General features: G+C 38.0%; 1 protein-coding gene across 3 annotated transcripts; it reads right to left on the bottom strand.

Moving 5' to 3' along the window:
• Positions 1-4,195: 4,195 nt before the first annotated feature.
• dph6 (diphthamine biosynthesis 6) lies at positions 4,196-91,387 on the bottom strand. Of its 3 annotated transcripts, none has more exons than XM_028438902.1 (15): positions 91,251-91,387; positions 87,281-87,372; positions 85,327-85,511; positions 70,490-70,563; positions 68,231-68,349; positions 51,844-51,905; positions 50,637-50,731; positions 50,410-50,503; positions 48,112-48,262; positions 46,646-46,771; positions 45,585-45,714; positions 45,287-45,461; positions 22,545-22,793; positions 15,072-15,459; positions 4,196-5,385 (listed from the first exon to the last, which is right to left on the bottom strand). In XM_028438902.1, the coding sequence occupies exons 1-15, from the start codon at positions 91,271-91,273 to the stop codon at positions 5,267-5,269; spliced, it is 2,082 nt and encodes a 693-aa protein (XP_028294703.1). In that variant the 5' UTR covers positions 91,274-91,387; the 3' UTR covers positions 4,196-5,266. The 3 variants fall into 3 exon arrangements, with proteins under 3 accessions (XP_028294703.1, XP_028294704.1, XP_028294705.1); XM_028438903.1 differs by lacking the exon at positions 91,251-91,387 and adding an exon at positions 70,631-70,697; XM_028438904.1 differs by lacking the exon at positions 22,545-22,793.
• Between the last annotated feature and the right edge of the window lie 31,311 nt (positions 91,388-122,698).

The following is a 122,698-nucleotide window of genomic DNA, read 5'->3' as shown; positions in this document are numbered from 1 at the left end:
TTGAACAAATACCTCCAATAGACCAAGGCAATTTATTTTCTATTAAACAATAACAGGAATTTGCAAATTCCTGTCTGAATCTTAAGGCAAGATTCAAATATTGGAGTAATGTCTGTGCATTTTGTTATTCAACAGAAAAAAACAAAAAACAAACAAAAAAAACGTATTGAACACATTGTTGTAACTTATCTTTATTCAAATTATTTTATGGGGTAAAATGTTAGAGTTATAAAAGAAAAATGAACTCACTAAGCAATATTTTATGCTGTGTAAAATGTGTTGATAAATTAATGAATGTCTTAGTAAATAGTGATAATTAATTAATAAGGGTAAATAGACTAAATGTACATTCATGAAAACTGACCATCAAGCCTCTTACAATGTGTGTACTCCTATAGAAAGTCACTAAAATTGCAAAAAAAATAAAAATAATAATAAAATAAAACAACAAGAACAAATAAAACTCACCATCTATGAACATTCAAGCTACTGGAACAGAATTAGATTATTTTGAAAAAATAAAATAAAAAGCCCAATGATAAGGTAGTGGTAAATTATTTTTTCTTCTTTTTACACCCCACTACCCGTCTTTCTCTATAAATCAAAAGATAAAGCAGTATCACTTCCTTTGATGTCAAAACTGATTAGATATGCTTTTTTTTGTCAATTTGGAATACATCTTCTGATCACACCTTGAAAAAAAAATAAAAATTGGCTTTAGATGTGTCATGTTGTGTGCTGCGCTGTCAGTGCTGAAATAGCAAACTGTGTATTACCGTGATTTAAGTTCACCTAGTGCTGAAACCAAAGCTTAAACTTAATAAAAACTTAAGCCTACACTTAAGCTTTGTAGTTTTGAAAGTGAAACTGAATACTATCACCCAAGAGAACCAGGACTTTAGTTTCACTTCAAATATATATACAATGGGAAAGTCTTCTCTCTGAGAGTTAAAAAAAAAGGTACCACAATCCAGGATAAAAGCCAGTGATCGTGGTATAAGTGTACGTTACAGGGATGATTTGGTCTCATTATCATCAAATTACAAATTATTCTAAACTCTAGACCCTTCCTAAGACGTTTTCTGATTACTAAGGATGCATTAAGCTGGAATCACCTCCAATTATTTTCCTTTAACATGTCAAAAAGAACACACAACTCCTCAAGAAACACAAACCACAAGTTTAGCCTGTAACTTTTTGTAGTTTTGGTGCAAAACTTACATACAGCTCTCAACCTCAACACGTTTCAACACAATTGACTTAATTTAACGACCACGAATAGCACTGATCTGTCATTAATACCTTAATATAATGAATCATTGCACCTTATTTTGAAGGGGAAAAAAATAACTTGTCCATAATTGCTTGTTTTTGGAAAAAAAAAACTATTTAGTTTTATATGTTAAGAAATGTTTGAACTGGTCTCTATGGGAGTCACTAATAACAAATGTTTGGTAAATATTCTTTCAACTGCAGTTTATTTTTTGTCAATTAAAGACATTTAAAAAAAAATAATTTCTGACTATATGATATTAAAAGTCTTTGGCCTGGGGTGGGGACTCCAACTGTATAGGGTATTATTGGGGTAGGGATGGTTAACCGTAACCTTATTCTAGTATGCATGAGGAACAATTAGGGTAAAAAGTCCAGAAGAAATGCAAATCTATTGCATAACTAGAAGCATAATCTTCCTTTAAAAAAAACAAACAACAAAAAAAAAAACAAATCCTTTATAATTAATTGTAAATACTGTATCTTATGTAGTCAGTCATTTTGTATATGGTTATAAAGCCTGGTGCTTCATTTCCTTGGGCTGAGACCTTATTATGACCATTAAATGCTGTGTAAGGAAGCCCGGTGAAGAAAGCATTGTTTTATTGGATTAAAATCCCTTTTCTTTGTAGATTTTGCATGTTTTCCCCATGTCTGCATGGATTTTCTCTGGGTAACTGACCTTATCCTGTTATTAGGTTAAGAATAGCCTCCAAATTGCCTGTAAAAGTGAATGACAGTGTGCATGGTTTAAAAAAGATGATCTGTACTTGCACTACTCGTTTTGAACACAAGAGGTCAGCAAACACCACCCAATGTGTTTCCACAGCAGTTAAAAAAAAAAAAAAAAAAAGTTCAATTGACCCAACAGAGGTGCCCCAAAATGTGTTTTCAACATAAAACAGGAAATAAAGAGTACATTATTAACATTTAAAAAGACAGAAAACATTGCAACAAAAACCACAAGCGTAAAGGCAAACAGAAGCGCGTGCAGTTGGAGGAGCAGCTGCTGAGCTGACCACCTACTGTAACCAAAGCCATAGGGAATGACAGGGCCTGCACACAAAGGACAGCATTAGCCACAACAGTCACATGGTTTAAATGGTGGTTGCAGGTCAGCTTTGTTGAACATGTAACATTCGACAAAACAATTGTCATCCTGTCTTTACTCATTTTATGAGTAAGCACGGTGGTAAGGACAAAACAATGTGTCACTGCTTGTTAGGAGGTTATACTGGTGGCTGGATAAACCACAGTCTACTGAAAAACAAAAGTAATACTGGGTTTCTGTGCAACAACTGTGAGTAATTGTTGCATCTCTTCTATTCTTTTAAATTGTTTGGTAGCTAAAAATGTAAGTGAGGCTTCTTCTATTGTACTTTGTTCTTTGCATTACATGAAATAGACACTTATTTCAAACATTTGCAGAGAGAAATGTAAAAACAAAAACAATTAAGTTGGCAAAAGCTGATGGTTACTGTTAACATACAGTATTTCATCCCAGTCTCACAGAGTTTTTGACATTCATCCATCCATTTTCTGACCTGCTTGTTCCTTTTTACAGGTCCTGGAGAAGTTTGTGACAATGACAAAATTAATTTTGATGCTTTTTTTTGTGCCTGGCAACACGATTTCCTTCGATTTTTCGTGCCGCAGGACATTACATTTATTTGTGCTGCATGGCACGAAATCGTTTTGTGCAGCATGACACTTTTTTTCTTCTTTTCGTGCTGCGAGTCGCAAAATGTTGTGGTGCTGCTTGGTGCAAAGTGATGGATTTCATTTGGAGTTATCACCTTAGCAAAAACCCTCGCAACCATACCCCAAACCATGAATGAAGTGTTTTGATAACATGCGATTACACAAAATCACTTGAGTTTGAAAGTCATGTGGCACAACATAAATTAAATAAGAAAAACGTTGTGGTAAAATGCACAAAAAGTGAAATTATCAAATTATAATTTTAGTGACAGTCACATTTCCCTGTGAGATCTTGTTGCTTATTTATCTAATAAATCAAGGAAGGTCTGCGTGGATGTGTGTGTGGAACTAATATCTCCCTGATGGGGTGTCTGATGGAGCTCAAACTTTCACACACACACGGGTGCATGCGCGCGGCTGACGTGTGTGAGAGTGCGGTACCACAAACTGCAAAAAGAAAGGTTTTAACAGCATCTTAACACTTTATATACTAATTACTAACCTTGGACGATAAGCACCCCTGCACTAAGAAACGTTAAATGCAAAATAAATTGTTTTATTTGTACAAATGTTTGTGTCTTATCAGATTCTACCTAAACCGGTGCAAACTTTATTTATCAATTTATCATGCGCATGTCCCATAAAATTACACCAGGGAAATTGCACACGCTATTTTACTTTGCACCTGCAAATATATCCCTTTATAACACTACAGTAGAGTATGTACACCTGTTTGTACATCCAACCTTCAAACACATACTCATTTGGCCATAATTGACAACTCTACTTTAGCTCCCACATGAATACATACTACCGACGGGCACTGTACTAGTTTATATAAAGTGAGAATAAGCTCTTCTGTTTCGGTTATAAATGATAAATTGCTGATCATTGCAATTCTTAAATCTCCTACTCATATTTTCCTTCCAGAGTACGGTAGACTCATTAAGCTCTAAACAAACATGATGTGTGTCTATTACTGTTTGTCTCTCTCTACATGCTAAACATCACTAAAGAAAAACCCAAAGAGGAAAAAAGGAAAAAAATGGTATATACTGTATAACCTTACTTTATTGAAAAAAAAGTTCATAATTAGTTATTTACATTTTCAAAGTAGTCCTTAAAAATGTTAAAGGGATTCAAAACACTTATAAAACTGTTGGATATTAGCACACATCGTATATCTGTATATAATACAAGATTTGTTAACTTCCGTTCGTAAATAATTGCTTGTTTGTGATTTTTTTTCAGCCCTCTATAAAAAGATCTTCAGGCTCTATTGGCAGTTTCTGTTGTTCAATTTTTGATAACGGCAATAAAAACAACAGAGCAGTGTGCGTAGAGATCAATATCTCCCATTCCCTGCCGTCACGAGTGCAATGAAGAGAATAGCCCGAGTCAAGGCCCTTTCCAACTCTGATTATCAATACAGTGCGTGATCTTGGAGATCCTTAATCTTGTTATTTTCTTCCCACATCATCCCCAGCAGCATCGCCAACACTTGTGCAAAACTCGTACCCCAGGAGAGCACAAACCTTTGCTCCCCCGCGGCTGTGTTTGGGAGCGTCCTGCTATTAACCGCGCTGCCTGTGAATCAATAGGAAACATAAAGAGGCCTAATCTTTTCAGTTGCTTGGTGCTGATTGCCTATTACACAATAATAACACACCTCGAGTCCCATGAAGCGTGAGAGAGAGAGAAAAACAGTCTCATCCCCAAACATTGCACACAGTTACTAAGCAGTCACGCAGTAAATCTATAGGTTTACTACTGGACAGATGGTTTCAGCTCTAGTGCTGGGTCTTTATGAGGGGTATTAGCTGTGGTGCTATACGAGAGATTCCTTCAGAAACACTTGGATATCAGGGGATGCACTTTATCACTTTATGAAAACAGACACTGCTGAAGACTCCCTTTTGTGGACCACTGTCAGACCTCTGGTATGAAGGTTATGGAAGCTTCACAAGTCTTAGATCTGAGGTAAAGTAACATCTGTTGCACTCTACAACTCCAGTAGATGACAAAGTGGATTATGGGCCCAGGTTCTGTGACATGAGGTGATAGAAAATCAGACACTCAGAAACACTTGGAAACACAAACAGCTTCGTATTTAATCCATCTGTTGTAACAAACGGTCAACGGTAATGAGCAGCTTTGCTTTTCCAACATTGAATGATTGCACTGCTGTAAGTCATTGGGTGCCGGGGCTGTCAGAGAGTCTTCTTCAGAAAAGCCCTGCAGAATTCCAGCGCTTTGGATGGCTGGAGTCAGGGTGTTGACTCTGGCTGGGCTTCTATAAACTGAGCCAGCAGGAGAGATGGAGAATCTGGGAGTCTGGCAAATCCAGGACTGGAACTAAGGCCACAGATGGAGCGAGCTCTGCCAGAGAGCTTCTGAGACTTTCTTCAAGTCCTAAAAAGTAAATGTGAAAAGGGGATTAGGGAAGGACGAGGGAAACAATAAGAAAGTTCATTAGTGTTGTTACCCGTGACCTTTTGACAATTAGGTTATCAAAACGTTCAGAAAAATCCTAAGATTTATGCTATTGCTCTTATAATTTGTAACTTTTATTGTGCGTTCACTTTTGTGTTCTCATCCACTTTTCTTCAACTGATTTTGAACATTCACCTTTAACATGTTCAGCTACTATCTTCAACCCATCCATCCATTTTCAGACCCGCTTGTTACTGTTTTTCAGGGTTGCGGGGGTCTGCCAGTGCCTATCTCCAGCTTACACTGGGCGCAAGGTGGGGGTACACCCTGGACAGGGCGCCAGTCCATTGCAGGGCAACACAGACAATTTTAGAGACTCCAGTCAACCTAACAGTCATGCTACCTTCAACCCATTTAAACTTTTTTTTTTAACCTTTTCAACCGATTTCAAGTTTTATTTTACCTTTTTAATCATGTTTTAACAGTTTTTTTTTGTTTTGTTTAATTTTCAACCTTTCTAAACCTTTAGGTCAATGGCATGCCAATGCTGGGCTAATACTAGGTAAATGCTAATGCTAGGCTGATGCTAATACTAGGTTACTGCTAATGCTAAGTCAATGCCAATGTTGGGTTAATGCTAGGTAAATGCTAGTGCTAGGCTGATGCTAACACTAGGTTACTGCTAATGCTAGGTCAGTGCTAATGCTAGGCTAATGCTAGGTAAATGCTAAAGCTAGGCTGATGCTAATACTAGGTTACTGCTAATGCTAGGTTAGTGCTAATGCTAGGTTAATGTTAATGCTGGATTAATGCTAATGCTAGGCTAATGCTAGCAAATAGTAATGCTAATGCAAATTTATGCTAATGCTAAGCTAATGAAGTGTGACGCGGGCCAGCACCTGCAACCTCACTTGCATTTTATATTCTAGTGTTGTTTCTTCAGTGAAAGTTGAATATTGGGTTTTCTTGGCCCTCCCACTGGGGCTGTCCCACGACTGGGCAACACTTAACCCTTTGACCGAGGTAAGTAGGCACTGTTTACAAATTATTGGCATTCTCCGACATTTGGCAGATTTTAGCCCCTCACCCTTACCCAATCCATCTCCCCACGGAGCAGGCATATGGTCAGTGGGCTCTGAACTCTAGGCTACCCCTCCCATATTTACACATCCATCCATACACAACCAAACAGGAACATAAGTGGAAACAGGGGGTGGAAGTAATTCCCCCCCTTTGGACCAGTGAGCAGCTTGTGGGGAGGATCCAGTGGAATGGATCCTGTCTTCCTGCTGAGTTGTGATGTTAGGAAGCTGTGTTGGGACCGCCACTCAGCTTGACTGAAGCTTAGACGTGCGCTTGGTGGATGTGTGTGTGTGTGTGTGTGTGTGTGTGTGGCCAGACTGCAGACGGACAGTTGGACATGTGAGAATTCATCGAGTGTCTCAGAGCCTGGTCCTGATGACAGCCTGTCGTTTTAACAGCAGCCAGCTGGGATTGTGTGCACTAATTGGTCACAAGTGTTCCCGTCTCATGGTTGACGGTCCTTCCCTTATTTATTTTGATGGAACATCATGTTGGACTGGGCCTGGGTGTGGTCAGTGTGATCTGGAATAGCCATGATGCATTTACTGTTACAGGCAAGCAAACTTTAGAACACTTTTAAACTAATAAAAAGTTTGAAAAAGATTAGTTTCTGATCACTTATTTTAGTTATATTAAAGGTTAGTCTTTACAGTGGCATAAAACCGCTGGATTTAGTAGTGGGACATTGGTTGAAGTGTACTTTTTGGCTTTTTTCGTGCAACGTCTTTCATTCAGAAACGCACAAACAAAGTGAAGAAAAAACGACGACACAATTTTACATGGATTCTTATTATGATCAGTATGAAGGCAAATTCATTTGCATAGAGCATTTTATAATACAAGACAACTACGTGAATATGCTGACTAAAATGCAACATTTAGACAACTATTGTAAAATCAAATCAAACAATTCAAAATTCAAAAAAAGTTGAAAAGACAAACATTAAAAAAAACAGTAAAAAGCAAGAACCTTTAGCCTGGATGTACAAATGATCACGATTATGTTCACACAAACAGCCTTTTATTTTATTTTATTTAGCTTTTTGTACATTGACTGTTTCTGTTAAGTATGGATTGACTATTTTGTTAGAACTGTGTTACTGTTGTAATTTACTGTGTGGCAATTGTAAAATGTTTACTCCTGGCTAGGTGCTTTGTTTTATTAGTAATATTTTGTTATTTGTCATAACTGTTGTCTTTTATCATGTTGTATTATCTAATACCATTTACATTTTAGCTTGCCTTTTACTTTAACTCTGGCTCATTTACAGCATGTTTGTTTATTAATGTGCATTGTCCCTTTCAAATAATCAATAAATTCAAAATTCAAATTCAAATCGTTCTTTTAGATCCGTGAATCCCTACGACCTGTGTTAATAATAAGTTGGAATATTTTGCTTTCAAGCTATGCTCAGAAAAAGTCTTTAATATTCACACCTTGTTTACATTCTTACCTGAAAACAATGTCTGCATCAATACATTAGCCACGCAACGCAGGTAGGCAATCATTTTCATAAATTATTTACCCTAATCCTGAGGCTGCTGCTTCCTGATTGTGGGTTTAACTTCCACTATGATAAAGTGGTGAAACATAAATAACAAATTAGGCTTTGTTTTATTCGACTTATTTCACAGTTTGGAGTAAGGCTGCATATGTGTATACAATTTGTCAACATTTGATACTTTTATCTAGATTTCGTAATATGTGCAAAACATTCTATTCTAAAATAGCTTAACTAACTAACTTTTTATTCGCCTGCTTCTATTTTGTAGGAGAATAAAACCACAATTATATCCTTAATACATATTTCAATGAATAAAGAGGGTTTGCATGATTTGAGTTCACTGTGTGACTTTCTCTGCAAGTAAGGGATGTAACAATTCACTCAACTCCTGATACGATTCGATTCACAATACTGGGTTCACGATACGATTCTCTCACGATTTATTTTACAATATGGGACTGGAGACAAATGATGACTGAAAAATATTCTTTTATTTTTTTTGGGAAAAAAACTAGAATTTTATATTTCATTGGCAAAAGAATTCCTTGATAAACTATTCAAAATAATGCAATTGAACTAAAAATAAATCTAGAATGAAATAAATAAAGGAATAATACAAATGAAGAAGCCTATTAATTTAAATTCTGGTTCTATAGTAAACAATGCAAAACTGCATAATAGTTATTTTTCTTTTTAAAAGTGCAACTGAAAATGTATTTTGTGCCTTAACAATTGGACTTAAAAAAAAACAGTCATTAAGCTGTATTTGGCAGATATTTGTTTGGACCAGCAGAGGGCGCTGGTAACCCAGTGGTCGGTTGGCACGCAGATATCCTTGCAGTGAAAAAGAGATGCTATTCGCTAGCAGACAGTGCTAATAGAAAAACGTGACTTTTACAGATATTCACGTAATATTACAGATATTTTTCACTGCTAAAGGGGAAATGAATCATTTCTGAACATGTTTAAGGGTAGAAGGCGGCCAGAAAGAAAGTAGTAGCAGATTCCGCCCGCCGCCTCCACTTCTGGACAAGAGGATAAATATATAGCGCCCTCTGCTGTTTAAAAAAAGTACTGCGATTCAATTTTCAGTGTATCAATGTGAACCGTGATACTTATGAATCGATTTTTACCTGCTTTACGATTAATCGTTACATCCCTACTGCAAGTGAATAAACAATGGTGCAGAAGGATGGCGACCTTGGTTTTGTAGGTAGCTATCGATTTAAACAAGGATAAAACATAATCTTGGTGTTAATAGTCATTCTGCAAAAACAGGAGCTCAAGCATCCCTACAGAAAACATCCACACCTTTAAAAGCCTAAATCTACTATAGGTTGATACGCGCTGCCAGAACTCAAGCTTTTCAGAGCAAAGTGAGGGGAAAATAAATATTATCACATATTTCTCCATGTGTTATGTGGAGAACAAAGAGAAACAGGATCCTCTGGAGATAGAAGGCTGACAACTGAATGTTATGGAGACAGTGATGGTTTTATAGAAAAGACAAAAGACGACCTTGGTCAGATGGTGAACACTATCTCATGTCATGGATGTTTAATCTTTGTACCAGTTGTTTTGGGGATAACTGCACGCTGAATTACTCTTTTGCTGTGTACAGATGTGTCGGCTTATAACTGACATTGGGGGTGACGTTAAAACCGATGCAGGTATTTTCTTTGTTTTTTTTAATAAGAAGAGATTGTGAAAAGACTCAGTGTAACCTCAATGGCAACTAGGGTTGAACGATTTTGGAAAATAATCTAATTGCGATTTTTTTTCCCTCAATATTGCGATTGCAATTTAATACGCGATTATTTTTGTCTTGTCATGTATTTTTCAATGAACACAAGCAATAAATCAATCTGTTTCATATTAAACAATTTCAGATTTATTTGAACTTTAAATAATATCAAATATAATTTTTAAAGCACAGATTACAACAATAAAGCAAACAAATCTGTGGCTTTACCTCTTTAACATATCTGACTAACTTCACGTTTTATGTGGACCGCACTTCTTAAACACTCTGAACTTAACAGAACAGTACAAGACAGGACAAGAAAAAAATAAAATAAAAAATTGCAGCTTTTGCGTTTTATGACATCGCGATAATATTGCAAATGCAATTAATTGTTCAGCCCTAATGGCAATGCCAGTAATTGGCTTTGTAAAATCCACATGGAATGACTACCTAACATTGCAAATTTTATGTATTTGTTTTGGAATCTTGACCTCTTTTAGCTAATGCAAGTCCTTCGATTGAGAGGCCCATTGGAAATTATCTTTAAGATTAAATATTAGCTATTATTAATATTAGCTTATTATTAATATTACTAAATATTCCATGAATGAAGCTGAGGAATCTTTTAATTCTAACACAAAAAAGCAACAAAGTAATTTTAAAGTCATTGTGAAAAATTTTGTGCGGCAATTTTGACATTTTTACTCCTGGCGTGGTGCTTTGTTTTATTAGTAATATTTTGTTATTTGTCATAACTGTTCTCTTTTGTCATGTTGTATTCTCTCTGTATTTTAATACCATTTACATTTTAGCTTGCCTTTTACTTTAACTCTGGCTCATTTACAGCATGTTTTCTTATTAATGTGCATTGTCCCTTTCAAATAATCAATTCATTCAAAATTCAAATTAAAATCACGACAATCACGTGTTACGATATCACGATAATATTGCAATTCAGAAACTAGTGGAAAATTGCAAAACTGAGTCAAATAAATGAATACATTGTATACATTTAAAAAAACGACTGTCTGGGATTGATATGTACTCATGCTGATTTTGCTTGAGTGGATGAAAAGAAAAATAATTCCTAACGAAAGACAAGGACCTTCCTGTGTGGAATAGCCTAAGCCTGGAGTCAATGATGTTAGGCTTTTACTACATTGGCTTCTAAACTGGTGAAATTAACCAGTAAACAACAAGCTGATAATTAGCAAGTGGCTCATGAAAATTGTGCATTTAGGCCCAGGAGAATACACAGAGCTGCTGAAGGGCAGTTCGGGGTGGTGTTGGTGTGTATTTCAGCAACAGAAATAATCCAATATCTCCCCTTTAAAGCAACTTAAAGTAGATTTTCTTTTAGATTTTTTTTTAAAAAAAGTGACTACATTAAGAATCCTCCTAAAATGTATAGTTATGGAGGTCACACCCTTGGTAGAACCTCTCTATCGTAAGTAACAGGCTGAGACATGATGTTTAAAGGTTTCATTCGAGCCATATGTCACGTCTATCAGCTGTGAATCCGAACGCAAATAAATGACAGAGGGGGTGTGCACGTGCAGTCACATTTTGTGTTGTCTGAATGTTGGTTGACAGCGGCACATGCAAGGCTGGGACTGCTAACGCCAGAGGTGTTACTTTTCTTCCTTTGACTTTTTGGCTTCATCAGCCAATGAGCATATGCTGTGACCCATAAAACATGCCTGTAGCTTAGCTTTCAGGGTCCGGCTGGGCTCACTTTGTAAGGTAATAGATTTAACACCAATGATGAGTCAGTAAATGGTTACAGGGGATACAGCCTGTAGTCAATAATGAAGAAAAAAACACATCAAAGCCCAAAAGCAAGACCAGTGAGCTGATAACAGTTCAAATATGGAGCATTTTGACACAATTTGGCATAATTTATATGTGTATATGTAAAGTAAATCCCTCCCTTTTTTGTGCTGACCAAAACAAGCCTTGCATCATTTACCACTAAACAATAATCGTACAGCAACAGAAGTACTCACGTTACTGTAATTGAGTTGCTTTTATGGATACTTGTACTTTTTTTTATATAGTATACTTCTAAATCAATAAATGTACTTGCACTAAGTACATTTTAAAAGTAGTTAGTTACATTTCTACACCCAACCGTTACTGAGTAAATTATGATTTTTTGTTTTTAAATGACAAACAGACATTGTGAAACTACAAAAAAAATGAATTGACCAGACAACAATCACATGCATCACATCATAGCAGATAAACCAAATTCAACGTAATGCACGACGCCAAAACAGAATTGAATGGAGGTTATTTTCTCTGTTTTAGAGTTCATAAACTTGGCTATACTGTACTTAGAGCCTGAGATTTTGATTTTTGATTTTGAATTGAATTCATTGGTGTTATTTAATTTAAAAAAGAAATGTACTTTTTGACACACCTTTTGTTTTATACAGATTTCCTTGTGGAAAATAAATTGAATTCCAATTGTGCAAGATCTCGTCTCTTCCTATTTAACTTTATACATGAGATGTTTACTGTATGCAAGGGAACCATGGCAAGATTTATTACCAAAAATAAACATGGGGGGTGAAAGTAACAAGTAACTTTTACATTGAGTACTATTTAATTGAGCTACATTTTACTTGTACTTGATTATTTGATGTATGACTTACTTGAGTAGGATATACGTACTCTTTACAACTCTGCACCATTGTGTCTGTCATGGATATCCAGGAGTATTGTAAACCAAGCAACCTTTACTCAGTTCTTTGTAACCAAAGGCCCACTCCCTTGAAAGAATGGCAGTGTTGGCAGTTTTGGCAAAGATTCAAAAACGTTAATTGAGTGCACCAGCGGTGGCTCGACAGCTGAGCCGCTGTGATCGATGTGCTCATCGGCCTTTTCCCTCTGAGAGAACATCTCTCAGGATGAAACAGAACCTAGGCTCCTGAGAGCAGGCGATGGTGGTGCATGGAAGTATAATGATGACAAAAGACTGTTCCAGCTGCTTAGGTTACTGTACACACTACAGACACAACCAATGACTCAAAACTATTAAACGCAGACTAAACCACAGACTCTGGAGAGATTGCTTTCTTGAATACTTTCTGTTGACCTAACCAATGTCTACTCAAACTGTCTTCGGAAAGAGAGTGCAGGGCCACGCTGACACTTTGTTTTCATTAATTCAGTGATGCTGAGCTTAACATGTGAGAATGGAGTGTGTCTAATGGGTTGAAATGAAGAAAACAGGTGGTTCGCAAAAGTTTCCTGCTGGGCTTCCCATTAGTTGATGTGAAAATGTAACAGATGTGTGGATGACCTAATGAGCAGCCTTCAAACTAGCATCTAAGGCTACATTAACAAGACCAAACATAACACACACACACACACACACACACACAGAAAAAAAACAAAAACGAAAAACAACAACTTAGAAAACATGCACGTCTATCGTTTCTTTTGTAATAGAACAAAAATAGATGAATATAGTGTGTGTAAATGAAAGATGAAGCGAGTAGTTTATATAAATGGTATCAAATAAAAATTCGGTGTAAATCTGTCAATTGGTAACGTCCTAGTTAGGCTAGTTATGTTTGATATTAGCTTTTGCCGACATCCAATATGTTGACATCCAATTTCCAATTTTAACCGATACCAATTAGGGGTGTCCCGATTCAGTATTGACATCGGATATTGGTCCGATGTCAGCCAGAAAATGAGTATCGGATTTTATCGGACGGCATCTAAAATATCCGATATCATAACCAATAATAATAATTTAGTTTTTATTCATTTATATTTAATATTTAATAATAAATGGGTCAGTTTTTCTCATACCTACTGTTGCTGACTATTGTTTCTGTTTGAGTAACATCACTTAATCAAGCCTTTTCTAACATTCCACACTACAAAATAAGTAATAAAAGTATGTATGACTTGTGCTGTTATAGTATCGGATCCCTATTGGTATCGGCCAATACTCAAGGCTGCAATATTGGTATCGGATCGAAGTGAAAAAGTTGTTTCGGGACATCCCTAATACCAATATCTACATAGACCCATGCCATATTCATTACAAAATGTCTCCAACAACAACACATATTGTTTTTTCCGACGTCAACTGAAATGACATTTTATGGCACTGTCTTTAGTTTGATTTTCAAACATTTTGTGAGTAAAAAGTAAAAAAAAGCTGAATGGGAACTGGTAATCACATCAACACACAAGTACGTAGGTGCTAAAGTACTGTTTTGATCGTCTACATGGAAACAAAGAGCAGCGTTTTTTGATCTTATCGCTTAACCCGTTTCTACATTTGAAAAAAGTACATTATCACGTATGTTATTAAAAAGCTTTTCCTGTGTGGATTGGACCTAAACAAGTGCTTGACACCCGTTGGTGTCCCCAACTTTTAGAGTAAGATAACTTCTCCAGCAAATACAAACACCTAGCTACTTCTAAATATACTCTGCAATCCTCAACTGAAGACAGGTAAGACTGAGTGCTCACTTATTAAAATTAGCATATACACAAATATACCTTTAAGTGTCCAGGCTTTGCTTTCAACCTATACATTGCAGGGGAACTAAATTAATCACATAATTAAGAATGAACTTTCACAACCTTTCAGTAACTTTAAGTAGATATATAATAATCAGAAAAAATAACTCAATGATAACGACACATAATTGGAGTACTCTGTGAATGTGGACTGTATATGCTCATTCATGGATGGTGTCAGTAGGGGTTTCCCGGTCCGATATCGATATCGGATATTGGTACGATATTAGCCTGAAAACGGATATCGGATTAAAATTTTTGGATTTTCCGATTTTTTATTCATTTATTCAGTTGTAGAATACTGTAGATATTGACGGTTAAAAATGATATAACCAATTGGTTAATAATAAATACATCACTTTTTTTGTTGCTGACTATTGTTCTCTGAGTAACATCGTTTTTCTAACATTCCACACTACAAAATAAGTAATTATAATTTTTTACTAAAAAAAAGAGAGAGAGAGAGAGAGAGAGAGAGAGAAAAAAAAAAAAACGAATGTATGATTCATGCTGATATCGGAACAATATTGGTATCGGCCGATACGCAAGGCTGCAATGTTGGTATCATATCGTAAATTAAAAAGTGGTATCCCTACATGTCAGTCATGAGCCAAACACTCACATACACAGACATTACCTTTGGTGGCATGTGACAGTAAAGAGCTAAGCTGTTGTTTTATGCACAACATAATGGTGTTCTTTATGAATGGGAACTCACTCTTGGTAAACATGAAAACCACATTCCGTTACGACAAAAACCAACATCTTGGAGTTCTGTGGCTTACCTTGGCCAATCTCCTGTGCCAGAGAGTGGTTATACTTGTAGAACACTCTTGCACACTGCGGTACCACATCGGAGTCCGTCGTCTTGAGGGCTTCTTTTATTGTTTCGCTAACTTTGTCTGTGATATGCTTCACATCTGTGACATCATGGTGATGACCGGGCACAACCAGGGAAAGTGACAGAGAAGCGCAGCAGCCATCAGCGGACGAAACCGAATGGATCTCTATGGATCCACTTGACACTTTCGTCGTCATGTGACGGTGGGTCCTTTTGGTGAAGTCGTCCTGAACAGCGGTCACATGGAGCTCAACACTTGCATCTTTGGGTAAACCAGGCACCACAACCACTGATAGTGGTGCATGTTTGGGATACGATCCACGCAACAAATTCTGCAACAAAGTCAGATGGTTTTCAAATCAATAGGGATCCTATATGTCACAAAGGTTTCTGAGCACACATACTGCTTGATCAATAGCGTTGTAAAGAATAATGCAGGAAAATTACCATGCGGTATAGTATCAGGACAGGGTCATTTCTTGACCGTCTGACAGCCTAGCTATTAGCGTTTGCGTGATCCTTGGTAATGGTTCTGTTCAAAAAATTGTGGACAGAATCCTTAGGTCTTTAAGCCACTCCGAGCAGAAATGTGTTTAGTCTGAGCTGCATTCACTAACATGACAGCTCCAATCTAGTGATGACTTCTCACCTTTGTAAGAAGATCATTCACAAACTGTTGTGACAATTTTCACCAAACACATTTAGCCAACACTGCCTCAATTTCATCCAGAAAGACCAAATATATAAACATGTTTTTTTTTTTTTTCCTCTTCACTGGACAGCGAGCCATTAGCAGTAACAAAATGTCTTAGAGCAGAGCAACAATGTGGCCCTCTAATAACACTTGGCTGTGGCTTCATCTGCTAATGGGAGAGAAATGACCGTTTTTATATAACTGTCATTTCAGTCAGAGTCAATAGGGCAAAAACACTTAACCTGCTTTTCAATTTGCTGGATCAATTTTCATCCAATTACTCCCTACTTCTTAAGTGCAGAATAATAACAGGTTTGTTACATTTGATTTTGAAATTCACTTCACAAAAAGAATTCATCGACGGGAGCAGAGAGCGGCCGCTTTGTCTCCCCAGTGCAGACAGGCCCGTCATGACCCAATCCTACAGATTCACTGGAGCAGCACTTACCTCCAGATTAAACTTCAGCCAACGCTTAATTGTGTATCAACAGCTCACGGTTTATCTTAAAACGTGAAAAAATCCCAGTGTCCTCCAGGAGCATACATGAAGTGCTCGCGTTAACTGATTTTCAAGTGAGCCAGAACCCAATAATTGACAAAAACAATAGGAGTAGCAGAACAATAACCATGTCAGCATGGACCTCTTAGCATGTCGGACAAAGTGACAGCACACATACATGTCGTGGGCTTTGATAAATGTTATATTAGCACTCCTGGCAGTGGCTAGGTACTGTGCTGGAGGGATCTGCTCCTGCACACTGTCAATAGTGATTGAACATGGAGCAGAGAGCGGGGAACTGGGGAGAGGAGTGACAGGACACGGGGGTCCTGCTCAGCCAGGCTTAAAGGCCACCCTGCAGGCCCTCAGTGCTGAGGTATTATACTCAACCGAGCGTCTGCTGGGAGATCAGGAGACTTTGCCAACGTGCTCCAGCCTCTGGCAGCACTTTATTGTCTTGCCCACAGTTGCTGACTTTTTTGTCAGAGCTGTCGGCCGAGGTTACATCACTCCCTTTATTTATTTTTGTTCAAACTAATCCATATACCATGTTGTTAGACTTGTTGGAAAGTTTTCTAAACAGACATTAATCCATCCTGGGTTCAGAATTGTGTGCAAATTTAAGTTGATTATGTGTCAGTTCCAGCAAGAGGTGAAAGTAACGGATTACAAGTACTCACATTACTGTAATTGGCTTGGTTTTATGTGTACTTGTACTTTTTTTGAGTATATTTTACTTGTATTAAAGTACGTTTTAATATAAGTAATTTGTTACATTTCTTCACCTAACCATTACTGAGTAAATTATTATAATTTTTTTGTTTTAAAATGATCAACGGTCATTGTGAAACTATAAAAAAATAAAATAAAATGACCAGACAACAATCAAATAATCCATATGTTCTTAGTCGTGTCATTTCAGATCAACACCCAGCCACTTTCTTTGGTTCAGGTTGGGGTTTCTACTTATTATGTTGTTACCCACATAGTTGATAAATGTAGCTATAATTGGAGCCTGAGAATTTTTTTTTTAATCTATTTTGAATTTAATTAATTGGCGTTATTTTATTTGTATTTTTTTTTAAAGAATTGTACAGTCTGACCAACCTTTTTATTTCATACAGATGCCTTTATGTAAAATAGTAACTTTTACTTTGAATACTTATTTAATTGAGCTACTTTTTACTTGTAGTATTTCATGTATGACTTACTTGTACTTATGTACAATGTCAATCAAGTAACAGTACTTCTACTTGTAATCTTTACACCTCTGGTTCCAGCTTCATCAAACGTTTTAGTTTTAGAGTTACTTGGAAAAGGAATATGATTTTTGTTGACATGTATTTTTTGTCGGCCAGTGGTGCTCCTGTATCCCTGGGGGTACAGGAGCACAGGTACCCCTGGGGGTACAGAAGCACATTTAAAAAATAATTAAAGAAAGATTTAAAAAATAATTAAAAAAAATAAATAAAACAAAAAATCAAGGAAATGTTCCTAGTCTCCTCAATAAAATACTATATTTTCTAGTAATGAATTGAAACAGGATTATTCAATGCTGTAGAGGCCATTTTATCACACTTCAAAGGAGACCGTATTTACTTACTATTGAAGGAATCACATAATAGTTGTATGGTAGTTCTTAAAATTCCACTCATCGTGTTGAATTTGTAGATTAAGCCTTAGGAAACCAATGTTTGAGACACATTTAGGGGTTTATGAGAGCCCACTGTTCCAAAAAAAAAGCATATGAAGTTATGGAAAGGGTACTTATGATATGAAGAGGGGTTACACAGGATTTGAAAGTATATAGTTATAATGGTGCCGAGTCCTGGAGCTGTAAGCTAGGAGAGCTGATAGGTTGCTGTGTACGTGAGTCTAAGTGTTTTGCTCGATCTCAGCCACTTAACACTGTCCATCTCATTGCGTGGTGCCTCTTCAGTCGCGGGGCATTCAGCCTGTGCAATCAGCAAACAGCAGGTCAACGCATATAGTTTGAAAGTGCTGCGCTCGGCTCCCTGCACTGATGGGGTGTGACCTGTTTCATCTTATGTTTGTTTTCTTTCTCCCCACTCTCCTCCCTCTAACTCCTGTCCATGTGCCTGGAGCGTGTGGCGGGTTGGAGGGCCAAGAGGCGTGAAAGCCGAACGGTAAACACGGTAATAAGGAAGTGGTGTAAAGACGGGGAACAGCGGGGAGCTGATGGGCCTGCGCTGCTTAGCCAGTTCCCCTACATTTCCTGCCCAGCAGGACGCCTTCAGCACACGGCTCTATGTCTCAGCACTTAGTGTAGTGCTGTCAGTCTGCTATAATACTCATTTTCAATTCCCTCCTTCATTTTGCCTGCTTTTTCTCAGCAATCCACTCCAAAGCTCATATGGACAGTTTGAGTAAATTAAACACACTGGGCCACATCACATCAGAGGGGTCAGGAAAAGTTTAAACATGAGTTGCATTTAAAATCTGTGCACAGGCCACAGTTATGTGAAAAGTCCCAGTAAGCAAGAAAGCAGTGATTTCAAATGATTTACTGTGGCATGAAGGAGAAAACAGTTTGAGATCATCAATGAGTGTAAATGGATTACAAAGGATTTGCTTAATTTCCCTCCTCTAAAATAACAACATCTGATCTCTCCAACATCTGGCCAATAAGGTAAACACATACCCCAAAAAACTACTTGAAGCATTTCTCAAAAACAGATTGTCTGTTTAACGCTTATTGACTTATCGTATCAACATCACCATGTTCATTGAAAACCTGGCGCGCACGTGCACATCTGCACACACACACACACACACACACACACACACACACACACACACACACACACACACACACACACACACACACACACACACACACACACACACACACAGGCTCTTTGTGGTTTAATGCACCGTAAATACAATTTCACACTTGTAGCGACTCTGGTATGCTCCCAATTAACCCCGCAAGCTTCTTCATCCACCTGATTAGAGAAATTATCAACGCATAACAACAACATGGCCCTGTGGCACAAGCACACGGGCCATTGTGGTTTCTTCTACACACGCATCAGATGTCTGCTCACGTTACCAAATGTAAGACTGCTAAATGTCAATTAATTAGTCAAGCACCAAGTATGAGTTCAAAGTATAAGTATAAAGAAGCTTAAAATCCTAATAAAATGATCAGACTATTAGGATGCCTTAGTGTAAGAGCAGATAATAACCTGAAACTCAGTCTATCAGTGCTAAGCGGGACAAGAAATGTTCTAATTATTTTTGAAAACGTTCAAATAGTATGTGATGCATAGTAGGGAAATAAGATTCCATTGCATTTTCCATCATGTTTATTCAAGTATGTTCAATATATGGATATGTTATATAAAGTGATATACAATGAAGATAGAGATAAGTCAATGCCATGTAGGGATTTTCATCACATGACATTTCATAAAATGGCCATCAACAGACAAATATGCTAAGGTTTCATTTATTCAGACAACTTTTTTCAGAAGATTTACTTTGATCTGACATGTTTCAACTGTCAACTTCCAGTCTTCTCCAGAGGCGTCTGCTGATTGCTTTGACGTTTCCTTGACTTTTGAATAATAAATCCAGCAAGTTTTTTTGTCTTCTTTTTGAATAATATGTTAAGTTTTCATTTATACAGACGACGTTTTTTAGGAAATTTACTTTGATCTGAAATGTTTCGACTGTCAACTTCCAGTCTTCTTCAGAGGCGTCTGCTGATCGCTTTGATGTTTCCTTGACTTTTGAATAATAATTCCAGGAAGTTTTTTTGTCTTCTTTTTGAATAATAAGGCTAAAGTTTCATATATTCCGCCAACTTTTTTCAGGGAGTTTACGCAAGGTATACAAAGTTTGCATGAATATTACGACGGAAATAAAAATTGAAATATCAAAATATTTAATATATATCATCATACAGGACTATAAAACACTTAGGATATGATGCTAAATAAGGCAGAAAATACATTTGAATAGATTTTGAGTAGCCTGACATGATACAATAACAGAAAGTAACTTTTTAAATTTAAATTTAACATAAGTGCTTATATAGGGGACATATACAGTATTGTATCTTTATGTGCATTTAAACTTTTTTAACTGGAAGAAAGGCAGTTGAATATAAAATTTAGGCATCACATCAATGACTCAGATATCTATTAATGTAGACATTACCTGGCTTTTTACTCATTCATTTAACTTTTTATCAAGTAATCAATCAAAAGTATTAAAAAGTCCTTGTCAAACTATTGTCACATCCTCACACTTGCAGAGTGTTTGCGAATAGACAACGTTGTAACTTTAAACTAAAAAAGTAGCTCTATTTTGTACTTGCAATCTTCAAATTGAATAAAGAACAAGAATATGCATAGGCATTTTTAACAGTTTAGCTTTTGACACCTTTTTGCAACAGGGATGCAATGAGCTGTCTATTAGCGTTGCCTAATCTGCAGATCAGCTGACATGAAAACTGTCTCCTGGTAGCAAGCCTGGGTCAAAACATGAATATTTCTGATTGCTGTCACATGCTGTATCAGAAGCACAACAAACAGATGGACAACGTTGTCCATTAGCTGTGACTTTTAACATGTCATCCCTAAAGCTTTGTCCCCAGTTATTTATCATCCCGTGCCTGTATGCTAACCTTGCTTCCTGCCGTATTTGGTCTATTCGACTGTTAGCAACCGTAAAGCGAAGCCTGATGAATAAGTTAACTAAATGCAGCCGCTTTCTACTGAACCATCTGAACCTCCAAAAACATTTTGGAATTCATTCATCACTATTTCGCTTTTAAGTGCTATCTTTGGCTCAAAAACACATTTGGATTTTTTTCAGGCTATAATATGTTAAAATGTGCTGCTGACATAAAGTTGACACTCTCGCTCTTGTGTTCACCACACCACAAAGCCACATGTTGGAGGTGGGCTACTGCCTCTCTCCCTTAGGCCTTATTCCCAAGGCTACACAGATTACTGTGGGAGGAGAAGGGCTGCCAAGGGAGACTGGAGCTTCCTATTCGACGTACGGAGCAGGGGTTGTAAGCCGGGTCGGCAGAGCGGCGGCAAGGATGAAGGGAGGTGGTAGGGAAGAAGGGTAAAGAGGGGGGATAAGCTGCTCTGAGAGTTGAACGGAGCTCCAAAATGGTGTGTGGGGGCAAAGGATTAGGGCGGCTCTGAGGAAGACATCTGCCTCTGTGCCAAGCTTCACATTATCAAAGACACCAGTGTTTCCCACATCATCAACTTTTCATGAGTGCACTCACTGGTAAATATCAGTAGCAGTGGCTTGGCTCTCCAGGGGGCAAAGAGGAGAAAGAAACCTCTCTCTCTTTACTACAATATTAAAAAATACAATATATAATGGCAATAAATCAAAATTCTACTGTCCTTTAATTAATGATTTTATTTTTTTTATTGTAAATAGTTTTATACATTCTAAACGTTATATATTTGTTGAAAAATCTGTTAATCCTGTGAGCTTTCATTGTTTTCTTCCAACTAAATCTCAAAAAATCAATTTTGTTTTTGTGTTTTTATTCATTTTTAAAATGACATTATACTGGTAAAACATGTAACAAATGTTAAAAAAAAACTGCCAATTATTAGAAGTCTAAAGTGTTATGGAAAACAAGGTAAAACTACTTCCTCATGACCATTTCATAGATAAAAAAATAAAAAAATAAATTAAAAAAAAAACAGGTGGAAATGTTAATATTACAGATCGGTGGCTGGGCAATATAGACCAAAACCCATATCTCAATATTTTTTCTCAAAATAGTGATATACAATATAAATCTCGATCATTTTATTTCAAATTATGTCTGACCAGAAAGACAGATTTGGGTTAAATGTGATGATCAAAATACCACATAGGCACATTTACTCACAATATGTGCCACTTTAGTCTTTTTCTCCTCTAAGGGACAGCACGTATGAGTGAGTTCTATAACTTGGCTTGTTTAGTATTAGATCTGAGTTAGAATGCCCTCAGCAATCCATCAAACTGCGCTTTTTATGCTGTTCTGAGAAGTAGTGTAAGCAGCGACTCCGAAAACATTAGTATTTCATTTATTTTTTCTCCAAAATAGAAAACTCGTTATATCTTGAATCTAGATATATTGCTCAGCTCTACTATAAGGGTATAACATTGTTAAGGTATAATCATTCATTTCACTGTGTCAGAGTGAATGCATCCTATTTCACAACCAAACTGACCTTCTCCTCTTGTCCTGGCCTCAGCATGCTCTCCCAGATAGCCCTGATCTTCTGGATGTCCTGGTGCCTTGTGGTGTAGCAATGAGCCTGGACAACATGAGCCAGAGTCAAGCTGCTAACGACAGCTTCCAAAACCTTCTTCATGTGGCTGAAAGCTAAGTGAGCCTGAGAGGAGGTGCTAGCCTTTAGCAACTGCATGGTACATGGGACCAATGCGATTTGACCAGCGCAGAACACCAACTCATCCAACTAAAGGAGAAAAGGAAAAGACACAAGAAACATATTACTTCATCCAAGTAGGCTTGCTGTCGCAAAACACCAAAATTGGGGCAGAATATGAAATTTGTGCTCATATAAGTTTAGAGTTTGTAGATTTTTCAGTGGCGGAATATTTGTAAATATTCAGCATATCTTATAGTATTTATGGTAGTCCTTTGGAGGGTAATAACTATTCACAAATACTACAAATGACTGGCAAAAATGTATGTTAAGGTTTCATTTATTCGGACAACAATTTTCAGGAAGCTTACTTTGATCAAATGGCCTATTTTCTACTGTCAACTGGCAGTCTTCTTCAGAGGCATCTGCGGATTGCTTTGATGTGTCCAATGCTTGACACAGTTTTAGTGTATGATTTCTGCGTAATAATTCCAGCAAGTTAATTTTGTCTTCTTTCTGAATAATATGTCAAGGTTTCATTTATTCAGACATCTTTTTTCAGAAAGTTCATTTTGAAGTAAACTTTACTTTGAAGTTTACTTTGAAGTACATTTTACCTTGAAGTTTACTTTGAAGTAAACATTACTTTGATTTATTGTAGTTTATAGATAAATTGGTTATACTGGTAATAAGAGGGGTAGGATTAAATAAGTCAGACTTCATGTTACTGTTTTATTGAAATATTCTTAATTTGTGTTTTTGACTTGTTTTGGAAATTAACTTGTTCTGTGACATTCCTTTTATTTCATATGTATTGTTTTTTTATTTTCACATGTTCAAAAAATAAATAAATCAAATCAAATCTCCTGACATGTTTTCGACTGTCAACTGCCAGGCTTCTTTAAAGGCATCTGCTGAGTGCTTTGATGTGTCCAATGCTTGAACACAGTTTCAAAGGGAAGACAAAATGCACTTGTTGGATTTATTACGCCAAAGTCATGGACAAATATGTGTCCAAGCATTGGACACATCAAAGCGATCGGCAGACATCTCTGAAGAAGACTGGCAGTTGAGAGTCGAAACATGTCAGGAGATCCAAGTAAACTTCCTGAAAAAATTGTCAAAAAATTATTCAAAAGTAAGACAAAATGAACTTGCTGGAGTTGGTAAAAATGTAGTTGCGCTTCACTGTCTCCAATTTACTTCAGGAATCCACATTTATGCCTGACTTAAACGTCTCCCTTAACAAATACCAAACATTCAACGATAGTTTCCACTACACAAGATAGTCCCAAATTTAAAAAAACCCAGTAAAAAATATGAAAATCTTCTAAGGCCTTTACAATTTAGAACTTGCCAACTGTGAGTTTGAAAAATTTAAATAGGTTGAATTAGCTTATTAGTAGTTTTCACCCATATTTCTATTAATTGGTTGATTTGATATCAATAATTCTTAATAAACAGTTTGTGAAAAGTAGACATTATTATGTCCAAGACCTTTTGATTCACTTTTTTTTTTTTTTTTTTTTTAAATATTAATAGGCAACACCTTCCCTTCAAGAGAGGAAACACCCTCCTCCTGGGGATGAAAGCATCATTATTCTTTAATTAAGTAGTTATGACCTTGAATCCTGTTACCGACGATTCAATTAAAAGTGATCAAACTTATTGTTTAAGTGAGAAAAGAAAATTGTAATCCTGTGTCCTGTTTAATAGGCATGTTAATTAAAAAGTTTGTGACACCATTGTTATTTACAAGCATAATTACGCATGTGATAATGAGCTCAAATATCAGTTTAATAGGAGTTAGGAGGAAAAAAAAAAACACTTATCGAGTAACGTAAAACCTGAAAAAATCAGTTTAATTCGGGTAGGCATCCAGAAATGAAGGGGTCAGGTCTTTATAGACCATGTTGGCCATCACTGTTTGGATGATACGACATTTACGCCAGACATTCACTAATGGTCAGTGCAAAAAGATTCAAATTCAATTCAATTCAACTTTATTTATATAGTAGAGAATCTAACAAAAATTCATAGTAAGAAAGAAAGAACCCAACAAGATCCACATGAACATTCGGCAACAAAGGGAAGAAAAAAACTCCATATAGAAAAATAAAGAAATGAAGAAATAACAGTAAAAGTAAAAGAAAGACTAAGGAAAAGCAAGTTTGAAAAGGTGTTTTTTGAGGAGTGTTTTATAATGTCATTTCTGATCAGTAAAAGACATTTTCTTTAGACATGCATTGATCGTCTGAACCGATTTACATACATTGTAGTATCACATGCACCTGGTTCTACTGGAGATTTCTTCCTGTTATAACAACAAAATAAAACACCTTTTCAAACTTGCTTTTCCTTAACCTTTCTTTTACTTTTATTGTTATTTCTTCATTTCTTTATTTTTCTGTAAAGTGGCTTTGAGTCCCAAAAAAGCTCCATATAAAAGATATTACTATTGTTATATTGCAGCAAGTAGTCAGAGGTGTAAAGAGCACTGATACAGTATAATACTCAAGTACAAGTAAAAAGTAGCTCAATTAAATAAGCAACTTTTACTAGTTACTTTCACCCTCCATGTTTATTTTTAGTAATAAATCTTGTCACGGTTCCCTTGCATACAGTAAACATCTCATGTATGAACTTACAAAGCTTCTGTATGGAATAAAAGGTTTGTCAAAATATACAATTTTTTTTAAAAATAAAATAATACTAAAGAATTCAGTTTAAAAAAAAAAGTCAGGCTCTAAGTATAGCTACATTTATGAACTTTAAAACAGATGTTTTAGAGTTTCGTGTCTGTTTTATTGCGGTGCATTACGTTTAATAATCTGGTCGGTCAGCTATGATGTGATGCATTTGATTGTTGTCTGGTTATTTTATTTTTTTGTAGTTTCACAATGTCCGTTGATCATTTAATTTATTTCGTTTTTTTGTTTTTTGTCATTTTAAAACAAAAATTGTATAATTTACTCAGTAACGGTCTGGTGTAGAAATGTAACAAACAACTTTACTTATTTTAAAACGTACTTAAGTGCAAGTAAAATGACTGATTTACTCATAAAACTACAAGCACCCATAAAAGAAACTTAATTACAGTAACTTGAGTACTTGTAATCCTCTTCACACTGAGATTCTGAAACAAATGTATTACGACTTCACTAAAACCAAACTCTTTCCGTTGTCTATTTTCAAACCCTCTCATTTGAAGATCCGTCTGATCCAAAATCAGAACGTGATGATAGCTACAGAGCTGTTTAGCTAGAGGGCAGACATGGTCATGCTTATTTCCATAATCAAATGGGTTCGCCATGATCCCCCGCTTCTGGGTTCACTTGTCATCTCTGATGAATCTTCATCCTCCATCGCTCCAAATTATTGGGACAGCGTCAGTGACAAGAATCGAGTGAGAAGAGTGCAAGTGAGGCACGGCGTGGGGAGATAAGGCCCTCCACGGCAGTGCTTTCAACCGCTCGGATCAACCGCTAGGATCAATCACACCATCATTTACCTGTGAGCATGATCCACCCAATAGCATGCATTACTGAGACTGCCTGACATAAAAGCCACATTCCCCTCACATCAACAACAAATTATCATTGGCATTCCATTTAAGAGCTATCAAATGCCTTCATATCCACTCCAACTCAGAAGAGATCCATCAGGATGAACGCGCATGTGGCCAGAATCTTTTAGCAAAGCTCGCCCCAATGAAAGGAGTGCGCACACTATTCTGAATTCATAAAGGCCAACAAACATTTGTCAATTTGAATATCAAAAGAGCCCAGCATGGGGTCTCTTGACTGTTAAAGGCAGACTCCCATAGCTTCCACCAAGCAGGTGTGTGATGATCAATTATTAAGGATCCCACTCTGGTTACTCTTGGTGGGAGGTGAAATTGGGGATCAGGGGGTTTTGTGGAAGAGAGAGGGGTAACGTCTCTATATGCTGAACCTGGTTTGGGGGGTGAGAGGCGGGTGGGGGGGTGGGGGTGAATAGTATTTACATAAAATTAACAGTTCAAAAGAATGAGTTCACACACCAATCAAACTTGTTAATTGACTGTCAATGGTGTGTCCCTGAATATACAACACAACTACATTATTCATCTTAGGGCGCTGACAGGGAAGACAGTCCAATTTGCATGGGCGTTCTAAACGTGATCAACAACCACAATGCCGCATGCATTTTTAATGGGCAAGAGATGGGAACCTTTAATATTCATAAGGGTCAAACAATTGCACATGACATTAAACTTTCTATAACAAGGTAAGTATTTTTCAAACGCCAGCCTGAGCCGCCTAAACGGCCCGCAGAGAAAAGGAAGAATGGGTCGTATTTCGGTGTTTACATGGTTCACATTGGCTTATTTTGAATCCTCTGTTCACAAAGTGGCCTGTACTTAGGTTTTACAGCAAAAACTCAAGCTGAATTCATTCACGACTTTTTTTCCGACTCAAATGTTAGCGTCTACAGAAACTTCACAGACATGAGCTGTAAACCCAGTTATACGTAAATATGTATGCATTTAATAAGAGTTAAATTCAACACTTATGATTTATGTTTTTCACTGACTTTACCCTAAAGCACATGCATTTGTTGGAAAATCAAATGACACACACAAAGGTCATTAACTACAAAGACATGTGTTCCAATATGTTTGTAAACTACACGTGAACGTACACAGGAAGCACCAGCCAGTGTCCGTTTCCACCTTTAAAAGAGTCTCCTTTCACGCTGGTGAGTCTGAGGTGTTGCTAATTGCCATTATTTTGTCTAAAGGGCTTCAACGGATGACCAGACTGTGCTCTAGGACTACACTCGTGTTGGTGTTAGAGCCCTCAGGGCGTCATTGTGTTGAGGATGTCTCGAAGCGTCATTAGCAGAGCTTTGGAAGAAGGTTGGGCCTGGATAAGATGACCTGATATTGACGAACAGTCAGCTTTTTCAGCCTGGTTCCAAGGACAGAGGAGGAAAACAGCGCCACATCTCCTATCAGATATGCTAATGGTCAAATTTATCCCCATTGAGACCTCATGCATAATTTAAACAGGAAAATAATACAAAACGTGTAAAAAGGGGTTACATTAATAGGGTGTAACTTTTCTCTTTTGGAAGGACATACGTTACCACGTTAAAGGTGTAATGATGAGAGGATGTAAAATGTAAATAATACTCGTAATGGGTGACATTAAGGAATCATATGGCTTTTATGACAATTATAGTACTAAGATATGTGTATTATCTAACTATATAACAGTACAAATCATTGTTTTATTCTATTTGTTAGACAGGCAATGTAAAAAATACCCTGAGAAGAAGTTTTTATTTTTGCATATTTTCTCTCATTTGAGTTTTTAAAGAACATCCTAAACTTTATAAAGACATCTTTAAATGGGATGATTTGGACTCTTTTTCTTTTCTTTCAGGTGTTACAATCTGGTGTCAGAGTGAATATCAGCTTTAACAAAAATGACATTGATTTATAAGGGTTAGCTAATAAATAACTTGCTTGATAGCTCTTTATTTAGTTTAATACTATGCCCCAAAACAAGGTTTTTTTTGTTGTTGCTGTGGGGTAAGCAACACTTTTAACGTATTTTTTTTTTATTTAACAAAAATAAATAAATAAAACAGAGAATTTTCTATCACTTCGAAGCGTGGATATATTATTTTTCAGTAAAATCCTGGTGCCTGGAGGAGACATGTCATCAAATACAAAATGACACAGTTCTAAACCATGAGTTGTTTCAGCTTCAAAGTGGCAAAAATCACAAAGAGGTAAAATTTTCTCTCTAGTTTTCAGGAGCATATAGAAAAAAAAACAATAAAACCATTTGACAACAGGTGGAAAGCACATTAAGACTCCAAATTAGACAAGGGACAGCATTAATTATTAAAAATGAGTTGACTGAGTTGTATTTGGTGCTTTAAAATAAAATGTAATTACACTGAATCTATTGTGATGTTTTTTTCAGGTCCACCATGGCATGTTATAACAATTACGACTATTCAAATGACATTTCTTTTGTTGAAAATAAAGGATTGTATTAAAAACATGGAATAATCCAGAAGATGAAAGCAATCCGATAAATTACAAACACTTTGATCTTGTCTAAAGTCTAATTTAGAGATGAAATAAATGAGGCTGAAGTTTGGTTGAAATATATCAAAGTGCGTATATTTTCTCGCCTTTTTGGCGGGGATTTGATACGCAGCAACCCCTTTAATCCATGTGTGCTGGATGGCGGTTTGTCAGGGATGTGAGTGGAGATTTCATCTCAAACTGGCTTCAAGTCTGTGTGATTCTTCCAGCATTAGAGAATTCAAAGCAGATCACGTCTGCGAGCGGGAAACGATAAGAAACAGGGCTCATGTTGTGCCGCGCCCTGAGGAAATCCTGCCTCTTCCGACACCTCATTTCTACAAATACGAACCTTTCAGGACACGACCACAACCTTCCTCCCTTCTGCGGAATCCTTCAGCGTGTTAGTCGTCTTCTTATTTAAGGCTTCATAGGAAGGGGGAGATGATATGTGGCTTTTTTTTTTTTTTTATATTCATCAATTTCTTCTTCCTGCTGTCTCGATTTTTTTTTTTCCCCTTCCTGTTTGTGCTCCAGTTTGAGCCTAACCCCTGTATGCTCAACTGTCACACAACATCAGCGTTACTTAAACTGAGACATAAATAGTCGTAGGAAATGCACAAAGAGAGACAAGCATCAGCCATTTCTGAACATATTTTCTCAGGGTTTTAACGCAATTTTAACAGAAATCAAACTGCAAGGATTTCATAAGCAACGTTTCTTTTAAAAGGACAAATACATATTGTAAAAATAAGATATATATGATTATAATGAGCTACAGAACACTGAATACCCCCCCCCACCCAATCCCCCACTCTTTCTTTGCGCTCATATGTGTTTCTCGTTTCTGCCTGTTATGTCTGCCCTCGACTTGCCCACATCATAAACACTCAGCTGTGTGGAGGACTAACACCGCCATGTCAGCTCTGGTCAACTTAATGCTGTTCATAACTGCCACTCAGGACTCGAACCAAGGTCACATAACCCTGACTGTTGGGTTCTCAGGGAGATGCATCCGGGTGTCAACTACCAAAAGTATACAAAACAAAAAAAAAAAACATTCATCTTAGACACGTAAAGCAATAAAAGTCAAATTAAACTAGTTTCGACACAATTTAAAGGGCTTTTGTGTTTTGATGTGTCGGCTTCCTGCTGCTGAAATGATGTTAGAATAAAGGGATATGATAAAGCAAATATCCAGAGCTGAAGTAATAAAATTGTCTGCTATGTTGGAGTACGATGCCACACAAGAGCTGGGCTGTGAATGAAGAGTGATGGAAGGGGCATGTGTTTTTTTTTATTATTTTATTCATTGTGTTATAGGCAAAATTCCCTGCTGCCTTCAAATGTCCCAGCCTCACATTTTTTTGACAAATTGGTTGTGAGGCTTTTACGACTGATGCACATATCGCAAAAATCATTTCTGCCAAGCTTCCTCTATGACCTGCCCGTGGGACATGACAAGCTCCTCCATGCATCGCTCTATCAAGCCACATCTTTTTTTTCCAGGACAATGCAAATGATGACAAATTCCATCATCCTGCATTATGCGCTTTCCCGCTAATCTCCCTAATTCGGGAGAATCGGGGAGGGTCTCGCCGTTTCCGCTGAGGGGCATGTTGTCCGACTGAATGATGCTGATACTGTAACCCTCAGCCCCCAGTTTTTATGCTTCTCCAGCTGTGACTACCTTCTCTGTTCTGTATTTACTTTTTATTTATTTTTATTTTTTTCGAATGATGAAGCTCCATCTCTCTAATCTTACTGATAATGGGGGCAAAAAACTTAACCTGGTGGATTATTCTGTACATATCAGAAGTAAAATAATCCAATGGGTGCTTGATGATCAAAAATGTGTCTCATTCAAGGAGGTCAGTATGGCTTCTGTTGCAGTAAATACAAAAAATAGTACAGTAAACACAAATAGAGAAGGAATAACTTCCACAGATGTGTAGTACCACTTTATCTCAACAGATGGCAGTATGGCTGCATTAAAGAAGGCTTCCAGCTTCCTGCTCTGATCAAACCACAGACAGACATGGCTAGACAGCACATGAGTCTCTTTGGGTTTTCTTTCTAGTTTTCCTTTTCCACCCTTCAAAGTATTCGCATAAAAATCTACAATATTCACCAGTGAAGTCTGGGAGTTGAACAGAATTTTATGATCTCTGTTTGTTATTTATATGAGTTTAAATGATTTAATATTTATAAAAAGCTAAATAAAAAACAAACAAATACCAAAAAAAAAAAAAGGTGGAATCAATCCAGTGACCTACGAAAGATACACGGTAACACACATTACCGTTGTATTTACTAAAAACATGTAGGTAAAGAATGTAAAATTTTGCAATAACTCTACAACAACAACAACTAAACGTACGTGTGCTGTAAATCCCATTGACAAATCCAGGTCACATTAGATGCTGACGTGTGGAAACCTGCGTTTTGTCTAGATTACATCGAATGAACAACTGGTGTTTAAATTTCAACCCAAGTTTGATTTTTTTATTTTTTATATATCTATTTAAACAGTTATAATTGCATAAAAGTGAAGATACTGAGTTTATAACCAAAAATACACTGCAAAAGTACAAGCTGTGAAAAAGGGTTTCATATGGGTGAAATAATCATTTTTACCCAGTGGCTGCAATTTATAGGATTTAAATACTAATATAATAATATAAGTAAATCATATGTAAAACACAAATGTTTTAGTTAAGTACATCTGTACTTCAAACCAAAAGGCGACCAATGCATTGCCTTTAGGATCATTATAGCATTCATTTATGCATCATTTTGAACAAAAAAAGCCTTTATCATTTAGGCTACTTTGTAAATATTGTGTTTGTTTAAGTCACATTTTTTCTGCAAAACCCCTATAAAATGTATCTGTTATTGACTTAGGTTGGAAAAAGCAGCTGGTTATGTTTCTTAATGCTGTTCTCTATCAGTTTGTCACCACATGGGTGCATGTGGGTGTTTGCTGCTGTATTGTTCTGCCTATATTTGCCACGCGTGTACGAGCCTCAGACGGTTCCTATCTGTGTGTTTTTGTAGGTGTGTGTGTGTGCGTGAAAGAGAGAGAGAGAGAGAAACGGAGAGAGAGAGAGAGAGAGAGTGTGTGTGTGTGTGCAGGTCCTGTCAGCTATGCCCTTTCGTCACCGTAAGGGGAAGAAACACACCCGGGCAGCTCTGAATATAGTGGCTAGTTACCATAGTAATGGGATGGTCATACGTCTCTCCTCCCACAGACAGTGATGGGAGTGGACAGGACACGCTGCTATGCTTTTATCTATGCATTCACTGTTCAGTTATTTCCTGCCACAAATAAAAAGTCAAACCAACCCCACCTCGGCGTTTCTCAGTATCCAAATAGAAGGGTGAAATCGGAAGTAAATAGTTAGATATGGGGTAATAATTCACACATGCGGCAGCGAGTAATTGATGTGTTTTGACGGAGTGTTTGTGATTGCAATTGTAATAGCGCAAGTGTCGTGGCAGATGCGTGTGGCGGGTGGAAATCTTAAGGTGAAGCTTTTCAGATGCCTGCTTGATAAAAACACACAGGTGTACACCGTATCATTGTTTATCTCAATAATCTTTATTTTTTTTTCTCCCCCCCCAACATAAGCTGTGGAAAATAATTTACAATTTATTAAATGTATTAAAAAACGTATATTTACGATAGCTAATATTTTCACGTGTTTAAAAATGTAGCTTGCAATAACAAAACATGCATCGCTGTCATAAAAAAGATTGCACTTCATGTAGTGCATGTGCAGACAAGGCAAAAAAAATGATAAAAAAAATTAAAATAAAATTATAACTTGGTCCCGAATCTACTGTCATGGATACTCTTATCTATAATCACTAAATTAATTGTATAGGAGCACCAAAAGGGTCACTGTGGTGCACACACATAACTATTGTGTGCAAATACACGATGGTAAACTACCTTTAAATGTCAACACACTGTACGCACATAAAAGACAAAGAGGGATGTTAGCTGTGGATTTCCTGTCCTTGATTTCCATGCCTTGTTGACATGAACCAAGGCAGTCAGGCACCAATAATACATGAAGAGCTGTTCAAAGGCAATTAGGATCAGTTGTCAGGGCCGGGGCCATTAATGAGTGGGAGTGTGGCAGGGGCCGAGGCGGAGGCACTGCACCGGCAAATGCGAGCGCCTGAGAGCCGATGCACTCTGACAGATCCAGTCCTTCCCCTGTCCTCGCCTGGTACAAGCTAATACCAGCCTTTGCCTGCGTGGTGCTGCAGCAGCAGCAGCAGCACAGGGTGTTGTAGGGAAAGGATGCACCGTCTAGCGCCATTGGCAGGCCGAGAAATCGGGGGGGGGGGCCAGGGGGGTAGGGAGAGTGCGGCTGGAGGGAACATAATTAGCCTTGTTGCAATCTACCACTTCCCATAAAATTGTTCCTCATCAGATTAAAAATGTGGTCTGATTTGACCTCTCCCATGTATGTGTACACATTTGGAGGCTCAAGCCCACATCTCCCTATAAGTGGCTCCTATGCTGTCCCAAGACGAAGGCACGTTCATGTGTCAAAGTAGATATATTTCTGTGTACAGTGCAGTTTTGGAGGAGGAGGAACTGCATTATCTTATTTTATAAAACAACATTACATACTAAGGTATGCTGCTAACCTCTAATGGCATTTTACATGAAATAATAAATAGATAAAATGGCTGATTCACTTATTGTGTAATTTGGCATAAAATGGTTTGAGTGCTGTGTGCATGGGTTGGGGTCATTTACATTACAATTACTTATTCAATTACTCATGTTCAATAATTACAACACAATTATGATAACTTTGACTCACATTTTTCACTTACAATTACAGTTACAATTATCATTTCCCCCCTGAAAGTCACTTATAATTACTAAAGTTCAATTACAATTAATCACAATTACTGAGCCTTTTAATAAATAAACCCATAGAACGAGTCAGTTTTGACCCAAACCAGCTGTAAAACACACTGAAAAAAGATTATCTACCATTTAATAGTTTGTTTTTTTTGATACATTGGTTACCTTTTTAGACTTCCTAATTAATATAAATATTGGTATTAATATTTTTGGTGTGGGCGTTTGAGCCTTTTTTCTGTTAGTAAACCCCTTGATTTAAATTTTGGGTGTAATTTGGCATGAAGAATAACATGGTTTGAGTGACGTGTGCAGGTTTGGAGTCAATTACATTTTTGACCAGCATTTTTTTTTTTTCAATTACAATTAAAATTACAATTATCATTTTACCCCTGAAAGTCAAGTTCAATTACGATTAATCACAATTACTAAGCCTTTAATAAATAAGGCCGTGAAACTCATGTGCTAGCTTTCTGTTAGCATCTCTTATGATGACGGTTCAGTTTTGACAGCTGTAAAATACACTGAAAAATGATTAGCGATAATTTATTTTGTTTTTCACATCTTGGTTACCTTGTTAGGCTTCCTAATCAATGAAAATATTGGTATTAATATTTTTGGTGTGGGCGTTGGAGCCTTTTTTCTGTCAGTATAACCCTTGATTAATCTTTTTAAATGATAAAATGATCCTCAAGGCAAGCTTGGTATGAAACATATTTTAATAACTGTTAACTACATAGGCCTATGTGTGGGCAATAGAACGTAAAACGGCTCCAGAGTTTTGTGTTTAATTACATTGTCAATGACAGCGTTTATAGAATTTCCATGCCAATTACAGTCACAAAGTCAATTATCTGAACTCAATTACAATTACAACTTTAATTACATCATAGTTGTATTTAGTTATTAATCACGCAATTACAATTATAATTGACCCCAACCCTGGCTCATGAGAGCAGCACTTTAACCTGACCTTGTAAACACATAATTCCTAATGCTAATTTCATTTCGAATTAAAGTTCATTCCGGATTAGGTGGCTGGTTTATTCCGTTTTTAATTCCGAATGAGATAATTCCTCTTTCTTGTAAACACTCAACTTGGTTCAAACCTCTTGAAGTTAATTCGTATCGTTCTGCGCTTGTGCGACTTGCGGCAATGACGCGCTGGTGACGACATAATCCAAGATGGCAGCGGCCCAGACTCTAGCCTGGACTATTTGATAGGAGCCTTAAAAGACAATGGGTATAATGAAAAGGGTGGATGAACGGAGGCATAAACATGCAGACTTTCACACGGACACACACGGATTTGTTAAACACACAAGGACCTCGGTAAACGCGGTAAACGGAACAGGCTTCACCGGAGTAAATGCGTCCCCGTACTGCTGCACAGGCTGTAATATCACCATCATTTGACTAGTTGTTGTACCAGCTACTATCTTTACCAGGGAGCAAATATTTATTCCTGGTAAGTGTTTTCCAGAGGTTAACTGGGCTTTATTTACCGGTGATTAGTTCCTATCTCTCTTCCGCTCCGCGGTCCAAACTGAAACCATGTGTTATTGTCGAGCTGCTGCTTCAAAACTACAATCGTAATAAAGGTGAAAACAGTTCTCATGTGTGGTCGTCTATGTTATAGCCGACAATAAAAGGTTTGTTGTGTGTTTTTCCTGTTAGACGTGATACGTCACGTTCTCCCCCTGTCCAATCAGAAACTTCCCAACCCCCAGACCTAAAGCGGAATTATCTAATGTAAACCTCCGTTCGGGAATTACCATTTCCATGTAAACACGAAGCAGAACACTTTCATTCTGAATGATTTAATTCGGAATAACTAACTGAAAAAACATCATGTAACCGTGGCCAATGACCAAACTAGTTTTCCCAGTCAGAAAGTAAAGTCAGAGCTTATCACAAAGAGCACATGGGTATGGGTATGTGTGTGTGTGTGTGTGTGTCCGTCCTTGCAGGGGCATATTGTCGACTCTTGCCACTGTGCTCAGGTCTTACTGGTTTTGATCAGAGCGTATCTCGTGTGTTCGGTTCAAGAGAAGAAGGTTGACCTGGTGTTCGGAGGGATTTACAAAGACTACAGTCAGAGACATGGACTCAGGCAGGGTTGGGGTCAATTATAATTGTAATCGCGTAATTGATAATTATTTACAATAATGGCGTAATTATAATTGTGATTTTAAACATCTGTTGCTGTCGTAATCGCAATTAAATTGTAACTGAGTTTAGATACTTGACTTTGTAATTGTGATGACCATGAAAATTCGACTAAAATTGTCAATTATAACTTAATTATAAAGCAAAACTGGGGAACCATGTTACAGTTCTATCTACAGTTCCACACATATGCAGTTAATTATTATAAGAGGTTTCAGATCAAGCTTTCCCACATTATACCATTTAAAAAAATTTTTAAATCGAGTGGCATTTTGACACAAAAAAGGCTCAGACATCCACACCAAAAACAATAAAACCTATATTTTCATTGATTAGGAAGCCTAACCAAGTAACAAATAGTTAGGAAAGAAATGATATCATAGATATTTGTTTTTAGTGTATTTTACAGCTGATTTATGACCAGTTATCATAAGAGATGCTAACAGAAAGCTAACACAAGAGGAAGGTTAACTTTTATTAGGTTATTCAGAGTAGAGTATCTTTATTTATCCCACAGTCATGGCAGCTCACATTAGATAAAGTGCAATTATAAAAAAAAGACAACAGAAAACCCCAAAAACACCCAAAAAATTATGCAATAAGATAAAATAAACAATAAAATAATAGAAGCTATATATAAATACAAATAGTAAAATCTAAATAGAAAATAGTAATGTAAAAAGTTTAAAGGGTACAGATTATTTACTGTACATATTTACAAGCAGGGGTAAGGAGAGATATTTACATATTTACTGACAGTCCAAGGAGCGATGTCTCACACTGTTTTATTGTAGTCGTACAGAGGTTATTTCAGGCTCAGTAATTGTAATTAATTGTAATTGAACTTTAGTAATTGAGAACTTGATTACTGAGGTTAAAAAAATTAATGAAACTGAATTGCAATTGGAAAAAAAAGCAAGTCATTGTGATTGTAATTGAAAGTGGGCAATTGATAGAGATGTAAAGATTAATCGTGAGGCAGTTAAAAATCAATTCAAAGGTGTCACAGTTCACCTCGATACTGTGAAATTTAATCGCAGTAATAATAAAATATATATATATATATATATATGTATATTTTTTTTTAGGTCAATATTTTTATTTTTGAACCAAAAAAAAAAGAATATCTTTCAGTCGTCATTTGTCTACAGTCTCATTTTGTAAAATAAATCGTGAGAGAATCGTATCGTGAACCCAGTATCGTGAATCGAGTCGTATCAGTAGTTGAGTCAATCGTTACACCCCTAGTAATTGAAAATGTAATTTTAACTGAAATATGTAATTGAGCCCAACCCAGGACTCAGGTTTGCACTGAGACTAGGGCTGGGTGATTTTGCAAAAAAAAAAGTCTCTGATTTTTTAAAGAAAAATTCGAGTTTTGATTCAATTTTCGATTTTTTTTTTTAATGCACTTAAAAATGACTGTAAAGATCAGATATGTTGTCAAAAGTGCAACTTTATTGCTGTGATTGTCCTCAAGAGTTAAAATGCATAGAACAATACCAAAATAAAAAGTAAATGAGACAATTTCAAGCTTTAACCCAGGTTTAAGCAAAAGTGCAACAGCCGCTTCACAGTAGCTTCAATTTTCTGATCAAGAAATCAGATAACTACATATTTTATAACGTATAACATTACAATTAAAAATAATAATAAACTCTACATGCCTGTGGCACACATGTAGCCTACTCAAAAGGTGAACAAATTTAAAAAAAAAAAAAGAGGGGGCTAGCTCGCATCGGAACACGAAAAAGTCAGAAAAAAACTGTGGCGGTAAAAAAAAATTTTAAAAAAATTATGAAAAACCAAAAAATTTAATTGGAATTTGCATAATAAAAATCATTTTTATCTACAAATTCGATTAATCGATTAAATCAATTTTTTGCCCAGCCCTAACTGAGACGGGATCTCAATCTGTGCACGCTGGGGATAAAGCTCTATGAGGATGAGGCGTGACTGTCATTCAAAACTGACTCAGAACTATGCATTCTGGGAGAGAACGAACCAATAATGCTTTTTTCTCTTCTTTCAATAAAATAAGACCCTTTAGAGAAAGTGGCTCCATGTGCTGAACACTAAAGCCTTCAATCGTTCGACTGCTGAAACTGCCGAGCCTTCAAGACCTCATTTTTCATCGACTCAATCACTCGACAACTGTTCCCCTCCTGGCCCCACCTATTCCTCCCAGCCTCATCTCCCCTCCTGCTTAGTTGGAAGTGATCATTTGTTCTTTTATTAAACTTGATAACATCCCTTGCGTTGTCAGAGCGTGCACGCTGGAGAGCCGCCCCTACTGTTCTAGCCTCCAGCGTTTCCATATTATTGGTGCATTATTTCACGCATGCCCTCCTCTTTCATCAAACGTCTTTGAAGTAATGTTAATAGACTAGAAAATTGAGACATTTACGAAGTATGGGCTATGTTTATGAAAAAATCCATAAAGTATGACAGAGGAGAGGTGAGATAAAAGCAAGGTTTAAATAGATTATGGCAAACGGGAGAGGCGTCAAAAGCTGACAAGCACCTCCTTGGAGATCCCTCATATTTTATGGGATTAATTTTGTTGTATTAAAAATGAAGTTAAATGTCCTAATTAATCTGTTCGTGCTGCATGAATACCTCCCTGAACGCAGATGCACGAGCACATTGTTTTTTTGGCTAATTACTCTTCTGCGGTAATTGAGTCTCCAGAAGTAATTCAGAGAGTGGGATGTATTTTATGTGGTGGGCATGACATGAATTTTGCATGTGTCGGCACTTTTGCAGGAGTAAAACATTTTGGTACTAGAGGGGAAAAAAAACATAAAACCAGATCATTTACTACAATTCCTACCATTTATCTTTTTATTTAATTTTTTGCTTTTACCATTAAATAAAATAAAATGTATTTTTCAAACCAGCAATAAGACATAATTTATTTGGTCTCTAACATGAATTGCAGAACTATTGAAGCTATGTTCCTTTTAAATAATAATAATAATAATATGAATAAAAACAAATAATGATCATTTTTATTTAGATAGCACTTTTCAAAAACAGGGTTACAAGGTGCTTTACAGATAGTAAAAACATTAAAAAGACAATGAATAAGGAAACAAAGCAAGAAATTAAAAACGGGAAATGTGAGGAAGACGGAAAATATGATAAATTATTAGGGTGTCCCGATCCGATATCGATATCAGATATCGGTAGGATATTAGCCTGAAAACGAATATCGGATATCGGAATCAAATTTCCAGATTTTCCGATTTTATTTTTATTTTATTCAATTGTAGAATACCGTAGATATTATGTTGAAGGTTAACACGTATGTAACCAATTGGTTAATAATAAATGGGTCAGTTTTTCTCACACCTACTGTTGCTGACTATTGTTTCTGTTTGAGTAACATCACTTGATCAAGCCTTTTCTAACATTCCACACAACAAAGTAAGTAATGATTATTTTTAATTAAAAAAATAATAATAATTAAAAAAAGTATGTATGATTCATGCTGATATTGGATCAATATCGGTATCGGCCAATATGCAAGGTTGCAATATCGGAAATGAAAAAGTTGTATCGGGACATCCCTATAAAGTATTAAATGGTACAATCTAGTTTTATTCCCTACTTTAGTCTAAATTTGTATGTTCTCCTTGAATATCCATGAACTTTTACTGGAAACCTTGGTTTACTTCCAAGTTAAAAATGGGTAAGTTGGATAATGCGGGCGGATGGATGGATGGATGGATGGATGGATGGATGATCACTTTCTGTAGTCATATGCTCAATATTTGCCTTTTGAAACACAGTCCACTAATGGAAAACAACAACAAACTCCCTTTCTGGTTCAACATGTGTGGCCCCTTCTACACATGTCTCATCCTGACCTTTTACCTTATCCTCCAAATGGCCAACCAAAGTTCAGCCCATTTTTAAGACATTTCATTCAATAACATTATTATAATTTCATCACCCACCTCTAAATATGATAACTGGCTACAGCAGAGACGCTTCCCTGCTGGAGCCTCGTGGTCGACTTTGGAAATTTAAAATCCAATGCAAATCCCATCTCTGGCCCATGCAAGACAATCATCCACAATATTGACTGTCACTCACAATTAGGGGAGGGAACCAATGGTTAGTGCACAGCGGCAATGCAAGGCTAGCGCAGTCAGCTCCCCAAACACACTGCACAGAATCTGATCAGTGAGTATAATTTCCCTGCAAATATCCCAGGGGTGAGCCACTTGCCTTAACAGGAAAGAGGAGATGTTTAACAACCGCTCAACTGATAGTCCCTCTATTCACTCCTGGTTCGACTATTGTGTTTGAATCTATCAATGCAGCTCCGAAGGGAATGCAGCTGAACAGGGGGGCATTCATTTAAAAAAAGTGGAAATAATCCTGCAGATTGGAACTCCTGTTGATCCTGCTGACTCACGTAAATGATAGTCCAATTTATTCCTTTAGCACAAAGCATATTTTTCCATGAACATTACAAAGGCATTTATTTTCACAACTTGAACATTAAGGCTTTACATTTGCTCCCTGCTGTTATAGTAATATAGTAAAATTATTCAAAGACTTCTTTAACAAAAACAACGAATCATTTGGTGTTATTTAGTGCAGAGTTTTTTTTTTTTAAACATTTTTTGAGCTAAAGGTAAATTTTTACATGTACGATCTTTATATCAAAGTGTCATGAACAGAAAAAATGTTTTTTATGATCTTTTAATCTTTTTTTGTTTGGTGTTATGTCATAGATTATTGCAGATTGATTTCTGACCAATAGATCGATAATTGCAGTATCAACATATCGTGAGATAATCGTTATCGTGAGCTTTGTACCGTGTTTCGTATCGTGAGGCACCCAGAGGTTCCCACCCCTAGTATGCAGCATTTAAAGGTAAAAATCAAGCTAATGCTAAAGCTAGAGCCATTGGGCTGCTGTTGCAAGCTTGTATTACTACTAGTGTGAAATTATTCTACAATATTCACTCATCATGACAGTAAAATAGACCATCCTAAGTCAATCTACTGCTGGAATTCCTCTCTCAACCAGGAAAATGCTGTGAATACCTGATTATGCATGAAAAAAAAAATACCGTCATATACCATATACCGTTAGAATTTTGAAAAATACCGTGATATACATTTTTGGTCATACCGCCCAGTCGTAAGTAGAGGTTTTTGCTATTTTACAGCATGCACTGGATTGTATTGCAGTATGGTGAATTGGCTTGAGAGAAGTTGCTTCACGACCCCGTCATTGGAGTGTTCACACTGTTAAACTTCTTTATTCATTTTATAAAAATTAATAATGTGAATAAATATGTTTAACAGGTCACTATCATCTGTTATTATTCTGTTGCCATGGTATTACACAGTACACAGTCAGAAAGCAAAATATTTGTTACAACGTCGTGCTACAGTGGTGAGTAAAGGGGTGGGGCTGCATGTTTAATCACAGTGAGGGGGCTATGCAAAACTCTAATTGTTTTAGATGATGAGTTGCTAAAAGCCTTTTGATCAAATGAAGTCATTACGGAGGTAAAAACACAGAGAGCATGTTGTGGTAGTGCAGCAGTAATCCGAGTCAGCACTTCTCATTGTTGCCACTGATTGTTGTGAGGATGAATGATCATTAGAAGAGTTGACGATTAGATGGTTTTTGAGCTACGCGACCACACGTCTACAGCTTACTCCAATTTTATGTCTGAATGAGACTCCATTGAGGAAATCAAACATGGCTGGCACATTAAAAGCAAACTTAACTCTCTAGGTCCATCTCAGGAATCTAAACTGAGTCAGTCAAGCTCTGGACGCACAGCTAATCCGCACATGTTCTCACTCAGACGGATCTGGCTGCAGGATCAAGGCCGGTGTGGAGGAGATGAACACTATCCTTGTTGACAGTACCTTGACAAGCGTAATCCTGTATAATGCTCGTTGGGTAAACACAACGCCAAGCCAACCGTGCAACCGTGGCCCACACTTCCTCTGCTCTGCCTTTGAATTAGACATTCTTTCTCAATTTGAAACAATATGAATGTAAGTCGACTTGCTGCTTTGCAAACAAGTGCAAACATAGAGCAAATGCTCACCAGGAAAAGGGGTGTATATTTACACAAGAACACAAAACAGAGATGAAAACTATCATACGGCACAACATTCCCATTCAACGCTACTTATACTTCCAAATATCAGCAGAGAAGTGTAAACCAAAGCTACTTGGAATCCGAAATATTTCTCAGCTCATAGCAGCAAGACTATTGCATTAATCATTCATCTTAAAGGGCCCATGTTACACCAAATCAACTTTTCTCTGCTTTAAACATCATAAAAGTTCAATTAGGGCTTCATACAAATGGTCAAATGTTTTTTCATTGATTCCCTCAATCGTTAGTTAGAGGGTGATTTGCTCATTTCTTACTGCAGGGTGAGCCCAAACACCTCGCTCCAATTTGATGACGCGTTCCTACTTTGATGACAAATTTGACGCGGCACTGAGCTGGAGAAGCCACACCTCCAGGAAGCTCTCTGCCATGATTGACATGTAAATGGACACGCCCACAAAGGTGAGCATTTCAGCATCCTTCGCGCAGTGCTATGTATGTATTTTCTACAGTCTATGTATGTACCGGTGAACGCCCCGCCCCCACACTCTGTCTTGTGTTTATAAAGCAGCATGAGCTTGGCTACGGAGTGGGTGGGAGGAGGACGGGCCGTGCGGGGAGGAGGAAGTCACTGTCCTGTCTATAGACACGCCCACTCATGAATATGTATAAGTAGGCCGCAAATCAGCCTGTTTGTGTAGAGTTGCTCAGAAAGTGACTTTTCAGAGGCTAAAACTCTGGAAAACCGGTGAGTTTGGGAAAATAAACCTCAAATACGATGCTTTTGGTGTTCTTAGAACAAATGGAGATGAGTGAAAAATATCATGACATTGGACCTTAATCGTGTTTAATATTCTTTGATGTCATACACTATAGCTTGTCAATGGTGCAGCATCACTAATATGATCAAACACAATAATCTTTGGGCTAAATTTAAAATAATTTGAAGGCAAGAAGGTCACGGGTGCGTCGAGTTTGCATGTTTTCCCTGGGGACTGCGGTTTCCTCTCACCATTCAAAAAAAAATAAATAAACAAAGTGGTGAGCAGTGGAAACCCCAAGTATTTTTTTCTTTATGTACATATGTAAATTGTATATGACTGTAAATAATTTATATGTTTTATATAAATGGGTAAATGTGTGAATCGTTTATATTGTAATAGTTGTATGGAGTGCACGTGTCAATTAAAAAAAAAAAAAAAAGACAACAACTGGCCGTCACTGTCCGTAATTCCGAGGCAGCAGCCCCTCCCTCGCTACAGTGAGACGGCAGCAGCAGAGGACTGTCCTACACTTCCTCAATTAGTGGGGCTAAATTAATGTGGTTAACTTCTTGAATATCATTTAAACTGTAGAATGTTCTGTTAATGATACGACCGGAAAAAAAGTGATCCGCGCTCTATCTCTCTCTCTCTCTCCCCTGTCAGCCCATGGTCAGTGGCTTCGCAGCCAGACACGCACACAAGTACACACACTCACACACACATACACACCACACACACACAGACTGCAGTCGCATTCTGAACACACCTTATACAAACCCCGCGTAAACAAACCGAGCAAGCCACGGAAACAAACAAGTGCGGGCATTTAGGAAGCGAAAAAACAAATTGAAATCCAAACATCTTCGGATGTTCCGGAACCGGCATCTCGGTGCCCAACCCTAGCCTTCACCATCCGCAAGGTAATGGTCACGAAGAGAGAGCAGTACAGACCGCAAAGAGAATCCCATCGCAAAAGGATCCAATAATAGCACCCATATGCTACAGATCCAATCGCTGTACCACCACTGGTGTGAACCCAGCAGAACTTTTGATGGGGAGGAAGATCAAAACAATGCTCTCTACGCTAATAACATTAAGCCTGAATGGTCAAACAGACAGACTGTGAAACAAAAGGCTTCTATTAAAACCACCACCACTGTGTTTTGTTTATTTTTTTACAATAAAAACAGCATAATTGATCAGCGGCTCTTTTCTTATAAATGATTTTGGGCTCACTCCCAAATCCACAAATGAACCCATGAATTCAGAAGCAGCAGACAAAGCTGGCCCACATTTTTTTTGGCAAATCCAGTCATGAGCCCCAAGTCTTGATCTCTCAATGCTCTCGCTGAGTTTCATTTACCATACTCGTCTGAAATGAGAACTACACCGGTAGACAACCTAGTCATGGCCAACAGAAGCAGAGAGGACTTCCAAAATATTTAGAATATGGTAAGCTCGGTGAAGATGGTTTTGGATCAGTCTTCGCTAGAACACGCATAGCAGATGAGAAAAATGTTGCCATTAAACATATTCCACGGGACAAAGTCAACTACACGATGGTAGAATTCCAGGATCAATATTCGTTGGAGATATCCAAGGTGGTCCTTATGGCCCAGGCGGCCGGTCACCTGTGCCAGGGCAGTGTGTCAAACTCCGGCGTCATCAGCTTGGTGGACGTGTTTGAACTTGAGAGTGAGGTGTTAATTATTACGGAGCGATCGTGTTGCAAAATGGACAAGAATATTTTTTATGAATTCAAAGATGGACAGATCACGGAGCACGAGGCAAAATCATCTTTAAACAACTGATAGATGTGAGTGTGAGAATGCATAAAAACAGGGTCTTTCACAGAGATATTAAGGGAGGAAACATCCTAGTTTCCGTGGATGGAGAAGACCCCTCAGTGAAGACCATGGACTCTGGCTGTGGAGATTGGGTCACAGAAAAGCCCTACAAGACACATGCTGGTACTGACGGCTACACACCACCAGAGTTATTCCTTCATTCTTCCTACCAGGCAGAGCAGACCACAGTGTGGTAAATAAGTCCTGTGGAGCTATTACTGTGAAGGAGTGTTCAAGCTCAAAGACTACATTGAAAACCCAAACCTCCCAGTTAACCATTTGTCTCATGATGGCAAAGACTTTTTGAAACAGTGCCTATCCATCGACCCCAGTCAGCGACCGAGATTGGAAGACCTTCAGTTTCATCCTTGGCTGAACTAAAAGTCTCCCAAGCTTGACAGTCATATTTGGTGGAGACAAAACCATGGACAAGTAGCCAGGGGGCGTAACCCTAACTGCTCGTGTTTTACATCGCTTTGGATAAAAGCGTCTGACAATTTAAAAACGTAATTGTAATAAATTATTTATTTCCGTCCATCATGTCTGATTTTGTAACAAACATTTCACATTAGTATATTTTGACAAATCTGTGAGCACTTTAATTGTACAATCCACTGCTGTAAATAAAACTTAAGCAAACACTGTTCTGTTCGCTGTCAGAGTCCAACTACTTGGCAATTCTGCCAACTAGCAATAACATGTTTCCATTTAGGGGCCTTTGGGACTCACCCTGAGGGCCTGGCTGTAGGGGCCAATGTTGGCAGGGGCCCAGTGGGACAGGCTCTGGACATGTAGAGCTTCTTTCTGGTGATAGCAGCCCTCCTCTGGGGGTTTGGTCCAGCTGTGGAGCAGACAGTCCATCAGCAACAGCTGACCAGCAGGTAGAGGCGCCTGAACACACACTCTGCAGGAAGAGAAATGAGGTGTAAAAGCTGTAAAATTCTATAGCAAAAGCAGGGATTAGGGTTACACAAATTCTCGTATCGCATGAAAATGGATAAAACCTAAAGAAAGGTTACACCTTTACCTTGCAGGTGGGTTTGAGTTGAAGTATTTCTTGTAGACTGTATTGAGAGAAACAAAGTCCTCCATATCCCTTATGTACAGGTGAACCAAGATAATGTTGCTCATCTTCCAGGATCTGTTTTTCAACTCACCTGGACAAAGGCAAGGTAATTTATTTTAGAAATCATCGACTCACCTGATAATACTGACATACATCACGCCTACACATATCTATGAGGTAACTTTGTATTCAATGTTTGCTTGTGATCTCTTGCTTTGTTATGGTAATGCTGGCTTCCTCTTCAAGGTGATATTACACAATAAGTGCACACATTGTAGACTTTGGATGCGAACACACATGAGAGCTTAAAGCAAAACCTTTCTCCCTACGATCATCTGATAAAGCTTCAACTTTGTTTTTCCTTCGCCAACATTGGCATCTTCAACTGCTTCACCCTCATACAAAGAGGTTGTTCATTAAATATTTACTTGTTTAATATTGTCTCGGCACTGTGAGGGCTGTTGAGCCAAGCACAACGATAAACATTAAATATGCTTTTCATCTTTCGCTCCTTTATCACCATCAAAAAGGAGAAACCCAAAGAAAAGCTGAGATACGCTGTAAAAAACCAGCACTTTGAAACTTCTGCAGAGCAAAGAGAGCCAGCAAATCTCCAGTGTGTGTATGCGAGTGTGTAGGTGCACTTTAAGTTGTCCCAGTTTGGTGCCCAGCTTGACGAGTACTTTTGAATAAGAAACAACTTCAGCCTGAAATCTTGGTACCAATACTTTTTCCAGTGCGCTACTAGTTAACAAGAAGTAAGTCACTGCCTGAGGAACAACTTTCCCTTGTGTTTTATTTCCCTTGTCTTTAAAGTGGAAAATAAGCCCATAAAAGACTTAGACTCATCCCTACTTTGAAAAGTGTATCCAGTCAGTGTTATATCAAAATGATCATTTTTTTTGTGCAATTTAGTCAAGGTAATTTATCCATAATCATCTCATTTCATCCTTTAGATTCCACATTTCGTTTGCGACAAACAACCTTCTGTTTTATAGCTTTCTTTTCAAATGATCTCTTACTTTGGAGTTGCGTGAAAGCTGCCATTGTCTGGCCCTGGATTCCATGGTCTTGGCTCTGGAGGCCATTGATACCTGAAATCCACTGATAACCTTTGGAGCTCCGGGATGAGCAGAATGGTGGACGGGCTGTAGGAAAACACAATGTGATAGTTTGGATTTGCACACCACCTGAGTTCGATTTAACTAAAACTTTTACCTAGAGTATTTCGACATAACCATTTTGGCCAAATTCAATATGCCGATATTGTCCAACACCTGATTTCCAATTTCAGATATTAACAGATACCAACATATACAAAGGCCTCCTCCCCCACAACCTCATTTAAGGTCACATTTTATAACGGTGTCCTGATTCCATATTGATAGGGGACATCACTCTGATATAGACAAACGAATGAGTAAGAAACAGAAAGAGAAAACAAACAGTAAAGGGCAAAACATCAAATGCACAGTAATAAAATAATCACGCATAAAAAGTAATTTAATTTAAACAAAGTACAAGAGTATTGGATTGCATCTAAAAGCTCTGATATAAGCACTCTGTTACATAACTTGTTTTTATTGGATTTACTGGGTATTCGAAATCATTTTTTAAATGAATTTAATTAATTGTAGATTATTCGTATGTTTAAGAGTAAAATGTATTTAACCCATTAGTTAATCATAATGGGTCAATTTTTTTCCTACCTTCTGTTGTTGACTATTGTTCTCTGTTTGAGTAATATCACTTGATTAAACCTTTTTTTTTAACATTCCACACTACAAAATAAGTAATTAAAGTATGTTCAGTACATGATTTGAGCTGATAATGTATCAAACCGATAACAATATTGGCCAATGCTCAAGCCTGCAATTACAGTATTGGATTGGAAGTTAAATAGTTGGACAGCCCTAACATTATACATTGTATGAACACATTAAGCCTACCTTTAATAATGATGCTCCACTGAATGTATTACACATAAAACACTGTCCATGCAAAGTGAGAAAAAATAATTCAACTTCACTTATAAAAAAAGGCCCAAATTAATTTTTTAACATGTCTTAAACAACAGCAACTTTAATTATCAATTTTTTTGATAATGGTGAAAAAACCGATACTGATGTTAACGAATATGACTTTGCATGGCAAATTATAGCCATTGCTACTTCAGGTAAACATCTACTCTGAGCGTCACACCCTTTCCTCATGTATAAACATTATGTATCCGCATTTCAGAATGCTTTAGTTTGGACAGTAGATTCTTTGATGAGTCATTAATTCAGTGTGTGTTAAAAAAATTGAGGACAAAATGACAGCTTGTGTCACACAATCATTCAAAAACACTCCAATCCTGATGCCGGCCGCATGACACAGATCCAGAGAGCCCACACCACACAAAGATATCATCTGACACAGACAGACATAAATACACGCTCATGCATGCATGTCAGTGTGTGTACGTCGTACAATAAATAAATCTCACCGTGCCCCATCTGACAACTAAGGTCACAATTTGATGTAAATTTGTGCTGGTTGTCTTCAGCTTGATCAGCATATTCCACCTCCTCAGTCATCTTGTCAATGGCAATCTGGCAAGGACAACTACCATGGGGCAAAGCTCCCGCCATCACATCCTGCAATAAAGCACCACAGGGAATACATCAGGCCAAATACCCACCAAAGTGCGTGGAGCGTTTTGCAAAGACAGACAAAACGCCGTATAATTAGCCAACCTTTTCAAATGCCCCACTGAGTGGGCTGTGTGTGTCAGTCTCTCATGACAAGGAGCCATGCACGCACACACTCACTTCAAGGTGAATGAATATGAAACAACATGCTAACATATTCGTGGTCTGATACCATAGATTCAATCATGCCAGTTGTCAGTCAAATCTTATGACTGAATGTGTGAGACACGTTCTGGAATTCACCACCGGCTTTTTTTTTTTTTTCTTTTCTTCTTCTTTATTTGTTTACTCTTACTTTGCCTCCTCACTTTGTCCCTGCTTTAAATAACAAATCATTACCATTCTCTGAGGCATGCGTATTACCTGCCAAACACTGCTGGGGTGTCACACATTTAAATACATATTTCATATTTCCCCACACTCGTCCCAACACTCATTCATCCCCCTCATCTCCTGTCAACTGCATTACGCCAAATGATAATCAAATTAATTATACTCCAGTCCCTCTCTCCTGGCCAGCATGAAAAAAAAAGCTTGACTAGCATTAGTGGAGGGCAAATTATGGTGGTCCATCCCCACCCCCTGAGCTCGGTGCAGTTTCCTCTAGTGCTGGTGTCACCGCAGATCTGTCATCCTGACGAGAAGAGCTTCAGAAGGCTCAACTCGGGCTGGTTTTTCCCTGGTTGCCCACTCCCACCCCACACCCCGCTTCCTTCTCGTGAGGACCCTGGTGCTCCCTGTTCTTCCCCTAGCCACCTATGGGGGGACTAGAGGGGCTGTGGAGAAAAGTGTGTGTGTATGTGTGTGATGGGGGAGAAAGCGGCGATGTGGGGAGTAAAAAAATATATAGCTGTAGGGAGTGAGGTCAAGGAGTCACCGAGGTTGTGGGATGGGGGTATGTTTTCTGTCCGTAACGGTCCCATCCCCCTTTCTACACGAAGAGCTACAACAAGCTACAAATAGGAAGGTACGTGAAAACAAAAGCACATGTGTAGATTATAGTGTGATGTGCTAAAGAGAACACATGCAAATATCCTTTAGTTCACCGTGTCAAACTCAAGGCCCGGGGGCCAAATCTGGCCCTTTGGAGCATCCAATTGGGCCCACAGGAGAAACTAAAAATGACAGCGAAAACATGAATCATTGTGCAAATGAAACTCAACAATATTTGCAGGGGCTCACAGTTTATTATATCACACGATTGAAGTCATTTTTAATGTTAAACTGTTGAAAGAACTCAAAATTCTGACAAAATCCATAAATTTTCCTCAAATTCTGAGATAATATAATAGAAACTTATGCTTGGTTGAAGTCAGTTTCTTACATGTTTAGTATTTTATGTATAGTGCAAACTCGGGCACAATAATGTTGGAATAACTTCTTTTCCCACATTAAGCCTGTGGCCCACTTGAGATCAAACTGCTCCGTATTTGGCCCCTGAATACCCATGCTTTAGTTGAACCCTTGCACTGCGAACTCACAGCTACAATACGTTTCAGTGATTAATCTTAATAAAGTAGACACGTGTAATGATAACTGAGAGATTGATTCCTAAAGATCAATCAAAATGCATGCCTCTATAACAGTCTGTTAAAACTCCCCAAACCTGATTCCCAGTGCCTCCCTGCAACCCTTCCATGCCTCTGCTGAGCCTGTTACCTGAATGCAAAGCGCCCTAATGTGAGTAGACATGTTTATTAAGCTGGGCCTAGTTCCAGGCTGCAGTGAATATTGCAAACGTCAAAGTAGGCCATGTGGGGCTGGAGGAGAGAGGAAGCGAGAGACTGAGGGAAAGACCGAGAGCAAGAAGATGAAACAGTGTAGAAGAGAGGAAGGAGGAGGAGGACAGAGAGAGAGAGAGAGAGAGAGAGAGAGAGAGGCCCTCTGGTTGTTTCTGAACCCTGCCCTGCAGTGACGGATTTAATTTCTCCTAAACAAAGTTATTAGACCAAAGGCTTCAGTTCTTTTGCTCGTTTTTAGCGAAGAACATTTTCGAGCAATCACCACCCTGAAAACTGGACAAACTCCTGCAGATAAAGTAATCAAGCAAACCCTTGTGTTGTTTTGTTAAATATGTTACCATCACAACTTACGCCTTCCTTGTCTTCTGTGTGCATGTTCGTGAAGCGAAGGTAGCCGACTGGAGCAAAGGCATCTGCGGAGTGGATCACCGTCTCTGCTGCATCACTGCATAACAGGTAATAAACCACCAAGTGGACATTTAATACCGAAAATACTCATTTTATCAAACACAATCGTGTATTAATAAAAAACGGGAAAAAATGTGCATTTACTAAGACTAAAAGGTCATTATACTCACATAACTATCTTCTTCTTGAAGAGTGGACAATCAACAGTGAAGGTTTCATATTCACCTCCTTCTCCACAAATATGGACACCGTATTTCTGAGAGAGCTACTTAATGACAACACATTAGATGATTTACATACAATACATTGCATATATACTTGAAGTTATAATACATTAAAGCTGACATTACGCTTTTAATTATTATGACATGACACTTGTCATTAGCATCAATAAGGTGTCATGAAGGCTGTCCTTAAAGGTGCAGTCTGCAACTCTAATAAAAGCGACTATTTGTCATATTTGCTAAATCAGTCACTATGTAAGGACAGCTTTACATCAAACTAGTAGTTTGTGTGGAATAAACAGACTCATTGAGTCCCCCCTGCTGCTCCTGCAGCCTTTGGCAGATTGCTAGAATGCACCGCGACCAAGCAAAAGGAACCAATCAGAGCCAGGATTGTGTTTGATGGACTGTCTGACAGCTGTTGCTCACAGGCCCCACCCCTTTTCCAGGGCTGTAGCGCCGGACTTTTTTACAGTGTATGGTCTGGAGGAGTAGAGCATGGAATTTGTGACTTTTCTGCTTGAAAGGTAATTACTGTTTGTAATTGTTACACTAGAACTCTGTAGTTCGTTTGTTGTTTGTGTGCACGCAGCAGCCTGCATTTGGGCTGCTGTAAGTGACAATATGTTGCTGCTGCTGCTGAGGTGTGTGCACATGGAGAGAGAGAAGCGCTGCAGTAATATGCTTTTAACAGAGCAAATTATATTACTGTGATGTTGCTGTTTGGCAAATGTTAGCTTGTTAGCTCCTCTGAAGGAAGGACTTTGGAAAGTTTGGAGGCAGGGCAAGAGAGCAGCGGTGAGGGAGGGGGAGAGAGGGATCTGACCATCACGGACTGCACCTTTAAGTGTTATTCGTTACTCTAACCTAAACCCTTCATTACTCAAACCCCTAATCTTAACCCTAACCATGACCCCACTAGATCCCTCCACCTAATGCACAAAATGCCAACATAGCTCCAAAGGTGTCATAATTTAGCAAATGATGTCATAATTTAGCAAATGACACTGTAATGTCAGCCTTATGTAAAAACTTCAAGTAAAAAGTTAAAAGTAATTTCTTCATTATCTTTAATTAAAACCTTATTTTTCTTTTTAATATTTAACTTGAACAAAGTTTTCGTAAAGTGGCACAGCATCTATAAATCAATGACCTGTTTCAAATACACCTCCACGTCAGCCAAAGACTTTCCCAAGTGCTTCTCTGGATCCAAACCTGGCCCACACATGAAAAGAAAAGGACAAACCGTTATGCACAATGTCGAACAAGAGAAAAAAACAAACAAAATATGCACACAAACATTAGTGCACACAGGCAAATATATAAAGTTTGAGACAGAAAGCGAGGGAGGGAAAGGTCTGATCAGCAACAGAGAGCAGTGATTGAAGATGACAGGCTGGGAGGTTTACGGGCAGTCCTACAAACATTCACGTAAACCTACACCCTGGATCTATTTGTTTGACTTTTCAGCTAGTGTACACAGAACTCTGCTGGTAAGGGCAACAGTTTTCAATTGCTGGTCAGAGGCGCCCACTCCTCATACACCCTTTCACTGGCTGCCACGCCGCTTGCGTTTACTTCCCTTTGTGAGCATAAGCTCTGGAAAGAGATGTTGTTTATTTGTCTTATCCCTCCCCTTCCCCTGAAATGGGGCATGGAAGTGACTCAAAGGCATGGAAGAGAAAAGAACAAGGGCTGGTGAAGGGTGGTGCAGCCTTAAAATCCAGGCTCACTGGTTCTCCATCCCCAGGCAAAGAATACGTTTTCCCATTGCAGTCTTCACTATTCTAACTACAACAAAGCCCTAAGTGCCAGGTGCCTTCTACAAAGAATAGAACAATAAAACCAAACAGGACATGCATGGAAAAAATTACACTTGGGAAATATTCAAACCCCGTAGAAGCAAGTGAAAACTACATAACGAAATCTAAATCAGGAGTTAAGCTACATTTCTCTCCTTAAAATGTATAATCACTGCATCCCAATTTAAGCTTTGCAACACTTGATAGAGGAGATGGATTTAGATATTAGCGTTTTGTTCTAGCTGTGTTGTTAACAAGACCTGTAGATATTGCAATGTCCATGCATGTGTTTCAGAGTCCGCACTTAATTAAAAAAGAGCACAAATGTGCTAAAGGTACAATAAACCATAATTGTAGTATTTTAAGGACGAGGCAGAGACTGTGGATAGTACAATCTCTGATCTCCTAACCCAAGTTTAAAAAACACTGGCAAAAAACAGCCTACGTTTATCACCTGAAAAGAACTACATGAAAATAAAATCTTTAACTCACCCATCCGACCCCTAATTAGGTCTGAAAAATTAAGAATATTGAACATTTTCTCATTGTACATTATCCCCTTTGATAATTTCTCTAAAGAAATTGCTTTTTTTTTTGCCGACTTTAATGTTCTTATAGATTTTAAGCTGTTGAAAATTTTCTGTTGCCCTTTTTTTATCATGTAAAGCACATTGAGTTGCCTTGTGTATGAAATGCGCTATACAAATACAATTGCCTTTCCTTGCCTTATGTAAAACCTCCTGAGTCCCAGCCTATTTATTTCTGTCCAATGCAGGGGACAGAATTATTTGCCAGGCATCTGGCGATACGATTTGTATCCCAATACAATTTTTTTTTATATATGACTTAAGAAACAACTAATCTGTAAATGTGTACACCTTCATGAGAACATTATGTATATAATATATTTTATTGGCATATTTTATACTGAAAACATTGGCTTTAACATGCCATGTGCCAACAACTTAAAAGAAAAAAAAAAACATACAATGTGAGTGTGGCTTTTAAACCAACTTTGACTTTAGTGCAACTTAACTGAGGTATATTCCTAGAACAACAAATAAATGCCGAAAGTTAGTACTTTCTTTTTAGATTTTATTGAAAAAACACAAGCTGGTCAACATGCCCAGGTTTCAGCACTTTTTTGTGCAGTTACAATGTCTCCTGCAGTGGAAAAGACTTTCCTGGTTAAATAAAGGTTAAAATACGTATATATATATATATATATATATATATATATATATATATACATATATAAAAAAAATATAATAATAATAAAAAGAAATTATATGGATGCATTAAGAATCGATCGAAGAATCGCGCAACGTAATATCGCCGTATCGATTTCTTTCAACACCCCTGGTATTAAGTATAAAAGCATAATGCCACTTTTCATCTAAAGCTGAATAATAAAACTTTGTCCCAAATGTGTGTAAGAAATACCTTTGGAGTCATTTACATCAACTTTTAACTTAGTTTTCAGCCAATCAGTGTTCATATATTATGTTGTCATCGCGACAGGACGATTTTTCATATTTCTGATCCAAAAGCAATTCTCGTTTTAGCACCTGGTTACATATCGTCCAGTTCCTTGGACACTATCACGGTATTCCCAAGAAGACCAGGAACATTATGGTTGATGGATTTTAATGTTGCAATTACCAGGAAATGAGAAATCAGACTTTAAAAATTCCTGAATGTGCAGCATTTAGGTGCCACTATCATCATCAGCTCTTCATTTACATTCCAATTTATAGCCATACTAATTTGTATGGTAATAAACGCTGATAATTTATTCAACAATTTTTAATTAAATACTTTTTAAAACTATTTTTCATTTTTTATTTTTAATATCATAGGAGACAGAACAGGTACAAGGTACAGAGAATATTTAGTACCAAATTAGTAACAGGCTGCAACTGGTGAAAGAGACAGAAACTACTCAGAGATGGAAGAAAGATTCTCATCAAATTAAACTGGAAGACTCTCCAAACCAGTATAGATCATCAAGTTTTTTACCCCACTCAAAATTAAAATGGCATTATATTATTAAAGGATTGATATTATTTTTCGGTAAGATCTGATGCTGTCCACTACAGGGGACATGTCATTAACATTAATTATTAAAAAAAAGTTTCTAAAAAGAATTAAACTTTGAGTTGTAGCTGTAGCTGTACGAAAGCAGAAAACTACACAAATAAAAAGAAAATATTTGTGCACACGGGCGGATTCACTAAGATCTGAAATAAAGGCTGGTAAACCAGGTGCGTCACTAATTCCTTTGGTGGCGCTGTTTGCTCACCTGCTGTGGGGAATTCACTAACATTGCGCCACTAGGAGGTTCGCATATACAGATGTGGTTGAGACCTATGAAGGTAGATATGGTGCAAAATGTGAGAGCTTGTGGAACGTGATGTGAGCTTGTGTATAGAAAATCTGTTTTGCCTTCCAGGCTGTTTCTTTTTTTTTCTTTGTATTTAGTTTCTGTAGTTAGCTCCCCCTGCTGTTTAGTGTTGGGGTTTTTTGCATCACTTCCTTTAAGAACAGGAAGAAGGAAGTATTAGTGAGCACATGGCCCAGTAGAAGGCTAGATTTGTGGTAGGAGCTGAAGTCTCTCTCTGCTACCATCGGTTGTTTCTCCGGAAGATGCATTGCCTGTAAATTATTCTTTTGTTTATTCAGTTGTTTAATATATTGACATGTATATTGTTGTTATCATAGGAAAAGTAATGTTTATTTTGCATGTTAATTGTTTGTATTTAACATAGATTAATGCCTTTCATTTAAACAATGAGTACACATCTTTAAGCGTGAAGTAGTTGCTTGTTTATTATTTGATGATTGAAACTTGTCTTTGTAAAAAGGAGGTTTTGTTAATTGCAATCTATGTGTCTATATTTTCAGTTTCATTCCTGATTCTTAACTTCATGCACATAGAGTCTGCAATAAACTAAGGAGCTTGAACGCTACATCCTGACTCCCGTGTTGTTTTGTACGGAGTTTGGCTGGCTGTCTAGTTGAAGTTTCAACACATCAGCGAGGACAGTACAAAATCCACACACGTGAAATTAATTTAATGTCACAAATGATGAGAAAAAATGGATAGACTGATATCTACACATAAAGTTACAGCTGCAAACTTGTAATCTGACATTTATTCACATTTTTAATGACTTGCGTAAATGATTGTTTACAACCACAACTCACCGGTTACAACTTCTCCAATCTACCGCTACAGAAGCACAAACTACTTTTCTCGCGTGAATCTGCGCTGCTTGACTTTTGCAACGCATTTTGCGAGACGTCTGTAGCAAAACTGATTTGTGCTTGTAGAAATGGCCCCTCCCCTCCCCACTCCCCCGTGTGTGGGATTGACCAATCAGAAACGAGGATTTGGAGACAGTGGGCTGTCTTTTTAGCGCAGCAGCCGGTGATGTGACCGAAACAAAGTCATTTTTTCTTCACCGTAAAGGCAGGATGCTGAAATTTGCCTCCACAGATTGTTAGAAAAAGGTTGTTAGTCATTTATGAATTAAAATAGTCATGGAGAGTGATTCTCCTTGTTTATATTTAGGTTAACGCTATGTGGAAACAAGGATCGAGAGCTGACAGCTGATGCAGTGGCCAAGCCGTTAATGTATTTTACAAAATCTTTATTTTCATGAGACAGTTCATATACATGTTCATTGTTTTATTGCTTCGTCACATTATACAGATTGTAGATTAGATCATTTGTGACATTAAACTTATTTCATTTTAATGTTGGTGCTTCGCTAGGTCCTGTAACTTTGCTCTTAAAACAGGCGGATTTGGACAGAATCCGTCCTATTGATCCATTGATGCCATTGATCTGAGTTAACGCAGCAACAGAGACAATCAGTCAATCAGCACCATTTGAAGATGATCTACTGAGCATCATCCACTAAGTCTGAGCCCCTGAGTAGTCACGCACATTCTCATTTGTGAATATTGTGCCATCGCTGCGTAAATTACGTATGCTGCTCAGGTGATTCCGGCCTGACGCTCCTGCCATCAACACGACACGAGAGTTTTAAGGTCAAAACATGGAGAGAAAGACACTGGAGGTCATTGGAGCGCTGCGTCCGGACTCCGGAGGGACATTTTCAGATCTCCGTGCACAACATCTACTGCACTGTAGCCACTGGACTACACATGCAGCTTTTTCTATCTCTCTCACACACTTTACTCTAGATTTTCTTATTCAGTGGCTGCTAATATTGACTTTTGTTTTATTTAAATAATTTTCTTATACTAGAAAGGTTAACTGGAGTCTTTGTTTCCATCTCCGTTGTGTTTTGTGTCAACATTTACTACAGCTGATCTCTGCGTGTGTGTTTGCACCTGCTTGTCAGTCGTACTATTTTCCGGTGCTAAAACAATCACTGCAAACAGTTCCAGATTTGATGAATTGCATTGCGCCCACTGCAATAATTTATTTGCATTTCCTCCTCCCATTTTTTTGCTCCCCTTGTGAGATCCACCTATTTTACATTTTTATTAGAGGGAAACAGGCTCAATGGGTTGAGGGTGCATTTTGACGCCCATTAGCCTCGCACTCCTGATTACCTGGGGTTTGTACCCTTTATTAGTGCGTGGAGTGACATTTGTACACATTTTAATACCCCTAAAACTTTAGTGAATCTGCCCCTTACTGTAAACTACATTGCAGGTCTGTATTAATGAAATGTAGGCATTAGTTAAAAAAAAATAAAATAAATTAAAAAACATCATCGTAGACATCTTTTGGTCAGTGGTGAAGGCTCCCCATATTCTTCAACATTTCCATTTTCTCTTTCCTGTAGATGCCTAAGAAATGATTGACACGTCATCAACAGGTAACTGATGACCTTCAATATGACCAGCAGTTGTGACAGTAAAGCCAACACAAGAGGAAAAAAGTTGCTGAATTTGGCTATTAGTTTCTCTGAAAATCCAATATAGCTCTGCTGTTCCTCGACACCACGTGCCCATGTTCATCTGCACACGCATGTGTTTAATTAAAGGAACAAAGTTAATCGTAATGTGAGAATCTCTCCTCTCTCGTAGCCTGACAACCTCAAAGGTTAATGTGTCATCCGTGGGCCCCGTGGGGATGAAAGGGGGGCAGGGGGTGGTGGCGGGGAAGGTCGAGATGGATGGGAGAGGTGATGTGAAGGAAAGACATTGCATCCTATCCTGGGCTCATCTTAATCCCAGCTGTGTCACTCCACCAGACCTCAGTGGTCCAGCACTACAGGGGAGAGACCACAGTGGTGGGGAGTGATGGAGGTTGGGGGTGGGGGTGGAGGGGGGACATGGATAGATGGAGTGTAAAGGGAGAGAATGAGCAGGCCCTTATTCTCTTCCCAGGGGATCTTTGGTCTTAATTAGTGTGAGAATATCTAATCTCAACATCCTCTCATCTAAACCACAAAAGGTAATAAGGAGCAAGGAAGAAAAAAAAAAAAGCATTAAAATTCAATCCAATTTAAATATCCTCTTTAATTAGCCATGCCTTTTAACAAATTTTAATAATTGGGTCCAAATTGCTAAGGGGATGCCACCTTTTTTAATATGTTCATTAACTTGGCTGCTTTTAAATAATATATGATAAAGGATTTAGTATTTACAAGGAGGGATAAGGACAAGGGAAGTCTCAAAAGACACGAGTGACTGATAGAATGATACAAGGATGGCATTAATGTGGAGCCATTTCTCTCAGGACCACTTAGCACATGTATGAGTATTTTCTTAATTGACGCTCCTCACTGACTTGGAGCGTTTTGGAAAAAGAGAACTGGTGGTGGAATGAGCTCGCAGTGGCACAACGCACACAAGTCCACCAGCCATCCAACACCACTAATTTACATGATCTTCACATCTCTGTCTCCTCTGAACCTGTTTTACAACTTGACCTAAACCCAATTACCTAACCTCATTATGCCACATTAAAGCCAAATAAGCCCACTCAAAGCTGCCATTAGTCTGCTGCAGGAGACGGCAGGACCGCACTTTGGAGCGAGAAGAGCTTTCCTAAGAGAGACTCAGAGAAATGGCGGTGCTTTAAAAAGGCTTTCTTACTTCGTATTATCCTATAAAACTCCAATTAAATTCTGTGAACTTTCAAACTAGGGAGTCCAATAATGAGGGGAAGGAGTTCTTTCAGGATGCTGTCAACATTTAGGGGATCCAAATAAACGATTATTAAAGAAACAAAAACAGTTTAACAATACTGAAAGTCTGAAACTGTTAGAAAAACATAAAATGCACAACGGGTATTCAAAATGACAAAAAGGTACAGTAACGAATCGTTACATTTTTTCCCTCTATACTAGGGATGTAATGATTCACTCAACTCCCGACACAATATGATTCACAATGTGACTGTAGACAAATGATGACTTTAAAATATATATTTTTTAAATTTCTTCGAAAAAAAAAACCCTGAAAAGATCCTTTGATAAATTATGCAAAACAATGCAATTTAATTACAAATAAATCCTGAATGAAATAAATAAAGAAATAGTACAAATGAAGAAGCCTATTCATTTAAATTCTGCCTCTACAGTAAACTATGCTAAACTGCATAATAGATCCTTTTCTTTTTAAAAGTGCAACTGAAAATTTATTTTGTGCCTTAACAATTGGACTTTAAAACAAATCCCATATCAAAGAAATAATATAAATAAACTATGGCTTTCATTCTCTCTCTCTTGTTTCTCCCTTTCCTCTCTGTGATCCTCTTACCTTGGATTACACATATTCTTTCTTTCTCACCTCTTCCATTTTGTCTTGGGGAAGCCAAAATGCTTCCACACTTCTGATTTAAAACACGGTGGTGCGTCCTGAATTTTAAATTTTCAATAGATAGCACGCTCTGCTGTTAAAAAATTAAAAAAAATTAAAAGTAACAATGTGACCCGTGACACCTTTGAATAGATTTTTTTTACTGCCTCACGATTAATCTTTACATCTCTACTCATTCCTTTTCAATATGGTAGCTGTTTTAAGCTCAAGGCTATGAGTGAGTAAAGGAACCCTTTAACAATAGGGTACTTTAAATAAGGCTTGTCCTCCACTCTCTTATTTTGAACTTTTACCAGAAACCAAACATCCTGCTATTTAATCAACACTAAATTGACAGATCTAGGGAAAACATGTCCTGGGAACTCATTTATTAAGCAATGCCTATGATCCAATGTCTAAAAATGTGCTGTACCAAAAAAAAAAAATTCTGATTCACAATTTACACTAAATTATGGGTAGGTGCATTCACCTCATATCCCACCCTTAAAATACCCACATTCTACAATTAATGGTAAATGCAAAGGTCATCAATTGTGGCCTAAATTGGTTAAAATTCCTGCAAGTCAGCTGAGATCCTTGTTGAGATTTTAAAAGTGTAGAAGACTTTAAATTGTGTATCATATCATCCAAATTTGAGATGATCTAAATCTTCCCCCTCAACCACTGCCAGGGAACTGTGCTGCCTCTTGTGTATGTAGTCCGCACACTACAAAAACACAGTGAAAACAAGCGACACAACAACACAACAGTTGTTCAACGCAATCGGAAAGCAAAGTTGCATCTTTTGAAGCGAGTCTTGTATGGCACAACACAACACGTTACTTGAACGCTTCCTTTTGTTGTGCCTAGTATTTGCAAGGTTTTTGTGTTTCGATACATCTTCTTGTCATTATCGGAGCGGTAAATAAGACATATTTACGTGCTGGGGGATGTTTGACTCATGTTGGAATTGACTTTGCAATCAATCTTGTCCGACAAAGGGAAAGCCCACTTGCAGGAACTTTATCACCTTTTCAAAATTGTCCTGTTGCCCAATTGAAGAGACTGATTCATGTAATCCCAAAGCCACAGTTAGTTTTTAATTGAAGTTGTGAGTGCTATTGCTTACTGAGCCTAATACCAAATTAAATGCAGAGATTATTGATACTGTCTGAGCCTTGCTGAGCGCTGTATTGCAGACATCCGCTGGTTGTCTGAAGATCTGGCTTGCCAGCTGACAGCGCGCACCTTTAATCCCTGCCTTCAGAGAGCAAAGGAAGAGAAAATTGGATTCATGATGTGTAACATTTTAGCCTTTAAATTGATAAAAAAAAAAATAATAATAAGCATCTCCTCCCAAGTAGATGAGCTGCATCAGCTTTAAAACAACGCACTCAAAGAGCCCTACCGAAACAATAGCTGTTCACTATCACCTAATCTTTGCAAGACAGACAGGAATACAAAGCGGGAAAAAAAAAAAGAAAGAAGGGGCGGGAGAGTGGCGCGGTACCACAGGATGATAAGATTACGGTTAAATGTGAAATTTGTCAGGCTCTTATCTGAAATTCAGTGTCTGTGAGAAGAATAATAGGTGGCACGAATTGTGTAACAATCACATCAAGATGAAATCTTTTCAGTCCAGGAAAATCAAAGACAGGAAACTGAGTGCACATCCAATCAGCCAGAATTAACCTGTGGATATAGTGTGACAATATTTGAAAAGAGTTTTTAGAACAGATCAAACTCAACTGTTGCCAAAGATGTGACGTGTTGCTGTTTTCTGATTAAATTCAGCCTGGAATTAACTAGAAATGCTAACACAACCCACACTAACATTAAATGGTAAAAATAAATCACCAGAAGGTTGGTTAATAATGCACTTCATGGTACTGAACGGACAAGATTGCATTACAAAAGCCTTAAAATGCCCAAAATAATATCAAAATAAACTAAAACAATCTTGTTATTACTTTATCTAAAGGATTTAATATGATTAATCACATATAGTATACACCAGGTATAATGAGTTAAATCGTCTACTTTCTATTTTGTAAAAAGTAGAAACTGAGACAAACAAAATAAAACAAGGATTAAGCATACTGTAGGTGTAAATAAGAGGAGAAGAAAAGACGTAGCTGTCTAATGACTGCGTGACCCTATCATTCATTTGCACAAGCGACCAATGGTGTTGGGCGGCCTTGAAATGTTTTATTTTGCTTTGTGTGCCAAATGTACAACTTGGAAAGCTCCCAACGATCGGAAGAGTTTGATTAAACCATTGTTTTCTGTGTTGGTCATGTTAGATTTTTATTTTTATTTTTCATTTTCTTAAATCTACTGCTATTTAGTTGGTATAGATAAAGCTGTAGGTAAAAACTAACAAGTTGATACAAACTCACAGGAAAGCATCGGTTTTTTGAGTTTGTGTCAGTTTTGCTTGGAATTGCCTAGTCAATAAGTCTGTTTTATATTGCGCTTTTCAAAATAAAACTCAAAAATGCTTTACAGTAAGCAGTAAAAGGGGTCTGCAACCTTTACTCTACAAGGAGCCATTTGGCCTCATCTCACCCGGAGCCGAAAAAACACCTTCTCAATGAAGACAATACAGCGTAATAAATTCTATACAGTTAAAATGATATAGAACAACGCTTAATTTAATCATGATCATGTAAATGGCAACTTAAAAACAGTTTAAAATAAAATAAAATAAATTGACATCAAAAAATAAAACAGTATCTTGCATCTTCAAATTCTTACGCATCTCAGTATACAGTACATGAACACAATGTTATGTATATAAGATTTTTTTTAGTTAATGTATTTGAAAGGCCACAAAAACTAACTTGAATTTGATAACACATGAACATGTGGTCAACACATGCTAATTGCTAATTTCTTGCCACACGTAAAGCATACATATTTAACCGTCACATTGGTGGTTAAATGAATCTGTTCCCACACAATTAAAATCTGTATTTTCTTCCAGAATTGTGTTTTTGTTGGTTTAGTTATCTTACCAGGGATTTAAAACTTAAGGTTAGCCACAGGTGCAGGAAAGTTGATGGTCTGTAGATGTTGCAGGAGGTGAAGTAGGATGGTGCTGAGTCATTGAACAATGTGATTTATTTTAGGTTAACAAATTGTTATATCTTGATTTTATTTGTCATTAATCAATATTATCCTCTGTAAAAAAAAAACCCGCTTTATTTCAATAGTTTTTTTTTTTTTAAAGCAATAGGGAGCCATTGCAAAAGAGTCAAAGAGCCACATGAGGCTCCAGAGCCACAGGTTGCAGACCACTGGACTAAGGTTTCTTAAGAGTCCTTAGTAGCTTTCTCTCTGTAACCTCAACAAAATCACTTTGGGACTACTTCAGTGTAGGCATAAAAGCACTATATAAATCAAGTCCATTTACCATTTAAATACAATAATCTATAACCAGATTATAATAAAATGTATGTCATTAAACAAAGTTTGTTCCAATTTATCTTTAAAAATAGATTCAACTTAATTAAAGTCAGGGTTTTTCAGCACAGAGATGAGAGAACACATCATTTGTAGGACAAAAGAATGGCCTTTTAATCTGATAAATGCATTTCTATATTATTATTATTATTATTACTATTTTTGCTTAAACCGGCATTACCGTTTTAGGTGATATAAGATGTCACATCAGTTAATCATCAGTTATCAGGTACAACATATTGAATGCTCATAAATGGTAATCATATTCAGTTGAATTATACGTGATATAGATCCCTATAGTCAGAACACGAGGGCAACATTGATGTTAAAGGCAAAAGATCACACACAGATTAAAGGCTTTCCCTCCACATAGACCGCATTTCACACATGCCAATGAGCTCTGCAGTTGAGGGCCAATTAAATGCTGAACCTGTGACCTCACACACACCTCCACTAATCAATAAATTAACTAATTGCATTAATAAATGACAATGTTCTTTGTAATGGCCAATTATCATGGCTAACTCAGAAGACATTGCGTTGTAAAAAGACAGATTTCTAAAGAAAATGAGCAACTTCTTTAGAAAGAAAAAAAACATCTTCTGCTAATTAGACGCTTATTTGACGTTCATTGTTAACATCGGGGAGCTAAAAATATATTCAAAGGTTTTTCGTGTTTTTTCCTCCGCTGTTGTTTTACACGTCTATCAGCACACAAACAATAAATAGAGGGATTCATTTTTGTTTTCTACTCGTGGATGAAAGAAAGTTTGAATGTCTTCACATTAAAGCTGATATCTGGAGTTTCTGAGAGGACGTCTCGATGTCCCGCCCTCACCAGCCTCACTTCCTCCCCCTGCCTCTGCAATCTACCAGAAGCCACGCCTCTACTTTTCTGCACGCGTATCGCGGAACATAACAAGGTTGCATCGGGTCGCATTGATATAGGTCTATGGGTCAGGTAAGAGACAAAATCATATTTACCTGTTTGCTGTTGTGACGCGCGGCCTTGTTTCCGTGCAGAGTTCCGCATTCACTTTGATTGACAGTCTCAAAAACAGGAAGTTGAAGCCTATTGGCTGGGCGCACTCGGCGATTGTTTCCATTTGTATAGGGGTCTATAGGACGAAGGAGGGACTTATATACATCAATGTATATAAATGACCATCGGCAGTAGACGATAGTAAAAGACTAGTTAGGTATTTTTTCTCATTTAAAAATAATCTTACATAAACATTAAGGGTGTAACAATACATGTATTTGTATTGAACCGTTTAGGTACAGGACGTTCGATTCGGGTACAGGGTTGTGCACGGATTCCCGTGAGTTCCCGGAATGGAACGGAAGTTGCGTGTGTTTACGTTCGCCTGCGGCTACATGTGCAGTCCGTGTACGTCATGGCTAACACTAGCAATAAACATGAGCTGGAGGACCCTCCCCTGTCGCTAAAGTCTCCTGCTTGGGAACACTTCAGCTTCCGGGTAAAATACTGCAACAGAGAAAGACAAGTGGATAAAACGTGGGCAGTGTGCCGACATTGTTCAGCTGAGATCAAGTATGTTTCCGGGAGCACGACGAACATGCTAACTCACTTGAAGCGGCAACACCCGAGTGCGAATATCACTGCGACAAGAAAGAAAACATCCTCAGTGCAAACGCAGCTGACTTCAGCATTCAAGCAGCCTCTGCCTAGCAATACAGATGTGCCCAAAGCTATAACAACTGCCATCGAAGTCTTTATAGCAGCGAATAAAAGCTATTAACAAGCTGTGAGGAGCTTTTTTTTAATAATATTTTATGTATTTTTTGTTTGAGGATATTATTATTACCAGGCAGCACTTTACAACAGTATAGTATTTTTTTTTTCATATTTTGTATAATGTTAAATACATTGTTGGTTTACTGAAGGTTTTTAATGAACAAGCAAATTTATGTTTTGCATTTGTAACTGCCAGCAGATTTTCTGGCCATATTTATGAAGGTCTAAAACAAGGGATACGTGCAGGAACTGTGCCGTACTGTGAGCTTATTTCTATAATATTTAATGATTTTTTTGTTTGAGAATATTATTACCAGGGAGCACTTTTTTTTTTTTATTACTATTATTTCATATTCTGTATAATGTTAAACCGTGACCTCAAAACCAAGGTACGTATCGAACCGTGATTTTTGTGTATCGTTACACTCCTAATAAACATAGATTTCACCGAAACTACGGATATCAGCTTTAACCAAAGCCAAACAAATCTTGTTTCATTTGAGCAAAAAAATGAAAAAAATAAGAAAAGCCCTTGTGGCTGTCAGTTTAGACGTAACCTTTGACCTGTGAAAGTTGTATTTTGCTCCTCGTGAGTAAATCCAGCTAATTCTCGCTGGCAAACACCAATAGACACCAGCTTTGGCCTTGTGTCACCCAATCTTCCCCAAACAGCACACCTCGCTGCTCAGACCTGCTCCCAGCAAAGCTGCAATTACAAGAGTGCTGCCTAAAATGCCTTTGGCAATGGCTCCCTTATTCAACTTGCTCCTTTGTAATTACCACTGCCTTGGGACAGGTGAGAAGTCAGGGCGGATAAGATCTTTTCTTTTTACCTGTAGCCAAAACACAGATGCACACACACACACACACACACACAAACACCAACATAGGGAGGCTAGAATACACACTCATAGGAACCCGGAGGTGGTTTTCCTTTCTAATTATAATCTTCCAAAAAATGCTGGGAATTTGCTTTTAGACTGAGTTGTGTTTATAGTAGAAAGCTTGACAGCAGCAATCAGTGTTTGAGGGAGAGCTAGAGTTTTTAGGGTGGAGTTGTTTTTTTTTACAACAGGTTTTCTTCTTTTTTTGTGAAAATAGTTGTTCATACGTATGGAAAATCTTATAATTTTAAGACAGTAATAGATGCCATCTGATTTTATTTTCACAATATAATTTTGACCAATTATTACCATTCTTCTCTTGTAAAAAAATAAACATGCTTTTTTTCTTTTTGTTTCTGATTGCACATTGGTTTCAACAGTTCTCTTGCAGCTCTAATGACTGAATTTCCCCATTATGGGTCTAATAATATATTATCTTATCATATAGTAATATAAATTTATAAACACAAAATAAACCAAGCAGGAAACATAATTTTGTAGGCGGTTTAATTACAAAAAAGGTTACATCAAGCTTAGAGATGCACTCATCGGTGTTTCTGGCTATAGGCGGACTAGTCTTTGACCTTGTCTGAGGAGCTAAAATCCATCCATCCACTTTCCAACCAGCTTTGCTCCATTTCAGGGTCATAGGGGTCTGCTGGTGCCAATCTCCAGCTTTCATTTTACACTAGACAGGGGTACACCCTGGACAAGGCGCCAGTCCATCCCAGGTCAACATTAGCGGGGTTTCCAATACAGATTTTCACAAAATAAAAGCAATATTTCTAAGTGTCGAGAAAGTATAATCGTGCCTTGAACGTGTTTCCATTGAAGATTGTTTTGGGTAGGAGCTTCGTAAGTCGTAACTCCCGTAAAATCTCATCCCGCGAGACTTCGCTGCAAAAAGACGGAAGCTCGAAACCTCCTTATCACTCTGTATTACTTTATTGTTTCACGTCTAATGTGGCAGTAAATATTTTAAAGTATAACTCTAAGAAATGTCACAGTCTCCTCTTCTGTCAACACGTACCACGTCATGTTTTCTCAGAGAGCAGTGGTCATGTGGCCAGGTACGTCAAGTTCTGTGACATGTATTTGCAGAAAATGCGTTCCATGGTGCTTTTGCGACACATTTTAATATTGAAACGTCTGAAATATAGCCTTGTGAAAGCGTAAAAACTTTCCAGCAATATTTGAGTGCTTTTTCAATTACCAGTTTTTATTGCGCAATTGAGATTTTGCGCATTTCCGAGGGTAATGGAAACACAGCTTTACACACAGATAGACAACCACTCACATTCCCAATCACTCCTACGGACAATCTAGAGACTCCAATTAACTCAACAGTCATGTTTTGTGTCCACCCCAGGGCTTGAACACAGGACCTTCTTGCTGTGAGGTGTATGAGCTAACCACTACCGGCCATGCATCCTATAGCTAATATGGCTAAAACTAAATGTATGGTATCGGAATAAATTAGACTACGATCACAAAGTGTGGCTAGTGTTTTTTAAGCATAATTAAGTCAAAATTCTTGGACAGTGTGTGATGTCAGCCAACAGGTATAATGGGAATGACTGATTACTATCATTACTATAGTTACCATTGTAACTAGTCCCTAGTCACATGATTCTTCCCAAAATTTCAACATATCTTTCTGGCATGATCTGCTAATAGCTAAACTGACACTGATGCCCTTTCACTATATGTACAGTTTGATTGACATCTGCATCTGTTCAGGACAAAAGCCTTACAACATTTATCTTACGTTATCGGTAGCTGACAAGTCATATGATTTATCATTGAAAAGTCTTTTTATGAAAGCCCTTGGAAAGGAGAAACTGTTCCAGCTAAAAGAGAATTCTTATGATGAATGACTTGAAAAAAGTTACTTGAGCTGTGTTGAAAGATATGCAGAGTAACCTGAACGCACGGCTCATCTCTGCGGGTCATCAGTCAGCCGCAGACCCCTTTTCAGCTGATTGCCACCAGAGATGACAACAAGCACTTAACAGCAAGTAAACACTGTCTTCACAAAGATCTATTGCTATGAGTGGTATGAGAGTAGGGAAAGAAATGAACCATTTGTAGGCATTATTATCATTTATCACTGACATTGTTCAGTGGGATCTTATTGCACTGTCAGGTAGAGATACAGGTAAGGTTCTTAACATCATGTACCAAAGTAAGGAAAAATACAAGTTTTCCTTTTTTTTTTTTTTAAAAGTATCCTTGTAATCTGATCTTCCTGTCCTCGGGCTCCAAAACAGGCATGTAGAAAGGAGGTGGCCCCACATTAACCTCCTCCTTCAGTAATGAGGTAGTTAAAGAAACATAAATGAGAAATACCTGATTTTAATCTTCGCTTCACGAACCCCATATTCTGAGCGAGATAGAAGCAGGGAGTCTTCCACACAATGGGGACTTGCTGCTTATTGACAGGTTGCATTAATGTGGAGGGCGATCACTGCCAACCAACCCTCACAACCACTGCACACCTCTTGCACATCCCCTACCTATGCACTTCTTATCTTTTCATATTGTTCTCTGCTTCAATACCTTTGCCGCCGGCACAAGTCTCAACACCACTGCTAAGCCAAAGATTAATGATTATGGCATTACGCTGCTTGTCTCTGTTTTTCCTCTCTGGTTACACCTTTGCCCGGATCCAATACCTCACTTATCCAAATGCTTTCTTTTGATCTGTCACGTCAGTAGTTGCTCTGCTTTACATACATACAGATGGTCGAAGATTAAAAGGATTGACCAGCAATGACAGGAAATCAGAGAGTTTTGGGGTTTTTTAAACCGACATGTGCACAAATAAGTGAGACATATACTCACCAAAGGCAGCGACTTTGATGAGCATAGCATGGAGGCCAAATGATATCATTTCTGAGAGAAGGGACTCTTGGTCTCGGCGCCATAGGTAGGCCAAAGGCTGTAAACCAAGTCGCAAGCATCTGAAAAACAGGTGAACGTGGACGGATTAACAACAAGGTGTTAAAAAATATCATAGGCCAACATCAAAACAACTTAAAAGCTAACTTGGCAAGGGGGCATGTTCTCCCTTTGATGGAAAGTTACCACCCTGATAGGAGCAGTCTATGATCTTTCACCTGCCAGAAAGGTAGAGATGAGACAAAACCACACAGAAATGCATCTTCAGCTGTGGATCGTCCATCACATGAACATAAGAGAAGCACACATTTTCACTGCAAGTAACAGGAGCCAAACCGTCTGCACACAAATGGCTACTGCTCAAAAAGAGTCACAGATTTTGATGTGTGTCTGTGCCTATGTAGTGTGTGTATATTGGGAAACAATAGTTGACTGACAGCAGGATTTGTTAAAAAGAGGAGACCTTTTGAACAGCGGTGTCCAGACGGAGACTGTTTACAATATGAGAGAACAAACAGTCCCTCAAAGATCGTGCAGTCTTTTTTCCATGATTACTGCATCCAAAATTTAATATGCAGACAAGGTTCCTTAAAGGCATGCAGAAATGTTATGCTATGTACTGCATGCTGCAAGATTTTGCCGAAAAAGGATTTACCATTTAAAAAGAAAAAAAAAAACTAACATTTTTTTCACCTTCCTTCCCAAGCATCATAATATCTAAATCACACTTATGTCACTTTAAATGGGAAATACATTTTCTGAAAAATAGCAAGCACTTATTGAACAAAACTGCAGAACAGACATAAAGACATTAGGGACAAAAACAGCACTTGTGCGTGAAGTACTTTTGCACTGTAAAAAGTCCATCATGGTATTGTTCATTAAATGTAATTTTATTAACAATTTTTTTGTATTAAAAATTATTTTTATTTAATTATTGTGTTTATTTAAGCTTCATACAATCATACTCATTTTTTTATTCATTTGAACCTTTATTTTACAATATAAAATTGGATCTTGAATCGAAACAAAAATCAATCCCAGGAAACTCAATTTTATTGTTATCTGTTTAAAAAAAATATTTGACTAATAATATTAAAATCGCGTAACTTGAATTATTTGGTTTCATTTTAAAAATGACTTACTCTAAAAAAGGTCTGGTGTAAATCTTTTGCGGGCTTCTTTCATGATTTTTAAACTTAATTTCTGGACCATTTTTTGTAAATTCAACATAATTTTGTTGCATTAGGACAACTTCATCATACTAATTTTTACAAACTTAAAAAACAATAAGTTCACAAAACCTAAAAAAAAATGATTGGAAAATGTTGCCTTAATTTTTTCAAGTTAAATCTAAACAACACTTTTTACAGAACAAACAAAAAACTAAATATTCTGGTTTATTTTTTTTTTATTACTTTTGTTAGAAACGATAAAAAAGAAATTATTCTGGTTCATTTTTCCATTACTTTTTGTTATAAATGACCATAAACAATAAAAAAGAAAAAAATATGGTTTATTTTTCCATTACTTTTTGTTACAAACGACCATAAACAATAAAAAATAAACTATTCTGGTTTATTTTTCCATTACTTATTGTTACAAACGACCATAAACAATAAAAAAGAAAAGATTATGGTTTATTTTTCCATAACTTTTTGTTACAAACGATCATAAACAATAAAAAAGAAAAGATTATGGTTTATTTTTCCATTACTTTCTGTTACAAATGACCATAAACAATAAAAAAAAAAGAAAAGATTATGGTTTATTTTTCCATTACTTTTGTTAAAAATGAACAAAAAAACGATAAATAATATCTATGTATAGGCACTGTATATGTTTGCATAGTATTCTTACATAATGAAAAACCAAATGTGAAGTTTAAAATGTTATTTTGTGAAGGAGGGGTAGGCACCTCTAAGTTCCTTGAAGTTCTGCCTACTCCTTATGAGCACTTTCTTCTTTGAATACGTGTTATGTATTGTACATAAAAATGTTTTTTTTTTTTTTATGTTGCACAAATAAATAAAATAAATAAATAAACAACAATGACTGGGATTTAACTTAGCAACTTTTGAAGTCCAAGTTTCCAACATATTGAGGTTGTTGGAGATATTAGATTCCAAAGACTGTGCCTCACTTATGTTGAGATATACAAATGCTTTAGATAAGAAGCCTTAGCCTGTTTTTTCCACTTACACATTTTCCACACGGACCCTCTGATAATCTGATAGAATGGCCCCCACAGACACTGCGTCGACACCCTCCTTATCCTGTAGGGAGGAAAAAGACCAGGAAATGTTGTCATTAGGTTTTCTTGTCTTTCTGTTCCACACTAACCGTGATGTGCATCAGCACGGGTACAATCACGTCACAGTGTTGTTGAGCCCAATGGTATCCTAGCTTTCTGCAAACAAAGCCACATAAAATTATATCAACAAACACACTTACACACGTACGAAGTGGAGAAGACAAAGAAAGCTAAGTTCCGGACAGTTTCCTTAAACCCCAATCCTGTGGGGATGTTTACAGTTTAGTTGCAAAAGAACATTATGGTCCAGCCCTTTGTCTTCCCCCTGGAGGTTTTGCACCTATAGCTGTGTGGGTGAACGTGTGTGTTTATACACACTACGCGTGTGACTGGATGTATCAGCAGCACCAAAAGCAGCTGCTGGACCTTATCAACAAATTGTATAAGAAGGAAAAGAGTGTGTGTGGCTGTCCGCTATAACACACACAAGATGAAGTGACACCTTGAAGTATCAGCGGAACTCAGTGTCAGTGAATGGCATGTATCTTCAATATTGCTGAGGGCTAATCTAATTGCTGCTCGTTTCATATTCAGATTTGAGAAAGGGCGAGACAACTGTGCGCTCAGGAGATACTGACACAGCCTTGAGATGCATTCAATCACTGCTCAAGAAAACAGGCTTGATCTGCACTGACGCATGTTAAAGCAGTGGCTGCATGCTGATGTACGGACATACTGTACATACACAGACATTGATGCGCCACCCATCCCCAGCTGGGTGCCCCATCCCTACTAACACACACACACACACACACACACACACACACACACACACACACACACACACACACACCTGCAGATTCATTAGAACATTACATGGGCTGTAATTAGAATGAGAGGCGAGGGTGGAGGCAGTGAAGGGATGCGAGAGTCTTCAGTAAATTACCTTGTAGCCATTATCAATTTCCCTGGCTACTGGTCCTTAAGATAACCCCCCGCTACCCCTCCTTCTCCCTGTGGTCCCTTCCTGCAATTTTTCTCTGCCTGATAAACATGCTGATTAAAGCGAACAGCGTGTAAACCTTGGATACTTTCCTAAATGAAATCCATGCCCTGCCTGGGGCCTGATGCGGAGCTGTAATACACTGTGCCTCAAATACAACACACATACACACAGCTTCACATAGGCGTGCCAGCTAATCAGATAAAAGATAGGCTCTCGTATGTGGATGCATGAACGATTGTGTATGTGTGTTGTGCAGCAATATCTTCACTCTTTGACCTAAAGTTAAACACCAGGAGATTCAAAGAAAGGGGAGTTCAGTACTTAAGTTTTAATATCTCTAATGTGTCCATTGCTGAATTGTGCATTGTAGTAAATTCTACTGCCCTGTGAAAGTAATTAACTCAGGCTGATAACATTTCAGCCCAGCACAGAACTAAGGGTGCCTCAGGCAGTGTCATGTAACTCTATGTGAGCCTCAAGGCCATCACTCTATTCTAACGCAATGATAACCGTCTCCCTAAATGCACACTCACTCCCTAAAGAGGCAAATTAGGAAGTTAAGTGCAGGATACCAAGAGATGAGGGAGAAGAAGAACAGACAGACTATAGAGTTGACAAAGTGTGCTGCACCGACACCAATCTGGTCGATTTGCTTTAAATGTGGCAGGAGTTGACAGAATATTGGAGCGTCACGAGACAATCGCAAATAACAGCTTTTCTTTGAATTTCTATCTTTCTGTTGTCAACTTCTATCCATTTTTTTTTTCTGGAGGCAAAAAGCTGTATGTACAGGAGCCTCTGAGGTTCAAGTCCACCATGACCAATTAAATAGCTTCTCTTTTTGCCAGTAATGTCACAGTGCAACATAACCATGCACACTGACACCATCACTGACACACACATTGGATTGCTTTCAGGCAGCACGGTGGTGTAGTGTGTAGCACGTCTGCCTCACAGCACTCTGTGAGTTTGATTCCTGGGCCAGAGACTTTCTGTGTGACGTTTCAATGATTGAGTAAGTTTTCTCTGGGTACTCCAGCTTCCTCCCAAAGTAAAAAAAAAAAAACCAAAAACGTTAGGTTGATTGGAGAGTTTCAATTACGCAGGTTGAATGTGTTTAGCCCTATGACTGAGTGGCATCTTGTCAAAGGTGTACCCCAACTTACAATGTGCGATGGACCCAGTGACTCAGTAAGAATACTGGGCAGAGGTCACCAACACATGCAGTGCCCAAGAGCACCAGGTTACCCTCATGGACCACATGGGTTGACCTCAGGCCTGATTTAACAGGAACACTAGTCACCAATAAACTCCATCTAAAATTGGATTAACTTGCCAGGCTTCAAACTCACAAAAATAAATATACAGAAGACAGATGTTTTAAGTGCCTTAATAGAGTTAGACACTGCAGCACTTGATACATTTATATATTAAATTATCCATCTCTAAAGTTTCACAAATGGTCATTTGAAAATAAAACAATTGCATAAATTAAGACAAATAAAGTCTTACATGTTGAAACCTAAGTATTTTCTACCATTTTACGTTACTGCAAGTCATCCATTTGTGATTTTGATTTTTTTTGCTTTATTTTGAAAATGTGCAAGGATTAACACAAGAAAGTAAACGGAAAACACAAAAACAACAAAATTAGAAATAGAATAGTCAAAACAACAATTACAGTGGGGCAAAAAAGTATTCAGTCAGCCACCAATTGTGCAAGTTCTCCCACTTAAAAAGATGAGAGAGGCCTGTAATTTTCATCATAGGTATACCTCAACTATGAGAGACAAAATGAAAAAAAAAATCCAGAAAATCATCATTTTAAGTGGGAGTACTTGCATCATTGATGGCTGATTAAATACTTTTTTGGTCCACTGTATATGAACCCAACATGTCCAAAAAGAAGTAGGATAAAGCATAAGTTTATCTAGACCTACCCCTTATCCACTACTCAATTACCAATCAGTCTCCTCAAACATACATATTTACAAGAAATTTAAATAAATACAATAAACAAATACATAAATCATTTATGAAAAGCCCTTCTTACTCTATCTCATGAACTGGTAGTCTTTTCAGATTATTTAGTACCTTTGAAGTAGCAGTAGTAGCTTGAGAAAGGTTGGTGACCCTTGATAGAGGGGCTTTAGAAGATGAGCAATACTTGGGAATTTAGACAGATGTTGCAGAAATGACAATGCAATATTGTATAGGAAATTGGATATTCATCATCACAAGGTAATCATGGTGACAATGACTCTTTTAATGACTGAACAGTCACTGGTGTAAAGGTTTAGGCATCAATGATTTTGATCAGAAATTCCTCTCTAAAGTTGATAAGGTGACTCTGAAGTGTTTTGGTCAATAATAATTGTTCATACATGCTTTACAAATCATTGGGTATGTAGTATGGGTCAGATTGACAAAGACTGCCGTCAAAGAGTTCAAGGCACAGAAGTGAACAGCGGATTAGGCCAGTCAAACACTGGACCTTAATTTTTTTGGACATGCATTTAGTTTGCTGGAATAAAACTGAAGTGAAAACGCTCTACAAACAAGCAAGTAACTTCCATAGGCTTAAGACTCAACACTGTAAATTAGTGCAAATATTTTTTCTCAACCAACTTGGAAGGGCAAATGTAAAACACTCTCTAAACTGTGTTGTTCTCTAAATAATATTGAACCTTACAAAAACAAAAAAAAAAAGTTTAATTTGCATTAGCAGTGGTATCTTTGAAACTAAATGACGTATCATTCAAAAGGTCAACCTTCCACTTGTGTCCCATTAAGCATGTTTCATTCTTCATATCTGTTGGGACAGGTTCTGAAAAAAGTCTGAGCACCCTGCTTGCCCTGATCCCATGTCACTTTGCTTTTTTCAACATTTACCGACCCTGGTTCATTAAAGGCAACCTCACCTGATGCAGGACCTGACGCCCTGCATTAACCCATGCCCAGAGCAGGACTAATTCTGGCACGGCATTGTTCAATACTGGAGCCCCCACACAGCTCTGTCAGACAAAACAATGGCTGGGCCTGGCCTTCCCTGCCCTCTCTGGCAGGCAGACACACTAATAATGAGGATCTATGGCCCAGAGCTATCGTAGTCCTCAGTCCCTCCAGCCATGTCCATCAGGGTACTTAGCCCCATGCAGTCATTAACTTCTGTTACTAATTGTCAAATTCATTAAACTAATCCTGCCCCCACATCCGGATGTCTCAGTGGAAATGGATGGAGAGGGCTGAGTTATTAGGATGTCAACTGCAAAGAAGATTAAGGCCAGCAGACATGCTCCACAAAGAAACGATACGGCTATTAAACACTACATCAAGGTAGTGTGCATGATATACTTTGTAATTATATATACATTTATCTTCGTAACAGGAGTAAAGGACTGGTTCAAATGTATTCACAGTCACAGACATGCCTTCAGTCAAGATATGCATCTACTCGTGAAATTTCTACCAGCGCTTATTTTGTCAGCTCATAGCTTTAAACGTACAGCTACATCTCAAAACAGACTAATGTTCCACCATCTATGCCATTAACCGCAACCAAGGCAATTAGAAAACCATCAAATATTAAAAATTCAATTTTCATATTCCTATAGAATACATCAGAAACCTCATCAACTCTTTGTCAATGGTTGTCACAGCGAGAACTTAATTATAGACCCTAACAATACAAAACTACGGTTAGCAAAATGGTGGGTTCCGCAAAACTTCTTTCTGTCTACACTGACAACTGGTAGTTCAGAGGAGGCAGATCCCAACACAAGACCACTCATTTATGAAATTATCATTCCATCAGCTCTAAAGTTGTTCCCATGTAAACTGTAATATCTTACAGCCACTATTCAGTATCACGCCTGAGTGTGACAGCATGAGATGGGAAAGAGAAAAGGGTGGAGAAATTAATTAAAGTGGTTTGAACGACAGTTTGCTCAAGGGCACCGGGCTACCATCACATTTTCTCTACTGACGCAATCACTTTGTCACATCGTCACCGTGTCTGACCCCACACTGGCAAACCCAGCCCCCTTTCTCTTCAACATCCTCTCTGTCGCTCCTCTTCTTCATCTCTCTTCTCCCAGATCCATTAAATAAGTGACTGGTTGGGACATGGTTTTAATGTCCTCTGCATTAGATCAGGTCCGGGCCTGTTGTACTGTAATGGGATTGTTCTCCCTGGTTTGCCGACATTGTAGAAACATGGAATGGGGGGGGGATTAGTCTTGTTGAAGTAGCTTGAGTAGATGTTTCAGACGACGGGGCCTGCTAGGGTCAAGCGCTTGTGTTTAATGTAATGCAGACATAGTCCTGGGGCATGGAGGGCTGTCCTCACAACTCAGACATGGGAAATGACTGGAGCCTGGTAGAAGTAGATGTTGCCAATTTGTTGTAAATCAGTTTGTTCATAATCATCTTGTATTGGCATGTATACGTCAAGGACAAGGTGACTTCTCCAGTTGGTAAAGAAGCTCTAGGATTTCCAGATTGTCTTCTTGGCTGTTTGACTTCATTTACATTAGCCTGTGGGATCCATAGGTACCTGTCCTGGATATCTCCAATCATTCCCTCTAGTAGGTCAACGCCATCAGTCCTGATTCTCATGCCTCTTTTTGATAGTATACGACAACACTGCTGTAAATCCTGGTGGTTTGGATCAATAACTCACTGTCTCACTTATTCTTAGTATACAGCTTGATGTCATGATGATGCAATCCCCAGGCTGACACGGTGTCCGGGCTCCCCCATGCCAAAGCATTGTTGTTAATCTCTAGGTGTGAAAGCAGCTGGCAACTACGGATGTTGGAACAATGTGGTACTGGATGTTTCTTAGTTTGCTCCGTTTGTGGGTTTTCAAAGTTTCCAAAGGTCCCACATTCTCTGCATATTTCCACTCTCTGGGTTTTCTGGTATAGTAGCATTCCATCAGTTCTGTGTTTCGCTCACATTCATGTATGTCGAGTTTTAAAAAATGACTATTGAAAAATTAGTCTGATAGTTTAGCGTGATTATCAAATGTATATTGTATATTAACGTTTATTGAATTAACCTACTTTTTTTAAGTCTTTCTCGAGTAGGCATCATTTCTAATAAAAACGCTCTTTCTACTGGGAAAGTCAATGGTTGAATATGTCTGTAAAAGAGAATTTGACTGTTAAAATATCTTATTGGGACAAGCCCGACAAAAAATAGTATGGTAAAGTACAGGAGGCAAAGATTTTGCTTTTTCATACATTTGTGAGTTCTGCCTTTTTATTGCAAATATTCAATCCATTGTGAAGAATGAAACTGAGGCGAGGCCACTTTCTTCTGAACATGGCCCATCATGACAAAGTCAGTTTGACATGCAGGCTTAGAAATTGTCTGAAAAAATAAACTTTGGTCAAAGCCTTGAACCCAAAACACTTTCAGAGACATTCCAGCTTGTTAATTGGTGAGGTTTTATGTTTGAAGCAGTTGCTGAAAGACAGGCTCTTCCTTTTGTGCTTGTAGATGAGACTGCAGGATGACTCAACACGTGTCAGTCCTCAACCGTGCAAAGTGGTGAAATAAGAAAAACAAAAGTTCTCACAAAAACAGCTGCACTTAAGACTGCAAAGCGGAGACCAGTTCCTGAGATGATTCAAGTTGAAGAGAGGAGGCAGATGAGCTGAAGGCATTATCCTCTGCAGGTGTGCCTATCCAACTGAGGATGTGACATGACATAATGTCTCCTCAATGCGATGAGTGAGGGCTGCCGATCAAACCGGAGAAATGTCACGAATGACGAGCCAGTATGCACTGATTAGTGTCCAGAATGGAATGAAACTAAAACTTCAGGGTTACTAAAGAACGACATGGATTTAAAGAAACGTATTTCACATGAAAAATTTTCCAGACACTTTGTCAAGCCCATGCATCCAGAGCTGGTTCACGCGCCGCAGACCATTAGTGGAAATGCACAATAGTAGAGGTGGAAAAAGTAGAAATTCAACTTTATTGTAGCTGAACATTTCAAGAGTTTCCTCTCAGCTACAGTATATACTGTGTGGGTCTGTAAACACGGAGTCAAGACACCTGTCAGTGAAGAAGTAAGTTTTGAACGAATATTCTTCCGCAATCAAGTATTAAGTCAACCCTTGATCTTTTGAGCTTAGAAGAAATCCTAGAACTTTACAAATACAATCTGCTCCCTCAACATTAAAATGTTGAGGTACTCCAACAAATAGGTCCAGCAACAGCTTTCAGTTAGATATGAAACATCCGGAGCCCCTCTGATCTGTCAGTAACATTCCCACAAGGCTGAGGTGCAAGTGAGTATATGAGACAGGAAACTGACTCCCAAAAGTGAGAGGGATGAAATCAAAGCCGAGCAAAAGTATACTTTTCATGGTTTAGAACATGCCTCTAGTCCAAAGAGTGCACGCACACGCATATTGGTGTCCATGTATGTACGAAATAGGGGACTTGCTCCTGCATGAGCACACTCAAAGTACCGGGTACATGTTTTTCTGTTGAGATCAGGTTCCAAGGCTTTTTGACTATATGCTCTGCTTCATCTTCAAAAGTTTAAACCATTATGGATTTCCCTTACCTCCAATCTCCAAGTAGGAAATTGAGAAAAAATAACAAAGAAAGACTGGTTTGACCAACTCTCTTACCTTCAGACTGAGGCTGTAGCAGTGGGAGGTGATGGGGCCCACCACACATTTTTCTATTGTGGGGAATGGCTCATAAAATAAATAATCCAAGTTCTCTTAGTTCCTGAGTGCATGACAAGCAGGGAGTTGAAGGAGTGAACAATATGTCTGCCAGTTCTGAATCTTATCTCCAGTCTTAACCAGAATTCTTCATTCTAATGACTTTCATTACACAGAATATTTCAGTTTTGGATTGATGAAACACAGAGTGACAAGAATGAGCCATAAAACTTGTTCAAAAGGAAAATAGATAATCTTTTAAAACTGAATTAAAACGTTATATATATATATATATATATATATATACTGTATATATATATAAATATCTATAAAAAGTAAAACAACATAAGATATCTCATATGTATTACAATGCAAAACAGGTGACAACTTGCCTAAAAGCAAAATAAATAAATAAAAAAAAAAATTAGAAAAAAAACTCTTGATCCATGCGACATCAAAATCAAACAAGGAAAAAACATGAACACAATATTTTTTCCACTGGAACAATGTTCAACCAAGCAGTTTGTAGTAGCTCATGCCCTTGGCAAGGCAAGATAAGGCTATCAGCTTCCATCATCGCTAAACAAGATTGAGCAAAGTACATTAAGCAGAAAAATACTAACAAATTACAAAGGCTTCGGGCTCAAGCCTTTATCTAATGTTTGCGGGGACTGCTAGCGTCAGTTGGTGGGAAATGGGCCTGCATCTAATAGATCCTGTCCCACCACTTCCACACGGCCAGTGAACAATACACAGTGCCATTATCTCAGCACTAATGCTATCCTTCCTCGTGTGCAAAACAAGCCTGCAATCTCAACCTCTCTGCCACTGTGTCCACCTACATAAATACAAGAATCCCAGTCCAAAGCAAAAGATAACAATGACGATCACACAGAGAGGTAAGTCAGAGTGACAGCTGAGGCAATCCATACTTGCTCGCCTTGTAATGTATTTTTGAGTAAGGCACTGTAAACTTTCCTGAGATGTTGCAAAACAAACTTTTTACAAAGTATTTATCCATCGGTCCTTGACTGCTTGTTATCTACTTTCATCAACATCCTTTAGAGGCCTGTCGGCAAATCAGCTACAACTGGCCTGTACTATCTTTGTTATTGATCTGAGCTCCTAAATCCTTGCTGTGACCCCAGAGGTCATGATTTATGTATTAAGTAGCTTTTTAAAGAAATCCATTTTCCTGTTGAGCCCCCAATGTGCATCTAATGCGGCACCACGCCGGTAATCAGAGAAGGGTTGCTGCTTTGATTTTGAACACCCTCACCACCTCCTCTTTATAGTTCACACCCCTCCTCAACATCTAGTCTCACAACACCTCGGCTGACTGATCAATACTAGAGAGCTAGAGGATCAACTGGAGACTCAGCCGCCCGCCAGCCAGCTCTACTACATCTGTTTTTTTTTTTTCATCTTCTCTCCCTCGCCCCTTTCGCTTGTTCTCTCTACAGCAGGAAGCACCCTCATCGGGGCACTTGGTACAAGTCTGTGCCAGGCTCCTGTACGGGCCAGACAAATGCAATGGATGCCAACAGAAAAAAAAGGATGAAGAAATGAAAAAACTGAACGTAGAGACTTAGTGGACTGATTGTCTCTCTGGCATCTCAGAAGATTTTGGCCTACTTGATGAGGGAAGTTTTATGTCAGCCACTTAAGGGATCAACTTTTTGGAAGAATAAAAAAGGCACCACATAAGTGCACCGCTGGATGAGAAATAAGATTTGAAAGTAACATTTCCAAAATTGGATCTTACTGTGACAGAGATGTTACCGCACTGCTGATTAGAGCTGGCAGAATAGAACATGTGCGTAGAGATCATCTATTGTTCCTCATCAGCCTAATGAGCATAAATGTCTGTCTTCAGTCATCAGCTCAAAGGTTGCAGAGCTGTAGCAATGGGCATTTAATATTTTTTGGCACAGTAATAGCTTGTATTCACATGTTTAGCTTACAGTTGCATCTTTACAATTCAGCAGTAAATACAGGACAAAAAAATGTACAACTAATACCTCCATTAAATTCAGTTTTATGGATTTGCTGTTGAGGTTGGCACGGAGTAAATGAATAAACGTGAAAGACACCAATGATGGTGTCTGTGCATGCCTCACGCAATGCGTTGAATGAAGGCAAGGTGGGAGGAAAGAGAGACAGAACTGTGTAAGGGAAGCTGAGATAAACCTGTTATCATATAACAGAAGCCCAGTTTGACCTGACCTTGAACACACCAGCATGCACCGACCCACACGCACACACACGCACACACATGCAGGGTCATGGGGCATAAAGAGCCACTGTGTCAGGTCACAGAACACAGAGGGAAGGATAAAGGACTTGAGGGATGTGATATGACTAATATGAGGGGTTTTGCAGGGCTTCGGGGGGGACTGGCATTACAGCTAGAGGTGACTGACACTGTTGATCTGTATCACACATCACAGCGGATCACAATAGGAGAAGCCTAGCCACACAATGCAGTATGGACACACGAGTTAACTGTATTTTGAAAATCTACACACAATAAAGAAAGACATAACACTTGAACGCTAAACCACAAATAAGAAATCATTAAAAGCTACTTATGCTCTATAATCATTTTGAAGATGAATAAGGGAGCCAAAAAAAAAAAAAAATCCCCTTCTCTATGAAATATAGCCCTAAGTATTCAATGTCAAAGTCATATAATGTGTCTCACCAAACTGCTTCTTCTGCCTCTCAAAGAGCAGGTTCAAAGATCAGCACATAGCAGGATGGGACAGGGTTCGGTGTGGCTTGCATGTCTATCAAGTTTCAGACTTCAAAGAAAGGCGTTCATACGCAGCCAGCGATGAGAGCAAAAGGGCCACGGATAAGGACACATTGTCATCGGCCATTATCACCACTGCCAGGCAATGATGGCTACTCCCCCCCCTTTTCATAATTGGGCTTTTTTTTCTTTCATTTATGACAATAGTCCTAAAGAATTTGATCTCCTCCTTTGATTTTTTTTTTTTTTTTAACAATGACTCCAAACATCCTCAGAGGCAAATGTTTGCAGTGCAAGCTGGGCTCGTCAGCTCGGGGGAATGAACCGTAGATGGCACTGTTGGCTTATACTACGAGTCTGCTGTCAGCCTTGCAACATAGAAATGTGGGGAAGGATCTCCAGTGAAAACTCATCAACTTTAAATAAGAAGGGGTGGGGGATCTTTCATCATTACTAAAGTGTCATTTTCCAAATATAATCTTGTAGGTTCTAATTAATTCTAACTCACTTGGGAAGAATTCTTTCAAAAGATCACACTTCCCAAACAAAATAACACACTTTTCTCAGAGTAAAACTGTTCGTTTTCTGTATTAAATGCAGTGATTTAACAACTCATTATTAAAAGATGTGTATTCTTTCCCCTCCTTCTCACTCCTCCATCACTGCTCTCACTAATCATCAACACCATAAACTTCCCCTGGGAAAAGTCAGCTTTTTTTTCCTTTGGAAATAGAATAACGCAGCTATGAATATGTATAAAACTCCACTCCGTGTGACCATAATCTACATCGATTTTAAATGAGACTGAGGTAGAATTACACAACCCTGAATATTACACTACCTTATGAACTTCAGGTCAAATAGTAAAAGTTTGTCAACCTATCAATTAGTGAGAACACAGGGGATAAAAATTTTGGGAGCCGCGGCTTGAAATGTGAGATTTAAAAAAACATGTATTCTTATGGACGCCATCACTCAAAGGGGAGGGGAGGAAGCCTGTTGTTTATAGTGCAGGTCTGTTGATGATGGCAAAAAGGGGTAAACGTGGGGATGACTGGAGGTCTGCAAGGCTACGAGGGCCCTGTGGGAGTTCAGCTGCCCTGATCTATGGCCTGTCTGACTGGTGAGGTCAGACCAGAAAAGCCCTACAAAAAGGAAATTAACAGCTTTTTGCAATTAGGGACTTCACCGCAGGCATTGGATTGAACTGCGTATTGCGTCATATAGGGCTGCATGATTATGGCCAAAATGATAATCACGATTATTTGGATAAAAATTTTAATCACAATCATTCATCTGTATGTTTATTTAACTACTTTTTAACAAACAATATATGAACAATTTAGAGTGCAAAAGAAAAGCTTTAAACATAGAATAATAATAAATACTACAACATTTACCCCAAAATGTAAAAGTTAATATAGGCTAACTATAAATACACTGTTATAGAATGCAACTCCTTGAAAGCAATTACAGCGATTAAAGAAAAGTTAAGAACATTTAGGCTTGAGCCTACAGGTTTTGTGCAAGAAACACCAGCGTGTCAACATTTTCTGTCTTGAGTGTCCGCTGGATCAATTAATTAATTAATCAATTAATTAATACTAAACCATTTGGTACTTATGTAAATCACCTCCTAGAGGCGTGTCAACACATGCGACACAAGCGCCCTCCCCACTTAAAAAAAACCCCTAAAACTATTCAGTTTTTTGACTGCCGCACACTTCCACGTTAAGTTAACGGAGTATTATCTAGGGGTGTCCCGATCCGATATGAAATCGGGAATATCAAATATCAGCTTCAAAATTCCGGATTTTCCAATTTTTTTTTCTTTTTTTCTTTCTTTCAAAATTCATTTTTTCTTTATTTCCTTCAATTGTAGAATACTGTAGATATTATGTTGGAAGTTAAAATTAATGTAACCAATTGGTTAATAATAAATGGGTCAGTTGTTTTTCTCATACTAACTGTTGCTGACTATTGTTCTCTGTTTGAGAAACATCACTTGATCAAGCCTTTCTAACATTCCACACTACAAAATAAGTAACTTTTTTTTTTTTTTTAAAGGAGGAGAAGAAGAAGAAGAAGAAGAAGAAGAAGAAGAAGAAGAAGAAGAAGAAGAAGAAGAAGAAGAAGAAGAAGAAGAAGAAGAAGAAGAAGAAGAAGAAGAAGAAGAAGAAGAAGAAGAAGAAGAAGAAATAAAAAAAAAAATATTTGTGATTCACGCTGATATCGGATCAATATCGGCCGATATGCAAGGCTGCAATATCGGTATCATAGCGTAAATTAAAATGTTGTATCGGGACATCCCTAGTATTATTATGTCAAACTGTTGCTGAGTCACACAGGTTGTGCGTGCCGACTCAGACGGGGCAACAAGCGCAAGCACAAACAAGGAGGGAGAGGTATAGACTGACTGGGGTTGAGAAAGTGCCTGATTAGATATGCAGCAGAGACCACATTTTAAATGTAAAAATCGCCAACGATCAGGTAAATCTAATCGTGGAGGCCAAAATCACAATCACGATTCAAATTTGATTAATTGTGCAGCCGTAGCGTCATACCAAAAAAAAAGATGTTCACTTTTTGACAGTAAGACTGAGTAAATGTATGGGTAGTTACACAAAACACAGAATCAAGAGCTTACTCGTGTAGAGACAGGGATTTCTACAGCGATGGTAAGGAAAGTCAGGCAGAGGGCGCGAAAAGCCCTGAGGCAGACTGACTGGCCTCTGCCACTAAGGCAGTGTGTGGACATGCACGGGCCCTGGAGCAGTCCTAAGCTCCAACAGGAGCATGTCACTACACAGACCTGATGGAACATCGTGCCTGCACTCCCCCCATCCCACCTCTCTCATTTAGATCACATTTAGCAACCTCCCATTTCACACTAAACTCCCAGCCACTGTTTCAGAAAGAAAAAAAAAAAAACACTTCAATTTAGATGGTGCCAACCAAAATAGGAAATCATGTTAGAGAGGATGATGTGTAGCCTGAGATCAATCCAACACTGTATCAGTGCAGACAGCGATGGAGAACTTTAGCTGCAGTTGATGTGTGTGTCTGGGTGGCTTTAGGTAGTCAGGAAGGCAGGCAGTGCCAGCGGTTAAACACACACACACGCACCTACACACACACACACGTACACAGTTATCTCTCACCTGTCAGTCAGCCACCCTGCACCACAACGGACCACCGAGGTCTCATACATAATTTGGCATCAAACGAATTTTTCCTCAGCGTCCTGGCAAAAGTGGTATTTGATGAAATATTAATTGGGTGATTATTTTTTGCATCTGATCTGTCAAGTGAGATAAAAAAGAACGGATATTTGCCTGTGAAGCCATTGTTCAAGGGCACCTCTTTCAAAATTTTGGCTCATAAAACTTTGATTGCTGAACACAAGAGACAATATTTCCAGAGTTAGGTTGAGAAAAAAAAAACTTTTGGAAGTTAAATGAACACAAAGTAAACGAGACAGTATAAAAGCACTAACGCTTAAACTGGTGTTTGAAATTTACAATGGGTTAGAGAGTAGGATTACAAGCTCACAGAAAGTGTGCTGAGACCCTCGACACAAGGAGCTGTAAAACACTCTGAATGAACGATGTGCATCGGGATGGGAATTGATAAGAATTTAGCGATTCCGATTCCATTATCGACGCTGCTTATCGATTGGATTCCTTATCGATTCTCAATGGGTGAGGGAATTAAATAATATAAATTGATTTGTTTGCCTCAACTCTTTATTATATTATCGTTGTCTCTTTCATTTCCTGTAGGGATATCAGCTCTCTTTTAATCCACCAGGTATAGATTGTTTTCACTGGATAATAATATACACAATTAATAACACTTTGGCTTTAAACATTTGAGAATATTGACAGTGCTTCTTTTGAACTTGAACAACTTGATCCAACTGATTCAGACATAAAACAAATAATAATTCTGTAAAAAACAACATTAACCAAAAGCTGTGGGTGGAGGAGGTGGATTCTTTGTGGTGGACAGCAAACAACTATATGATGGAAGAAGCTTCACTTGGTGCTAGCATAAACACAATATACAGGACCTGGAGGAGTTTATTGTTAAGTATTTGCGACGTAAGAGGAACCAATAAGCGGAATTGAAATACAAGCAAACAAACGAATCCTAGGAATTGGATTACTGGGAACAGGTTCAGAAAGAACCGGTTTTCGATTCCCATCCATAGCATCAAGTGACCAGAACAAACCAAGAAAAAAACTCCAAATCTTTATTTACATGGTTTTTAAATTGTAGGATTAGCATTTATAGAGGTTTGTCTGCACATATCGAAAAGGGTAAACTGACCTTAACCAGGAGCAGCAGCTGGTACAGGTCCTCCACCTCATCCCCTTCTGTCTCCTTGTAGTTTCTGCTGGTGTTCTGACTTGAGCCTTGGATGGTGCGTCTATACAGAGGTAAGTCCATGGCGTCGGCATACAACTGTATAGCCTGGTGGCCTACTGTCTGGTACATGTAGCTGTCCAACTCATCTACGGCACAGAGAAACACACATCTGATCAAACGCCCATTGGTCATATGGCAATCCAACAAGTTAACCAGTCCACAAAACACACATCAAACCATCTGAGATGAAACTCTGCTTAACAACGCTTATGGTTGAATATATGATACAGAAACTTTTACTCTGTCACACCATAGTCAGACTATTGGAGGGAAGCTGCATCTGTAGCCACAGCTGAGCTGGGGCTTCCTGCAACATGAATAACAATGCATTGAATGAGATAATATCTAATAATGACGACTTTTGATCAAGATCAAAATTGCCTGATAATAACAGATTAATTTATTGTAAATTTAACAAACAAAAAATGACAAAATTTGCTTTGTTACCTAGCAGCAGTAAAAGCAGACCCATGTGACTTTATGCACATGACGTGATTAGACATGATTTCACCTGTAAATTTGTAAAAATCCACTCCTCACCTACTGTCTTATTGTATTGTGTATGTACTGTATTGTCTGTGCATCATATATATACACTGTATATATATATACATTGTTTTTGTCATGTCTTGTATGTTGCAAGACATTATTTCACATTCCTACAATATTAATTAGTGTAAAGTGCGGTAAAAAATAAAGCAATCAACAAGTACATGCTCAGCTATGAATGCATCAAAGTAAATTACTATAACATTATTATATATTGTTCAATGTATTACTATTATTTGATAATGCATATTAATATATCCATTAATAAAGTACTTTAAAGAGTAACTGTTACCCCAAGGATTTGGTTGACATGCGTCTAAGCTGGAAATTCAGAAAAATGCCTTGATTATGGGCGTGGCTCCTGGAGCAGTTAAGACACGCCCAGTTTATACTATAAAATATCCAAAGAACAATCTATGCTATGTTAACTACCTACACCTCTTTATCCACAATTATCTAAATCCAACATACTCTCCACAAATTGCAGTCGACAAATGCTAGTTTTTATATATGAAGGGCGGGGCTAACAGTGCTGTTTCGTGACATAAGAAGCCACCAAAACATTGCAAACCACCATTCTCAGCCAAAATAATATACTAAATTCAAATAGTTTTGCTAAGAGTTGGACTAGGATTTATCAACAACACCACTTACCCATATACACATCTTAGGGGCGGATTCACTAAGATCTGAAATAAAGGGTGGTAAACCACTTGCTTCCCAAAAACCTTTGATGACGCAGTATTCACACCTGAAGCAAGGAATTCACTAAGATTGCAGCAATGATTAGTGCACGTGCAGAAGTGGTGGAGACCGCCCCTATTTAAATCAGCGTTTCGCCCCCTCCCATTTTTTTGCGCCCCTTATGAGATCCGCCTTCTTTACATATTCATCAGAGGGAAACATGCTAAATGGATTGAGAGCACATTGTGATGCAATGAAGATGTGCAGTCCTGATTGCCTTGAGTTTGTACCCTTTATTAGCGCGTGGAGTGACAATTGTACACGTTTTAATACCCCTAAACCTTTAGTGAATCCGTCCCTAAACGTAACCAAAAAAAAAGAATTAAAATCTAAAATGTGTGCAGCTGCATGCCCGTCCCCAATTGGCTGGCTGCAATCCTTACCTCCACAAGTCCCACCCTGACAGAAGTGTTTTTTTCATCTATAGAGGCTGAAGTATTCTGTCCAATAGGCATGTTGCAGATTCACCGCCTGAACCGCACCGTGTCCACCGGACTAACAGTATGTGTTAAAGCACCCTCAAACCCTGCTGGTCCCAGTAGATCCTGGTCATTTCCCTTACCTGTGTGTGCAGGGCGAAGGTTGGCCAGAGCTACAATGTGATGGCCAGCAGCAACACACTGCATCATGTTGTAGCAGCTGTCTTTGCCTCCACTGAAACACAGAACAAACACGTGCACGCACCTGAAGCATCATTCACGTCATTGAAATGCAGACAATTCCAAAGCATTTCTCACACCCTTTGGAAACAGCATCAAGCTCTTCAGTAATTTGAGCTTCTAAAGCTCGTCTGTTTTCCATTGGGTGGCACAGGCCAGTCTTTTCCCTCCACATTCACCAGTTATTGTTTATCCTTTCTGGTTATTGGCATGTCTGTAAAAGACGTCCATGGATCACAGAAACAGAAATGAGACTGAGACATATAGGCCACAAAATGTATCACGATTAGGGATGAGTATTGTCAAGGATGTTGCAATACGATACGTATCACGATACATGGGTCAAGATACGCTATTATTGCGATATTCTACCCAGTTAATATCAAAATTAAACGTGGACATGAAAGATCAAGTTGCTGTATATGTTCATCAGAAGATGTTGATCATTCAGAGGACAAATTGAATCAAAACATTGTATTTATTATTACACATTGAAAGCATTGTAATCACTGAAATATTGCACAAATACACAAAAATATTGATTAACCAAAAAATAATTTTAGAAAATTAATTAAAATTTATTTTTTTTTAAATTAAATCGATATAAAATCGGCACCCAAAAAATTGCGATATATCGTGAAATCGATTTTTTTTCCCACCCTAATCACGATAGAGGTATTTCATATTAGTCGATATCGATAATTATTGATTAGGTATTTTTAACCTGTTTAGGATGAGAACCAGGAGAAAAAAGGCTGAATTTATAAATTTAATCTGAAATGTAATATTTAATCTTTAAAAGATGGAAACAACTGAAAAACTCTCAAATAAATAAACAAACTGCAAACATAGACATTAAATAAATGCTTAGTCGAACAAAATGTGCAAAGCACTTTATAAATAATAAATGAGTGCACACCTGAGGTAGAAATAACATCTCTGGCATGAAACAAAGAGTGTAATGTCAGTATCAAACCACCATAAAATTATAAAACAAAATAAAAAATAAATACATTTAAAACTGTTTCACCTTCTCAGGCTATAAGGCAATACAGGTATATGTAACAATATACTAATAGAAATCAGAATAAACTTGGTTGTTAGTTGGAGGTTGTCTGAACATCTGTGACCCAGAGTCCAGTCATAAATGGAAATATCAAACCAGCCTATAAATAAAATAACTCAAGCAAGCACTTATTCATCCATGGCTTTACTGTAGGTTTGGTGCAAGGAAAACAAGCTGGTTCATCATCTCAGGTTTTAAGGCCGTCCTGGTACATGTAACAATATTGCTCCTCGTACTAAAAACAATTCAACTGCTACTGTACACAGCTACTGTTCAGTGGCTAAAGTCATTCTCCAGAATGCCTTTCCGTTTTTGGTAATTGAACATTCTATACACATATTTTCTATTGATATCGATCAAATGTCTAATGCGTTATATATAACGCCTTATGCCACACTGTGATGTAATGTCATAATTTCATTAGTCTCTCTCCTGAGTAAGTGAGTTTAAGTTGTGTCAGCCACGTGTACGTGGATGTGACTTGTTAGCGTCACTTGTAGCAGCTTGAGAAATGATCGATGCATCGTCATTCAGACAGTAATAAGCGATCAAACTTTTTTAATAACTATTTATTTAAAGTGTACATTTATACTGAAATACTGAAGAAGGAATGTTAATGGCTATTTTCAAAAGCACAGTGGTATATATAATAAACTGTATATAATATATAATTTAGGAAAGCCCTTTTTTGTTTATTTACTTATTAATTTTTGGTTTATTTAGTTATTTTTATTGCAAGGATGCTGCTAATATGGGACTTTACCATGCGGTTTTAACTGAACAGTTTCCAGATATCCACTGCTGCTTTGATAAAAAAAAAAAAAGTTAAAAAGTCTGCCTGAATGCAAATTCTTTATTTAAAAAATAAATAAAAAATAATCAGTGCTTACTGACAGAAACAGAGTAATGCTGTGAAAATACGTATTAAGAGATGATTCTGTTCATCATCGAATCACAGTCCTTATAATCGTAATTTAATCGAATCATAAGGTACGTAGCTTGATTGTTGTAAATATCTAAATCATATATGTATATTTGTGTTATTTTTTGTAAATACATGTATTATTATTATTAGTATTATCTACTACTGTAATGTGTGTGTATCTGATTCCCATTTTTTTAACAGTCTTTTACTTATTTACACACTTATTTAATGTTTATTCTTTCTCTTGTCCTTGTTAAATGTTTTATTCTTTTATTTGGGATTTTTCTTTTTTTTTTCTGTGGCTGTAACATAAGCAATTTCCCCCTGAGATTAACAAAGGAATTCTGATTCTGATAAATATTCCCACCCTTAAGTCACTTGTGAGCACAATCTACAGGATTTGTATAACAGTGCATTGTCATTAGCAGTAATGAAACTTACTTTAAAATATCTATTTAAACTGCTGGCACAACACATTCCTAATACCAGCAAGTTAATTTTGTCTTCTTTTTGAATATGTTAAGGATTTATTTTATTCAGACAACTTTATTTTAAGCAAATTTACTGAAAAAAGTGGTCTGAATAAAGGAAAATCTTAGCATATTAAGACATTACTAGTTTTGATAATCTTGATCAAATGTACGGGAGCTTTTATCAAGAGATGTGGCTCAAGCAGGATATAAATAATCATCTAAACATGTTCTTCCTTCCGTCTTTTTTTTTTTTTTTTTCCCCACTTTAGATTAAAAATGATAAACACAGACAAACAACAGCCCATTAGAGCAGCAGTTACCAAAGATGATGTGTGACCCAGCTGTCTATCCATCAATATTTGGCCTTTGTCAAACTCACTTAAACCTTTCTACTCTCCTTAAATCAGATTACATTTGAGAAGGAAATGTGCACTTACAGGATAAACTAGCCAATCATTAAGATGATAATCGAATTGTGTGTCAATACAACCACAGTATAGGAACAAGAACCATAAAGGATTATCGCTAGCTGTTAACCAATTTTTTTTTTTAATATTATAAATCACAATACATATTTTTTAATACTTTTATACTCGTTTGTATACAGTATACTTTAATAAAGGAATACATAAATACATTTCAATACACAATAATTACAAATAAGTCATTAGGCAATATTTATGTATAATTAACTTTCAGAACCGAAGCAGCATTGCCAGTTTAAGACCATTTTAAATTCTCTGAGTAAGCAAAAAAAAAGGTTTTACATACCAAAACAAAACATATGTTTAAAAAAAAAACAAAAAACAATTAACTATATATTCAACAAATTCAGTTCCTTATGTCGTTAAATCTATGAACACTATGTAATCTGGGATTATTTAAACAATGTATATAAATAGCCTTTTATTTCTCCTACTCAAAATAAGTGACTGTAACTTCATGTCAGTCAGTTCCCATTTACTAAAACAACTCATAGGAAAACACATTGAATACAAGAATATATGAAAATATTAAATACAATATCAGATAGCATTTTGATATCGTTTATATATAAGTATTAAACTTAAAAAAATAAATAAATAAAATAAAAAAAAAATTTAAAAAAAAAAAGGTAACATCGGTGCATTTCGGGTCAGTTATTTGAATTTGTTTAGTCAATACAGCTAAATAAATGCTGGGCACAACCTGTTTACATTAAAACAGCGGTAGAAAAGAAGTCTTATATGAATGTTACACGGGAAAACTTTTATTTTTTAAGTGTTTATCCACAGCTGCTGCGCTCAGTTATTTAGTTTTTTCTGTGGCTGATAGCCTCGGTGAACATTTCCTGATTTAAAACAAGCCTCTGCCTCACCAAACATCTCTGACATTGTTGTGGTGCGCTTCAAATAAAACGTGGCGATTACCTTATTAACGCAACTACTTTCATCGTCCTACTTTAAGCTCAACAGACTGATAACAGCAGGGGGATCCTCTCTGTGGTGCAGTATCAGTCCTCGCTGCGCTGCACAGATGTAAACAGCATGTGAAAACTTTACTTCCGGGTTGTTGAAGGACCCTCTGTGTAAGGCAGTGTCCGTAACCATGCCTGATGGAAAATAAAACCTTTATTGTTTTTCAGGCAAATCAAAGCGAACTTTTAACTAAGTGCAATGATAAAAACAAAAACAAAAAAAAGTTCTATTTCTAACTGTCAGAGAGGATTAATCTCTTAACATCTCTATGTAAAAATGCTAGAAAATGCATGTCAAATGTAAGGCATTTAAAGGTTGGGTTGACAGTTTTTATGCAATTGACATTAAAAATTGTGTTACAAAATTGACAATTGTCAATTCAGCTGAGATTGCAAAAAGGGAAGGCTGCTGGTCTTCTTTCCCAAATCCGATAGGATTTGTCCTGTGTATGGAAGCCCAATTCCACCAGGAAAAAAATAAGAATTAAAAACTAGGAAAAGTAAAATAATAATTAAAATAAAATCTGAGTCATAATTATGAGATACTAAGTCATAATTATGAGATACTCAGTCTGTGATTATGAGATAGTATCTCATAATTATGACTTAGTATATCATAATTATGGTACTATCTCATAATTATGACTGAAGATTTTTTTTCATTGTTATTTTATTCTTCCTAGTTTTTTTTTTTTTTTGCTGGTGGGAATGGGCTTCCATATCAATGCACTTCATTAGAAATTACCCAAAGGAAATTTCTGATATCATCATCAAACATTAAATACATGGGAATATCAGTGCTGTTAGTCAACTCATCTGTGTTCTGGTATGCTGCTAAATGTAATTGTTTTTCAACCTGTTTGGACAGTACAGTCACTAAAGACTTATAACTGGCTGCAGTTAAGCAAAGAACATCAAGGATGTTGGCATATTAATATTGTCATGTCAGATCTTGCAGATGTTGCATGTCTCTTGCACCCAACACTCTTTCTCAGCCCTGTCAGGTGTGACACATCCCAGGTTTTTTACCATTTATGTTAGTGGTGTGCATAAAAGGGTGAGTATAAAGGCCCAAACATACTCGTGCGGAACGTAGGCGGCACGGACGATGCAAAATGACCACATTCACCAGAGCTTTCATAGTAGTAGTTTCCTTGAAAATCCTACATTTCCCACAATCCTTAGCGCTTCACTGTAGTCGTTGGACTCTTTCTGGGACGTCACGTGCTTATGAATGTGTCTGTACTTCCGTAGTTCGTTTGCCAGTTTCTCCGCAAAGCTAGTCTCCATCTCTCCTGCTCTGTTTCACCAGGTGGGTGAAAAGCAGGTCGGTGTTACATTCAGTGTGGGTCAATGTAAAAAATACATGCAGAGCATTGTTTTGTCTGACACCAGGTACGTGGAACGGAGTCCATGTGGATGTAACAGTTGAGCTTTGTGCTCACTGGCCTTGTGGACGTCCCACCCAAATATGTTTGGGCCTTAAGAGTGGATGCATGTGAAAGCGTGTAAAAAAAAAAAAAAAAAAAAAGTGAACTTGCGCACAGATGTGCAACACTGCGCAAATAGGCCAGAATTGAAATTCTCGTGAAAGTGAATTTGGCAGCGTATTATTAATTTAAATTGACAAATAATAAAACCACGAGGATGACCCAGGACACGCTGGAGAGACTGTCTCTGGGCCACCATGACCTGGATAAGACAAGCGGGAGAAGATGGATGGATGGATGGATGGATGGATGGATGGATGGAAGGATGGATGAATGATGGATGAATGAATGAATGAATGAATGAATGAATGAAAGGATGGATGAATGGATGGATGGATGGATGGATGAATGGATGACTAGATGGACGAATGGAAGGATGAATTAATGGATTGATGGATGGATGGATGGATGGATGAATGATGGATGGATGGATGGATGGATGGATGGATGGATGGAAGGATGGATGAATGATGGATGAATGAATGAATGAATGAATGAATGAATGAATGAAAGGATGGATGAATGGATGGATGGATGGATGGATGGATGGATGGATGGATGGATGGATGGATGGATGAATGGATGGATGAATGGAAGGATGAATTAATGGATTGATGGATGGATGGATGGATGGATGGATGGATGGATGGATGGATGGATGGATGGATGATGGATGGATGGATCTATGGATGGATGGATGGATGGATGATGGATGGATGGATCTATGGATGGATGGATGGATGGATGGATGGATGGATGAATGGATTTGTCAATATTAAACCATAAAATGTTTATTGAGCTAGTATTCATTGATCAACATATGCACAATCACTGACTCAAGGAAACAGTTATGATCTCTGTGCCAGAAGTCAAAAACGTGCAATATCAGTAATTAATCAAGTAATTTCTGTTGAGTAAAAAAATAAAATAAATGGTGATGGATGGATAGTTGGATGGATGGATGGATATGCAGTGTTTCTTTTTAGATGTGGAACTTTTTTAACATGATTTTAACCCCTATGAATCATTTCTAAATTACATCAAACAATACACACCACATTAAAACGTAATCAAAGTGAATCGGTAGTGCTACTCTATTGACACATACTTTCCCTCCTCGGTCTCAAGGGGCGACCCAAAGTCCATGCACTGGTATTCACACACAGGTTGTGCATTGCCTCTGAGGGCACCCCTTTTTGCTCAGAGGAAAGCCTTTGATGCTCTTTTTGCTCTCTGTTGTTGTGCCAGAGCAAAGTAATTGCACAGCATTTGTGTGCCTCACTCACCTTCTACCCCTAAGCAGGCCAAAGGCAACGGATTCTGTCTGAGAGAACAAAATTGAGAGCGACGTCTCTTCATCCCTCTGCTTTTGAGTGGGTTCCTTTTTTGCTTTTGTTTTTTTGTTTTTTGTTTTTTTTTTTTTTCAACTTTGAATGAAAGGCTACGAGTGAGCGTAGTTTGAGAAGTGAGAAAATGAAGTGGCAAACACTGAATATGAGTGTTGCGTCTAAAGTAGCTCTGGTTTGACATGATCACTGTTTTTAATCCTTCAGTTGTACACAAAGAACAATAAATGATGAATTGTTGTCTAACATTGCAGGAGTATTTCAATAATAGTCAATTTAACATGTTTTCCCAGTAAACTTAGAGACAATTAGATACAAGAAAATGAGAAAGTTGAACAATTGCAGGCGCGCATAAAAAAAGAAAATCATCCCCCTCACTTTACACAGAGAGATTCATTGTTGAAAATGTATTGGTCCAGTTAGAATGATTATTTATCTTTATTTATATTGGTTGTCATGTTGGCGTGCGTGTTTGTTTGCGTGTCTGTTTGTGTACACAATAGTGTCCTCAATTTTTCACACAGATGAGACCACAGATGAGACCATTCAATTTGATGATGGTGGCGCTATAACCAAGGTTTTTGCGTTTTGGTCTATAACTCCCACACCGTATGTTGCACATTCAAAAACTCATATCCACAGATTCCCTGAATAGCACCTGGGCTGGGCCACGCCCATTTCTGCCTATAATTGTCTTGGCGCAAAATCGCAAAAACTGGAATACCTACTTTTTCCAACTCCTCCATGGGGTTTTTGTCCAATCAGTGTGAAACCTGGCACGTAAAGTCTTCAGTTGGACCTGATCTTGAGTAAAAAATTTTGTGCCATCAAAATATGCGCAAATCATTAGCGAGTAAAATTTTCTAGCTAGCTATAAAAACGCAAACTGTTGCATATCTCGGTCAAATTAAATGCCAACAACACCAAATCTGAGATCCTTGGTTGGCATGTGACTGTGGGGGTATAAGCCAAATTTGAATTATGGGCAATTTATATCTCTTAAATGGCAAAATCAATTTTTACCAATTTGGTATTATGACCCTGGGTCGCTTCTGAAGGCCATTTCTCAAAGTTAATCACAATTGTCAAAGTGGGTGTGGCTTATTATAACATAAACAATAAACATTTTTTTTTCAGCTCAAATATTATGTTGAGGGCTGTGAAATTTACAGGGTACATATATAAGAGCACACAGATCACCCATACCAAAAAGTGCGCCTCTAGGTGGTGCTATTATGGGTGCAAACGCATTTTGGCCTGTAACTTTCACATTTTCAATCACATCTTCATAAACTCCATATCCACCTGTTCACAGCAAATGGCACGTTGGCTTGTGTCCTGACGCTCGCCCCAAGCCCGTTATCCTTCGTCACGTACTTCCATGGGCTCCGCAAACCCTGGGGGCAGATCCGTGCATCCGTGGTCCTTGGCAATAACATATTTTGTCAGTGATGGAAACCGCTGAGAAAGAAATTGGGCGTTTTTGAAAGTCTGCTCTGTGCTTTCATTTATTTATTTGTTTATTTGTATGAATTAATGTACAGCTGATTGAATGGTGATCACGCAATCACAGCCAGTCATTTGACGAAGCCGCCGTTCCAAGAAGGTGAACAAAGAGTTAACAGCAATGAGTAAAGTGTAAGTAAAGTGACAGCAAATTAGTAATAGGTGGCAAAAAATGGTCCAAAAGTGGCAATACCGTGGCAAGAAAAGAGTGAAAAGTCACTAAAATTGGCCAAAAGCAGTCAAGAGTGGCAAAGAAAATTGACAATGGTGTTATGTAATGGCAAAATGTAGCTTAAATGAGCAAAATGCGGCATACAATAATGAAAAAGGGCAAAAATATGGAACAAATAGAGGCAAAATGTAGGGGGAAAAGGAAACAAGTCTTATTTATTGGGCAAAGGTAGCTTATTTGGATGAAAAGTGGCAAAAAAAAACTTGCAAAAATGGACAAAAAATAGGAAAAAGTGGTATTTATTGGCAAAAGGAAACTTAAACAACAACGTGTAATATTTTTTGGAAAAGGGGCAAAAATGGGACAAAGAAAGTTGCAAATAGGCCAAAGAAAAAGGTAAATGGGTTTTCTGGGGGAATAATACTTAAAATTAAGACACAAAGAGCCACATGTTGAGTACCACTGACTTATTAACAGCGTTGACATGGTATTAGTGAATTAATTTAATAAACTAAATTAGGAGTCGATGGTTGCTCTGCCCTTAGAACACCCTCACTTTTAAAATCACTGCTCCACCCCTGAGCAATTGTATATGCATGTGGCCACAAGCAAACACAAAAACATTGTGGAAATTAATGTTTAAAAATGTTTTCTCTAACAATAAATAATAAAGGCTTTTGTTTTTTTGTTTTTTTGTTAAAGGATGATTGTTCTCTTCCGGACCACCCTCCCTGGGAGCTGCTTGTCCTTCAATATTGTAAACTCATTAATAAATCACCTATGTTTTGTGGGCTGTATTTTATATCCCACCCTCTCTGCTTCAGGTAATTTCCATTAAAGCACAAGGCAATAGGATCTGACCAAAGCAAATTTTGTCACTTATCACTTTTAATTTATGTGGTTTATTACCCAGACAAATAAAGAGCTGTGTGGTACAAGTTTTATTTGTGGTAGCATTTTGCTGATGTAAAAGTGTTTGGCGATGCATTGGGGAGAAAAAAAAAAAAACAACAACTGATGGATAGCTCAACTACACAGCAAAATGGGCACGGATATGAGACGCATAAATAAGAAAACAAGGCAGCAGAAATCAAATGACACCCATGGCCTTTTACTAAAGGAGATTGTGCATATGACAGGTGATTTACACGGACACAAACAAATTTTTGTCGCGCAAGGACACAAAACTTTGGAGTTAATGAGAAACTAAGGCCTCAAATCACTAGACAATAAATTGTGCGTCAGAACGCGGCAGCCAAGGTTGCATGCCGTGTGGGCAGGATAAAAAACACACAAAGCAAGTACAGAACCATAGGGTGTGCCATACATTTACTGCCTCTCAGAATAAATAAATAAATAAATAAATAAATAAATAAATAAATAAATAAATAAATAAAATACAGCTTCAGTTTTTTTATTTTTTATCTCCACATTAAAATCTTGCACTTCTAATCTAACTACCTGTATGTTGTGTGCATCACAGGTATTCCTGAATAGTTTAATTGCGATTTAATATGCAGATATTTTTTCAAGGGCCTCTTCGTCATGTATTTTTCAATAAACACAAGCAATGAATCAATCTGTTTCATAATAAGCAATTTCAGATTTATTTAAACTTTAACTAAATATGAAAGGTAAATTTTAAAGCACAGATTACAACAATAAAGTAAAACAAATCTGGCACAATATGGCACACAAAATAAATGAAAAATACAAAATAAATAGTTCTAAATAAAACGCTATACAGTAAATGTCTAAATAAAACAGTAAATTCACTGTTTAAATTACATTTTTATATTAACAAAACACTAAACCAACTATCTAAACAATACAAATATTCAAATCAAGCATATCAAACAACTTAACAATGAAAAAGAGTGCAAAAGGAGAATTAGTGAGCTGCACTGGCTCGTGACAACAAGGCTATACTTGAACTAAACGCTGCCTGCAGCCGAGGCACGGTAGCAGCCGATGTGCAGGGAAACCAACCCAAGACCGCAAAGCCGAGACAACCCAGTGGCCCACGAAGCAGCGGGTTTGCCTGCCAGCACTCGCCGCCACTGGAGCAGACAGAGGCGGCTCGACAGACGGCAGAAGCGTGGCTGCCGCGGAGGACTATCGGCCAGGCTAAAGGCTAAGCAGTGGAGAACCCCGCATGGTGCACACACACAACTCATCTGCTTCTGGTGCTCTGGTTCTGCAGCGGAACACACTTTTGGGACTCAAAATCACAATAGTTGCTTAAATAGCCATGTGTTTTACTGTAGTGTGCAGTTTTTGGACTGAAAACAATAATAAATGTGTGGATAGCATCTACAGCAGGGGGAGCCAATCCTGGTCCTCGAGGGCCGGATTCCTGAGACTTTTAGATGTGTCCCTGCTCCAACAGGCAGGCTGAATTGACAGGCAGTACGGCAGTATCAATGCTTGTCTGAGGCTTGAGGATTAACGTGATCTTAAAAATACCGGTAACAGGGCCGATTAGGATGTAGCTTGTTGGTCCAAAAAAAAAATTGCGTTTTATGATATCGCGAGAATATTGCAAATGCGATTAATCGTTCAGCCTTAATCACAGGTGTGTATGGTGGTTAGCACATTTTTCTTACAGCAATAAGAGTTCAAATCTATCCAGGAATCTTTTAGTGTGGAGTTTGCATGTTCTCCTCATACTTGGTCCTCTTGTTGTAATTTGTAATCTGGATGCTTCCTCTCACAAGCCAAAAACATGTTTTAGGTTATTTAGTGGTTCTTGAGCTTTTTGTGTTGTGCCTCCCTTTTGAAAAGTGACACATTTTCAAATAAGTATATATATTTTTAAAGATTTTATTTAAATGATATATGAGGTACAATTTAAAGTTTCTTAAAATGAAACGTATAATTCAATGAAAGGCTTGCTTTTAATATTAGATTGATAGTTTCTTGTTTATGTAGCATTGAAAACTACTGCTTTCGCTCCTGAGATTGAAATACCGCATACGGTTGAATAGAATGTTGTTATTCATGCTCTGAACACAAATTGGATTTGAATGTAGCAACAAACTGGGTACAGACAATGTGCAGCCAAATTAAACAACTTACCGCAAAAAAAAGCTGATCATCCTGTTTCCCGACATTTTCTCTATAAAATTACAATCCACATCCATCTTAATCTCAGTGCTATTGTGCAAAAAAAACAAAACAAACAAAAGTAGCAAAGCGTTCAAAGCGTATGGTGGAAAACAAAGAAAAAAAGTCTTGCTAATTTCAAAAGAAGTGAAATGGATGCTGCTGACAGCCAAATGTTTTCTTACAATAGTGATAAATTTCAGCTCAAGTGAACAATGCCTGAGAGCAGTCCTGAGAATGCTTAATACGTCTCCACTCTGGTGCTACCTCCATCAGGGGCTCATTTTCCAAAGAACTATCAACATAATGATACCTCTTTAGGGCCCAAACACTTCCAAATCAGTTAGTAAACAACCCAAACGGGGATCTGTACACATTTTTACAGACAATTTACTGTTATCACGAGGGGCCCAAATGGATTAGTAGGCCCATTAATGTCTGAAGCTAATCGGTCCTTGATTGGAAATGTGAGAGAATGGGAAATAAAGTCTGGATTTGATCCAAATTGTGTTTGATCATGACATCGCCCCTAACAACTGCTCCAGTCTGCAAAGAGTAATTGATTCTCCTCCCCAACCCCCCCCCAGCCTTTGAATCCCCATGTAAAAATCTGGTTTTAACGATTGTTTTATTTGGATTTTAAATTGCACAAGCTGAGCCAAAAGATCATTTTAATGATGATCTATCATCTGTTCTATGAAAAAAAAATGTTAGCTCTAACAGAGTTTTAATCCAGTAGCTGCTCACAGCAAAACAAAAACACAGTGTTGATATATATATATATATATATATATCATTACAAGTTTCTCCTCACAATTTAAAGGAAAAAAAAAAACAGAACTTTTCTGTTTAAAAAAAAATGAGCGGTGAAGATGATTTTTAGTAAGCTGATTGACCAAACTGAAATTTTGTTTTGTTTGTTGGAGCAGCATGGCCTGGATTGTCAGTGTACGTGTGCGCTTTAATGCTGCCTTCACAGCGAATGCGTCTTCTGCGGCGCCGTTCCACATGTGTCGCAGGATCAAAAAAATCCCCATTTGTTCATATGCGCGTTTGAAGCGAAGCCCCGCCCACTAGCGACACATCCAACTCGGTGAATTTCACTGCCTGCTGAAGCGAGGAGCTGCGCTCCTTTTTCTCCTCTCATAAACATAAATCACCAGTGAAAAAAGCCGGTGTGATTATCGGCGAATGCTGTCCTAGCTCAGTGCTGACTTTCAAAGATAAAAACTACAGAGAGAACTTTTACCTGCTACTACCACCTCCTCGCTGATTCTCCTCCACGCCAAATCCTTCCTAGTCCGGTCCTGGTTATAAAGGCCTTGTCATACAGCTCCAGGTGGTCACACACAGCTTCTACTCCATGATTGAATGGGTGAACAGATGGGTGTCTGTGTTGACGACCTGACGTCATCGTCAACAAAGACTCTGTTTGGCTTTCATCATGCGAAACAGTTGCAAGAGTTCAATATTTTCAACTCTATGCGTAAAATCGGGAGCGTACTCAGATGGACAACACTCTTGACGTGTGGCTTTGATCGCACCACCGCACAGGAAAGATTTTGCATCTGGGACGTATCTATCCATTGACTTTGTATGTAATCTGGAAGTACGGATATTTTGTGACGTATCTGGTGTAAACACAGCTTAAGACACTCATACTTGTACTACAGTAATTATCTTTAGTGTGTCCAAGGATGAAAAGGTCTTCCTTGTCATTCTCCTGGGGACGGAGTCCAGGCTACATTTTCACCAGATACCTGAACTACCTTGCTCTGAAAACCTCTTGGAGCTATAAACTAAACTTCAAACCCTACACCAAAAGCTGAGCCAACACCTCACCTTCCGACACTTTTATCTCACTTAAACCCAACAATCATCAAATAGAAGAAGAGAAGAAGAATTTGGATAAAGAAATCTAATGCAATGCCTATGATTGACTTTTTCTGACTCCTTTGTCAGCTCTTCTTCTTTGCTTCATGCCTTCTACAAAACGGCAGTGTTGGAACTGTCGCCCCCTGCAGTCACATGCAGATTTTTTCGGGTCACAGATTTTGTTTAACCTGTTTCGCTTAACAAAATAGGTTTACATCAGCATCTTTAACTTTTCCTGATTTTTAAGAGCAACCAAAATTGTCATTTTAAATGCAGCCTGAATGCTAGAAAACAATGGGCTGAATGGGGCTTTTCACATCAACAATCACCGGATTTCAAGATTTATTTTTTATTTATTTATTCAGTTTATTTCCGACATGGTTACATTCACTTTTTTTTTTTTTTTTTTACATTTTTTTTTTTTTTGTACATGCCGAAAAAGGAGACGAGAGAAGCAGTTTGCTTATCTGGGTCCCGTCCCCTGTTTTACCATTGCAAATTTACATGGGTTTACATGTCTCTCTGGTCAAACATTCTTGAGTTGTTCTGAACAGTCCTTTTTTGTGTATTCTCATCTGTAGTCAGTGTTGTCTTGTTTTTATTCCTCCTCCTCTCTATCGTTGTTCGTGTTGGCCTTGTTCCCTGCCAGACGTTGTTAGCATTCCTCCAGTGCAAGAATAGTTCCTCTTTCGAAGGTGTTTGGAAGTTTTTTTCCCTTTTCATCCATAGTGTCACCACTTGGGAATGTCTCTTTTGGACACACAAGTTTGCAGCTTGTTTTGTCTCTACATCAAGGTTAATCCAGCTGTTGTTAGTTCTATTGGCAGTGTTGTATTTTCCACTGTTAGATTTAACTTTTATAAACACATTATTATATCTTAGTTCATAAGCAATGTAGTAATTTCACTGTACAGGAAAACTGCACATATGACAATAAACACTTTGAATTTAAATTTAATGTAATCCTTAATCACCCCACCACCTAGCAATTGAAATGAATAAATGACAGACCTTTTTTACTCTTGGTTTCCACATTTAATTCAGTCTCCGTAAAATAATCACAGTCTGAGTTTTGTTTCCAGTGTTTATATAGATCTGGGTCCATATCCATGATTACCATCAGTAATGTTGTTGTTTAGGTGGATCCTTCCTATTTTCCCAAGTCTTCCATTGTTTTGATGAGGATTGGTTCTCTTCTCCCAGTGGTGTGATGTAAATTCTGCAGTTCCTTGTCCACGTCTTTAAAATCTTTCCTCCTTTTTTTATTTGGCGTGCCTTCCATGCGATGCTTGCATTTTTTTTTGTCAGGCTTTCATTAATAAAAACCTTTGTTTCCTTCAGCTTTCTTCCTTTCTTCAGTAGTTCTCCTTTGAATTTCATATTCGTGAAGGTTATTTTTACAGCTCTGTTATCATTTTTCTTTGGCAGGAGATGGCAGGAGTTGACGTTGTCAGGGTTCAGGACAATGTCCTTTGACTCCAGGTAGTCAATGACCTGTTGTTCAATCGATTTTGTTTCTTCGTCACTTGCGTAACTCCTGGGTTTTATCTTTAGGCCTGTGATGATGACATCTTTCTCTCTTTCCTTTTGTTCCAGCTGTTCAACCCTGGCAATTTTATTTCTTCAGCATTTTTTTCATTCTTTTCTTTCAGTACCTTTGCTTCGCTTTGTAGGTTTTCCAGTGAGTTTTCCAGCGTCTTTTCCAACGACTTTATCTCGGCAGATAGGTTTCGTAGACCCTCGCGTATCATCTCCTTGACCTCTTCCAAACCCGAATTGGGTTCTGAAGGGCCTTGGACCCAATTTTTCAGGCTGTTCAGCTGTAGCCAGCTGTAGCCAAGGTCGTGTTATCGGAGTGAATGAAAACACGTCTGCTCTCTCCAAAGACCAGAGTTTACACTGATGTATGAACACAGGCCCTAAAACGGTAAAGTAGTCCCATTTTTAAAAGTAAATAAAACAAAATGGTACAAAATTATGTGTTTTATTAGGCATAGATCTTTTAATAAGTGACATTGTGATTATTGGGGAGGAGGTGTTACTTTGTGATCCATCAACCTACAGTAAATGTAGATTTTTAAGATGATATTTGCATTTTAATAATAAAATTAAAAAAAAAAAAACCAATGTACTTTTCAGTTTAGGCACAGAACAGGAAACTTTCCAACAACAGGTCCAGCCAACTATCTGTAGGAACAATTGTAATTTCCTGTCTGTTTTTCCATGATTTGTCTTGCTCTGCTGCTGGCATCCAAAAGACAAATTATGGCTTCAGTGGTTGAGTCTTGTGAAGTTCTTGCCAAAGGGATGTGGTCTATTAGACTGCACCTCCCTCCCAGTAATTATAAAGTGACTAGAGTAAGACTAGTGCAAGCACAACTATAACATGACCTCTCATACCGACACTGCTCTGTGTGGCTTGGAAGTCCAAAATATTTAATATAAAGCTTTACTTTTGTCCATCAGATTGTCAGGTCTAATTAGTCAAGTGGAATTAATAGGTATGAACCAATGAACACTGTACTCACTAAAATACCTTTTATCCCTGATAAATATAACTTCAAAATACAATTCTGGGGAAAAAAAGATCACAGCACTTTGTGTAAGTGAAACAGTTTCTCATCTGTAAATTTGTGGGATGGTGAAATCGCTTCTTCTCTCTGATCTAAAGTCCTTGACCACAATCTGAATCCAGAGAATATCCTGCAAACACACTATTGGAGTTGACATCACAGGTAGCCACAGAGGCGTTTCCCACACACTCCTCCCAAAGCTTCAAAGCTCTTCCTGGGCCTGTTATGGGTTTCCCTCATGATGAAGTGTGACACACCACAAACACAAAAGCCCCAGCCTTCTCGTGGGTATGCTTTGCTTTTCTTGGAGCACCCCTGGCCGCCCAACGCCAAGTCAGCTTGGCGGTTGTCAAAAGTGGGCCTCGTATATCTGAAAAGAGTGAGTGGGAGGGAGAAAGAGTGTGTGTGTGTGTGTTTATGTCTGCGCTGTATGTCATTTTACATGTGGTTATGTGTTGAGAATCTGTCGATAGCTTGTCACTGTCTCTGGGCCGAATCTGTGTGAGTGCAGTCTATGTGTAGGCATGCGTGTGTTTCCACCTTGAAATGACGTAATATTTAACCACCACATTTTGTCAAGGAAACCGTAATAAAATAAAGGTTTGCTTAAAATGTTGCCCAATTTTACGCTGTTGGTTGAAATGTCTTTTTGCATTGCAATATTAATGAGGAGATTAATTGAATATTTCCTAATGTCAACTAGGATTAGGGTTAAGCAATGCACACACATAAGTAGTTTCTAAATCTTAAGAGATTTTTTATTTGTCACAGACTCCACATAATGTTTCTAATCAACTTTTGAGCCTAAAATATTGTGTGATCAAACATGATCTAACAAAACCAAAGAAGAAGAAGAAGAAGAAGAAGAAGAAGAAGAAGAAGAAGAAGAAGAAGAAGAAGAAGAAGAAGAAGAAGCATTTGCTGCGGAGCAACTCCAAGACGAAGACGTTGAAAGAGGAGGAAAATAATGGTGGTTTTGGCACTTTCCTTGGCCGAAAAAAGTGATATAAGAAGACTGTGGGGGAAAAAAATCATGGAAACTGCATTAACACAGACTTTATAGTCTACTTAGCAAGCTAGAGGTGAGTTTTTTATTAGCTATTGCCTAATGCTAGGCTCGCTAGTGCCTAGTATATTTATCGGAGTCAGAACTCAACGGTCGTCTGCTTTCCCGCACACACAGATTCTTGGTCGCCAATATTGAACAGGTTTAAGACAATTGTCTTGGAGCCGATTCTTTGGACAATTTCACTCTTAACACACCTCAGACCACACGATAATCTTATAAGATTATTTTATAAAACCCAGAAAATCGGGGATTTGCCTTCTTTGATCGGAAACTACAAAAACCACCTGATCGTCTGTATTTGTGTACTCCCCTTTAGTCTTCAAATATTAACTAAGTCTTCTCAATGTATTTCATTCCTAATAGTCATCTATTGTTTTATAACATAAGAAATGTTAATTTAAGTCATTGTTCCATGTCTTTATGACTCAACTAATGTATTCTTGGTGTGAAATATTCTTCACTACCACATATATTTATTTTCTATTTTCAGTGTGTGTTTTGTGGGTGTGTGTCTCCTATTCAATAAGACATTACTTGAACTGGGAAGCTAGCCTGACCAAGCCAGGCTAGACTCTCTGCCAGATCACAGCATGGTCCAGTCAGCAATTTGTTTTGTGGTTTTGAGCAGGGGTTATATGTCTACGGTGCTGTCCAATGTCAACACTGACTCCAAACATGCACAACGTAGCATAAAGTAGCATAAAGAGGGATTCCTCTGGGAGGACAGAGATTAATGTATGGTTGGAGATAAAAGAAAGGAGAAGAAGAAGAAGATAAATAAGGACAGGGGTAGGATAAGCATGGGGGGGGGGGGGGGGATATCCTAAATATATGGAAAATGGAAGAAAGACATGACGACATGAGAACAAAGATACATACAGACCTAGGTTTATAAAAAGGATCGCTTCAAGTAAAAAACAAAACAAAATACCTCTTCTTGATACTATTTTCAAAAAATATAAAATGAACACATAAACAACACATCCTAGAACTAAATGAATGAAATATTCCAATTGAAAATCTTTGTTCATTACATAGTGGAATGTTTTCTGAACAACATAACCCAAGAATAATCAATGGAAAGTTATTATCCCATGGAGGTCTGGATTCAAAGTCAAACTCAATAGTGGAAAAAAAAAATTGCATCTCTAGCTGGGTTTCTATCACAGATTTTCCCAAAATAGAAGCAATATTTCCAAAAGTTGACAAAGTATAATTGCGTTTTGAACGTGTTTCCATTGAACATTTTTTTGGGCATGAGCCTCATAACTCCTGTGAAACGGATGCTCAGAACCTCCTTATAACACTCTGTATTCCTTTGCTGTTTCACGCCTAATGTGGCAGTAATAATTTTTTAAGTATAACGCGAAGAAATGTCCCGGTCTCCTCTTCTGTTTACACGTACCGCGTCATGTTTACTCGGAGAGCAGTGGTCATGTGACCAGGTACGTCACGCCCTGTGAAGTGTATTTGTGGAAAAGTTGTTTCCATAGCGCTTTTGGGACACATTTCAATATTGCGATATTTGAGTGTTGTTTCGAAATTTAGGTGTTTTTATTGCGCTATTTAGATTTTGCGCTTTTCCAAGGGTAATGGAAATACAGTTACAGACTGATCCAACTTTTACCAAAAGTGTGAATGTCTTGGAATTACAATGTGTCGTTTAAGTGTTCCCATTATTTATGTATTTATAACAGTGTATAATGATACACTTTCCATTTCTACCAGAACAATCACAGTTTGTACAGGGGAGGATATTATAACCATTTTAAAGTCGTGACAAGTTGTGTGTAAAAGATAGCCTCCGATCATCCAGAACCATTTCAAAACCTGTGACCAACCGTAAATAACAAACAAAACGCCAAGGCCACCCACCGGCATTAATGCCAGCACCACCAGATGAGAAACTGCCAGCTAGATAGGAGATGACCTCAAGTTTATGGCTTGAAACCTGTTGATTCTGAGCGATTGATCGTCACCCGAAAGAGGAAACCTCCTCAGCCATCAATTCCCACTACAGTCTCCACAAGCACAGGATGAATTCTCACAGCAAACCTGACACGAGAAGCACATCAGTGGCCTGAGCTTTTTCCTTTATGAGGTGAATTTCATATACTGGGCCCAATATACTTGAATGCTGGAGTCTGGTGATTAAAGTGTATAAAAAAGAGGGCTATACCACTAAAAAGTGGTGATTTAGTGAGCTGTCCTTTGTTTGAGATGGGGCAACAAGTTCAAGTCACAGCAGGGGGGTTGTAATAAAAATGAAACAAAGAGCGCAACAGTGTTAAAACGAAAGGTTGGAAATGTTTAAGGTTGGAAGGCTAGAGGGTGAGGCGATCTGGCTCATCTGTATGGTGGTGCTCAAGGAGATGCACTACAGCAGTGATTCCCAATCTTTGTGTCCCGTGTACCCCCTTTGCATTTTTGTCAAATCATGTGTACATATCGTACCCTCTCCATAATTTCATATACTGTTTATTTTGAAAAACAGCTGGCTCTGGTAAACCCCTAAATGTGTCTCGAACATTGGCTCCCTAAGACGTAATCTACAAATTCATAACAATGGGTGAAATTTATTAAAAAAATAAAATAAATAAATAAATATATATATATATATATATATATATATATATATATATATATATATATATATATATATATATATGTATATATACCATGCAACTTTTATATGATTTCTTCAATAGTAAGTAAATACAATCTCCTTTGTAAAATGTAGCTAATTATTGGCCTCTACAGCATTGAAAAATCCTGTTTCAATAAATTACAAAAAAATATAGTGTTTTATTAAGCAGTAGTACTGTTAATTTGTGGTAAATTTGTCCAAAAAAAAAAAAAAATAGCCTAAAAAGGAAAAAGGAACATTTCCTAATTATTTTTTAAATACATTTTTAAATCTTTCCAAGCACCCACTATGTGCAATGTGATCCTGTACCCCTGCTTGGGAACCACTGCAATACAAGTTTAAAATGAAGTGCAATCTAGATAAGAACCGGGTAATTAAAAAAACATAAAAATCTGTTTTGAAGCATAACTTTTTTTTCAGTTAATTTTTATATTTATCCTAGAAATACACTACAGCTGTTAACAGTGAAGCCATTGTGTCTTTTCCATCTGAAGCTCCATTCGCACTGGATAAGTATTATCTGGGGACCCCATGTAATAAATAAATGACCCCCCAAACGTCTGCTTTTAATGTGGCGCATTCGCACAGGATAACCGAAGCCTGAGATTTTGCTGAAATTTACGGACATCTCCCGGATGATGTCAACGCGCTGCGTATTGCGTAACATTCGCTCACATTGTTTTCAACATATCAGGCGCATAGAAGAAAAGTAGGCACTGGACGCGAGGGGAAACCTTAAAATTAATAAAGAAAATAAATAAACATGCATCCCGGAGATAAAACAATGCGTAATCACGCATCAGATCCCATCCATTTCTGTCCAAATCACAGAGAGGCCTATTCGCATTGGATCAGTATTATCACAGGACCTTGGAGGTCAGCAAAATTTAGAAGGTAATTTGCGGGGGAATTTTTACTTGACTGACATGGCCGATTCGCACGGGATTAACATCGCAGACATTCTCCGCAGTTATTACAAATCGCATGTGGTCCCTAGGTAAAACTAATCCCGTGTGAATAGGGCTTTAAGATAGTAAAAAGAACGTTAAAATTGGACATGTCCTGGTAAAGCTGCTGGTCACCTTAATCTAAAGTGCTTGTGGCGTTTTGTTCCCTTGGGAAAAAGGCAGATTTAGCATTTGTAACTAACTAAACTAAGCTAACCCATGCCTGGGTGGGGCTTATAGTTTTTATTGTGCATACATGAAAATTAAACAACTTGAAGTTTTATTGGTTTGATTCCATCTCTGCGACTGAAAAAAACTCCGGCCCTTTGCTGACCTTGTAAAAACCCTGACCTTTGCTTTTCCACTAGGACAGGATTTGTCTGCAAGCTCAACCGCCTGTCTCTCTTCTGTGGGAGTGACGTTTGATGCCTTCAAGTGCCAGCCATCTATAAAATACACATCCTGACGGGCCTTCCTCTGTAGTGTTTAATAGCCGTCTCTTACCCCTTCCTCCCCCATTCTGACCTGGGCCACCACACCCACCGTCAGCCTCTGTGCTGGCTCTTGGCTAACCCCACGGATACAAAGTTCAGGGTCAGGGCAGCCAACTCCCAGCCAATTGGGTTGTTGCCCAGAGGGACTGATGTAGCCATGAACAGCAGGGATGGGCCAATAGACTCAGAGACCCCTCTGATGTTCCTGCAAGTTTTCAAAGAGGGAGAGGCAGCTGGGTGTTTACAACATCTTCAATTTAGGAAGGGAAAGCAAGAATCACAGGCTTAAACAGAGCATGTCTAAAGAGTGGCGCAGTAAAGAAATGAGTGTCACATAAAACAAAGTATGTGCCTTTATCACTGGAGTCAAACCGACCAATGAAGGCAGAGAAAAGACATTTCTTTGATGTGTCTCAGTAGAGACATTTTATACAGATGTTTTTTTTTGTTGTTGTTGTTTCATTGCTATATATATATATATATATATATATATATATATATATTTGTTCTCAAACACATAATCAGTTAAGTGAATCATCGAGTACTTACTTGGTTATTATTTGATTTAACTCAGGGTAAAATTTCTGGATAAATAACTTATTTCCTTAAGGTCTTAGTCAATCAGAGTCTATGTATAACTCTTTGAGAACAATTATGAGACAAATAAAACAATATAGAACATATTATTTTCAGGATGATTTTTATTATTAACAAACTGTTGCCACTCACCACTCTCGGATACCTTCATTTTTCATTCGACCTAATGCTACACACTGCAGGTCTTAATGCTCAATTCGGATATTTTTGAAAAATCTGATTTTTTTATGTGCTTGTTCATATTTAGACATTAAATGCGTCTTCTGTCGGTTTGGAGTATGAATAAAATGTGAACTTGAAGTGACCCGCATACGCAAAAGAGGTCCTGAGGTACTCACACTCACAAACACTCACTGTTTACCCAAGTAAATATGGAGGCATCTCGTCTTGGCGTGTGTGCATGGCACTGATAATATGTATTATTTTAAGAACTCACTCTCCTTCCACAGTCTACTTTTCTACTTACATCCTCAGCTCCGTCGGAGATGTATCAGATATGTATCAGATATGTATCAGATATGTATCGGTTATATATCCACATAAAAAAGTGGCCTGGGTTGGATTTGAAAAAATTGGAATTGTACTGTTCAGCATTGACACGAAAAAAAAAATCAGATATGGGCAAAAAATATCGGAATTGATCTGCAGCGTGGGCATAGCCAAAGTTGCTAATATTTACTGCTCCATGTCTTCCACTCAGCCTGTGTCACTATATATATCATAAGCCTGATATATGAGTCCACATGATGATGTCAGCGGAAAACACTTTCAATAATTGCTATGATTAATATTCCTCACCTTCCAACACTTCCCCCTTTCCACTGATGTTCATCCATCAACCCGCTCTCAATCTGTAATTGTCCACTGAGTGTGGCATGGCTCACAGAAATAACATTTTTGATATTCATGCAATAACTTCATTTCTATAAGTTGATATCCGGAGTTTCTGATAAATTTATGTTTATGTATGATTCTTTTGAAATTCATAAAAATACCTAACTAGTCTTTTACTATGGTCTACTGCCGGTGGTCATTCATATGTATTAATGTATATAAGCCCCTCCTTCATCCTATAGATTCCTATACAATTGGAAACGAGCTCCGTGATCACCCAGCTAATAAGCTTTGACTTCCTGTTTTTGAGACTGTCAATCAATGTGAATACGGAACTGTGCACAGAAACAAGGCCGCGCGTCACAACAGCAAACAGGTAAATATGATTTTGGCTCTTACCTGACCCATAGACATATATCAATGTGACCCAATGTGACCTTGTTATGTTACGCGATGCGCGTGCACAAAAGTAGAGGAAGAGGCATGTGGAGGAACTGGAGCTGTTGAGGGCGGGACATCAAGACGTCCTCTCAGAAACTCCGGATATCAGCTTTAAGTTCGGACCTGTGTGTACTTTTAAATATGTAAGAGTTTTTAGCAAGTTTTTGTTCTCCTATTTTCCTGAATCAGAACAAAAAATCACGCTGCCATTTTCCGTGTGGTGGAGTCAGTATGAAATAAAGTTTTATTTACTTACTGTTGATGGACACAGTCACACTGAGTCAGGAAACACTTCCATAAATTATGTCTTTTAAACGCTTCAGGCTAGAAAAAGACTCAATAATAATAATGGATTGGATTTATATAGCGCTTTTTTCAAGGAGACTCAAAGTGCGTTACAGAAACCATTATTCATTCACACCAGTCACTCACACAGTCATACCGATAGTGGTAAGCTACAATGTAGCCACAGCTGCCCTGGGGCATACTGACAGAAGCGTGGTTGCCATTTCATGCCTCTGGCCCCTCTGACCACCACCAACATTCATGCACAATTCATACAAGGCAATGTGGGTAAATTGCCTTGCCCAAGGACACAACGACAATGACTCAGATAGGGTGGGATTCAAACCCCCAGCCTTTCGGTTTCTGGACGACCCACTCTACCACTGAGCCACGTAGAATGTAGAAGTGTGACACATAGAAATTCAATTCATGTAAAAATGTTGGGTGAAAAAATATCAAGCTCAATGTTAATAATTAAAAAACAACAATTATTAATTAAATGTTTAATCCAAAAGGATACAATATAAATTTGGTATATAAATATCTAAGATTAATAACATCAGCCTTCATGACGCATTCTCAATGTATATTGTCTTTGTTGTAGTTACTTGGAGATTTTTCTTGGATGTTGCACTTCATAAATCAAATTATTGTATAAAAGGGGCTATTAGGCTTTTTTTATTTTTGAAATCAAAAATGATGTAAAACCCATTATGGGATGGGATCTTTTAGACTAGGCTTTTGTGCATTTTTAAACTTAGTGGTGATTAAATGTTCTGTCTTAATCAGAATTGAACCTGACCTAAGTCATTTTAAATGATCCAAAATAAAGAATAATTACTGGTAAACATATTGGTGTCATCTGGCTTTAAATTGTCATTTTTTTTTTTTGGAGCAGTTTGTTTTTCAATTGGTTATCTTTGTGAATCCCATAGAAGCAGATCTGGGAGGAAAAGAAAGATAAATGATTATTACTGATAGTGAGCCTGCTCTCTGTATGAATGGGAATTTAAAACAGAGATGTTCAGTGTAACAAATTGATAGGACTCAATTAAATATCTATTATTAACCTCCTATGGTTCACTGTCAATTATGTGTCCCATTAACTGTGTAATACTGTACGCAGTATGAGTTAAACACTGATGAGACCCAGTATGGCTTGTATCATCACCATCATGTGAAAAAAAGAAAGCTCTAGAAGTAATGTGTTTGAATTCAATTTAATTAGATTTTATTAAATAGCAAAGATCATTTATGCCCCGGTTTCTCAATTCATTGGTGATTTATAGAAATAATAAGATACGCTGTTATAGCCGTGTAATACATTTCTCACTCAGGATAAACAGAAGGTTATACAAAGGGATTGTCATTAAGGGATAATGTTACTGCTCACTTGGATGATGACAGGGAATGACTTTGTAGAACTTTGAAGAAAAAGGTAGTGTTTTTATCTTGATTATACAATAATAACTTCAAGGCAATATGTATAAAAAGATTGTTGTTACGTGATGCAGGTTCCTGACGGGTTTCTTTTGTCGTCTCTCCGCAAATGTCTGTGTGCATGTAACAGGAAATCATTTTACTGCTGTACAGACTGAGTCCTATTTACACAAGTTCCCCCTAAAACACTTAAGACAGGATATTTAATTGTGAGAAGACGTTTCCGGGCCTTTTTCCCAGAGCAGATGGTCACTATGAGTTAAGCTCCAAACACATGAAAAAGCACGAGTCGTGGCACTCACATCTTACATGGTGAACAAAAGAAAAAAATTTAAAAAAAAACCCAAGAAATCAAAACCTGCAACTCATTAAAGAGCACATTGATTTGGTCTAAGTTTGTTTAATTGCATTGTGTTTGTATAGAGTACATTGACTTAATCCATCCTGTGTTTCTTTGTAACACAAGACCTGGCAACAAACCACACTGTAAACTGTTTAAAGGAATTAAAATTCAGCACACAGAGTATAATGATGCTCAGGGACATCATGTGAATATTCAGTTCTTCCGACATGTGAGAAGGAAACCATTATAGCCACACACACACACACACACACACACACACAAATTCTCAATAGCGGACATGAAAGCCAGGCTAGCAAACCAGACATGTTGTCATCTGACCTCAATAGATCGACTGCAAACTTCATACACGGGTGTCTTTAGTCGATATCTGGACATCCTCTTTGGGGGGATGCATGTCTCAAAGGCAAAGTCTACAAGTTTTCTCACCCAAAGTAGCTTTTTCTCAAAAGATTTATGATCCAGTGACAGAGGACGATTAAAGAAAAGGAAACACAAAAGGCCGGAGCTTGACAAAGAAAGATTTATGGTCAGAGAGACTATTTTAGAATTCAAAATTCTGATTAGAAAGTGTTGATGGTCTGATCCACAATCACTGTTACTAAGCAACTGGGTTTTATTACAACCCTTCATGTTAGGCCTGTAATGTACATATTTATTTAATATACCTTTATGTATAGGAAACTACACACAATAACATAGATCAATAAACAAGGATATGGTGTGATTTATCTGATAGTGGAAAACCCCCCAAAATTATCAAATAGCAGCAACGAAAATGCTTCTCGTCTTCGTTCACGGCTAGACAAAAAAACAAAAAAAACCACAAAAAAAACGTAAGTGTGATTGCAGATGGATATGAAAGTGGATGCAAATTGAGCATGAAGTTTGGTAAAAGATGGATGAAAACACTGATCTCAAAGGAAATTAGTTACAAATCCCTCAGAGATGCTAGAATGGGCTTAGTCCTAGACGGAGTGAAAAATAACCAAAGACTTTCATCTGTAATCCTGTACGCTCACTTTCCATGGAAAAAGTAAGCAATGTGGGTTTTTTTCTTTTTTTTTTTCTGGTTGTGCTCAGTGCCTCACCTTCAACACATCTCACCCAAAGTCATACAAAGTTTTATGTATTTTAAACAACTTTGACTTAGTAAAGGAGGATATTTATTTCATTGTGCTTTAACACGGTAAAAGAAAAGTTAGACTTTTCCTTTTTTTTTATTTTCTATATAGTCAATGATGAGACAGATTGCTGCTTCCCAACTGATCCTGGCTTGGTTCCCACCATCATCCTTTGAACAAGCTGTAATCTATATCAAGGAACAAATCTTACCTCCTAAAATTGAGGCAGTGGCTATCTGTACGGTTGCTGCATCAATATACTGACATTCTATTCATATGCAGAGCCCACTCATTGGCCAGTTTAGGTCACGTGATGAGGTCAGCCATTGGCCAGTTTAGGTCACGTGACTAAGACTAAACCTAACCCTAAACTTAACCCTAACCCTAAGACGCTACGTACGTGTACTTTGGTAAACGTACCAAAAGCACCAGGAGTTGTCCATACGGCAATCGACACTTTCTAAAATGAATTCCTTCAGAAGATGATACCATTTGAAACAATGATAATATTTGATAATATTCCGGTATTTCTTCTGGTATTGCAACTATTACCTAACATTGTTGGGGTTATCAAAGTTTTATCCTGCAATGACATTGGAAGTTTGACAAAGAGGTTAAATGTCCATGACTTATTCATTTGACTAATGAGTTGAGAACTCATGTTTTGGATTTTATTTGATAAACTAGTGTTTTTTAGGCCCACGAGTCACTCTCCTTATCAGTATTACTCAGTGATTGGGCTCTCTGTCCATGCTTAATGACAGCTTCCATCTGCCAGCCCCATGTGTCTGTAGGCTAGCAGCCCGCAGCGCCCCACATTAGGGCCCGTTGGCATGGGCCCCAGGCTCATTCTACCTCTGGAAGTGTGATTATTGAGGTCTGATTACGATGACTGCAACCACGATAACAAACCGACCCTCGATAAGTGCTTGGCAATCTCGCTGCAAAACAAAACAGCTCGAGAATTAATGGTGCTTTAAACTTAGGCAGATTTTGAAGTGCTCATTATCTGCATCTAGGGTAATTTGCAGCAATCTGTGGCATATGGTTTGGTTTTACACCCGATGTCCAGCAACAGATATGAAATCTATTGGAGTGTGATGTTGGCTGCAAACAATCAGATCCTTTCAAGTTATTTGGAGTCAATGGGTAACAAAGAAATTGTGAGAAATTTTGCTTGTGAAATAAATATACATTTATAAAGTAGAAGGAAACAATTCTAGGATATATAATTAAGTTTAAAAATGAAACAAATGTCAAATACTCAGTTTGATTGACTGGTTTAAATAATTTAGGAGATATCTGTAGGGTTGTTCAATTGTTCACTATTGAGAGAGCTGCTTAGTGTTTGACATGCACCTGAAAGCCCTTGTCTTCCTTCTCCATAGACGTGCTTGTGGTGGTCTCCAACTGCCTCCTAGCTTTTGAGGGGTACTCATTGCCTCATCCCTGCCTCCAGGCAAAGCTTCATCCCCACCCTTTCCTCCTCTCTCTTTTGTGTGTTTTGCCTTTTCTTCCCTCTCATCAGCCATCTATTTTGCTCACTCTACTCCTACTCTCTTTTCTTCCCTGTTTCACCATCTTTTCATCCCCTCAGGGTAGCAAGTTCAGGTAGAAGTCGATTGCTGCGATCAGAGCTCATAACCTGTATTCCGGACAGGAGAGCCACATGGGGCCGCACCTTGCCCGAGGATAGGTCCATCCATGCTGGGGGCAACAAAAAAGCAGGAGCCGGAGGGCTAAGGCCGGGGGCTAGGTCTGGTCAGGGTTGAAAGTTTGAACTGCAGAAGGAGCAGTAGGGAAGAATAGGATGGAAGCTTGGGCAGCAGCTGCATGAGTTTGAAGGCCAAGGCAGCAGGAAGAGAGTGCAGACAGGGGTGAGGGGCCGAGCAGTGGAGCCAGGGCCAGAGGAAAAGGTCAGAGTTAGTGACAGGGGTCTGCATGGTCTGCCTCAGACTCTCCTGATCCACAGCGGAGTGGAGCTGACAGGTGAGAGAACAGCAGCACCCTTAATGATAGCAGTAGAGGTGAGGGACGGTGGAAATGTTGGTGTTGGTTGGAGAGTTTCAATGATGCAAAGGTAAGTTGATGTGGCAATACAAAGGGTTAGGTAGAAGTAACACGACACTAATATGTGTTTGTGTGTGTGAAAGTGTATTTTTACTTATGGTACTGTATATATGTAGGCCTCTGTAGTCATATACAGTTTTTGAAACTGTTTTAGTGCAATAGAACTTAACCTACCTAACTAACTAAGAGTTTTCTCTGTCTGTATGTGGGGTGAGACTATGGAACAGCCTGGATTCACAACAAAAGCAATGGTCTGGTCATAATACGGGACTCAGTGCATCGAATAGGCCAAAAACTATTGCTAGCAGGGTTGGGGTCAATTGTAATTGATAATTAATTACAATTATGGCATAATTATAAATGTAATTGTCATTTTAAAAATCTGTCGCTGTCATAATTGTAATTAAATTTTAATTACCATGAAAATTTTATGAAAATAATGTCAATTATATTTTAAAACTGGGGAACCATGTTGCAGTTGTATGTACAGTTCTATACATATGTAATAAACAATTATTAAAATATGTTTCATATCAAGCTTTCCACATTTTTCCATTTAAAAAAAATGAAATCTAGGGGTATACTGACACAAAAAAGGCTCAGATGCCCACATCAAAAACATTAAAATACATTTTATCTGAATAGGAAGCCTAACAAGGTAACCGATAGATAGAAAATAAATTAGAAAATTGTATTTAGTGTATTTTACAGCTTATTTAGGACCTGTTATCATAAGAGATGCTAACGGAAAGCTAACACAAGAGGATGGTTAACTTTTGTTAGGTTATTTATTTCAGGATCAGTAACTGTGAATAATTTTAATTGAACTTTAGTAATTGAGAATGTAATTGCAATTGACTTTCTGAGAATAAAAAAAAATTGTAATTTAATTGTAATTGGAAAACGTAACTGTAACTGAAAAACTTAATTTACTCCACCCCTGATGGCTCGTGTTGTCGTTAAATGTGAATTGAACTGAATGGAATCTATTATCATTGTTAGTATTTTGCTTTGTATTCTTGTATAGTCTATATAGTTACTGATTATTAATTAATAAATATTTTTACTTATTTTGTATTTCTATTTTTTATTTATTTATTTATTTATTTATTTATTTATTTATTTATTTATTTATTTATTTATTTATTTATTAATTATTATTGTGTATTTCTTGAAGTCCAAACAGACAAAAGCAATAGGATAAAAAATGTATGACAAAGAAATGGGGGTGGGATTAAATAAATCTTTCTTCTTCCCACTCCCTTGTGAGCAGACATATTATTACAATTATAAATGTACGTAGATCTTATCTATTATTTTGAACAGCTCTGATTGTTTTTCTCTGTCGTAGTTTGTACACAAGTAGTGTTTTCTGTTCTTTTTGGTTATTGTTTTCTTGTCCCTGCTTGAAAAAACTTTAAGGGGGACCACAAACTGAAGTATTTGGTCGGAAGAACCGTGGAAAGTGCTGCGTGTAAGTGCGATTGTGCGTATCTTCAAGAGTCTGTATATGTGCATGTGTTGCTAAGGCACGATTGTGTTGTAATATTCTGCTCGGCTGCAGAGATTTTCTGATCACGCCGCCCCGATTCCATCATCTCCTCATGGTCTGTGGGGTGGTGAGGAAGGAGGTTGATTGGAGGAAGAAATAGGAATGGTGGGGACTGTACACAAAGAGTCACTCTGAATCTGCCAGCTGATTAATCAAGGGTGATATGGCAGCAAGCACAGCTTACACGCTCCTTCCTGACTAGTCCGTGTGTATTTATTTAGAGTAACCCATGGCCAGTCACGCCTGACCTCAAACCATCAGGAGCAGCCACAGTTGCGCCCAAGCATAAACAAAAAAAATGCATAATGAAAGTACGAGGACAGAGGATGGGGTGGTGGGGTTGGGTGGGTAGGGGGTTTGGGGAGAGGGGCAGAGGTAAGGGCAAGCACGCTTTCAGTTCTCACAGACAGGAATCCTGGGCTTCACAGCAGAGTTCATGGTTCCAGACATTGAGCTGCAATAGCTGCCTATGTCCTGGTGTTTACATCTCCATGACATGGGAAGGGCAATCGTTGACCTCTGTCACAGCAGACAGAGTCATCCATCTTCCACACTCCAGGTACTTTTTGTTGGATATCTAATACCTGGCATCCCAGGGTAAACCTTTCCTCATACACACATTTTTTTTTTAAAAAAATCTTGAAATAGAGAAAAAATAATGTGTGAGTAGTTGTTGGAGTTTATGAAAACAATTGCACATCATTATACTCTAACCATAACCCCCCCAAACTGTAGCGGCGTTTCCATTATTTGTGAAAATGCAAACAATCTGAATAGCGCAATAAAAAGTGGTAATGGAAACACCTGAGTTTAAAAAAAAACCACTCAAATATCATTAAAAAGTTTGGTAACATTTTATATTAGAGAACGCCTATTAACCATTACTTGGTTGCTTATTAGCATTAGTATCATATTGGCTCTTAATTAGTCATTATTAAGTACTTATTAATGCCTTAGTGTTAATGGTAACGTTAACCCTAACCCTAGCATATTGAGAGCGTAATTCATACACAACAACTTCCTTACTCACTACTAATAAGTAATAATTTTGAGGTTATTGAGGGACAACTCTTAGTGAATGGCTTACTGGTTGTATAATAAGGTCATGCAGAATAAGACATTAATAAGCACTTAATAATGACCAATTAAGAGTCAATATGTTATTAATTTGTATGCTAATAAGCAACTCATTAATGGTTAATAGTTGTTCCCTAACATAAAGTGTTACCGGAAGATTTGACGCTTTCATGAGGTGGAACTTCAGACGTTTCAATATTGAAATGTATCGCAAAAGCGCCATGGAAACACTTTTTATGCAATTAAACAGACACGCCCACAAAGGTGAGCATTTCAGCATCCTTCGCGCAGTGCTATGTATGTACCGGTGAACGCCCCGCCCCCACGCTCTGTCTCGTGTTTATAAATCAGCATGAGCTTGGCTACGGAGTGGGTGGGAAGAGGGCGGGCCGTCCACTGGCCCTAGTTCAACGTGCGGGGAGGAGGAAGTCAGTGTCCCATCTATAGACACGCCCACTCATGAATATGCATAAGTAGGCCGCAAATCAGCCTGTTTGTGTAGAGTTGCTCAGAAAGCGACTTTTCAGAGGCTAAAACTCTGGAAAACAGGTGAGTTTGGGGAAATAAACCTGAAATACTATGTTTTTGGGGTTCTTAGAACAAATGGAGATGAGTGAAAAATAATGTGACATGGGACCTTTAAATTTAATCACTTTCATAATTTTAACAGATGTAAGTACCAACAACGACATGTCAATAAGACAATCAGATGCAGCCTCCATGGAGGAGTTTTGAAGGTTAGAGCTCTAAGATTGACTAGCCCTGGTGATACCTGGTGGAGAAACGGCCCAAATATTCCATAAAAGATTATTAAAACATATTAAAACATTCAAGCGGAAAGGGAAAATTGGTAATCGATAATATTTGGTCGATTTGATCCAGTTTTCTGTGTTTTCACTACTTACTCGAAGCCAAGCTCTTACAAACAAAGCTTTCGAGATAACCTTCAACATGCACTGTTTGTCTTCATGTCAAGGTGAAGTGTTAGATAAAACGCCTGTTTGCCATCGTCCTTGTCCTCCATGTCTGCCTCATTTCCTGACCTTAATAAATAACATGCATAGCTTATGAGGATGGTCCAGAGGAGAGGAGTGGCATTTCAGGTGAGCAGGTGGTGGCAGCGAACACACCACCTGGTGCAGGAGAGTAAAAAGAAGTCAGTGGAGCAAAGGAGAGGGCAGGGCATATTCTCCCTGCACAGCATGTCGGCCTGTGACCCAATGCAAACTTCACCATCAATAGTCCAACACAAGCCTTAGTTTTTCACTGCCATTGCGTTCAGATCAGGGAAACAAAAAACGGCCTTGTGGAACCAGGAGGGGGTCTGCTGGGGGGAGGAAAACAATGCTGATGGGAGGGCAGGAGAGAAATGTAGTGTAGTAAACAATGGCACCTTTAGTCCAGCATCTGTCCGAGCCTCGTATCCCGCCGTGTGTGACAGTTAAAGTTATATCAGGCTTTATTACTGTGATGCAGCCTTATGGATTGTTCTCAATCGATATATTCACCAATAAGAATTTCTATGGCCTGTAAAGAATTAATTAAACTCATTTTAGTTCAGGGCCATTTTACGTGGGAAAATAAGTAATTTCAATGTTATTGTGCCCTAGTTTGCACTTCTAAATATACAATAAGTAAGAAACCAACAAATTCCAAGCAATAAGTAATAGATATCAGTCTCAACACGATCTTCACTTTAAAATTCCTAGATTTTTTGACCAAATCTTCTTAATTAAGGGAAATTTATTGTAATACTTCAAGGAAAATTGAAGGATTTTGTAAGAATTTTGAGTTTTTTTCAACAATTTAACATTAAAAATGACTGCAATCATGCGATATAAGCATTGGGAGTGTTTAGTTTCATTTACATAATAATTCATGTGTTCTCTGTAATTTTTACTTTCTCCTGTGGGCCAAATTGGATGCTCCAAAGGGCCGGATTTGACCTCCGGGCCATGAGTTTGACAGGTGCACTGTAGATGAATGATTGATGAAAGTACATAAATACTGTAGATACATAAAATTCTATATAAATAAAATGAATTGTTATTAATATTAATAATACAATTATGTATTCATTTATTGATTGATTTTATTAAATGTGCTATTTATTATCTTTTTTATGATGTTCCTACTGTTGTTTTAAATGATCTTGTGTTTGTTTTATTATCGTTTTGTGATGCTGCTGCTGTTGTTTAAATAGTATTATATTCTAATGCTGTTTCTCTGCTGTTTCTCTGCAACCATAGTGGCCAAAGAGTGCAGATTAACCCTCTCTAATAGAGTTTCTTAAATATTTAGGCACATGCCAACAGTAAGGAAGCCCCCGCTGTCAAAGCTAATTCTTCTGACAGCTTCTCGTTCACATAAATCGCACAACCTCTTGACTTTTGACAGTATAGATTTGAAAAGTTTGCTTCACAGATGCTACGCTGTTTCCCTATATCTCGAGATGGGGGGAAAAATATGGAAATGCTTTGAATTTGTATTATAGAGTATACAATATTCATAGTGTAGAGGAAGAACAGGCAGGCTGGTGTCATTGCAAGCCCTAGAATGAAGTCGTAAGCGTAACCTTGAGCTTTCGCCATCACTGCTTGACATCTCTAAAAACACGTTTCTTTTCTTCCAAGCGTGGGCTGTCACAGGCAGGGAGAGGCGACGTTAAGTAAAGAAGGACACATGTGGCTCTGTGAGGAGGGGGTTTCTCTAAAGTCACTCACAGAGCTCCTGTCATGGTTAAGTAGACAGGTGCTTACTGTTAACACCCCACTAATATCTTTATGCATATTTATGAATCCCCCCCTCCCTCATAATACGTTGCTCGTTAATGTCACAGCTGCCAAATATTGACTATGACTTTCTTTTTTGAAAGCGCATAAATAAAACAGCTTCCAAAGCATCTGACCTGCTTAAATACATCACTTTCCTTTTCCTTTGATCACAAGGCTTTTTATCATCCAAGCCTACTTACTTTGTTCACTTTTACCACCTCATCTGCTGAAGCATAACTTCATTCAGAACATCTACCTACAGTATCCCTTCAACTAAGACCACAATCACACCTATAATTGTCTAGTATTTGTCAAAAACACGAGTGCGCTTATGATGGGATAAGTTTGAAAGAGTGTGAAACTTCAGCGAATCCATCAGCGAAACCAGGGCAGGGGCAGGGGCTGTACCTTATTTGTGACTCCTCCCATTTAAAATGAATTCTACATTCTTAGGAAAACTTGTTTTTACCCAGCTTGCAGAATCCACTTGAAACATAGACACATATATCTAGCTGAGTTATTGTTTCGAAACATCTACAAGGCTTGAATCAGGCTTGTCAGACCAAAGGCCTATAAACTAAATCAGCCCATAGCCCCATATTACATAGAGAACACAAAGTATTGTGAAATTACTATACTTTTCAGCTCTAGTTATTTGTAAAAGTATTCTTTAGACCCTTGAAAATCCTAATGGTCAAACGCGTTGCGGGCGTCTAAATCGTGCCTGCCGCCTCTAGTTGGACGCTTGTGCTCATTGAATCAGCCAAACAAGTTGGGAAGAGAGCGCTTTGAGCGCATTTAGGGGAGGGGCTTCCCTGTTGCCGGTGGTGTTCATACAATGGATGAAATTGTGGCGATCAGTTACGTTCATAATTCACACAGTGACTGTGATGTTAGAGGGCTATAGAGAAGTGTGGTTGAATGGAGAATAAAGTTTGAAGTTCCTTGCAGAACACGCCGCCTCCGACTCCCGTTCCCTGGATTCACCAGAGCTGCGCTCGGACGAGAGTCGCTTTCAGCGTTACTTCCGTCTCTCCCGTGCCCAGTTTGACGACCTGCTGACTCGCATCGAGGCTCGCATCTCCTACCACGACACCAACTACAAGTGCTCTATTCCAGCAGAAGAGTGCCTGTCCATCTGTCTCCGCCTCCGGTTAAAGTTTTTTTTCTTCTCATTATTCTGAATTCGTCACGGTCGGGGAAAGCTCCCCGTTGGTCGACGCGCCGCAATATGCCCCAAAAGTTCAACAATCCCAACTCCAGCGTCGGCCGCACGTCAAAAGCTTGAAATCCCAAAACGCGCAGCGTCCGCCGCATGAAAAGCTTCAAAACGCGCCGCACAGAAGGCGCGAGACACAATGGGACCTCTGCTGATGCTCCCTAGAAGCGCGTCCACCATATATTATGTAAACCTGATGCTGTTGACGCTTTGGAATTTGGTGTGAACGTGCCATAAGTGTTTTTTAACAGTTGTTAACATTTAGAAGAGGGAGAACAAGGGCACAATAATTATAAAATATTACAAATGTGTGCTTTAAATTAGATTTGTCACAGTTGTGGACAGTTTAGTAAAGGTGAGAGGAGTTGTTTGAAATACAAGGTCCACTTAATTTGAATGAATC

This window comes from Gouania willdenowi, chromosome 22 (assembly GCF_900634775.1).
Source record: "Gouania willdenowi chromosome 22, fGouWil2.1, whole genome shotgun sequence".
In the NCBI taxonomy this organism is placed as follows: Eukaryota; Metazoa; Chordata; class Actinopteri; order Blenniiformes; family Gobiesocidae; genus Gouania; species Gouania willdenowi.
This window is presented reverse-complemented; position numbering and strand designations above follow the sequence as displayed.

Bases quoted from the DNA above. Each gene is read 5' to 3' on its own strand.
- dph6 (XM_028438902.1), bottom strand. From the start codon at position 91,273: ATGAAAGTAGTTGCGTTAATAAG. The intron at 87,373-91,250 runs GTAATCGCCACG...TCTGTGTTTCAG, and splicing joins AAAGTAGTTGCGTTAATAAG to TGGAGGCAAAGACAGCTGCT. The intron at 48,263-50,409 runs GTAAGTTGTGAT...GCTTTATTGCAG, and splicing joins ACACAGAAGACAAGGAAGGC to GATGTGATGGCGGGAGCTTT.